The 142,231-nt window shown below is 46.1% G+C and overlaps 4 protein-coding genes and 1 long non-coding RNA gene across 14 annotated transcripts in view; 2 read left to right on the plus strand and 3 right to left on the minus strand.

The window, feature by feature from the left end:
- Positions 1-8,410: 8,410 nt before the first annotated feature.
- On the minus strand, positions 8,411-30,728 carry LOC140522149 (uncharacterized). 2 transcript variants are annotated; one of them, XM_072637254.1, is made up of 8 exons: positions 29,853-30,728; positions 28,096-28,215; positions 27,739-27,883; positions 25,963-26,655; positions 19,878-20,011; positions 19,467-19,593; positions 18,645-18,790; positions 8,411-11,154 (listed from the first exon to the last, which is right to left on the minus strand). In XM_072637254.1, coding segments are annotated over exons 5-8 (276 nt in total). In that variant the 5' UTR covers positions 19,880-20,011; positions 25,963-26,655; positions 27,739-27,883; positions 28,096-28,215; positions 29,853-30,728; the 3' UTR covers positions 8,411-11,153. The 2 variants fall into 2 exon arrangements, with proteins under 2 accessions (XP_072493355.1, XP_072493354.1); XM_072637253.1 differs by lacking the exons at positions 8,411-11,154; positions 18,645-18,790; positions 19,467-19,593; positions 19,878-20,011 and adding an exon at positions 22,058-22,950.
- An 830-nt stretch (positions 30,729-31,558) lies between these two features.
- LOC140522167 (uncharacterized) lies at positions 31,559-49,244 on the minus strand. The gene is made up of 2 exons (XR_011973239.1): positions 43,180-49,244; positions 31,559-31,736 (listed from the first exon to the last, which is right to left on the minus strand). It is a non-coding gene; the product is annotated as an uncharacterized lncRNA (long non-coding RNA).
- Positions 49,245-58,565: 9,321 nt separating this feature from the next.
- Positions 58,566-75,948, minus strand: LOC140522111 (inner centromere protein-like). 2 transcript variants are annotated; one of them, XM_072637175.1, is made up of 15 exons: positions 75,762-75,948; positions 73,715-73,834; positions 73,391-73,502; positions 72,098-72,300; positions 71,825-71,876; positions 70,546-70,666; positions 70,326-70,460; positions 66,690-66,799; positions 66,491-66,587; positions 66,279-66,395; positions 65,443-65,588; positions 62,257-62,320; positions 61,933-62,067; positions 60,194-60,344; positions 58,566-59,048 (listed from the first exon to the last, which is right to left on the minus strand). In XM_072637175.1, exons 1-15 carry the CDS (start codon positions 75,910-75,912, stop codon positions 58,849-58,851), a joined length of 1,914 nt encoding a protein of 637 aa, XP_072493276.1. In that variant the 5' UTR covers positions 75,913-75,948; the 3' UTR covers positions 58,566-58,848. The 2 variants fall into 2 exon arrangements, with proteins under 2 accessions (XP_072493276.1, XP_072493277.1); XM_072637176.1 differs by lacking the exon at positions 73,715-73,834.
- A 27,877-nt stretch (positions 75,949-103,825) lies between these two features.
- On the plus strand, positions 103,826-116,795 carry LOC140522157 (inner centromere protein-like). Of its 4 annotated transcripts, none has more exons than XM_072637271.1 (6): positions 103,826-104,198; positions 105,445-105,496; positions 106,619-106,745; positions 109,431-109,565; positions 111,185-111,335; positions 116,092-116,795. In XM_072637271.1, exons 2-6 carry the CDS (start codon positions 105,453-105,455, stop codon positions 116,109-116,111), a joined length of 477 nt encoding a protein of 158 aa, XP_072493372.1. In that variant the 5' UTR covers positions 103,826-104,198; positions 105,445-105,452; the 3' UTR covers positions 116,112-116,795. The 4 variants fall into 4 exon arrangements, with proteins under 4 accessions (XP_072493372.1, XP_072493373.1, XP_072493370.1 ...); XM_072637272.1 differs by having other exon boundaries at positions 103,827-104,198; positions 116,095-116,795; XM_072637269.1 differs by lacking the exon at positions 116,092-116,795 and adding an exon at positions 112,468-112,974 and having other exon boundaries at positions 103,870-104,198.
- A 15,738-nt stretch (positions 116,796-132,533) lies between these two features.
- Positions 132,534-142,231, plus strand: part of LOC140522106 (inner centromere protein-like) — a 17,424-nt gene continuing 7,726 nt past the window's right edge. For 2 of the 5 annotated variants that reach the window (XM_072637161.1, XM_072637163.1), the window contains exons 1-10: positions 132,543-132,708; positions 134,636-134,755; positions 134,968-135,079; positions 136,170-136,372; positions 136,594-136,645; positions 137,825-137,945; positions 138,031-138,165; positions 141,669-141,802; positions 141,905-142,001; positions 142,097-142,213. In XM_072637161.1, the coding sequence (XP_072493262.1) occupies positions 132,558-132,708; positions 134,636-134,755; positions 134,968-135,079; positions 136,170-136,372; positions 136,594-136,645; positions 137,825-137,945; positions 138,031-138,165; positions 141,669-141,802; positions 141,905-142,001; positions 142,097-142,213 (1,242 nt within the window). In that variant the 5' untranslated portion in view covers positions 132,543-132,557. Of the gene's footprint in view, positions 132,709-134,635; positions 134,756-134,967; positions 135,080-136,169; positions 136,373-136,593; positions 136,646-137,824; positions 137,946-138,030; positions 138,166-141,668; positions 141,803-141,904; positions 142,002-142,096; positions 142,214-142,231 lie in introns of all 5 variants that reach the window. The other 3 variants (XM_072637165.1, XM_072637162.1, XM_072637164.1) reach the window with 3 other exon arrangements.

Raw genomic sequence — 142,231 nt, forward strand, 5'->3', positions numbered from 1 at the left:
CATCCAACAAACAGCTCAAAGCTTAGGGCATGGGTGCATAAGTCATATAGAGAGCCACCAGGACGACTGAGTTCATATGTCATTTTCATTAAAAAAAACGGATTGGTCATCTTCTCTTGGCCATTAAAATTCCTACATGTGGCAGACAATTATTCTCTAAATGAATAATGCTTTGGGACATCCCCATTCATATTAGGAAAGGAACGGATGAAAACCTCAGCCCAAACCAACTTACATATCTAGGTGGGATTTATTAAAAAACATTATTGACATTCACCTGATTGTTCAGGTTGGGTGGAGTCAGAGAACGAGGCAATTATCTGTTTTCACTGGGCTGATTTATGAGGAGTGGGGCTTCAAATATTATTTTGCATTTTCCCCTTTCATTATTTGACTTGTCTACCAGTCTTCCTCACTTTGGGGAGGCTCCAGGGCAGTAATTTGTGGGGAAGTGGGGTGTTATCTTATCTCAGCATTCCCAGATCTGTCAAGTGAGATGTTTAAACATTGTAATCAATTGGGGGTGGGTGGGGCAGTTCTCGACTTTTCTGAGCCAGTGTCCAGATTCGAAATCTTGCTATGAAATGATATTATTCATTCAGGACTTTTTGTCCAGTATTTCAGATATTCAGAGGTCTTGTAGCTGTAAGACAGACCAGCAGGCCTTTACTAATGTGTGTCAATATAAATTGCCCAGCAGCAATGTCAATTCATTTGCATTCACTCTCTCAGGCACAAAAATCCTAAATAGTAAATATATCCTTATGGACAGGGTCAAAGGTGCCACAATTAGACCTGAAAGAGAAGAACTAACATTCATATAGCCCCTACTACGTGCAGTACAATGAGCTAAGCACGTTATAAATTTCTCATTTAATCCTCTTAACAAACCTAGGAGGTAGATTCTATTTTCTGTACACTACATTTAAGGAAACTGAGGGAGGGACACCCAGATAGTAAGTGTCTGAGGCTAGAGTCAAGAAGGTCTGAATTCATGTCTAGCCTCAGATTCTGACTAGCAATGTGACCTTGGACCAGTCACTTCACCTCTATTTGCCTCAGTTCCTCACGTGCAAAATGCCAAATTCTCAGGGTAATTGTGAGTATCAAACAAGATGAGATGATATTTGTGAAGTGCTTAGCACAGAATCTGGCACATAGTAGGAGGTTAGTAAGTGCATGTACTCTCACACACACACACACACACACACACACACACACACACACACACAGAGAACCGTGCATCATTGCTCCACTAGCCTCTCCCTTCTCTACTTATATGTTTTTATGTGAGAATTATGCGAAAGATAAGGACAGCATCATTACTAAGTAGAGAACCATTTGGGACCTATCCAAAAACAAATGCTCCCTATATGGTATTTCTTTTTCTGTATTTCAGATAATGCCTCATAGGGCTTATCATCCACATCCATTCATGTTCTGCAGAAGTAAACTGTGCATTCGAGGACTAAAAATAGCATGTATGAAAAAGTGTGTGGTATTTCTGCATGACTTTTAAAGGCTTTTCCCCATTATTTTTAAGGAAGTCTTTTGTGTTCAACTCCAGATGCAAAAATACAATGCTCAAAACAGTCTATCCTTCTCCTATACGTAGAATCAACCTTTCGGTATTCGATGGGAATATTCTATTTCAAAATGAAATTTATATTCATGGGATTGCTTGGAGATCTCAGTGAGGTATTTTGGGAGACTGTGGTCAGGAATGAGAGTATTGACTCAAGGTTCAGAGGTGGAACAAAGAGTCTGAGTAGGGAAATTATTTACTCATTGGTCACAGAGTTAATAATGACCGTGTAAAGGTTAAAACCTGCTCTCTGGATGTATTTACTCACTGATTCAACAAACATTTATAAAATACCTCTGATGTGCTAAGCACTGGGACCAGAGAGCCAGAATGCAAACAGTCCTTGTCCTCAGATACCTTACAGTTAGCCCCCTTGATCTGCCCATGGTACTGATTATTGATATTTCTCTACTGGAGCAAAGAGTTTGCCCACCTCTTCAAGTCAGTTTCGTAAGTCCCCATAGACTGTATTCCTTGTGCTAGTCATTGGGGATACAAAAACAAGATACAGCATTCCCCACCCTTGAGAAACTGTTGTTCTCTTGGTGTGAAACCAATGAAATTTAAAAATGATGTAGAAATGAAATATAGAGTAAGTACCAGGGACAGTGCACTTGGACCAGAGTAGGCAGGATAGAATTCTCATAGGAGGTGACACTGCCCACTTTCCTCCTTGACTTGACACAATGTTGTGTTCTGTGTTCTGGAGGCAAGTTTTAAATGAAAGAAAAAGGAAGGAAGAAAGGAAAGCAGGAAGGCAGAAATGCATGCTCAAGTCAAGAGCATGGGTTCAAATCTTAGCCCTGGCTTACATATCTATTTGACCTTACCAGTCATTGAGGCTCCCTGTGCTTCCAATTGCTTATGTCAGATGTTGAAGATTGGATTAGATACTTTCTAAGGTATCTTCCAATTCTTCAATCTACTATCCTAAGAGAATTGTGGAACCTTGAATACTTTGTTATTCCTATGTACTCAACAAAGAATGCTACCTGAGTCAGGATCTTTTGAAATCCTTCCTGGAATCCCATTAGAGAAAAGAAACATCCAGGAAGTCAGTGATGTATGCAGTTGGGGACAAATTAGTGGTTTTCTGATACAAAAAAAGTGAAGAACATTTTTCTGTAAGTGGGATTAAGTTTCAATACGCGTTGGATGGTGATTCAGATGACTCTAAGGACATTTTGTAATTGTACACCGTTAAATGGCAGAACTCTCCAGTTAGTAGAGGAGAAACTGGGACTTCTTTTGGTGTTGTGCAGCCTCTTCTACCTTGAAGTAGCATACAGGCAAATGCCTCAAACCCCCATTGCCAGGACGTATCTGGCCTCAAACGTCCAAGGCAGAGACGTTTGCGGAACTGATAACATAAGAAGTCACTTGGATGACTTCAGCCTGGGTTTCATGTGTGGAGGAGACACACTCAAATGAGCAAGTTCCATCAAATAAAAATGGAGAGGTTCCAATCTAGCCTGAAAGCTTTGAGGAAACTGAGAGTCTCAAGGATTACTTCTCTGACAGATGTCAGGAGTTGACTTGGAGACAGGTGGAAGGGGCCTGTGTGTGCAAGGCTTTATCGTAACATCACATGACTCACTCCTAGGGGAGGCCTGGGAAGCCTTGCACGGCACAAATGTCCTTGTGGTCTCTGGAAGTTCCAAAGCACTCCCAGCCTCCTGAAGCCCAGTACCTCAGAACCTCATTTTCTTATGGTGAGATGTTTCTTTCTTGTTTTGCTGGTAGCTAACTTGGTGATTTACTATTGTGAAGGTGAGTCACCTTGCCCTTCCTGATCCCTCCTGGGGAGGGTTGCATTCCCCACTCATCTGCCCCTGACAGCAGGGAACCTATCAGGTCATTCATTTTAGGTCTCAGAGTATTCATGCCCTAGATCACTCTATTTCAAGGAACTCCAAGTATAAGGTATAGAGAATCCATGAGGGGTCATATAGTCCATTCCCCTGCCTCTCCAGGCTGACTTAAAAAAAAATGAGCTTCCATATTCTCTCCAGTTTCTTCAGCTTTTACTCTCTGTGCTGGAGTGTCTTCAGTCAGGAATTATATCAAGGATGGGGAATGGATCAAAAGTCAACAAGGAGAGATTAAATAAAAAGCCAAAGCAGTATCTCTGTCATATTTTCCCTTTGTGTATTTCAGCCATTTCCATGGATATGATGAGAAAGGTCACCTTGGACCGCGTTAGTTTTCTGAGAGATCTCATGCTGACTGTAAGAGACAAAAATGAATGTGTCAAACAACTAAGTGAGAAACAATTAAATTCGTCAATGAGTTTGTAGTAATATCTTCTGCTGATCCTGTTATAACTTGGTCCTCTTTAAGTGCTATTTTTGAGCCCAGCACCAGATGTAAGGAATAACAGAGTAGATGTCCTAGATTCTTAGACCAGTCCTTTCATTCCTTAGCTAGACTAGAGAACCAAACCAAGTTCACTTTCTTGGATTCACAATCTGAGCCAGATTTCTTCTGTGGGTTAGAAAGCTAAGCCTGGCCACTTTGTCTCAGCCAAAGTTGAGAGTAGTTTTCTTTCCTGAGGTAAGATCCCTGAGCATGGTTCCTTTCTTTAGATGAGATCTTGAGCTGTATTTCCTTCCCTGGACCAGGAGTGAGCCTGGATCCCCTTCTCTCCCACTCTGATAATCAGCCTAATATGAATGATTCCAGACTTGGAAAAAATTTTCCTGGGTTTTAAAGATTTGTGTCCTTTAGTCCCTGAGTATGTTTTGGCAGGTAAACTGCCAGGTAGTTTATAGTGTCTACCCTAGCTTGAAAGGGGATTTCTCTTTCTGTGTCTTCCTGTTGGGCTTTGTTACTACTTTATAGAAATGCAGAAGATTTGTGTGGGTTTATTTTGTAACCTGCTAGTTTGCCAAAGTTGCTTATTGTTTCAAGTAGTTTTTGACTTGAATCTCTGGGATGTTCTAAGTATATTTTGATATCCTCTGCAAAGAATGATAACTTAGTTTCTTCTTTCCCTATTCCAATTCTTTCAAATGCTTTTTCTTCTCTTATTGCTATAGCTAATATTTCTAGTACCTTATTGAATAATAATGGTGATAATTGACAACCTTGTTTCACCCCTGATCTTATTGGAAATGCATCTAGCTTATCTCCATTGCACAAAATGCCTGTTGAAGGCTTTAAATAGAAACTGCTTATTGTTTTGTGGAACATTCCCTTTATTCCTATGCTCTCCCATGTGTTTAGTAGGAATGGGTGTTGTATTTTGTCAGAAGCTTTTTCTGCATCTATTGAGATAATCCTGTGGTTTCTATTAGTTTTCTTGTTGATATGATTGATAAGGCTAATAGTTTTCCTAATACTGAAACAGCCCTGCATTCCTGGTGTGAATCCTGCTTGATCACAATGTGCCATTGTCGTGATAAGTTGCTGTATTCTTTTTGCTAAAATCTTATTTAAAATTTTTGCATCTATATTCATTAGAGAAATTGGTCTGTAATTTTTTCTCTGCTTTGTCTCTTCCTGCTTTTGGTATCAGAAACATATTTGTATTGAAAAAAGAATTTGGGAGGACTCCTTCCTCCTCCATTTTCCCAAATAATCCATATAGTGTTGGAATTAACTGTTCTTTAAATGTTTGATAGACTTCACTGGTTAATCAATCCAGCCCTGGAGATTTTTTCCTAGGGAGATGATTGATGGCTAGTTCAATTTCCTTCTCTGAAATGAGGTTAAGTACATGAACACAACTGCAAGACACTTTTCCCACAAATAAAGTCAGATCTAAGTAAGAGGCAAAGGATCACTTTCTCGTGGGTAGGACAAACCAATATAATAAAAATGACATTTTTCCCTCGATAGGTTTACTTATTTAGTGCCACATCAATTAAAGTGTGGGATAATTATTTTCCAGAGCTGGAAAAATACTATCAAAATTCATCTGGAAGAAAAAACGGTCCAGGATATCCATGACAAGAAATGCTAGGGAATGTGGCCCAGCACTACCAGATCTCCAGTTGTATTTGAAAGCAGTAATTATGAAAACCACTTGGTACTTAGTAAGAAAGAGAAGGGTAGAGAAGTGGAATGAGCTAAGTACTCAAAACAGAGTAGACAATGAATATAGCAATTTGCTGTTTGATGAACCCAAGGACCCAGCTTCTGGGATAAGAAGTCACTGTTTGACAAAAATTGCTAGGAAAACTGGGTAACGGTATGGCACAAACCAGACATAGACCCATGCCTGACATCGTAGAGAAGAATAAAACCCAAATGGGTACACAATCTAGATATTAAGGTTGATTCTGTGGACAGATGGGGTGAGCAAGAAATAGGGTATTTATCAGATTTAAGGAGAAGGGATGAATTTTTAACTAAAGAAGGGATAGAAAGTTTATGAAGTGCAAAATGGGTAATTTTGATTACCTTAAACTGAAAAATTTTTGCACAATCAAACCCAAAGCAACCAAAATTCGGAGAGATGTAGAAAATTGGCAAAGAATTTTTACAGCTGATGTCAGGGATAAATGCCTCATTTCAAGAATATATGGAAAACTGAGTCAAATTTACAAAAATACAAGTCATTCCCCAATTGACAAATGGTCAAAGGATATGAACAAGCAATTTTCAGAGGAAGAAATTAAGGATATCTATAATCATATGAAAAAATGCTGTAAATCCCTTTCGAATAGAGAGAGATGCAAATGAAAACAACTCGGAGGTGCCGCACCACACCTATAAGATTGGGAAACATGACAGAACAGGAAGATGATAAATGTTGGAGAGGATGTGGGAGAGTTGGAACACCAATACATTGGTGGTGGAGCTGTGAGTTGATCCAACCATTCTGGAGAGCAATTTGGAACTATGTCCAAATGGCTACAAAATATGCGTACCTTTTAACCCAGCAAGAACACTTCTAGGACTATATCCCCAAAAGATCATAAAAATGGGAAAGGGTCCCACATGTACAAAAATATTTACAGCAGCACTCTTTGTGATGGCCAGAAACTGGAAATCCAAGAGGTACCCATCAATTGGGGAATGGCTGAAAAAATTGTGATACATGAAGATAATGGAATACTAATGTGCTATAAGAAATGATGAACAGGAAGACTTCAGAGAGACCTGCAAAGACTTATGTGATCTGATGCTGAGTGAAAGGAGCAGAGCCATGAGAATTTTGTGCAAAGCAATGACCACAGTTTGCTACAGTTTTTCCGGTAGATTTGGAATTTCATAACAATACAAGGACTTTAAAAAAATTACCAATTATCTTCTAAGGCAAAATGCCTTCCACATCTAGAGAAAGAACTATGAAATTCAATTGCAGAATACTGCAATCATTATTTTGTGTGTGTATTACATTTTGGTTTGTTATTTGGTTTCTCCCATTCATTATAACTCTTCTACACAGCATGACTAAAGTAAAAATGTATTTAATAGGAATGTATGTATAGATCCTGTATACAATTATATGCTGTCTCACGGAGAGAGGTAAGGGGGAGGTAGGTGAAAATGATCTAAATTTATGGTAGTGATTGCAGAACACCACAAATATAAAAGAAAAAAAGAAGAAAAAAAGTGTCATTTGTTCTTGGATTTTGCCAAATTCTCCTTCCTTCCTCCTCTTTCTGAACATGCTCATACCAAAAGTGAATACCGAATCAACATTGAATCCCCAATGTCTGGCCTCTGGGATCCCTGTTTTCTGTGGAATGACTGCAGTAACAGGGACATAAGAATTCGTGCTAACTAAATTCCCAAAGAATGGGCTGAGCCACAGTCACATATTTCTGTCTTTTTTCAGGAAAAAGGGCAGACTATTAAAAAAGGTGTTGCCTCCTAGAAGCTTTTGTGGAACCAAATGGACGTCTTGTCAACGAAGGGCCCACTCACTGTAGAATGTAAACCTCAACATTGCCTGTCATCCTGAGCATCCACTGCAAAGCCTCCCCTCAATAAAGCAAATGCATTTCATTCCTGAATCTGTCCTCATACTTATTTAGCTATGTCTGAGATTAGGTGGTGGGAATAATGGAATCAAAAAGGACCAAGTGGGTGAAAGGGTATAATTGTTTAAATGACATTTACAGCATGTTCTCTAAGGCCTGGAGGCTCCAAACAATGAGCTTTCCTGATGGGCTATGTGGTGGGTAGAAGTCACTTAAGCTGTCCGTAGCTCAGGTTTCTCATTGTCAAATCAGGGGAATATTCTGGCAGTCATATCTATGTTTCCTGGGCTTCTTCCTCACAAGGTCCAATTCAATGAACAGCCAAACTCCTAGGTTTAAGAATAAGACTGAAATCCATAGAAGATCCCTTTTTCCATTGAGCATTGGTCGAACTACAGGTATGAACATGGCACGTTCCTGGGCGTTGAGGGAGATAGAAAATCTAGAAAAGAACTGGCTCCAGGATTCATATAAATGACAATTAAATGCATAAGACAATAGCATTAGGTGACTATCACACAGATGCACACACGGCAGGTGTGTTAGTGGTGCTAAGCCTAATAGAAGTGTAGACCATCTTGTTCAAAATGTCAAATTAAGTACAGGGGGTCATGAAGGATCTGTGGCATGTGAGGCTATGTGTAAGCATGGGATAATCAATCAATAAACATTTATTAAGCACCTTCTGCTTATCAGGCACTGTGCTAAGCTGTGAGGATATAAAAAGGGCAAAAGACTTAAGAAGTCAATAGAAAGGAAAAGACTGAAGAATCATAAGGAAAAAAGACATGACTATTGGATCGTGGACACAGGGGAGAATGGGAGCAAATCAGAAGAATAGTCTTAGAAACAACTCAAAATACATTTTGTTCCAAGATGATGGCAAGGCAAACACAGTAAGGCAACATTTATTAAGTGCTGACTGTATACCAGGCACTGTAAGTCCTGGGGTACAAAGGAAAGAGAGTGTCCTTCTATGCAGAATGAATAACAACATTTATTCAGCTCTTACAAGGTGCAAACTACTGTGCCAAGTAGTCCCTGCTCTCAATGAACTCCTATTCTAAATGGAGAGAGCAATGTATAGGTTTCAACTGTCAGTCGGATGAAACATTTCCAGCATTCTTAGGATGGAGGAGGAAAACATAAGGTAACGAGCATCCTTTAATATATTTTCTACTGACAATTCTTATGTTTCCAATTTGGAATCATTTGGGATATAGAAGCAAGAACTTTGGTGGCAAGCATGTTATTTTCTGGGTATTTCATAAATTGAATGTCTGACGACGTTGGGGCTCTAGCACCTGCAGGAATAGTTATCTTTTCCTTTTCTTTTACAGATGAGGAAACTCAGGCATAGTGATGGGGAAACGATTTGGCTGAGCCACATTTGTAGTAAAGTGGCCAAAGGAGCCGGATTCGACGCCTCGGTTGTCTAGCTCCAAACGCATCCCTCTAGCCAGACCTTAGAGCCCCACCCGTTCCTTCCCCTTAACTGCCATGGAATTCTGCAACCCCAATAAGTCTGCGTAACTCCAAAAGGGACAATTGGTTTGGAAGGTTGCTTGTTGGCTCTAGTGGTCAAGAAATGGCCCAGAACTGGGGCGTAGGAGTCCAAACAGTGACCAGGTCTCGCTGGTGTGGCTGCAGACGCCTAGGTAAGCAGGAGTGGAGGGGAGGGGAAGTATCAGTCTGGGTTGGCATTCATCTCTCGGGGGAGGCAAAGCTGGGGCTATGGATTCTTAGCTGTTTTTTCTTCTGTTCAAAAGCCTCCCATAGAAGGCACTTGGACAACCCCTTTGTCCCAGGGACCTCTAAGTTTGATAAGAGATCCCACAGGCTAAGAGGACTCTCTGTCCCCCAAATCTCCCTGACTGACCTGGCTTCTTGCACTGTCGTGCGGGTTACACTACTGCGTGTGTCTGTTTCAGAGCTCACCTGGTGGACCATGAGCTAAGGTCTGGTCAAGGCAATGGTTAGGTTGGCTCTTTCATTTTTGTCCCTTGAGGGCCTTGAATATCTAACATTCTCTCAGCTTCAGATGCCCTTGGGCAGCCAGCCTGCATAAGCCTGACCTCTTTCCTTGGCACCTGTCACAGTGTTTCTGGCCCTCCATAGGGAGACTCCAGGTCCGATATTGGTACTTTCTCCCCTGGGGAAACTGGTACCATATTCCCTTAGCTGGTGCCTCGGGGGGTAGAACTTTGCACCTGGTCACTTACTGGCTCTGTGACCCTGGGCTAGTCACTGAACTTCTGTGTGCCTCAGTTTCCTCAACTGTCAAATGGGAACAGTCATAGCACCTGATTCCCAGGGTGATGAGGAACAAGTGACATAGTATAGGTAAGGCACTTTGCGAATTGAAAGCACTTCTAAAAATGATTATTCCCATCAATAATAATGGATCTGAGATCCCAAAACCCCTTTCCCAGTCAGGGCTTTTGTTCCCAGTAGAACTTGGGGTAGGTGTACGGGCCTGGCTCTTCCTGTCTATACTTCCCAATTTCTGCCTGGCTGCCCTGTTCCCTTCTGGAATTAAGAGCTCGCTTTTCTGAGGAGACCTGAAGACCTGCAGTAGGGCTTGTGTTGACGTGAGTAATAAGGGACGAGTCTTGGCTGCCTTGCCTGCCTTCATCCTACTGTGTCCCTTTCCTCTGGTTTTCTCCTTGGGCTAAGGGTTCTGTCTGTGAGGAATGATCTGCTGGGGATTTGCATCCCCTCTAGCTCCCAGGGCGCTGAATTGAATGGAACTCAGCAACAGAAAAAGGGGGCGTGTTGACATTGGTGAGCAGTGGTGTGCTGGGCACGAATTTGCTTTGCAGAATAGTAAGCCATCAGAGGGAGGATGTTGGGTTCCAGGGGATTCTATTTCCTCAGGGCAGCAGTATGAAACGAGCATGCGAGCTCCTTCTGATGCCCCATGGCCTCCCTGGGCAGGGTTGCCTGAGTCCCCAACCAATTCCTTACTGCATTTGGGGTGTAAATCATCTGAGGAAGAATAATGCGAACTTGTTGCTGGGCCAGCACTCCACCTTAGTTACAGGGTTGCCCCTGCCTCTGGATCTTGGCTCATTTTAAGGGTCAGCAGCCAGTGATGTCTGACCCATGTCACTTCTCTCTTCCTTTCCTCACCCTGGGATCCCAGATATAGACTCAGTGGTCCCCGTGGTCCGCCAGCCAGTCGCCAAGACTCCTGTTAATCACCTTCTTCCTGCCCAGTATGCTGCTACCTCCCAGTTTGCTGCCAAGACACAAAAATCTAATGGCACTTGTTGGGGCTTCTAACAGCTTGACAATATTCAGAGGACAAATAGGAAGGAAGGGAATTATTTCTCTGTGCCTGGTCCTGGGCTTAGCGTGGCAGATACAAGCAAGCCAAGCTGGTGCCAGCCTTCATTGAGCATTTAGGTTCTTATGTTGTAGATAACACAGGGAAGTGGTAACCAGTCTGGGGCATTGACTGAAACACAGTACCCAGAATGAGTACACTTGACTTTGAACTGTTGATTTGATTCCTTGCAACCATTTAGCCTTTCTGAGATCACTGCTGCCTTTCCAATGCCGTCGAAACACCTACGACCTCGAGAAAGATGGAGTACGGAGACTGGAATGGGAACCAGTGTGATGCATCAGCATCTGAAAATATGAAGGTATCCAGATTACTGCTGCAGTGAAGACATTCTTGGCATCTGAAGATGCTCCCAATGGCTAGTGCATTCAGGGTGGAAGGATGGGAGTGATCTTAAAGCCTGGGCCTGGTCCCCTTCCCCTGAGCAACCCTGGAGCCTGCTTCAGATGATTTTTCTCAGCAGGTGACCTGGGAATTCTCATTTTGACCTTCCCTTCTGCTCTGAAATTGCAGATGGCACCATGGGGACCACCATAGGCTCTGGGAGAGTCCTGGAGGCCCACAGAAATGAGACGGTGTGGCTGCAGCAGATGCAGGAGGAGGAGGGTTTGAGCACTTTTTCCAGGTTAGCCTGGGGCCAAGGGACCCATATGGGTGCAGCAGCCCAGGGCAAGGGGTATTGGGCAAAATTGAGTGACCTGAGGGATTGGGGACAGAAACCATTTAAAATGGGGGTAATGTGTGGGAAATCTGGCCCCTGTTGTAAGGCAGAGTCAGAGGAACTGAGAAAGCACAAACAAACAAGGACAAGCATGTATCCCATTACACTCCTACTCAAAGCTCTGCCATTTTGGGCTGTTTTCCTTCCTTCCTTCCCCTCCTCTTTCTTTTCTTCTTTTCCTTTCTTTCTCCTTCCATCCTTCTCTCCCTTCTTGCCTCCCTCTATGCCAGGCATTGTACGGAGCCCAGAGAATGAGACGTTCTCTTCTCTGTTGACTGGATCTTGTGTTCTAAAGGGATCTGACCAGTCTTCTGGATCTGCCCTTCCTATGCTCCATCAGCATCTGGCTTCCCCAAGGCTAAGTGGGCAAGGCAGGACAATGGAGACAGGCCTGAGTTTGGTGTCAGCATCTATCTCCAGCCCTCATAGTCTGTGCTAGCTCCTTAGGCCTCTGTAAATAGTGGGAGCTGGGCCAGAAGGCTTCCAAGGTCCCATCCATTCAAATGGTGGTCCAGTGATGATGGTAGAACTCTCAACACTGTGCTTGGTGCTGTGGGAAACATGGAGGGAAGTAGGAGATGTTGAGGGGAGAGGAGACCCAGGCAAGCAGCAAGGGTAGGGCAGGGGAGAGTTTGGTGCCGACGTGCAGGCCCTGCAGAGAGTCTAGGACCCAGATTGGAAACCAGAAGGGACCTTGGAGGTCCTGGAGTCCAAGACTCTCATTTTTACAGATGAAGGAACTCAGGTACGCAGGCAAAATGACTTGCCCATAGTCCCCTAGCTAGTCAGTGTCTGAGGCTGGATTTGAACTCAGGCCTTCCTGACTCCAAGCCAGTGCTCTATCCACTGTGAGTTCCTTAAGGGCAGGGAACATATTTTGGACTTTCTTTGACTTCCAGGCATATGCTTTAGACTGAGACACAGAGCCTCTTACATAGGTGATGCCTAGGGCCGTGGTCTCAAGACCCTACTTTCTACTTCCTGCAGGGGTTCTGGCCGTGGTTGCCCTAAGAGCAGTCAGTACAGCTGCCAGCTACTTCAGAACAAAGACAACTTGGAGAAGCTGGTCCAGGTGGTGGCTGAGAATGGCTCCGTCCCTTGTGAGACCCAAAGCAAAGCAGCAGTGGTTCCCTCGGTGCCTGCATCACCCACGTTGTTCCCCAAAATGTCCGGGAACCTGCCATCCTCAGGTAAGCTCGTACCCATCATGAAGATCTTAGCGAGCAGCAGAGTGCCGAGAAGTGCCTGGTGGCGAGCAAGGCTAGGACAGCCAGCCAGAAGCTCTCCTTTGTCCACGCTTTGGAGTATGAGGAGACATCTGTGCCAAAGGAGCAGGTGGAAAGCCTAGCCGATCCAGCATCTGGGACCTCCTCAATGGGACTCCCTGAGGCACCCAAGGTGAAAGATATGAGACCTGCTCAGTCTGTGGCCAAACTCTGGATAGCCCAGCCAGCTTCTCCAGAAGATGTAGCACCTGTGCTGACCAAGTCAGATTATGCCTCCTCTTCTTTAGGAACACAGCCTCAGCCAGAGACTGAGCTCCTCTTGGACTTGCCAGAAAGCTCCCGGACCTGAAGGGGCTCCCGCTGTGACCCCTGTTCTGTCTGTAGGAGCCTGGTGCACAAGTCCTCACAGGCCCAACCAGAGTCTAGAAGCCAAGCAGATAGTGACAGTGGTAAGGTCTTGTCGGGGTGATGGGCTATAGGAAGGAAGGGGAAGCTCTGGGGCTGGTGGTTTTCTGCCTGCTGCTTCCTTGTCCAACCTGCTCTGACTTTGTGTTTACTGGAGGAGCACCTCCCTCTATTCCTCCATTTCCTCGTTTCTTGAGTAAGGGCTGTCAGAACAGATGATCTCCTGGGGGCCATCCCTTTAGAGGCTGTCCCAGGCAGGGGCAGACCTATTAGGTCAGCAGACAATCACCAGTAACGTCTCAGACTCCACAGAAAACGCTTGACTTTTCTCTAAGGCAATTGAGATGTCAGGAGGGCACGGAATTGTGCTTCAGAGAGAAAGTTGTGGAGGAGGAGGCTGGTGATGCCAGATTAAACCTGGATAAGTCAGGCAAACTCCACAGGGGTTGGCATCCTGGTCCAGACTGGCTGCCAGGCTCTGGTGGATGGGAGCAGCACCAGCAAAGCATGCAATACGTGGGTATGGGCTCTAGCGTCTTGCTGTAGCATTGGGGGCAGATGAAGGAAAGGTTCATGTGATAGGACTGAGAATAAAGAGGTCACATGGAACGTTCCTGGGGGGTGTTGGGCCATTGTTTTTTCAGAGAATTCAGCAGCCCAGTGGTCAGTCCAGGTTGGCCACTTAATTGAATCTGAGGTTTGGCTTGAACTTCAGATGGTGATTGGCTCCTCAGTGGACTACCCCCTCCTGTTCACCTGGGCAGGGGGGAGAATTGGGGGGTCACTTGGCAGCCTGGTGCCCTGGGAGTCAGTGTGACCTTGTTCAGGTCTCTTCTTTTGTCCATTTCCACTACTGTAACTTGGTTCCCTCTGTGCCCTAAATCTCTGACGAGGATCTAACAAGATAGCAGAGGTGAAAGGATCTGAGTAAGGGTGGTTCTCCATTGTGTTCTTCTCTCCACAGAGAGCAAGATGGACCAAGATGAGGAGCCCAGCAAGTTTCCTCAAAGCTTCCTCAAAATTTTTCTTTGTTAACCTAACCTCATAACCTAACCTTTTCTTTACCTAACCTTATAACGCTGGAGCTTGACATCAGCCTCAAACTAGCTATGTAGCAAACTAGCACTTATGTACAGGTGAGGGACTGCTGGCTTAGCCATGTGGGCCGTGTGTGCGCCATTTTCCCTGGAGTTCGCCCACAGCTTCTGGGGGTCTCCATCTCTGCTGCCCCCAGGCCTGGCTTTGACTGCATAGGATGGACAAGAGGCACTTCCCTTCTCCCTTCTCAAGGCGTCTTCAGGCCATTCGACAGACCCCTCAAGCGCAGGGACACTGGCAGGGGTGGAGAATGCCAGAAGGCAGAGCTGGTGCGAGTGTGGCAACACGGTTTAGTCTTTTGGAATATGTCCTGGAGGTCCAGGTTGAGGATGGTGCCAAAGAGGTGGTCAATGTCAGGAGGAAGGTAGTACTGATGAATGACGGCCTGCCTGAGCTGGAACCCTGGGGCAGGAGAGTCAGGGGTCACAGCAGAGCAGGGCACTCACAAGGAGATGCCATCCAAGTCCTAATGGCTCCCCCCATCAAGGCTGCTCCAATACTTCCCTTCTCATCATCCCATGTAACGCCAGTCCTCGCAGCTGAGAACCTTCCTCCCCTGACCTCAGGCCCCAGGCTCTCAGTAAGCCAAAGTCCTCTCCCAGCACCTCAATCCAATCCCTTCCTCTCTTGTCCCTGAAGGAGCCTCCTGAGAGCCCGTCCTGCAGCACGTCTCTTCCCTTGCCCTCCCTCCCTCCACTGAACTCCTTTCAAAAGTCAGATGCTCATCACTCCCTTCAAGTGCAACTGTCCCCAGCAATCTCCTCAGTACCAAATGGAACAGTCTTGTCTCTGCAGCCGATGGACTCCAGGCCACCTGCCCCTTGCCTGTTTCTCCTCTTTCCTAACTGACTGCTCCTCAGCCGTCTGTATCTAGGCTCCCTCCTGGGCCCCCTTCTTTCTCTCTATACTGTCTCCTCTGGTGAAGTGGATCACTCCCAGAGCTATGCATGCATGTAGCCCTCTCCTCTCTGCTGAGTGCCAGCCCGGAATCATCAAGGTGCTGCCCCTCACCCCTGCCCTGTCCCAGGAAAACCCAAAGAGACCAGGGGCAGTAGCATTTGAAGGAACCAATGGAGGAGAGGGTAAGGGGTAGGGCTGTAGCCAAGACCAAGGACCATCCCAGGTCCCACCCAGTGCCTCACCCTCTACTGCTTCTCCTCCACTTCCCTCTGAAATCTCTCCTTGTGTAGCTGCAGGGCTCGCTCCTTGCAAACCAAGTGTCCGTCCTTATCAGTCACCAGCACGGCGGGGCGCCACCTCCTGTCACTTTGCCCAGGGCTTAACTACTCTTCACCTACTGATGACAATGAGACAGGAGAAACTGAATCAGGATGAAAGTCAGGGAAGCGTAAGGTCCCAGATGCCAGGGCCTGGTTTGTTTCTGTCTTTGTACCCCCAGACCTGAGATACAGTGTCTTGTACATATAGTATCTACTTAATAAATGCTCAATGAATTGAATTCTATTTTCTGTTCCACTTTATCCAAGGACATTCCCAAACACTGATGCAGGAGCCGGCAATCAGTACTGCCTCCCACCAGAACACCCCCACCATAGCACTCTGAGTCAAGTGCTTTGAAAGAAATGGAATGATGAATGTGAGAGATGCGTAACTATACATGTAAGTATCCGGATGTGATTTCATATCTGGACCAGTAATTTCACCAAAGCAGGGAACCTGATGCAGAAACTGCCCCATCCTGGAGACAGAGCCATACGTCACAAACGAAGTGTGTTAAATGAGTGTATGTAAAGCCCATCTACATAACCTGTCTTTGCCGCATCCACCCTCTTTCCCTTACAACTCTCCACCTTGAATTCTCGACCTGTTATGGTCCAAAATGTAAAAGGGATTAGCAGCTGCCATCAAATCCCAGAATGCAGTGAGCCAAAGGATCAGTCAAGAGATTGGCTCCAAGAATGAATACAGTAATCCTGCAGCAGGAACAAATGCGCTTTTAACAGAATAGAGCACTTTCAAATGCCCTGATGAAAAGCTCAGAGTTGAGGAGAAACTTTGAAATTCAAACACGGGAGTCAAGGGAAACCAAGAAAGGTAAGGAACAAGTGGTTGTCTACTGATGTGTTTGACAGGCCTGGGGATGCCTCTACCATGAGAGCCACTATTACAGGGAAGGCCAAGACTAGCGCCCAGGCAGAAAACTTGAAAGGAGTGGAGATGGCAGACAATTGGGGAAATTCTCACTGAAGCACGCTAGTAAGTCAGAAAAAGTGAAAAGTACACAGAAGAATCAGTACCAGACCATAATTACCCTACGGAAGTTTCACTGTAAAGGGAACCCAAGAGCCCAGTCAACACTTGATGTGCTCAGGAAATGGAAAGGCACCAGCTCAAAATACAGAGTGATCCGTAAAGTGCCACGAAGGACCAGGACAGAGATTAATTAGGAGCAGGGCTGCCTCAGACAACTGCGGGAAAACAAGCTGATATCGGATGTGGCTGGAGTGTCGAAGTAAGCCCACTGTCCTGAAAGCATCAAAGGATGCAAGTAGGATGTCAAAGAGATGAAAACATGGAAAAGGTCTGCCGATTTCTCTGGGGAGCTGGGTTGCTCTTCATTCTTTAAGTTCCCAGTCCCTGCTATGCTACCTGAGGATATAGAAGGGCTCTCAGCAACACTGAGAGGCCGCAGCTCCCTGGGCAGAGCTGGAACCCCACCAGCGTGGAGGAAGTATCTCTACCAAAGAAGGAACACACCAACTGGGGAGGGGCCGATCAAACTGATCTATGGGTATAACAAGAATATTATTATGCAGCAAGAAATGAAGCTCTGGTACTGAGAAAAGACCAAGGAGAAGAGCAGGCACAAGGACAGAAGAGTGTGAGCCAAGAATCGTACGGAAGGGGAGATGAACTGAACAGCCGCCCCAGCCCCTCTTCTTCCTGGACCTCAGCCCATTTGCTGTAGGGAGGTGGAGGGCGCAATGCTGCCCACATGAGGTCAGGGCAGCCCAGCTCTCCTTTACACAAGAAGGAATACTATGGGAGAGCAAACAATGTCTGTCAAAGACATTAATAAATCCTATTTTTAAAATACAGAAATAAAAATAAACCGTTGCTCACGCTCAAATCTGCTTCCAACAAATTCAACTTGTGTCTCAAGTTGTCTAAGCCTCAGGTTTCTCTTCTGCAAAATGGGGATGATCCCTGCAAATACACAACTCTCAGAATTGTTGTCAGATTTGGCAGAAGCGAGGGAGTTTGTCCCGCACAGCTGGACAGTCAACCCAAGGGAGGAAAAAGACCTTGCCTTCTGCTCTGGGCTGAGTGCGAGGGATCAAAGTGCTTGCTCATGTTCTAAGAACTCATGAGAAATGGCCCATCCAAGGGAAGGAGAACAGCGAGTCCCAGAACGGCAAAAGACAAAGAGAGAAAAGCAGGATGTGCATGGGGAATCATGCTCCATGACCCCAAGCTCCCCAATCTGAAAACTCATCCTCTCCATAGCCCTGTCTGCCAGAGATGACACCACGATCTCAGACTCCCCCTAAGGAGGCGGGAAACTACAAGGAGGGCCCAGCATGACCCTGTGAGCCTAACGACAGAGCCCATTTACCACCCACACGTTTTGGGAAAAGAAACTGAGTTTTGGAGAGGGCAAGGGACATTCTCAATGCCACGTGGAAAGCAAATAATGGAGTCAGCATGTGGCCTGGGGTAACCCCACGCACCTCCCTGCCCAAGAGGCCTTCTCACAGATGTGGGGTATCTGCAGGGAGCTCACTCACTCACAGCCTCTCTCTCACACACACATATACAATCTCTCACACACTCATTCTCACACTCAGCCTCACACAGTCACACACACACAATCTCTCACAGACACGCACGTCACACACACACACTCAGACAGTCTCACTACCACTCACACACACAGTCACACAATCTCTCACAGACACACACAATCTCACACACATTTCAATCTCACACACTCAGTCTCAAACAGCGTCTCAGACACATAGTCACACACAGACAATCTTAGACACAGAAACAGTCTCACACATGAACACACACAAAGGCACACAGTCACACACAGGCACACAGTCACAAACATGCACACTGGCACACATGCATGCATCTATACACGCACAGACACACACTCATGCACATACACAGTAACACACTGTCACACAAACGCACAGTCACACACATGCAAACACACACACCTGCATGCACCCACACATGCACACACACTGTCACATGCCCTGTCACACGCACACACTCATGCACACAAACACACACACACACAGACATGAACACAGAGGCAGGGAAGGAACAGCTGTTCAAGAGGCAGACAGGCCCTCACCACTTAGCTTGGAGCCTCTCCTCCTCCCTCTTCCTCTGCACCTTCCTCTCCAGCGCCAGCTGCCTCTCCCACTGCCCCTGCTGCACTGTGTTCCTTAGGGCTTCTGCCACCTTCCTCTGCCACTTCTGGTCCCACTCCTCCTCCTGCTGCAGGTGGAAAGGAGAGGGATCCCATCAGGGAGGTGGGGAGGGATAAGCCAGATGGGCCCTTGAGCTCAGACAACTCACTGAGCAGGAGGAGGACTGGTATGGGCACGGACCAGGCTGCTCTAGCTCGCCCTCAGTATCCCCCCTGCTCTCAACAGTCTAAGATCTCCTCAGCTCTAAAATCAGTGGTTGTACAAGAATCATCCATAGTGTCTCCAGAATGGGCCCATGCTTCTGACTGACTGCAGAGTGAATATTCTGCACTTGGCATCATCCTCCTCCTTGCCCCAGTAAGACACAAGGCAGTGAGGGGCATCAGGTATCCCAGAATGGACGGTGAAGAACTGTCCCCAGTCTGTCTCTCTCAGGTTCCTCTCTGACACCAGGAAGAATGATGCAGATCACAACATTTCAAAAGTGCTTGGCTTGGGATGTCTCATCTGGTCCTTACCAACACTTCTAGGAGGCAAATATAACTTTGCAGAAGAGGAAACTGAGGCAGGCAGCAGTTAAAGCAGCTGCCCAAGGTGGCACAGCTGGATCTGAACTAAGGTCCTCTTGCCTCAAGGCTCAGCACACAGGGGCACACAGTTGGCTGCCCACAAGTAAGTGGGGCCTAAGGACCAGAGGCTGGCCAGCTCCACTCCTCCCTCCATGGTGGCCCATCTGCACTCACCTGCTGGAGTCTCTTCTGCCTCCAGGCTTCTTCCTCCTGCTTCAGCCTCATCTCAGCCTCCTCTAGCTTCTTGGCAGCTTTCTTCTTGGCTTTCTCAGCCAGCAGCTTCTGCTTCTCCTGTGAGACCCTGACCAAGCAGGTCAGGGGTCAAGACCCTGCCCTGTCCCACACAGCATCTCGCCAGGGGCCCAGGGTTTGGGGCTGTCTCTGACCTCCAGCTTCTGTTCAGTGCATTTCTTCTTCTCTACCTGCAGCTGTTCTGCCTGCTTGTGGGCCTGCAGGGCCTTCCACAGGCACTGTTCCCATTTCAGTGGGGCACAAGGAGGAATGGACACATTCTTGGGCTTGGCAAGCCCCCTCAGTCCTCCCCAGCACCCCACCCGTCCAAGCCTCCGGAAGGTGGTCACTCACATCTTTATTTCCTCCAGGTGCTGGCGCTGGTCCTCCTCCACCTTCTGCTTTCTTAGGAGCTCAGCCTCCTTCTTCTTTTTCAGGTTTTCCAGCCGCTGTAGTTCCTTCTCCTGAGGACAGGAAGGGGACTGCAGCTGTGAGGCAGATGGGGAGACCACCAGGCACCAAGACAGGTCAGAATCCCCAGACTCCCTTCTCCCCACCCCCTTTCCCTGGGAGGCCCACCTTCCCCCCATTCCACCTGCAGAGAGTATGTCACGGGCAGGACCTGAACCAGGTTCTGAAGGCACCTGTCTCTTCTTTCCACATGCTCTAGCAACCATTCTTGACATCAATGGGTCAAAGGAAGGGAAGCTGAGGGCATGGGGGGTGGCTGGTGTCCTGCCAGTGCAGCCTCCCATGGCTTGCTCAGCCACTAACTGGCCAGGTGGCTGTACACCATTGCTTCCCCTCTCTTAGATCCAAAAGTCATCATCTGTTAAATTGGCTCATTGCCCTTCCCTTCCATGGAGGCAGTATAGAAACCAAGGCTCGGAGGCTGTCCTGACTCCTCTTGATAGTCAATGTCAGGGGGCCACTGATCCAGATGGGCAAGGGGCTCATCCAAGGCTGCACATACAAGACACGGCGAGCTGGGCTTCACACCCATCAAAAGCTGTGAGGTGCAGCCAAATGATCAATGCCATTGGACCCTAGGATAACTGAGCCCACTAGCTCGAGGAGAGTGCAGCCCCCACAAGAACGCCTCACACACCCCTTGGCCACCTGTCTGGAAAGAAGTCGTGGACCTAGTGTGCTGGGAGAGACCCCCGAGGGCCTTCTTGGCCTGTCAGCTCTGGGTACCCCTCCAGGGGAAAGACTGAGTAAGGCTTGAGAAACCTATCACATGGGGGCTGAAGAAAAAGGAGAACAGAGGACAGAGACTAGCTCTGCTCTGCCCGGCCTCAGACTGCACACCCAGAAGGAGTCAAAATCTGGAAGAAACCAACGGGAGAACAGAATGGAGCCTTCTAACTCGACCCAATGCACAGGACTTTGAGGTCCACTGCACTCAAGCATCATGCTGACAATCATGCCTTGTGAACTAGGGAGCTCCCTGCTGCTCTGAGGTATTCCAGTAAAGGCTAGACAGATGACCCCGTCAGGATGCTGTGGAGGGTACACCTCCCTCTCACAGAGCTAGAGTTGACATAACCTCCCAAGCTCACCACACAGACGCTACTCAAGGGATCTATCCCCACTCAGCTCCAGCTCCCTCCTCGCACTGCCCTTTCTGCCATCATCCAGAGGTAAAATCTCCCGATTCAGGCAAGTGCTTCAGCTTGGACTAAGAAGTGGGAGAGTGGGAAGCATAACAATGGGGAAGATAGTGGGAGACAACATTTTAGGGATGACTGGTACAACTGGGTTTGCCTGTTCAATAATTCAGGTGTCAACCAATGTTCATCAAATCGAATATACCAAAACCCTTCCAACTGATGAAACAAAAGTCCTTTCTGAAAGAAATTAAACCAGAAATGCTTTAAGCAGCACCTTCTTGCAGCACATTTAACTGACAAACTAGGGGGCTTTGGGGGGGAGCCACGTCTCAGGAGAATTCCCAGTTTGTAAATTCCCTCCACCACTCACTATCTACATCTCTGGACAAGCTAAAGAAAGGGCCCAGAGCACTGAAGTTCCCGTGACCTGCCCTTTAGTCCACAATCTCTTGAAGGTCAAAGCACTCGGATCCCTCCCTAAACAGAGACTTTGGGGTGAACAGCCTTCCCTGGGACACCAAGGCCTTCTGACTCTCAAGTTCAGTGGGTCATCATGGGACAAAGCTCTCCTCAGAGGAGAGCCAAGACACCACAACCCTGGCTAGAAATGCTACCCCGTGCCCCAAGGCTCCAACGCAAGGAACTCCCCATTCCCAGAGGGAGAAAAATATGGTTTCATTGACTCCTAATCATCTGCTGGGCTCTTTCTGGTCTCTAGAACATAAAAGGAAAAGGCTGCTCCCCCTGGAGGAAGCATGCAAATATTTCAAGATAGAATCAGCTGCTTGGCCTGGACCTTGGGCATGGCCCTGAAGTTTCTTACGAAGTATCCAAGAAGGTCAGCAGGAATCTCACCCCAGGAACCCAGATTTAGGTAAGTGAGAGACCTCCCCCAAACCTCGCACAGACACCCTACAGAAAACAACCCCCTGCCTTAGCATGTGGGGATCCCGGAGGCAGTACCCCTGGCTGGGCACAGGAAAGTAGGCGAGACTGTGCCGACAGCAGCCAAAAGTTATGGAGACAGCTGTCCTGCTCCCCCAGGGTCCTTTTCTGATTCCCAGAGGCTGGTGATGGTGATAGACCTGTCTCTGCCCAAGACTCAGGTTCCCTTCACTTTCATCACTCCAGGTCTGTCTCATGGCTCTTCCCCCTCTTCAATTCCAAAAGGCAAATCACTTCCACAACTTTAAAATCAACTGGCTAGAAGGTTTTGTGGAATATTCCTCAGGGCAGGAACCAGCCTCAACAGTAGTGTGCTCCTTACATCAAACTCAAAGGAAAGTTCCAACCTTCTTAAGCAAGGATCTCAGAGACTTTGGGAATTAGGAATGAGACTTTGAAAACGTAGTTCTTCTCACTAACAGTAGCTGAAAAGGTCAACCCTACCATTCTAATGTGGGGAGCAGTACCATGGAGCCAGGATACGGGGAAAATCGGGGGCAAGACAGGCCAAGCGGCCACTTGTTTCTTTGTGGGCAAGACCTCAGGTTTGAGGCCTCAGGATCAAGGAGGGTCAGGCACTGGGTCGTGGCTGCTAACACAGCAAAAGGCATGCCCGTGTTGGGTCATCTGTGCCAGGCCAGCAACCCGGGACAAGCCCTGCAGGGACTCGCTGGGTGACCCTGAACCAGCAACTCGACCTCCTGGGATTCCCTTCCCCAGGGAGTTACTCTGCTGACACACTCACAAATTTGGTGTTCAAAACAAGTGATTCTAGTACTTCAGGAAGTAGTGTTGCAGTAGGGAGGGTGGGGATGGGTGGCTATGCTACTAAGGTGATCGGTGGGTGGATTACTCAGGAGAAAACTGCCCTGTGAAAAGAGGAAAGGAGAAAAACCTGGCATTAACTCCTCTGGCTGCCTCAGACACCCCAGCCAGGCACACAGCCAGAGGACTTGACCAACCTACCCTTGAAGGCCAGTCCTCCAGGCTGCTCCAGGGCAGGGGGCTGCCTGCCCTCCCAACCTCTGACCCAGCCATTTCCTCTAAAGTCTCGGACAAGCTAACCATAGTAGGCTGAGTTTCCCCTGATGGTCTTGCACAATATTTGGGCCAACACAATATTTAAGCAAGCTAAACTCCTACAGCTATACTGTACACAACCCATATGGAACATTAAATTGAGCCTCAGCTCTTAGTCAGAACCTAGAGTGCCAGGGTCAAAGGTGCCTCTTGGGTACACTCAGACCAAACCTTTGACTCACCTACAGGCACTGCTTGGACTATTTGGACCCCAGTTCTCTGAGAAGGTCACCAACCCAAAACTGCACTCCCAGCGGTCCCGTGAAAGGCCCAGGAACAGGACAAGCAAAGAAGGCTGTCTCGTGCCTATCCTGGGCCCTGGTGCTGCTCTTGGCATCGAGATAGTGCGAAGTGTTGCACTTGAAGAATGATTTAATGACACTGGGGCGGCTGGCTGAGGTCAGCGTCATGAGCGTCTGGGTCTTCTGCAGTGTGTGTAGGAATGTTCATAGGGGCTGCACCGCCTGCCCAGGGAGACAAGCATGAAGGCGTGGGCATGGTGCCAGCATAGCAGCAGCCAGGATGAGAGCTATGCACACCTGCCTTACCTTTCTGCCAGGGCAGACGTTGATGGATGCAAGGAGGAGTGAGAGCCTCGTCATCCATGTGGTCACAGTTCTCACCCAGCTCACTGACAGCCTGCTTGTAGTTCCTCTTCTTTCCGTGGGGTCAGAAGCAGCGCCCATGGGGGCCCTGACAGGGATGACAGCAGCCCCCTGCCACAGCCCAGGCAGCCAGGCCCTGACAGGTGGGGTCTCAGCCTTCCCCCTCCCTCCATGTCCTGACCCTGGCACACTTCAAAAATCACAGACGTAGTGGCTCACTCCTAGAGGGCTCTAGGTAGACCTGGGGAGGGACAAAGGTCAAGTCCCCCCACCTGCCCTCAGGCAACTCACAATCTAACAGGAAGACCAGATGACAACAGCCAGGGTGAGAATAACACACCCACTACTGTGTAATCATAAGTGTTTGATTAAACCAAATAGAACTTCTCTAAGCACCTCCTGTATTAAAAAGCCTTGTTCTAGGTTCTGAGGCTCCAGCAGTAAAGAGGGAACAAGTTCTGCCTTCAAAGTCTCACATCCTGTTAGGAATGTCTACAGTTAGGTGTGTGTGTGTGTGTGTGTGTGTGTGTGTGTGTGTGTGTATGTAGGTCACCTATACATGGTGCATGAGTTTATTAGGGGAGGGAGGGAGAGAGGACACTTCCGTCTCCATTGGAGGCCACAACTCCTCCTGGAGCCACACACCAAGGCCACAGGGAGGGTTTACTCAAGGTCCACCAGCACTTTGCCAGCAACAGAACATCAAGAAAGCTTGAGAGGCCTTCCAATTCACCCATTTGACAGAGAAGGAAACTGAGGCACAGAAGAGTCATCTGCCCAAAGTCACACCAATAAGTCTGAGGTCTTATCATCCAGAGAACTTAGAGAATGACTTCTTCCTTTCCTTTCACCTGCCCCACTAACCAGACTCTTCTTAAACGGTGATTCTGAGAATGAAGTTATTTCGGACATGACAGCTGTGTGTCAGGATGGGTTAGGCAGAGACCAGATCAAGGCTCTCTGGAGTGCCTCTGGGACCCCAAGCTCATCTGGAAAGTGGTTTTCCCCAACAGCCTAGCTTGCCTTTGTATATGTAGTTGGGGGTTTTGAGAAGGGCTGAGTCTAACCACCTGGAGGGCAGACCTTCAGCCCAGTGCCAGGATGTTTTCCTGACTGAGGCACACAGTGGCGCTTTAGCATCACTGAATCCTTGTGTCCCTTGGCCAGCTCTGGGGGCCATCATGAGTGGTCTCTCCCTGCCGCTTGTGCTCAGGGATACTCTCGGGTCACCCTACCTGATGCTCTGAGGAAGCTTCCTGGCCTCCTTGCTCTCTACAGAGAGAAGAAGACAATGGAGACCCACCCTTACTCAGAGCTTTTCACCCCCACTATCTTGTGAGATCCTCATCAGAGACTTAGGGCACACAGGGAACCAAGTCACAGTAGTAGAACTGACCCAAAAAGGGGACCTGCCCAAGGTTGCACTGACTCCGAGGGCACCAGGCTGCCAAGTGGTTCCCCCTCAATTCTCCACCCTGCCTAGGTGAGCAGGTGGGGGTAGTCCACTGAGGAGCCAAGTCACCATCTGAAGTACAAGCCAAACCACAGATTCAATTAAGTGGCCAGCCTGGGTTGACCACTGGGCTGCTGAATTCCCTAAAACAAAAATACCCCAACAACCGCCAGCAACCGTCCCACGTGACCTCCTCCTCCTCAGTCCTGTCCCATGAACCTTTCCTTCATCTGCCCCCAATGCTACAGCAAGACGCTAGAGCCCACACCCACACTTGGCATGCGACTCTAGGACTGAACTGTCAGCCAGGATCTGGCAGCCAGTCTGGACCAGTCTGCCAACCCTTGTGGAGTAGGACTGCCCTATCCAGGTTCAGGCTGGCATTGCCATCCCACTCTTCCACAATTTCTTCTCTGAAGCACAGTTTCCCCACCTCCTGACATCCCAATTGCCTTAGAGAAAAGTCAAGCTTTTTCTGTGGAGTCTGAGACGTTACTGGTGATTGTCTGCTGACCTAATAGGTCTGCCCCTGCCTGGGACAGCCTCTAAAGGGATGGCCCCCAGGAGATCATCTGTTCTGACAGCCCTTACTCTAGAAATGAGGAAATGGAGGAATAGAGGGAGGTGCTCCTCCAGTAAACACAAAGTCAGAGCAGGTTGGACAAGGAGGCAGCAGGCAGACAACCACCAGCCCCAGAGCTTCCCCTTCCTTCCTACAGCAGATCACCCCGACAAGGCCTTACCACTGTCACTATCTGCTTGGCTTCTAGACTCTGGTTGGGCCTGTGAGGACTTGTGCACGTGGATCCTACACACAGAGCACAGGTCACAGCGGGAGCCCCTTCGAGTCCAGGGGCTTTCTGGCAAGTCCAAGAGGAGCTCAGTCTCTGGCTGAGGCAGTGTTCTTAGAGAAGAGGAGGCATCACCTGACTCGGTCAGCACAGGCGCTACATCTTCTGGAGAAGCTGGCTGGGCCATCCAGAGTTTGGCCACAGACTGAGCAGGTCTCATATCTTTCACCTTGGGTGCCTCAGGGAGTCCCATTGAGGAGGTCCCAGATGCTGGATCGGCTAGGCTTTCCACCTGCTCCTTTGGCACAGATGTCTCCTCATACTCCAAAGCGTGGACAAAGGAGAGCTTCTGGCTGGCTGTCCTAGCCTTGCTCGCCACCAGGCACTTCTCAGCACTCTGCTGCTCTCTGAACGAAGCTCTCCATGATGGGTACGAGCTTACCTGAGGATGGCAGATTCCCGGACATTTTGGGGAACAACGTGGGTGATGCAGGCACCGAGGGAACCACTGCTGCTTGGCTTTGGGTCCCACAAGGGACGGAGCGGTTCTCAGCCACCACCGGGACCAGCTTCTCCAAGTTGTCTTTGTTCTGAAGTAGCTGGCAGCTGTACTGACTGCTCTTGGGGCTACCATGGCCAGAACCCCTGCAGGAAACAGAAAGTAGGGTCTTGAGACCACGGCCCTAGGCATCACCTATCTAAGAGGCTCTGTCTCTCAGTCTACAAGCATGTGCCTGGCAATCGAACAAAGTCCAAAATATGTTCCCTGCCCTTAAGGAACTCACAGTGGATAGAGTACTGGCTTGGAGTCAGGAAGGCCCGAATTCAAATCCAGCCCCAGACACTGACTAGCTAGGTGACCATGTGCAAGGCATTTTACCTTTTACCTCAGTTCCTTCATGTGTAAAAATGAGAGTCTTGAACTCCAGGACCTCCAAGGTCCCTTCTGGCTCCAAATCTGGGTCCTGGATGCTCTGGAGGGCCTGCACGTCAGCACCAAACTCTCCCCTGCCCTGCTCTTGCTGCTTGCCTGGGTCTCCTCTCCCCTCAACATCTCCTTCTTCCCTCCATGTTTCCCACAGCACCAAGCACAGTGTTGAGAGTTCTACCATCATCACTGGACCACCATTTGAATGGATGGGACCTTGGAAGCCTTCTGGCCCAGCTCCCACTATTTACAGAGGCCTAGGGAGGTAGCACAGACTAAGGGGGCTGGAGATGAATGCTGACTCCCAACCCAGGCCTTTCTCCATTGTCCTGCCTTGCCCACCTAGCCCTGGGGAAGCCAGATACTGATGGAGCATAGGAAGGGCAGGTCCAGAAGACTGGTCAGATCCCTTTAGAACACAAGATCCAGTCCACAGAGAAGAGAGTGTCTCATTCTCTGGGCTCCATACAATGCCTGGCATAGAGGGAGGCAAGAAGGGAGAGAAGGATGGAAGGAGAAAGAAAGCAAAAGAAGAAAAGAAAGAGGAGGGGAAGGAAGGAATGAAAACAGCCCAAAATGGCAGAGCTTTGAGCAGGAGGGTAATGGGACACGCGCTCGTCCTTGTTTGTGCTTTCTCAGTTCCTTTGGCTCTGCCTTGCATCAGGGGCCAGATTTCCCACACATTTCCCCCATTTTCCATAATGGTTTCTGTCACCAATCCCTCAGGTCACTCAGTTTTTGCCCAATACCCCATGCCCTGGGCTGCTGCACCTACGTGTGTCCCTTGGCCCCAGGCTTACCTGGAAAACGTTGTCACAGCCTCCTTCTTAATCTTCTGCAGCCACACCATGTCCTCCTTCTCCACATTTTGCCTGAACTCCCTCACTGTGGTGTTGTCTGCCTCCCTGATGCTCACAGAGCCTTTGCTGGTCCCCATGGTGCCATCTGCAATTTCAGAGCAGAAGGGAAGGTCGAAATGAGAATTCCCAGGTCACCTGCTGAGGAAAACCGTCTGAAGCAGGCTCCAGCGTTGCTCAGGTGAAAGGGACCAGGCCCAGTCTTTAAGGTCAGTCCCATCCCTCCACCCTGAGCCCACTACCCAGTAGTAGCGTCCTCAGATGCGAAGAATGTCTTCACTACAGCAGCACTCTGGTTACCTTCTTATCTGCGCATGTGGATGCATTTCACTTTTTCCATTTCAAGTCACAATTCTGCACGTTGGCCTAGGTCATATGGTTTCCTTCAACTCTTCCAACAGACCAGAGATCTCAGAACGGCTAAATGGTTCCAAGGAATCAAATGAACAGTTAAAAGTCAAGTGTACTCGTTCTGGGTGGTATGTTTCAATCAGTGCCCCAGACTGGTTACCACTTCCCTGTGTTATCTACCACATAAGAACATTAGTGACTCATGAAGGCTGACACCAGCTTGGATTACTTGTATCTGCCATGCTAAGCCCAGGGCCAGGCACAAAGGAAGCATTCCTCTCCCTTCGAGAGAAGTGACATGGGTCAGACATCACTGGCTGCTGCCCCTTAAAATAAGCCAGGACCCAGAGGCAGGGGCAACCCTGTAATTAAGGTGGAGTGCCGGCCCAGCAACAAGCTGGCATTCTTCTCCCTCAGATGCTTTACACCCCAAATGCAGTAAGCAGTTGGTTGGGGACTCAGGCAACCCTGCCCACGGAGGCCATGGGGCATCAGAAGGAGCTCACATGCTCATTTCATACTGCTGCCCTGAGGAAAGAGAATCCCCAGGAACCCAAAATCCTCCCTCTGATGGCTTACTATTCTGCAAAGCAACCTCGGGCCCAGTACCCCACTGCTCACCAGTGTCAACATGACCCCTCTTCACGTTGATTAGTTCCCTTCAATTCAACACCCTGGGAACTAGAGGGGATGCAAATCCCCAGCAGATCCATTCCCCACAGGAAGAACCTATAGCCCAAGGATGAATCCAGAAAAAAGGGCCAAAGTAGGATGAAGGCAGAAAAGGCAACCAAGACCTGTCCCTGATGACTCATATCAATCCAAGCCCCAACTGCAGGTCTTCAGGTCTCCTCAGCTAAGTGAGCCCTGAATTCCAGAAGGGAACAGGGCAGCCAGGTAGAAATTGGGAAGTACAGACAGGGAGAGCCAGGCCCGTACACCCACTCCAAGCTCCACTGGGAACAAAATCCCTGGCTGGGAAAGGAGTTTTGAGATCTTAAGTCCATTATAATTGATGGGAATAATCGTTTTTTAAAAGTGCTTTCAATTCTGCCAAGTGCCTTACCTATACTATCTCCCTTGATCCTCACCACCCTGGGAAACAGGTGCTATGACTCTTCCCATTTGACAGTTGCGGAAACTGAGGTGGACAGAAGTTCAGTGACTAGCCCAAGGTGACACAGCCAGTAAGTGACCAGGTCCAGAGGAGAATCACCAATATTGGACCCGCAGTCTCCCACTATGGAGGGCCACAAACACTGTGACAGGTGACGAGGAAAGAGGTCAGGCCTTTGCAGTGCTGGCTGCCCCAGTGTATCTGAAGCTGAGCCAATGTCAGGTGTTCAAGGCCCTCAAGGCACAAAGATGAAAGAGACAACCTAACCATTGTCTTGACTAGACCTTAGCTTATGGTCCACCAGGGGAGCTCTGAGACAGACACACACAGCAGTGTAACCCACATGACAGTGCATGGAGCCGGGCCAGTCAGGAAGATGTGGGGGACAGAGAGTCGTCTCAGACTTTGGGATCTCTTATCAAACTGAGAGGCCCCTGGGACAAAGAGGTTGTCCAAGTGCCTTCTATGGGAAGCTTTTGAACAGAAGAAGAAAAATGGAGCCAAGAATCCACAGCCCCAGCCTTGCCTCCCCCCACGAAATGAACCTCAAGCCAGACTGATGCTCCCCCTCTCCCCCACTCCTGCTTACCTAGGGGTCTGCAGCCACACCAGCGAGACCTGGTCACACCTTGGTCTCCTACTCCCCAGTTTGGGGCCATTTCTTGATCTCCAGAGTCAACAAGCAACCCTCCAAACCAACTGTCCCTTTTGCAGTTATGCAGACTGTTGGGGTTACAGAATTCCATGGCAGTTAGGGACAGAAGGACCAGTGGGGGAGGGACGGGGTGGGGCACTAAGGTCTGGCTAGAGGGATGTCTTTGGAGCTAGAAACCTGAGGGGCTGAATCCAGATGCTTTGGCCACTTTACTACAAATGTGGCTCAGGCAAATCGTGTCCCCATCCCTGTACCTCAGTTTTCTCATCTGTAAAACAAAGGGCAAGGGTAACTACTCCTGCTAGTGCCCCAACCTCCTAAGACACTGAATTTATGAAATACCCCGAAAATAATGTTCTTGCCACCAAAGTTCTTGGTTCAAAATCACAAAAACTTCCAAATTGGAAACATAAGAATGGTCTGAAGGAATTACATTAAAGGATGCTGGTTACCTTATGTTTTCCTCCTGCACCATAAGAATGATGGGAACATGTCATCTGACTGACATTTGAAACCTACACATTGCCCTCTCCATTTAGAATAGGAGTTCCTTGAGAGCAGGGACTACTTGGCACCGTACTTTGTACCTAGTAAGAGCTTAATAAATGTTGTTATCCATTCAGTCATTCATTCATTCTCCTTACAAGGACACTCTCTTTTCTTTCCTTTGTACCCCAGTCGTAGAGTGCCTGATATAGAGCCAGATCTTAAAAAATACTTATTGCCTTATTATCTTTGCCTTGCCATGATCTTGGAACAAAACGTATCTTGAGTTGTTCCTAAGACTGTTCTTCTGATTTGTTCCCAAGACTGTTCTTCCGATTTGTTCCCATTCTCCCCTGTGTTCACGATCCAATCGTCATGTCTTTTTTCCTTATGATTCTTCAGTCTTTTCCTTTCTATTGACTTCTTAAGTCTTTTGCCTTTTTTGTATCCTCAGAGCTTAGCACAGTGCCTGATAAGGAGAAGGTGCTTAATAAATGTTTTTTGATTGATTATCCCATGCTTAGAAATAGCCTCACTTGCCACAGATGCTTCATGACCCCCTGTTCTCAATTTGACATTTTGAAGAAGGTGGTCTACACTTCTATTACATGTAGTACCTCTAGCACACTTGACATGTGAGCATTTGTGTGATAACCACCCATGCTATTCTCGTATGCATTTAAAAAATTGTAATTTATATTAATACTGGAGCCAGTTCTTTTCTAGATTTTCTATCTCCCTCAAAGCACAAGACTGTGCCCTGCACATACCTGTAGTTCATTCAATGCTCATTGAGAAAAATTGGATCTTTCATGGATTTCAGTGTTACCCTCAAACCTAGGAGTATGGCTGGTCATTCAATTGGACCCTTCAAAGAAGCAACCCAGGAAATATAGATATGCCTGACAGAATATTCTCCTGGTTTGACAATGAGAAACCTGAGGTACAGACAGCTTAAGTGACTTCTACCCACCACATAGCCCATCATGAAAGCTCATTGTTTGGAGCCTCCAGGCCTCAGAGAACAATCAATTGGTGTGCTATAAACATCATTCAAACAATTGTACCCTTTCACCAACTTGGTGTTTTGTTTTTTGATTCGATTAAGTTCTACCACCTAATCTCAGACACAGCTAACTAAGTATGAGGATAGATTCAGGAAGGAACTGCCTTCGCTTTATTGAGGGGAGGCTTTGCGGTGGATCCTCAGGATCACAGGCAACGTTGAGGTTTACATTCTACAATGAGTGGGCCCTTCGTTGACAAGATGTCCATTTGGTTCCACAAAAGCTTCTAGGAGGCAACACCTTTTTTAATAGTCTGCCATTTTTCCTAAAAAAGACAGAAATATGTGACTGTAGTTCAGCTACATATGCTATAATGCTATAAATGCTATGAATGTCATTCCAACAATTGTACTCTTTCACCCGCTTGGTCCTTTTTGATTCCATGAAGTCCCACCACCCAATCTCAGACACAGCTAAGTAAGTATGAGGACAGATTCAGGAACAAACACCTTTTCTAAAAATAATCTTCCATTTTTCCTCAAAAAAAGACAGAAATATGTGACTGTGGCTCAGCCCTTTCTTTGAGAATTGAGTAAGCACAAATTCTTACATCCCTGTTACTCCAGTCATTCCACAGAAAACAGGGATCCCAGCAGCCAGAGGTTAGGGATTCAACGTTGATTCGGTGTTCAGTGTTGGCATGAGCACGTTCAGGGAGAGGAGGAAGAAAGGAGAATTTGGAAAATCCAGGAATAAGTGACACATTTTTTTAATATTAATTTTCTTCATTTTGGGTGTTCTACAATCCCGACCGTATAATTTACATTTCTTTCGCCTCCCTCCCTCCTCCGTCCCTCCTCCTGCCCTCAGACGGCAAACAGTTTTATATAGGATGCATGCATACAATCCTATTAAACGTATTTTCATTATAGTCACGCTGCGTAGAAGAATTATAATGAATGGGAGCAACCATAGGACAAACCAAAACATAATACACAGGAAAAAAATTATCTGCTATATTTTGCTTTTGAATTCCCTAGTTCTTTCTGTGATATGAAAGGCATTTTGCCTTAGAAGATCATTGGGAATATTTTTTAAGTCTTTGCATTACTACAAAATTCCAAGTCTACCAGAAAAATCTCTCTCCCACTGTGGTCATTGCTGTGCACAAAATTCTCCTGGTTCTGCTCCTTTCGCTCAGCCTCAGATCATAAAAGTCCTTCCAGGCCTCTCTGAAGTCTTCCTGTTCATCATTTCTTCTGGTGCAATAGTACTCCATGACATTTCTATACCACAACTTATTCAGCCATTCGCAAATTGAGGGGCATCACCTTGATTTCCACTTTTTGGCAACTTCAAGGAGCGCTGCTAGAAATATTTTGGTACATGTCGGACCCTTTCCTTTTTTATGATGTTTTTGGATACAGTCCTAGTAGCGATATTGCTGGGTCAAAGGGTATGCACATTCTTGTAGCCCTTTGGGCATACTTCCAAACCTCTCTCCAGAATGGTTGGATCAGCTCACAGCTCCACCAACAATGAATTAGTGTTCCAACTCTCCCACATACTCTGCAACATTTATCATTTCCCTGTTCTGTCATGTTTGCCAATCCTACAGGTGTGATGCTGTACCTCAGAGTTGCTTTGATTTGCATCTCTCTAATCAAAAGTGATTTAGAGCATTTTTTTCATATGGCTATAGAAAGCTTTAATTTCTTCCTCTGAAAACTATCTGTTCACATCCTTTGACCATTTATCAATTGGGGAATGACTTGTAATTTTGTCAATTTGACTCACTTCTGTATATATTCTTGAAATGACGCATTTATCCCCGACATTCTGTCAAAATCCTTTCCCAGTTTTCTACATCTCTCCGATTTTTGGTGCATTGGGTTTGGTTGTGCCAAACCTTGTCAGTGGAAGGTAATCAAAATTACCCATCTTGCACTTCATACTACTATCTATCTCTTCTTTAGTCAGAGAAATACACTATTCCTTCCTCCATGAATTTCTCCATAGGATCAATCTTTACGCCTAGATTGTGCACAAATTTGGATTTTACTCTTCTATATGATGACAGGCATGGGTCTATGCCTAGTTTCTGCCATAGTCTTTTCCAGTTGTCCCAACCATTTTTGCCAAACAGTGACTTCTTATCCCAGAAGCTGGGTCCTTGGGTTTATCAAACAGTACATTGCTATATTCGTTGTCCACTCTGTCTTGAGTACCTAGCTCATTCCACTACTCTACCCTTCTCTTTCTTACTACGTATCGAGTGATTTTCATATTTGCTGCTTTGAAAGACAACTGGAGATCTGGTAGCGCTAGGCCACATTCCCTGGGATTTCTTGTCATGGATGTTCTGGACCTTTTGTTCTTCCAGATGAATTTTGATACTATTTTTCCAGCTCTAGAAAATAATTATCACACACTTTGATTGATATGGCACTAAATAAGTAAACTAATTGAGGGAAAATTGTCATTTTTATTATATTGCTTTGGCCTACCCACAAGCAACTGATGTTTTGCCTCTTCCTTAGATCTGACTTCATTTGTGTGAAAAGTGTCTTGCAGAGGTGTGCATATACTCAACTCCATCTCAGAAAAAGACATTGAATAAGTCTCAATGATTTCCCTAGAAAAAGATATTGCCAGGGCTGGACGGATGTACCAGTGAATTCCATCAAACGTTTAAAGAACAGTTAATTCCAACACTATGTAGACTCTTTGTCAAAACAGAGGAAGGAGTCTTCCCAAACACTCTTAATGATACTAATATGGCTTTCATACCTAACCCAGGAAGAGGCAAAACAGACAAGGAAAAATATAGACCAATTTCTCTCATGAATATAGATGCGAAAATTTTAAATAAGATTTTAGCAAAAAGAATAGAGCAGGTTATCATGAGAATAATACATTATGATCAGGTGGGATTCATACCAGGAGTGAAGGACTGGTTGAGTATTAGAAAAACTATTAGCATTATCCATCATATCAACAAGAAAACCAACAGATACCACAGGATTATCTCAGTAGATGCTGAAAAAAGTTTTTGACAAAATACAACACCCATTCCTATTAAAAATATTGGAGAGCATAAGAATAAAGGGAACTTTCCATAAAACAATAAGTAGTATCTCCCCAAAGTCTTCAGTAAGCATTGTGTGCAATGGAGATAAGCTAGATGTATTTCCCATAAGATCAGAGGTGAAACAAGGTTGTCAGTTATCACCATTATTATTCAGTATGACACTACAAATATTACCTGTAGCAATAACAGAAGAAAAAGAGAAGCCAAATGGGCAAACGAGACACTAAGTTATCCCTCTTTGCAGATGATACCAAGATATAGGCCGAAAATCCCAGAGATTCAAGCAAAAAACTTCTGGACATAATAAACAAGTTTGGCAAAGTTGCAGGTTACAAAATAAACCCACACAAATCTTCTGCATTTCTATAGAGTAATAAGAAAGCCCAACAACAGGACATAGAAAGAGAAATCCCCTCTCAAGCTGGAGTAGATACGACCAACTCTCTGGCAGTTTACCAACGAAAACAAACTCAGGGACTAAAGGACACAAATCTTGAGAAGTCAGGATAATTTTTTTCAGCTATAGAATCACATTAGGCTGATTATCAGGCTGGGAAAGAAGGGGATCCAGGCTCAGTCCTGGTGCAGGGAAGGAAATACAGCTCAAGATCTCATCTAAGGAAAGGAGCCATGCTCAGGGATCTTACCTCAGGAAAGGGAGCTACTCTAAACATTGGCTGAGACAAAGTGGCCAGGCTCAGCTCTCTAACCCACAGTAGAGAGTCTGGCTCAGCTTATGAATCCAAGAAAATCAACTGGGTTTGGTTCTCTAGGCTAGCTAAGAAATAAAAGGACTGGTCTAAGAATCTAGGACATCTACTCTGTTATTCCTTACATCTGGTACTGGGCTCAAAAATAGCAGCTAAACATGAACAAGTTCTAAGAGGATTGGCAAAAGATATGACTACAAACTCACTGAAGAATTTCCATTTTTCCTCACTTAGTTGTTTGACACATTCATTCTTATCTATTATGGTCAGCATGAGATCTCTCAGAAAACTAACGCGGTCCAAGGTGAACTTTCTCGTCATATTCATGGAAGTGGATGAAATACACAAAGAGAAATTATGACAGTTAGAGACACTGCTTTGGGCTGTTATATAATCTTTCTTTGCTGCCTTTTGATCCTTTCCCCATCCTTGATATAATTCCTGACTGAAGACACTCCAGCACAGACAGCAAAGGCTGAAGAAACTGGAGAGAATATGGCAACTCATTTTTTTGTTAATTCAGCCTGGAGAGGCAGGGAAATGGACTACAGGACCTCTCATGGATTCTCCATACCTTATACTTTGAGTTCCTTGAAGTAGAGTGATCCAGAGCATGAATACCCTGAGACCTAAAATGAATGACCCAATAGGTTCCCTGCTGTCAGGGCCAGATGAGTGGGGAATGCAACCCTCGCAGGGAGGGATCAGGCAGGGCAAGGTGACTCACCTTCACAGTAGTAAATCACCAAGCTAGCAAGCAGCAAAACGACAAGGAAAGGTCTCATCATAAGAAAATAAGGTTCTAAGGTACTGGGCTTCAGGAGGCTGGGAGTGCTTTGGAACTTCCAGAGAGCACAGGGATATGTGTGCCTTGCAAGGCTGCCCAGACCTCCCCTAGGAGTGAGTCATGTGATGTTATGATAAAGCCTGGAGCACACACACACCCCTTCCACCTCTCTCCAACAAGACTCCTGACTTCTCTTAGTGAAGTAATTCCTGAGACTCTCAGTTTCCTCAAAGTGTTCAGGCTAGATGGCAACCTCCCCATCTTTACTTCACGGGACTTGCTCATGAGACTGTGTCTCCTCCAGACATGAAACCCAGGTTGAAGTCAGCTTACATCCAAATGACTTCTTATGGTATCAGTTCTGCAAACGTCTCTTTCTTGGACGTTGGAGGCCAGGTAGTTCCTGGCAATGGGGGTTTGAGGCAATTACCCGTATGCTACTTCAAGGTAGAAGAGGCTGCACAACACCAAACGAAGTCCCAGCTTCTCCTCTGCTAACTGGAGAGTTCTGCCATTTAACCATGTATATTTACAAAATGTCCTTAGAGTCATCTGAATCACCATCCAACGGGTAGTGAAGCTTAATCCCAGTTCCGGAAAAATGCTCGTCACTTTTCTATCAGAGCACCACTAATTTGTCCCCAACTGCATACATCACTGACTTTCTGGATGTTTCTTTTCTCTAATGGGATTCCCAGAAGGATTTCACAAGATCCTGACTCAGGTAGCATCCTCTGTTGCGTATATAGGAACAACAAATGGTTCTAGCTTCCATAATTCTCTGAGGAAAGTAGATTCAAGAACTGGAAGAGAACCTAGAGAATGTCCAATCCAATCCTCAACATCTAACATAAGTAATTGGAAGTACACAGAGCCTCAAAGATTGGTAAGGTCAAATCGATCTGCAAGTCAGGGGGGAAAATTGAACCCATGCTCTGGACCTGAGAGCCAGTAAACTTTCCATTACATCTTACTGCCTCGATTATCTTACCTGCTTTATAGATTTGGAACCCAAAAGGATAAGGGAGCCAAGGAATGAAAGAGTGAAGTGCAAGGACAGACTGGATTCCCCTGTCCCTGATTTCATAGTGTTAACTTTCATGGTTCTCTGTGGTTTATCAAATTTCACTACAAAGAATTCAAGGTTGGAGATAACACGAGAAAAGGATCTATAAGCCAGGTCATGATTCACATTCTGCCATTTGTACCTGGAAGTGAAACAAAGAAACACATTCTTTGTTCCCTGATGTTGAGGGACACGTTCTGCACTCAGAGGCAGGAAAAGTGGTTTTGAATCTACTCTAAAACACTCTTCACTGCAGACTTATCACACTGGCAAGAAGCCTCTCTGAACCTCAGTCAGTCAATCTGTAAGAAAGAAACACGAATATTGGTACTTCCTCCTTTAGAGGGCTCCTGTGAGTGTGAAAAGTGTGTTGGAAATCTGCAAGCACTATCAAATAGGATGGATTTGATGTTGAATTACAGTGATTCTGCTGTACCTTCTCTAGCCTGAAACCAATTTATTCAGTAGCTTGCACGACTTGGGAAAAGTCAATGGCTCCTTGAGCCATAGAGACTTAGCATCATTCTGACACTTTCATGCCACTCTTCTGGATTCCAAGGCCTGCGCATGGGTTTTCAGACTCCCTGATGCTGCTCCCCTGCCCCAGCCTCTGTCCTTGGAGCTTGTTAGCATCTGAGTCTTGCCTGCCCTCCCTTGCACGTGGTGACTGGTACAATATCTGTGACCAATTTTCCTCTTAAAATCCTAAGGTTCACAGTTCTACTCCATTCAAACCAAAGGAGGTGAAATCTTGGACCCTCAGAGTCATGCCTTTCCATTTAGAAGGGAACTTAGGGATTATGAAGTCCCATTACCTGGTTTCAGCAAAGAAGATCTGGGTTGCAGTGCTGGGTGGTGGCCCTGGAGTAAGGAGGAGCACTGCTCTGGTGGTGTTTGTGGCAATAATGGAGAGGAAGTCCTCGTCACAGTTCCAGGGCAGAAAAGAATGTTTGGGATGGTTCACAGATCAAAGCACAGACCAGGAGAGGAATGAACATCTTTTCTTGGATCATCAAAGCTTGGAAGAACTGAAAATTTACAGGTGCCCAGAAATATCTCTGAAAACAGCTGCACAACACCCCTGAAGTGTGGGCCAGGACACCCTTCACACTGGAAGCAGAGACCTAATTTAACAAAGAGCCTCAAAGTCAAGGAAGTGGCTGGGAAAATAAGCAAATAATGGGGAAAAATCGGAATATGAAATCTCACTTAGGTAACAAGAAACATCAAAATATACAACCTGAAGAAGGAAACAAAATCAAACCTCCTAGACCTAAAGTCTCCAAGGAAAGTATGAATTGGCCACAGCACGTGGAACAACTCACAAAGAATATTTCAAGTCAAATAAGAGAAGTAGATGGAAAAGGGAAAAGAAATGAGAGTGATGCAAGAAAATAATGAAAAACAAATCAACAGCTTGCTAAAGGAGACCCCAAAAATAATGAAGAATATAACACTTTAACAAATAGACTAAACAAAATATCAAAAGAAGTCGAAAATACCAACGAGGAAAAGGCATTAAGAAACAGAAATTGCCAAATAGAAAAGGAAGTCCAAAAGCTCATTGAGGAAAATAATTCCTTCAAAATTAAAACGGAGTAGATCGAAGCTAATGACTTTGTGGGAGATCAAGAAATTATGAACAAATAGAAAAGAATGTGAAAATAGAAGAGAATGTGAAACACGTCACTGGAAAAATAACTAGCCTGGAAATTAGATTTAGGACAGATCATTTTAAAATTGTTGCAGTACCTGAAAGACGTGATCAAAAAGGAACCTAGACATCATGTTGTAAGAAATTATTAAGGATAATTACCCTGACACTCTAGAATCAGAGGAGAGCATAGATATTGAAAGAGTCTTCTAATCACATCCTGAGATCCCCAAAGGAAAAGTCCTAGGAATATTGCAACCAAATTCCAGAGTTCCCATATCGAGGAGAAAATATTGCAAGCAGCCAGAAAGAAACACTTCAAAAATTGTGGAAACACATGTAGGATAAGACAAGATTTAGTAGCTTCTACTAAAAGAGATTGGAGGACTTGGAATACGATATTGCAGAGGTCAAAGGAACCAGGATAAAAATCAAGAATTACCTACCTCGCAAAACTGAATATAACACTTCAGCGGGGAAATGAGCTTTCAATGAAATAGAGGACTTTATTTATTTATTTTTAGTTCTCAACATTCACTTCCATCAATTTTAAATTTTCTCCCCCTCTCTGCTCTCTTCCCTCCCAAAGATGGCATGCAATCCAATTTAAGCGAAATAGAGCACTTTCAAACATTCTTGATAAAAAGACCAGAGGTGAGGAGAAACTTTCACTTTCAAATACAAGAATCAAGAGAAGCATGAAAAGGTAAGCAGGAAAGAGAAATCATAAGGGGCTTATTAAAAGTTCAACTGTTTACAGTCCCACATGGAAAGACGCTATTGGTAACTCAGGAGACCTTTCTTAATATTAGGGTAGCTGGATGAAATATACATCCATCCGTAAATCCATCCATCCATACACATACACACACTCACACACTCGCACACACACTCACACACAAACCCGACAATGAATGAGTTGCATATGAAGGTATCGTATCTGCAAAATAAAACTAAGGGGTAAGAGAAGAATGTACTGGGAGAGGGAGAAAGGTAGAGGTAAAATGGGGTAAACTATCTCACAAAAAGAGGAAAGAAACAACTCTTACAATGGAGGGCAAGAAGGGGGAGGTGAAAAGGAATGAGTGTCCCTTACTCTCATCAGATTTAGCTTAGGGAGGTAATATTTGGGTATTGGCACACTCAGTTGGGTATGAAAATCTATCTTACTTTACAGGACAGTAGGGTGGACGTGGATAACAGGAGAGGATGATAGAAGTGAGGAAATGGGAGGAAATGTTAATCAGAAGGGAACACTGTAGAGGAAGGACAGGGTCAAAGGAAGGAAGAGAATAAATGTGAGTGGAATAGGATGGAGGGAAATACAGTTAGCCTTTCCCAACATGATGGTTATGGAAATATTTTGCATGAGTACACATGGATCACCTATATCAAACTGCTTGCCTCCTCAGTGAGGGTGAGTATGGAGGAAGGGAGAGAGAGAGAATGTGGAAGCCAAAATTTGAAAAATAAATGTTAATAATAATTAATAAGGAACATGGAGGAAAGAAATTAAAATGCCCTGGTGTTATTATGAAAGTAATCTTGAAGAGAACAACCTACTGAAAGAGCCTTGGGCACACTTGGGGGTCTCCAGACTACACTTTGAGAATTGCAGCATGATATCAATCTGACCATATCATTTTCTAACCTGAAGGCAGAAGTGTCAGACATGTAGTACATCAACGCAGAAAAAATTGCACAAATTCTTATTCTCAACCTTATAGGGCATGTACATCCCTGTTCCATATTTTCTCCTTCACCCTGCTTTCAATGGTCTATAACCAGCTTATCTGAGTAGTTTACCTCTTCTCCCAGCTTCTCCTGCTCTGCATAGTCTATATTCTCCTGTTCTGAATGCTGAGGTATGAAGCTTTCCTGGCCACCTTTTCTGTGGCCAGTCTAAAGTATATTGAAGCCTGATTTCATTGCTTTCCTTCGAGTTGCTGTCTGAAAAGTTTTTCATTCATTTTCCCTAAACTCCAATCCCCTTCCTGCTGAGCACTTAGTGTTTCATATCCCAGTGAGATAGATCATCTTTATTGTCCAGCTGTTTTGCCTTTGTATTCCTAGTGACTGTAATTTAGCAAAACTTCTTTGTCTATTTCTTTGTTTAATTCTCGCTTCCTTCCCTCCCTCCCTCCTTCCCCCTTGCCCCCCTGCCCCCCTGCCTTTCTGCCTTCCTGCTTTTATCTTCCTGCCTTTCTTCCTTTTCCTTTCTTTTTAAACTTGCCACCAGAACACAACATTGTGTTAAGTCAAGGAGGAAAGTGGGCAGTGTCACCTCCTACGAGAATTCTATCTTGCCTACTCTCGTACAAGTGCACTGTCCCTGATGCTTACTCTTTATTTAATTTCCAAATCATTTTTTAATTTAATTGTTTTCACACCAAGAGAGCAACAGTTTCTTAAGGGTGGAGACGGCTTTATCTTCAGTGAGTAAATAAATGAAGAAATCAGTGAGTAAATAAATCAAGAGCACAGGCTTTAGCCTTTACACAGTCATTATTAAGTCTGTGACAAATGGGTAAATGATTTCCCTTCTCAGACTCTTTTTTCCACCTCTGAACCTTGAGTCAATACTCTCATTCCTGACCACAGTCTCCCAAAATACCTCACTGCGATCTCCAAGCAATCCCATAAATATAAACTTCATTTTAAAATAGAAGAGTCCCATTGAATACCCAAAGGTTGGTTCTATGTATAGGAGAAGATTAGACTGTTTTGAGGACTGTATTTTTGCATCTGGAGTTGAACTCAAAAGACTTCCTTAACGATAATGGGAAAAAAACCTTTAAAACTCATGCAGAAATATCACACACTTTTGCACACACACTATTTTTAGTCCTCAAATGAACATCTTACTTCTGCACAACATGAATGGATTTGGATGATAAGCCCTTAGGAGGCATTATCTGAAATACAGAAAAAGAACGACCATATAGGGAGGGTCTGCTTTTGGATAAGTCCCAAATTGACCTCTACTTAGCCATGATGCTGTGCTCCTCTTTGGCATGATTCCCCAATAAAAACACGTAGGTAGGGAAGGGAGAGGCTACTGGAGCAACGATGCATTCTTCTCTCTCTCTCTCTCTCTCTCTCTCTCTCTCTCTCACTCTGTATGTGTGGGTGTGAGAGTACGTGCACTTACCAACGGCCTACTACGTGCCAGATTCTCTGGTAAGCACTTCACAAATACCATCTCATCTTGTTTGATATTCACAATAACCCTAAGAATTAGGCATTATTATGATGCCCATTTTACAGCTGAGGAACTGCAGCAAATAGAGGTGAAGTGACTGGTCCAAGGTCACGTTGCTAGTCAGGATCTGAGGCCAGCTTGGAATTCAGGCCTTCTGGACTCTAGCCTCAGACACTTGCTATCAGTGCGACTGAGCCTCAGTTTCCTTAAATGTAGAGCAGAGATAATAGCATCTACCTCCTACGGTTGTTCTGAGGATTAAATGAGATATTTATCACGTGCTTAGATCATTGTAAGGCACATAGTAGGGGTTATACAAATGTTAGTTCTTCCCTTTCAGGTCTAATTTTGGTACCTCTGACCCTGTCCATAAGGATATATTTACTATTTAAGACTTTTGTGCGTGAGAGAGTGAACGGGAATGAATTCACATTGCTGCTGGGCAATTGATATTGACACATATTAGTAATTGCCTGCTGCTCCATCTTAGAGCTACAAGAACTTGAATGTAGGAAACAGTGGACAAAAAGTCCTGAATGAATATTAATCATTTTATAGCAAGCTTTCGAATCTGGATCCTGGCTCGGGAAAGTTGAGAACTGCTCCCCTCTCCCCCCCGCAATTGATTACAGTTTTTAAACATATCGCATAACAGATCTGGGAACGCTGAGATCAGATGACACCTCACTTCCCCACCAATCACTGCCGTGGAGCCTCTGCAAAGTGAGGAGGACTGGTATACAAGTCAAATAATGAAAGGGGAAAATGCCAAATAACGTTTGAAGACTTCACCTCCCCACTCCTCATGAATCAGCCCAGTGAAGACAGACAATTGCCTCATTCTCTGGCTCCAGCCAACCTGAACCCTCAGGTGAATGTCAATAATGTTCTTTAACAAATCCCACGTAGATGTGTAAGTTGGTTTGGGCTGAAGTTTTCATCTGTTCCTTTCCTAATATGAATGGGGATGTCCCAAAGCATTATTCATTTAGAGAATAATTGTGTACTACACGTAGGAATTAAAATGTGCAAGAGAAGATGAACAATCATTCTTTTAAAGAAAATGACACATGAACTCAGCCATCCTGATGGCTTTCTCTCTCACTTATGCACCAATGCCCTAAGCTTTGAGCTGTTTGTTGGATGATAAACGGATAGCCTCATGTTTCCTATTTTAGTTCTCCTATTTCTTGGGGGAAGTAGATGTAAATCATGACCCTCTTCCTAAGGAGAGCTCAGCTGGTGCAAGATTACTCACTTTCACAGCAGGAGATGGCTGGGGTGATCCTCAGCAGAGCATCAAGGAAAGGTCTCCTGGTGGAGATGTTGGCCCGTGAGTTTAAAGAGGCTCAGAGTGCTTTGGGATTAGCAGAGTTCACAGGGATCTTTGTGTCCTTCAAGGCTGCCCACTCCCTCCCCAAAAGTCAGTCAAGTGATATCATGGCAAATCTTGGCACACCTTCCATTTCTACCCCTGTCCCCATACCCTCTCCTGGCGTCTCTCAATGAAACCCCTCCCCAGGGCCTCCAACCTGGCATGAAACCTCTCCCATGTTCCCTAGCATCTCCTCACTGGCAGGGAAGGGCGTATCCTCAGGGCATGGAGCCCTGGCAGCTGGAGCCCCAGCTCTGTGAGATCCAGTCCTTCCTCTTTCTTGCCAGTTGGTGGTTGTGGTGGGAAACTGGGTGCCTTGGACGCCTTTTCAGAGTTTGGGTGCTTGGAGACAGAACTAAACCTGATGGGAAGTCCTAGGGTTAGAAGAAGAGCTGACTGCAGCTTCTAAGCACTTTACAAGGGACATTCACAAAGCCACTCTGGGAGACATCAACACCTGCTCCAGTTCCTCTGACTTTGACAGCATGTGATATTTCGCTGACCATTTTGGGTACATTTCTCACTGATTCTTCCATCCACAGGGATCATGGAAATATCCTAACATGGGTGGCTTTCTTTAAGGGGCACAGGAAGGTGGAGACCAAAATCCATATTGCCAGTGACTAGGAGATTCCATTGAGAGACCAGATGGCATGATGGATAGAAGGCAAGCCTTGGATTCAGGGGAGATCTGGGTTTGAATGTCAATTCTAACAGCAGCTATCTGTCCATGGAGTGTCATTTGATCTCACTGAGCCTCACTTTCAAAATAATGATACTTTTCGCGGTCACCTCATGGGATTTGTGTGTGATTCCAAGGAGATAAGGGCTCTCTAAATCATAAGGTAATGTCTGAACACGAGCTAGTATTGTTATTATTATTATTGACTTCTTGTGCCATGGGTAGCATCTTCACCCCTGTTTTGTCAAAATGGAGCCTGTAGGAACACAACTAAGGGACTCAATCCCATTGCACCACCCTTCAGGTAAAGAATCCCCAACTCCTAAATTTACAGTGTGACCTCACATGCTTTCCAATGGTTTGAGAATTGTCAACACGAGAAAGCAATTAACAAGCCCTTATTAAACCTATATTACATGCCAGGCACTGTGCTGGCTGTTCAAAGACACAAAGGCAATAGTATCCATCTTCGAGGAACTTCCATTCTGTCTGACAACAAAAACGCATTCACACACAGGCATATTCAAAATCGATCCAAGAATCTAGCACCTCCCAGGCGGTGGTGTGGAGGTGGGGAGGCGAGGGCAGGTGGGAAAACTGAGTCCTAGGGAAACAAGGAAGTCTGAGAATACAGTTTCTGATCTATATTTTACCCTTGGTGACTGGGAGGGAAAGGGGAAAAGGAGCCCTTGGAGACTGGCACAGATGAAGCATTAGATTCAGGGTCCAAGAAGTTGCTCTCACAGCCAATGAACTCAACAAGCATTGACTTATTGTCTGTTACTTGCCAGATCCTACACAAGGTGCTGGGAATATGAAGACAAAAACAAATAAGCCCCTGCCCTCAAGGAACTTACATTCTACTGGGCAGAAACAACATATACAAAGAAATTGTTCAGTCATATCGCACTCTTCATGACCCTGTTTGGGGTTTTCCTGGCAAAGATATTAGTGTGGTTTGCCGTTTTCTTTTCCAGCTCATTTTACAGAGGAGGAAACTGAGGCAATCAGGGTATAAATGCTAAATATAATCTTCATTTTAATGCAAAATTTTTACTTTCATGAAAAGAGAGAAAGAGAGAAACACACAGAGAAACATAGAGCGAGGGGAGAGAGACAGAGACAGAGAGACGGAGACAGAGCACACTAACAGTGTGGGAATAACATCCTCTCTGGGGTGGTATCTAAGTTCTGCTTTGAAGGAATATGAGGATTCTCTGAACCACAGGTGAAGAGAGCATTCTCAGCACACAACACTACCTGTCTACAAAGGCCTGGAGGCAGGATATGGAATGTCTTGTAGAAGGAACAGCTGGAAGGGAGCATCTGTGAGGGGCAGCAAAGTGAGATGAGTCAGGAAAGGTCAGAAAGGTTGGAAAGATCATGATGGTGAAGGACGCTGTATGCCAGAAAGAGAAATGTGTATTCTGTCTTCGATAAAATAAAGTCACAAAGTTTTGGAGTTGAACACTGACACAGTCAGATGTGTGATTTACCAATATCAATCAGACAGCAATCCTCCTTACACCATGAGCTCCTTGAGAGCAGGGGTTGCTTCTTGGTTTGGTTTTGTTTCCCCTTCCAGCCTCTGTGTTCATCTCAACAACTGGTATGTAAGAGGTACTTCCTAATGCTTGTGGAAGAACGGCTTTAGGAAATCTTAGTTGGTAACTTGATAAAGAAAAGGAAAGACTGGAGGTAAGGAGATGGATTAGGAGGCAGCTGGATGATAATACATTTACTGAAACTCTCTGAGCCTCGGTTTGGTAAAATAGGCAGAATTGGGAATGGCACATTCCGAGATTTCCACTCATGTAACTCACCTGGTAGAGGAGGCTGGGGAGAGTCACAATGAAGGGTCATCAATGTGGCTTGGAGAGACTTGGGATCATGTGTAGTCATTCTATTCCTGGTTTCATTCTGCAAAGGACATGGTAGATGATGGCATCTTAAGGAACTTGGGGTTCCTTCAGAAGGTGCTACCAAACCAGAGCCTTGACCATTCTCCTTGGCAGTTCTTCCTTGGTCCATCTCTGTCTCTTTCTCCCCCTGTCTCTCTCTGTCTCAGTGTTTCTCTTCTCTCTCTTTTGTTAGTAGCTACTAAGAGATAATGTCATCAGGGGGAGGCCTTGGACCTTCTCTCTCTTTAACGTTGACATGTGGGTCCATGAATACGGCCTTCATTCTCTGTCTGTCTTGGTGTTTGTTTATTTTGTCATTGAGGTGAAAGAGATGACTTTGAGACTGCAATCTTGTGGATTTTCAAAGGCCAAAGAAGTGAGCCTCTGGAAATCTGTGAGTAGGCAAGTCCAGCTTCAAAGTCCTAAAGAGGAATGAATGGGACCCATCTCAGAAGTACCTGACACACTCACTCATGTGACATCCACCTCATTCACCCACCTTCAATCATTTGACAAATGAGGCAGCCTACAAAGGTTCTGTCCCTTGCCCATGCCCAGAAATTTGCAAGGCCAATATTTGAACTCAGCTCTACTCACTCCCAAGGAAGTATTCTTTTTCACTATGATATCCGGCCTCTCTGCACCTACCTGTACTTCTGCAGTTCAGGTCTGTGTTCTGCCTTCCATCCTTCCTTTAGTGCTCAGAATTCTTTACCCAGAATCTCAGCAGTCTCCAGATGGTGAGGACAAGGTTCTGAGTGTCCAGACCTCAGGCCATTGCTCTCTCTTCCACCAAAGACAAGGGACACTGGATAAATCCTCAGGACCTAGCCCTCTCCCCTTGATTCCGTAGTTGGAGCCCAAAGGCAGGGAATCTCCATATTTTTTCCTATTGGGGTCTTTCCCTAGAATGAGATACCACGTGATAGTGTCTAGATACTGGCTCTATTTGATCTCTATTCTGAAATTTCCCAAGAGAAACTCCTGAGTGAGGGAAATGAGCCAAAGAGACGCTGTTTTAGAGAACTCGTCCTCAAGATAGTTGCGGATCCATGGAAGCGCAGAGGAGAAATTTAGATAAAGATTTTAAGAAAAAATGGAGGAGAAAGAGAGTTGGTGGTAGGGAGAGGTAATATCACCCCACACAGGTTGTCAGGCTAAGGCTGAATATGACCAGGTTGCAGGCAACAGTCTAGCATGGTAGAAATTCAGAGCAGGTAAAGGGGAATGGTGTGAAACATGGCTAGAAAACTAGACCAGCATGGATATGGAGGGTCTCACATTCAATGGAGACAAGAAGCAGCCACCGAAGATTTTTTGGCGCGAAGAGTGTTTTGGTCAGACCTGTGCCTTGGCAAGATCTTTTTATTTATTCAAAGATACAGAGAGGTTTGTTTGCCTCTGAGCCAAGCCTTCACATTTATGAGATTCCCAGGCTTCTTTGCTGAGGGGCGATCAGCTTCTTGGCACATCTTATGCACCCAGAGTGTGTGGGTGCCTCCCACTGATGCAGACGAGGTGCTGGGGGTGTAGGAAAGGGGAAGAAAACAGCAACTGAAGGGACTGACTTAGCAGCTAAAGGGGGAAATCTGCAGGAAGCTGTTTGTAGGGAAGGACTCACCAGCAACGAGTTAAACAGGCTGTGACCTTGTGATATCTCTCCATGAACTTGGATATGACCCAGATTTGTGCAGTTCTACTTTAGGACTGCTGTCCCTAGGTAAACAAGCTTTGCTGAGCACACACAGACTTAACAGCTCACATGTTATGCATTTCAAGAAATTCTTTGTGGACAAATCCGGAAGTGTCCTAATTAAAAAAGACTGTAATCCATTTGCTGCAAATTTCCAAGCTTCCAAAACAATACCAGGTGACTCCATCCTCTTTCCCCAGGGGTGTTGGGATATTTCCTTTGGCCTAATGCCTAGCAGAGATGGAGAGCTTAATCAATTTTCTGTCTCTCTATCCATCTATCCATCCATCCATCTTTATCAACTATCCATGCATCTATATATCTCTATCATCTACTCATCCACTGACCTATTCCTCCATCTATATCATCTCTTGCCTATCTAGCCAACTATCTACTATTCAAATATCCATCCATCCATCCATCCATCCATCCATCCATCAATCTCTATCTATCTATAATCATCTGGATTCTCCTCCTCCACGTTTTTCTTTTTTTAAATGAGAGAACTTTTTCCATATTGCATTTTAAACATGTATTGATATAGATTGTTTTGACATCCTTGACATTTCCCAAGGTATCCCTTCCCCTTTCTTTTCCTTTTTCAGAGAGCCATCCCTTATGAAAAGAAAGAATAAAAACAAGAGTTCATACAACAAGTCTGATATAAGCAATGTTCACCCCCATAGTCTCCCTCCTTTGTAAAGGACTGAAGCAGGTGCCTTCCCCTATCACTTCATTGGGGCCAAAGTTGCTCAGAATGGGAATCTGAAGGCAGGGACCTGGCACAACATGGAGTCAGTGGGACTGCACTGCTCACTGAGGTTTAAATCCGAGCAAGAGTAGACTGATGGAGCAGGTCCAGCAAAACCACTCAGACACAAGGAGAGCCGGTGGGCTGGAGTTCTGAGCCATGGCTCTTCCCTCTTCCTCCAATCGCTTGCTGACCCAATCTCAGGGTTGTACAAATCTGCAGTTCCTTCCCTTATTTGTTTCTGAAAACTCAAACTCATACTGTGTTTTATGAATAATGTTGATCAAGAGAGCAAATGTCCCAGGTATGGGGTGGAGACTGGAGAGCAGAGTACATGCCAGAAAGATATTGAGGCCAACAGCAGCTGCCAAGCATCAGGAGTTCAGGAAACTCCAGGTAGTGGGAGGAAGGAATGGTGTAAATATATGTGCTCAGTTCCCTCCAGTGGGCACTTATGATACTGAAAGCTGGAAGGAACATTATTCCATCATGTCAGAGCAGTTAGGCACCCCAGGACAGAGAATCCTGCAACTAGAAGGGTCATGTGGACTCTTTTACAGATGAGGAAACTGAGTCATACGGAAATAGAGCCAGGAAATGATATAGCCTACACTTCGACCCTGGCTGTCCTTGCTCTAAATCTAGTGACACTGTGTTCTAGGACGAGAGCCATGACTTCTATCCTTACAGGTACTAGGAACTAGGAAGGATTAGTGCCTTATTTGGGTATGACAGACTTAGTGCCATCAGACCCCTAGAGGTAATCTCAGCAATGCACCCATTTATTGATCATGAGGAATGGGAGAGATGTCCTCTATGAATGGAGAAAAGCCAATGTTGAGAAATTTTTTAAAATAAGGGAAGCAGATGTATATCTTGAAACTCTAGGTGAGTGAAGGTAATTTTGGTTTCCTGGGACAATTCTAGAAGAGATAATCATAGAGAGACTTTGGGGACATTGAATCAAGAATGTTCAAGAACCAGCCTGGTGCTCTCTGGAACCTCCTGCACAGGATACATCTGATTAAATTTTTGTGGATCAAAAGTCACTTTTCTCATCTTCAGAACAGGAATAAAAATAACCCACAGGTTTTGAATTGGTATGAGGAAAATGTGAGATAGTATTTGTAAAGTGTTTTGCACAAATATTAAAGTAGAATATAAAGGTTAGCTTTTCATTAAACAGCAGGTTTTCTGAAAAGCATCCGGGATTCTTAGTGGTTTTCCAGTGACTGTTCAATGATGATCCATTAATCATCATTACAATTACAGCCAAGATTGAGATGACACTGAAAGTTTTGTGTGACATTTTCCCTAGGTGATCCTCCTGAGATGCAGTCTTTGGGGTAGGAGCTTTTATTATCCCTGTTTCACCAATGAGGAAGGTGAGGTTCTGACATATCAATGATTGTTTGAGACAGCGTTTGAAGTCAGGTCTTCATGACCCCTGATTCTGGGCTCTCGAGGATTGCTCAAAAGCAGTCACCAGGTCACACACCAGAAACTCTCTAACCCCAGAATTGTATGGGTAAGAAAGCTGATGCGCCAGGAAAATGAGTGACTTGCTGAAGGTCATGCAGCTGGTGAAATCCAGGTCACTTTACCCCAAACTTATTTCTCCTTTCACTCCATCCTGTACCTTTCTCTACCACACTGTTGACATCAGGGTTCAGCACAAGGCTTGGTGTGTAGTAGGTGCTTATTCAAAGCCAGTCAACTGACTGACTGACACCCCTGGCGTTCATGATATATCTAGACAGGCAAAAATGTTAGAAGGAAAAAAAAAGATTAAAAACACTGTCGGGACATGGAAGCACGATGGCAGAGTAGAAAGACAAACATACTCTAGCTCTTCCCCCACAGCCCATAAAAGCACTTGTCAGGAATGACTCGACAAATTCTAGAGCACCAGAAGCCACAGAACGATAGAGTAGAGGAGACTTTCAGCCCAGGGTGACCTGCAAGGCCTATGGGAAAAGGTCTGTCTCGCCAGACTCAGGGGACAGTGCAGCCCAGTCCTGGTCACTAGTTGCCAGGAGGAGCAGAGCTGGCGGAGGCCTCGGGGGAGCAATCCCCAGGGACAGCCCAAATCCCTCAACCCACAGGCGCCAAAGGCCAGTGAGAGGGCTTTTTCAGCTGTCTGAGAAGGGAGCACAGTCCCCTCACAGCTCTTGTGCCAGGCTGAGGCAAGAGAGCCCGCAGCCTGCAGCTCTCACGGCAGGCAGCAGCTGGCATCTGTTGCAGGAGGACCCATTGTAAAGCCTCTGGGGGCACTGACCAGTTGATTTGAACTTCAGGCCTTAGTGGGACCCTACCCTCACCTCAAGCTCCTCGGGGAATTGAGCATCTCATCTGAAACTCGGCCCCCAGGGCTGGCATGGTGTAACTGGAAGCGAGGTATATGTGGAGAGGAAATTCTACCACTCACAGATTCTGGGCACAAAACTTTTCTGGTTGCTCCCAGACCAGTGTGCAGGCTTGCTTGGGCCACCTTGGAGGAACTAAGATCTTACAGGGTCCCACAGTACACCCTACTCTTGAGAAAAAACCCAAAAGTCAAGTATCTGGCTCTGAACTTGTCTCTGAAAGGGAAGAAAAATGAATCTATAGAAGGTGACATCCTTGGTGAACAGATATCTTCTCTCATCTGTTTGGATGAGGAATAACAATGCCTACCATCAGGGAAAGACATAAAAGTCAAGGCTTCTGCATCCCAAACATCCAGAATAAATTTTTAATGGTCTCAGGCCATAGAAGAGCTCAGAAAGGATTTTCAAAATCAAGTAAGAGAGGTGGAGAAAAAATTGGAAAGAGAAATGATAGAGATGCAAGAAAATCATGAGAAGCCAGTCAACAGCTTGCCAAAAGAGACACAAAAGTGCTGAGAAAAATATCATCTTTTAAAACAGGGTGCTAACTCAATTGGCAAAGGAGGTTCAGAAACCCAATGAGGAGAAGAATGCTTGAACAACACAGAATTAGAAAAATGGAAAAGAAGGTTCAAAAGCTCACTGAAAAAATAATTCTTGAAAATTAGAATGGAACAGATGGAAGCTATTGACTTTATGAGAGACCAAGAAATCGCAAATCAAAACCAAAAGAATGAAAACGTGGAAGACAATGTGAAATATTTCACTGGAAAAACAAGTGACCTGGAACATAAATCCAGGAGAGTCAATTTAAAAATCGTTGGACGACCTGAAAGCCATGGTCAAAGAATGAGCCTAGACATCCTTTTTCATGACATTATCCAAGATAACTGACCTGATACTCTAGAAGCAGAGGGCAAAATACATACGGAAAGAATCTACTGATCACCTCCTGAAAGAGATCGATAAAGAGCAACTCCTAGGAACATTGTAACCTAAATTCAGAGTTTGCAGGTGAAGGAGAAAATATTGCAGGCAAGGAGAAAGAAACAATTCAAGTACTGTGGAAATATGATCAGCATAACAGAAGAGTTAGCATTTTCTACATTAAGGGAGTGAAGAGCGTGGAAAGGATATTCCAGACGTCAAAGGAACTAGGATTACATCCAAGAATCATCTACCCAGAAAAACTGAGTATAATACCGTAAGAGGAAAATGGCCTTCCAGTGAAGTAGAGGACTTTCAGATATTCTTGCTGTAAAGAAAATTTGACTTTCAAATACAAGAATCAGGAGAAGTATGAAAAGATAAACAGGAAAGAGAAATCATAAGGGGCTTCCTAAAGCTGATCTTTTTACATTCCTACATGGAAAGACAATATTTGTGACCCTTGAAGCTTTTCTCAGCATCTGGGTACTTGGATGGATTACACACACACAATCACACACAGACACACACACACACAGACAGAGAACACAGCTTGAGTTAAAGAGGAAGAGGTCATATCTGAAAAAAGTAAAATTAAGGGGTGAGAGAGAAATATACTGGAAGAAGAAAGGGAGAAATGGAATGGGGAAAATTATCTCTCATAAAAGAGGCAAGAAAAGCCTTTTCAAAGGAGGGGAAAAGTGAGCATATGAGAGGGAAAAAGTGAAGCTTGCTCTCATCACATTTGGCTCAAGGAAGGAATAAAATGCATGTTCAATTTGGTATGAAAAGATATTTTACATCATAGCAAAGTAGGGGAGAAGGGGATAAGCAGGGTGGGGGAATGATGGAAGGGAGGGCAAATGGAAGGAGGGAGTAATTAGAAGTAAACACTTGGGGAGGAACAAGGTCAAAAGAGAGAATAGAAGAAATGGGAGGCAGGATAGGATGGAAGGAAATAGAGTTAGTGTTCCACAACATAACTATTATGGAAGAGGGGCAGCTAGTGAATAGAGAACCAGTGCAGGAGTCAGGAGGAAGTGAGTTCAAATTTCACCTCAGACACGTGACACTCACTAGCTGTGTTACCTTGGGTAAATCACTTAATCCCAAAGACCTCATGCTGGGTCATCTCCAGGCATCCCGATGAATATCTGGTCCCTGGATTCAGGGGACTCTGGAGGAAAAGTGAGGCTGGTGACCTGCACAGCCCTCCCTCACTCAAAACAAAGTCAAGTGCAAGTCATGTCATCATTTCTCTGATGGCATGCTGTTCTTTGGCAATGAAGGATGAACACACACACACACACACACACACACACACACACACACACACACACACTGGAATTATGTAGGTCATTTGCCAAACTGCACATATATAGCATATTTTCAATTGCTTGCCTTCTCAGTGCTGATGGGTAGGGAGGGAGGAAGGAAGAAAAGTTGGAACTGAAAGTTGGAGGACAAAATGTTGAGTATTATTCTTGCACACAACTGGAAAATAAGAACTACAGGTGGGGTATAGAAATTTATCTTGCGCTACAGGACAAAAGAGAAGATAGGTTCAAGGGAAGTGGAGGAATGTTAGAAGGGAGGGCAGATTGGTGGTAGGGGTAATCAGAATGCTTGGTGTTTTGGGGGGGAGGGGAGAGAGGGGGAGAAAATATGGTAGTCAAGATTTTGTGGAGATGAATGCTGAAAATTTAGTAGAAACTCTGTCAAATCAGGGTGTCCTCTAGACCAAAGAAACACAGATTGTCAAAGGAAAAGAGAAATAATAACTGACTCTGAAAATTAATGTTGGCATCTAGATGAGCACTAGACTAGGAATAACTTACAAAACACAGCTTTTCACTAATAGGAAGAGGCTTAAATCAAGGTATACATTCATGTGTGTGCATGCACATGTGAGCATGTGTGTGAATATGTGTGCATGTGTGTGTATGTGTGTGTGTGTGTGTGTGTGAGAACCCCATGAATCTTAGGAGATTGAGTTGCTTCCCTCACTTTGGCTTAGCTGGATTTCTATTTCAATTCTCTTGAATTCCCTTCCATCTATAATCAAAGAGAACATGAGTCTTGGTTTCTGGTTCTTGAAGGAAGGACGTCTCTGCTTCTCAGGCCAGGTGGAAAAAACTCTGGCCTCAGAATCAGCGAGGCCAGAAATCAAGGTCTTAGCTGGGGAAATTTGGCCCAAATCTCTGTGGGTCTCAGTTTCTTCACAGTCCTTCCCAGCTCTGACATTCGATGTTCTGAACCACTTTGGTGTGTCGTATCCTGCCCAAGGTCACCCAGGTTACAGTAAGTGGTGAGCCCAACAAGGTGTGTGGATATTAGTGATTACCTTGACATGGTTGTGGAGGGTTGACATTGGTCATGGTCCCCACCAGACGGGGAGCTCCTTGAGGGCAGGGAATGTCTTTTGCCTCTCCTCCTATCCCCAGCACAGTGTCTGGCACTAAGTAGCTGCTTAATCAAGCTTGTTGACTAGTCCACTAACTTGACATTCTTTAAACCATTTCTGCTAAGGTCCTGCTCTAACATCCTATCTTCCCTATTACAAGGTTACTCCATCCCAGGTTTGACCTTTTGGTTTTTAAAATTCTTCCCAATAGCTGGACCAGTATTCAAGACGTACCCCAAGGTCAGGAGACTAAAGAAAGAGGAAAAAGATTGCTATATCCCAAGATACTTAGAGCATCTCTTTTCATGGTAGCTTGAAGATGGAATCTAAGGGGCTACTCTCCTACTGGGGAGCGGCTGGACAAATTGTGCTGTATGAGTGTGATGGAATATTGTGTCCCAAGAAATGACTAAATGGCCAGTTTCAGAGCATCCTGGAAAGACCTCAATAAACACACAGAGAGCAAAGTGAGCAGAACCAGAACAGTTTGTATAGGGAACACATTGTAGGGAAAACCAACGTCCAGATGTCCAAGCAAGCAGGGGAAAATTGTGAGTCCAGAAAACTCAAAAGGAAACCGCCATCTCACTTTGATGGGAGGCTGATGACCTCCCAGTGCCAAGAAGGATGTATATTTTTGGGCAGGATCAAGACTGAGGATTTGTTTTGCTGCACTGTGCATGTTTATGAGGAGAGAATTTTTCTTTTCCTTTGTTTGGGACTGGGGGGATGAATGGAAGGGAAGATTATAAATATAGAAGAAAAATCAATTTTAAGAATTATTTCTTTAAAAAGATCCTTCCCAGCCCTTATATTCCACATTCCACATTCTATCACCACTCTGGCTTTTACATTACATAATCTGTATAGCTTGACAAAACAAATATTTGCATCATGTACTTCTGGACTACACTTTCACCCCTGTAAGACCCAACTGTTAGATGTAGACTGAGTCCAGGCTTCATTTCTGCACTTGTCTAGTCCTCACTTAGTTGACCACTTCAGGGGTCCAGCGTCTCGAACAATGAAGCAGGTCTTCTCACCAGCCAACACCCAGTGTTAGGCCTTTGGGTGAGCAATAGCTCTCGATTTCCCTTCTCCAGTACCTGCCTAGGAAAGCCCAAATGGATTCCCAGAGAGTTGGGCATGACTGAACAAGAGGAGTGGGGAACCGTGCGCAAGGATGGGATGGGAACAGAGGAGGTCTCCATAATCCAAAAAAGTGTTCCACTTTTTTAGCTGGGGAGTCAGGGAAGCGTTACCAGATATAGTGAGGCATGACTTGGGCCTTGAAGAAAGAATTCAGTGGTCCAAAGAGTCCAGCTTCTGGGATAAGAACTCATGATTTGCTAAAACCTGCTGGGAAAAAGGGAGAAAAATATGGCAGAAACTAGGCATACACCAATACCTTACACTGCATACAAAGAGAAGTTCAAAATGGGTACATGATTTAGACATAAAGGTTGATGCCATAAGCAAATGAAGAGAGCGTGGAATAGTTCACCTGTCAGATCTACAAAGAAGGGAAGACTTTGTGACCAATCAAGAGAAAGAGAGAATGATAAAATGCAAAATGAATCATTGTGGGTATATGAAATTAAAAGGTTTTTGCTCAGACAAAACCAATGCAACCAAGGGTAGAAGAAGGAAAGCAGAAAGACTGGACACAATTTTCAAAGCCAGTGTTTCTGTTAAAGGCCTCATTTCTCAAATATGCAGAGAAGTGAGTCCAATTTCTAAGAATAGAAGTTATTCCCCAATTAATAAATGGTCAAAGCAATTCAACAGGTAATTTTCAGATTGAATCATTAAAAGCTAACTATAGTCATATGTCAAAGTGCTCTAAATCACTATTGATTAGACAAATACAAATGCAAACAAGTCTGAAGTACCATCTCACACCCATCAGATTGTCATGTGTAACATGACAGAAAAGGAAAATGATGTTAGAGGTGTGGGAAAATTAGAAGAGTAATGCGTTATTGGTGGAATTTTGAACCAATCCCACCATGGTGGAGAACAATTTAGAACTGTGTTCAAAGGCTACGAAACTGTGTATACCTCTTGATCCAGCAATACCACTACTAGGTTTGTATCATAGAAATCATAAAAAATAGTAAAGGACCCACATGGACAAGAATATGTAGAGCAGCACTTTTTGTGGTGGCCAAGAACTGGAGACTGAGGGGATGCCCATCTCTTGGGCAATGGCTGAATAAGTTGTGCTATAAAAATATATCTTCTAAGAAATGATGAGCAGGCAGACTTCAGAAAAAGCTGAACTTACAGAAACTGAGGCTGAGTGAAGTCCGCAGAACCAGAACTCTGTACACAGAGCAGCTGCAGCGTACAATGAACAACTATGATAGACATAGCTCTTCTCAGCAAGGCAAGGATCTAAGACAGTTGCAAGAGACTCAAGATGGAAAATGGTGCCCATGTGCAGAGCAAGAACTAGCGGGTCAGAATGGAGATCAAAGCATGCTATTTTTTGGGAGTATGACTTTGCCCTTTTCTTATGTTTCTTCTTTCATAACATGACTAATGCAGACATGTTTTCATCGTGGAGTCTGCATAACTTATAGGAAAGTGCTTGGCCTCTTGTGGAGGGGGGAGGGGAGAATAAAGTGACTGATAAACAAATGTGGAATTCAAAACCTTATTATCAACAAAGGAATATTTACATGCAGTTGAAAAAGGTAAACTACTATTTCCAGAAAAAGAAAATTGTAAGTCATTAATAACTACTTTTAAAAGAATTTATATGGGATCACAGTTGCAGAGCTAGAAGAGGCTTCAAAGGTCGTCTGATGGAGCCCCCTCCTTTTACATATGGGGAAACAGAGGCCAAGAAGTGAAATGAATTGTTCAACGACCAAGCAGCAATATGTCTGACACTTTACCACCATGAGCTCATTGGATTCTCACAACCACTTTATGACACATTCTGATGCCCATTTTAGAGATGCAAGAGTTGAGGCTCAGCTTAAGTGACTTGACAGGGTCACACAGCCAGTTTCATCCCCATGGAGACATTGAAATTCAGCTTCGGGTTCCCCACCAGCTCTGGTCCAGGTTACCTCTGAAACACTGATGTGGTGGGAGCAGGTATGCTCTGGGGAGGAATGGAGGGTGATTAACTGGGGAAACACCCAAGACCTTTTAAACACTACTTGGAAATAAATAGTTTCATTCAGATTGATTCTGATTTTGAAAAAAAAAAAATAACCCCCTCAGGAGAAATCAAAGGGGAGACAAAAATTGCAGGTGTATGTCTGGCCTCTTCCCTTCCCTGCCACATCCACGGGAGTTTGGGGCCCACATGAGAGGCGATGTAAGCATGGTATTGTGCTGAAAACCCAGCAGTGAGGTCAGAGGCTGGGTCCAAGCACCAGCACCGAGTCTGCTCCTTGAAGCAGGGAGGGGAGTCTGGGCCTCATTTTTCTCATTCTTAAGTAGTTGTGGTTCTTGTCAAGGATGCAGGTGAAGCCTGCTGTAAGCCACAAAGCACTTCATCATCAGCCTAAAGTACGTTCAGTCTTGTCCAATTCTGTAATCCCATTGGCGGTTCTCCTTGCACGTATATGGGAGCAGATTTGCCACAGCCTCCTCTAGCTTATTTTCCAGGTGAGGAAACAGAGGCAAGCTGGGCGAAGCGACTTGCGCAGGGTCACTCTACTAGTGAATGTCTGCAGCAAGATGAAGAGAGCCTGGGCTCGAAGTCAGGAAGACCCCAGTTTCCAATCATGTACCAGGTGCATGGAGTGCAGGGCGAGTCAAGGAGCTGCTGCCTGCCTTGATTTCCCCAGCTGAAAAGTGAGGATCACAGCACCGAGTTACCAGGGTTGTGAGGGATAGAATGAAATGACCTTTGCAAGGTGCTCTATCAGCCTTAGAGAGACATGTCATTGTTATAACTATTAGTGGTATGGGCCTTAATCATCCTCCCTGAGCAGGCGTGCATTTCAGAGTTAAGATGCTGCAACCCCCAGATGGGCTCCCATTTGGGCCACACTCTTAAAGAGAAAAGAATTTCTGAACATTTCCCACTGCACCCTGACTGCACACCTGCCCCGATTCTAGGTCTCTTCAACACATCCAGCCCCAACCGGCAGGGTGGCACCAGAGAACACAGTACAGGAATGTCCGGGCTGGGGAGACCAGACAGCATGGGACATGAAATGTCCAGGCTGAGGAGCAGGGCAGCAGAGGAGGTCAAATATCAGCACTGGAGGAACCAGAGAACCCAGGATGTAAAAGGTTCCAGCCAGGAAGGAGACAATGACTGGGACAGGAGGGCCAGGAAAAGGCAGAGCTGGACAGATCCTTGGAAGCCAGGCTGTCAGGGCACAAAGGCATCTCAGAACCTTCTCTTGCTCCTTGACTGCTGCTGAGGGTCAGCTGTTTCACCCCAGTGCCAAGCCCAGGTCCCTGCTGAACTCGGCCACCTGAAACCGACCATTGCCACTCCTCCCAGCCCAGGTCATGCTGCAGAGTTTCTTGATCAAGTACCAAGACCTTCCTAAAAGGAACAACGCCACATCATATGCCAGAAAATTTTTATTTATTAACCTAACCTTATCATCTAACCTTTTCTTAACCTAACCTTGTAACACTGGAGTCTGACATCAGCTTCGAACTACCTACCTAGCAAGCTAGCACTTATGTACAGGTGAGGGACTGCTGTCTTGACCATGTGGGCGCTGTGAGCACCATTGTCCCTCGAGCTCACCCACAGCTTTTGAGAGTCTCAGTGAGGTCCGGCTGTGACTGCACAGGATGGCCAAGAGGGGCCTCCCTGCTCCCATCTCAAGGCGTCTGCAGGTCATACGACAGTTCCCTCAAACTCCGGGACTCTGGCAAGTGGTGGGGAATCCCAGAGGGCAGAGCTGGTGCGAGTGTGATAACGTGGTTTACTCTTTTGGAATATGTCCTCGAGGTCCGGACTGAGGATGGTGCCAAAGATCTGGTCAATGTCAGGAGGGACGTAGTACTGATAGATGGTGGCCTGCCTGAGCTGGAACCCTGGGGCAGGAGAGTCAGGGGTCACATCAGAGCAGGGGTCTCACAAACAGATGCCACCCAAGTCCTAATGACTCTCCTCATCAAGGTTGTTCCAGATATTCCCTTCTCCTCACCCCTTGTAACGCCAGCCCTTGCAGCTGAGAACCTGCCTCCCCTGACCTCAGGCCCCAGGCTCTCAGGAAATTCCCTTTCTCTCCAGACACCTCAATCCCATCCCTTCCTCTCTTCTTCCTGAAGGAACCTCCTAAGAGCCCACCCTGCAGCATGTCTCCTCCTGGCCTTCCCTCCCTCCACTGAATTCCTTTCACATGTCAGATGTTCAGCACCCCCTTCACATACAACTGTCCCCAATAACCTCTTCAGTGCCAAAGGGAGCAATCTTATCTCTGCAGCTGATGGATCCCGGGCCACCTGCCCCTTGCCTGCTTCTCCTCTTTCCTAATTGACTTCTCATCAGCCCTCTGGATCAAGGATCCTTCTTGGGCCCCATTCTGCTTTCTCTCTCTACTGTTTCCTCTCGTGAAGTGGATCACTTCCAGAGCTATGCATCCATATAGCTTTCTGCTCTCTCCTGAGTGTCAGCCCCAGATCATCCACTGCCAGCTGGCTCTTTCAAAAAGGATGTCTCAAAGGCACCTCCAGTTCTCTATATCTGACATGCAGAATTCTCTCCCCTAACGGACACCTCCACCTTGTTGTGGAGAGCACTGCCCACCTGGCTCACAATCTCAGCATTACCCCAGACTCCTCACTCTTTTTCCACGCACATGGCCCATCGAGGGCCAACCAGACCTTACACTATCTGAACTGGATCTGACCCAGTTATTGATGCTGCCTCGCCCACCACAGCAGTTCACACAGCCCTCCGCGACTTCACCTGCACACTGCCCTCCCTGTGGATCTCCCCCACCCATCCTCCACAAGGCTACACGGGAATTTTTCCAAAGCCCAGCAGGACGGACCACATCCCTTCCCTGCTTAGCCTCTAGATCAAATGGAAGTTTCCACTGACATTGAAAGGCCAAGCTTTACAACTTGCTATCAGCCTACATTTCTAGCCTTTTAAACATTGCTCCCCTTAGTACACCTCACTCCAATCTCATGAGGGGTGTCATTTGTCATTCAGGGAGACGGTCTTCACTTACCAGTGGCCCAAGCAGGAATGGGCCTGCCGGGCTGGAACTCATCATCTGTGGAGTCATCACTACACAGGTCCATTCCATCACTGTCTGGGATGATCTTGAGGCTCCCCTTGGGGCTCTGGGGGGTCATTTCAGAAGAGTTGCCAACTGGAGACTGAAGAAGAAAGGAGACCTCTTTATCTCTTCCTGGCCCCTTGGGGTCCCAGAGCTGAAAGAAGCTGGGAGATGATTCAGTGCAAACCCACCCACACCCCATCTGACTGATGAAGAGACTGAGGTCCTGAGTGGCCACAGGCCAGGAAGAACACTCTCATTATGTCTCCACCTCTATGTGGATCCGTTTCTCGATGTGTCAAATGTGGATAAGTCACACGCAGCTTCCAGCTGGGAGTCTCAGAGGAAAGGATGTGAACACAGAAAGAAATCCCTGTTTATGTGGAGGAAATCTTGTGTCTGGCAGGGTCCAAAGACTTCTTTTCTGGGAAGGTGTGCACTGACCCCACAGGGTTTGTGGGGCATCTTCAACTCCTTATAGACCAAGGACCTGATCACTGAGAGCAATGGGGAAGGGCGGTGGAGATGGCCACATCTTGATGTGTGTAGCTAAACCCTAGATAACACTCCTGAGGGCCAGGACCTCTTGGACTTGACCCTCTGCTGACCGAAAAAAGCCAAACATCAGGAAACTGCTGGCAGACAGAGCTGAGGCAAGCCTGCAGAGCTTGGTTAAGCTTTGGGCTGACAGGCGGCCAAGGGGTCCCCACACTGGGCTCCCCTTGGAGAGTTCTCCCTAGGCTTTCTTTCCCTTCTCCTCTGTAGAGGTCACAGAATGTGGAGGAGGTTCAGAGTTTGAACCAAGTGGGACCTTGTGGGGTCATTGAGGTCATCCCACTGCCCCACGTTGCAAAAGAGAACTCTGGGTGCTAGTAATTGAAGAGTTCACACAGGAAATGGGGCATGCTATAGGCTGAACCCCAACGTGGTGTCCTGTTTGGTCCTTAGCCCCCACTGCTCTCAGATACAGCCTTGGGCTACGTTGCACAATGCTGGCGGTGCCAGCCCACTGAGCCCTAGTTCAGTGTTGAGAAGATGGAATTAAATAGGCATTCATGTCAATGTCAAAATATGGTTTCAGACAATCCAAATTTGCAAGGGCGAAGTGTGGAGAGTCATAAGGTCATGTGAAAAGGCCCCAGGACGTTCAAGGGACAGGAAGTTCAGGGTAGGTCAGCAGTGACACAGCATCCCAGAAAGACAGGGAGAGGCAGGTGGGCAGGGCTTCCAAAAACAAAGAGGTGGCCCTGGTGCCTCTAGCCTCTGCTCCCTCTGAGGCCCAGGCTACACCCCATCGTACAATATTGAAAACCAGACAGTCTGCAGAAAAGGGCAATCCAATGCCAAAGGACGTGGGACTGCTGAGCCAGGACAAGAGGAGACTTAATTTGTGTCCTCACGTCCACGTGTGGTGGGCACCTGGCTGAGACAACAGAGGATAGAACCAGGGCCAAAGTGGGGAGGTCCCCTGGGCACATCCTGACATTCAGAACTCTCCCAAAATGCAATGGGCTGGCTGATCAATTGATGGGCTCCCTGGTCTTGAGAGATCTTGAAGCGGAGGCCAAGGGACCTCTTATCCTGAGCACTGGAAGAAGACCGAGCGTGGACCTGGCTAGTGGCCTAACAGCCCCCTAGGAGCCTGCCTTTCTACGTTTCTGGGCAGTGAGATGCAGAAGGGGCCTCACCTGCACGTGCGTGGTCTCCTCCAACCATCTGTCAGGGGCTCCAGCAGCGGCTGCCACCACCTTGGCCTCCTTGGCCTTCTTCTCCTGCTCCTTCTGCAGCTTCTTTGGCTCCTGCTCTTGGCGCTGATCTTGCTCCTGGGGCCACAACAACATTGCGTCAGCCCAGACAACTGCCCAAGGTGCTGCCCCTCATCCCTGCCCTGTTCCAGGAAAACCCAAAGAGCCCAGGGGCAGCAGCCTCTGAAGGGACCATTGGAGGAGGAGGTAAGGGCTGGGGCTGTAGCTAAGACCAAGGCCCACCCCAGGTCCTGCCCAGTGCCTCACCCTCTTCTGCTCCTCTTCCAGTTCCTTCAGTAATCTCTCCTTGTGGAGCTGCAGAGCTCGCTCCCTGAAAACCAAGAGTCCTTCCTCAGCAGTCACCAGCAGGAAGGGGGCCAGAGGGTTGGTCCTGACTCAAATCCCTCCCTGCGGCCCCTCCTGCCACTTTGCCCAGGTCTTAACTACTCTTCACCTACTCATGACAATGGGACAGGGGAAAGAGTATCAGGAGGAAAGTCAGGAAAGCCTAAGGTCCCAGATGGCAGGGCCTGCTTTGTTTCTGTCTTTGTACCCCCAGAGAACTGAGACAGTCTCTTGTACATAGTAGGCACTCAAGAAATGCTCAAGGAATTGAACTCTCTTTTCTGTTCCACTTTAATCCAAGAACATTCCCAAACACTGATGCAGGAGCTGGGAATCAGTACTGCCTCCCACTAAAACAGACACCCACCATAGGCCTCTGAGTCAAGAGCTTAGAAAACTAATGGAATGATGAATATAGGAGACGCAAAACTATACATGTAAATATCAGGATGTGATTTCATATCTGGACCAGTAATGTCATCACAGCAGGGAACCTGATGCAGAAACTGCCGCATCCGTGGAGACAGAGCCATACGTTTCAAATGAAAAGTCCACCTGTCATGGTCCAAAACGTTAAAAGGATTTGTAGCTGCCATCAGATCCCAGAATGCTACAGGGCCTCCTTAGTGAGTCAAAGGATCGGTCAAGAGATTCGCTCAAAAACTGAGTATAATTATGCTGCAGAGGAACAAAAGGGGTCTTGAGCAGAATAGAGCACTTTCCAACACCCTGATGAAAAGCTCAGAGCTGAGGAAAAACTTTGAAATTCCAACACGGGAGTCAAGAGAAAGCGGGAAAGGCAAGAAACAAGTGGTTGCCTACTGAGGTGTGTGACGGGCCTGGGGATGCCTCTGCCAGCAGCGCCACTGTTACAGGGAAGGCCAAGACTAGCGCCCAGTCACAAAAGATGGAACGAGAAGAGATGGCACACAGTTGGGGCAATTCTCACTTAAGTAGACTAGTAACTCAGAAAAAGTGCAAAGGACACAGAAGATTCAGTGCCAGACCATCATTGTCCTACAGAAGTCTCACTGTAAAGGTCAACACTTGATGCCCGCAGGAAGTGGAAAGGCAGCAGACAAAAATACAGAGTGATCCGTAAAATTCCACGAAGGACCAGGACAGAGGTGAAATACGAGCAGGGCTGCCTCAGACCACCCCGGAAAACAAGCTGATATTGCATGGGGCTGGAGTGTCCAAGTAAGTGCACTGTCCTGAAAGCGTCAAAGGCTGCAACTAGGACAGCAAAGAGATGAAAACATAGAAAAGGTCTGCCGATTTCTCTGGTAAGCTGGGTTGCTTGTCATTCTTTAAATTCCCAGGCCCTGGTATGCTACCTGAGCATATAGAAGGGCTCTCAGCCACACTGAGAAGCCACAGCTACCTGGGCAGAGCTGGAACCCCACCAGCGTGGAGGAAGCATCTCCACCAAAGAAGGAACACACCAACTGGGGAGGGGCTGATCAAACTGGTCTATGGGTGTAACAGAATATTAGTATGCAGCAAGAAATGAAGCTCTGGTACCGAGAAAAGTCCAAGGAGAAGAGCAGGCATGAGGACAGAAGAGTGTGAGCCAAGAATCATATGGAAGGGGAGATGGACTGAACAGCCGCCCCAGCCCCTCTTGTTCCTGCACCTCAGCCCATTTGCGGTAGGGAGGTGGAGGGCACAGTGCTGCCCACCTGAGGTCAGGGCAGCCCACCTCCCTTGTCACAGGACGGAATACTATGGGAGAGCAGACAACGCCTGTCAAAGACATTAATAAAACCTATTTTCAAAATACAGAATTAAAAACAAACCGTTGCTCGTGCTCAAATCTGCTTCCAACAAATTCAACTTGTGTCTCAAATCGTCAAAGTCTCAGTTTCCTCATCTGCAAAATGGGGATGATCCCTGCAAATACACACCTCTCAAAATTGTTGTGATATTGGACAGAAGTGAAGGAGATTGTCCCACACAGCGGGACAGTCACCCCAAGGAAGGAAAAAGACCTTGACTTAGCATCTGCTCTGGGTTGAGTGCGAGGGATAAAGAGCTTGCTCATGTTCTAAGAAGTAAGGAGACATGGTCCATCGAAAGGAAGGAAAACAGCTAGTCCCAGAAGGGCAAAGGACAAAGAAGAAAAGCAGGATGTGTCTGGGGAATCGTGCTCCATGATCCCAAGCTCCCCAATGTGAAAATCCATCCTCTCCATGGCCCTGCCTGCCAGTGATGCCAACATGATCTCAGGCTCCCAAGGTGGTCAGGAACTACGAGGAGAGTTCAGCACGACCCTATGAGTCTCCCGACAGGGCCCATCTAGCACCCACACCTTTTAGGAAAAGAAACTGAGTCTTGGAGAGGGCAAGGGACATTCTCAATGACCCGTTGAAAGTAAATAATGGAGCCAGCATGTGGCCTGGAGTAACCCCACGCACCTCCCTGCCCAAGAGGCCTTCTCACAGATGTCGGGTATCTGCAGGGAGCTCACTCACATTCACATCCTCTCTCTCTCTCTGTCTCTCTCTCTCTCTTTCTCTCTCTCTCTCTCTCTCTCTCTCTCTCTCTCTCTCTCTCTCACACACACACACACGCACACGAATACAATCTCTCACACTCAGCCGCACATAGTCGCACACACACAATCTCTCACAGACTCACACAATTTCACACACATTCCAATCACACACAGTCTCCTCATTCACACGCACACACAATCTCACACCCAGAAACAGCCACACACACAAGAACACACAGTTACACAAATATGAAGACACAACCAAACACATTCACACAGGCACACAGTGACATGCACACACACAAAATCTCAGATGACCAGTCATAAACACGCAAACATTCATGCACAGACAGGCACAGATTCATGCACACATACAGTCACACATAGAGTCGCACAGAAGCACACACAGTCAAACACATGTACACACACATGCACCCACATAATCACACACAGGAACCCACACTCATGCACACAGTCACACACACGCACACACGGCCACACTTCTGCACCCACACGCACACACAGAAACATCCACAGACGCGCACACACACACAGACATGAACAGAGAGGCAGGGGAGGCACAGCTGCTCAGGGGGCAGACAGGCCCTCACCACTCAGCCTGCAGCCTCTCCTCCTCCCTCTTCCTCTGCATCTCCCTCTCCAGCGCCAGCTGCCTCTCCCGCTGCCTCCGCTGCACCGCGTTTCTTAGGGCTTCTGCCACCTTCCTCTGCCGCTTCTGCTCCCGCTCCTCCTCCTGCTGCAGGTGGAAAGGAGAGGGATCCCGTCAGGGAGGTGGGGAGGGACGGGCCACATGGGCCTCCGAGCACAGACAACTCACTGAGCAGGAGGAGGACTGGTGTGGGCACGGATCAGGCTGCTCTAGCTCGCCCTCAGTATCCCCGCTGCTCTCAACAGTCTTTAAGACCCCCTCAGCTCTAAAATCAATGGTTGTACAAGAACCATCCATGCTGGCTCCAGATTGGGCCCATGCTTCTGACTGACTACAGAATGAATATTCTGCACCTGGCACAGTCCTCCTCCTCGCCCCAATAACACACCAGGCAGTGAGGGGCATCAGGTATCCCAGAATGGACGGTGAACAACTGTCCCCAGTCTTTCTCTCTTAGGTTCCTCTCTCTTGTGGGGCTGGGCCCTGACAACAAGAATGATGAAGATCACATTTCAGTTGTGTTTGGCTTGGCTTATCTCCTCAGGTCCTTACCAACACTTCTACTAGGCAAATATAAATTTGCAGAAGAGGAAACTGAGGCAGGCAACAGTTAAAGGAGCTAACCAAGGTGGCACAGCTGGATCTGAACTAAGGTCCTCTTGCCTCGAGGCTCAGCACACAGGGGCACACAGTTGGCTGCCCACAAGTAAGTGGGGCCGAAGGACCAGAGGCTGGCCAGCTCCACTCCTCCCTCCATGGTGGCCCATCTGCACTCACCTGCTGGAGTCTCGTCTGCCTCCAGGCTTCTTCCTCCTGCTTCAGCATCATCTCAGCCTCCTCCAGCTTCCTGGCAGTTTTCTTGCTGGCCTTCTTAGCCAGCGGCTTCTGCTTTGCCTGAGAGACCCCGAGCCAGGAGGTCAGGGGTCAAGACCCTGCCCTGTCCCACCCAGCATCTTGCCAGGGGCCCAGACTCTGGGGCTGCCTCTGACCTCCAACTTCTGCTCAGTGCGTTTCTTCTTCTCTACCTCCAGCTGTTCTGCCTGCTTGCGGGCCTTCAGGGCCTTCCACAGGTGCTCTTCCCGTTTCCTGGGGGAACAAGGAGCAATGGACCCATTCTTGGGCTTGGCGAGCCCCCTCAGTCCTCCCCACCATACCGCCCGCCCATGCCTCCAGAAGGTGCTCACTCACATCTTCATCTCCTCCAGGCGCTGGTGCTGGTCCTCCTCCACCTTCTGCTTTCTTAGGAGCTCAGCCTCCTCCTTCTTTTTCAGGTTTTCCAGCTGCTGCAGTTCCTTCTCCTGAGGACAAGAAGGGCATCGCAGCTGTGAGGCAGATGGGGAGACCGCCAGGGGCCAGAAGAGGTCAGAATGCCCAGACTCTCTTCTCCCCACCCCCTTTCCCTGGAAGGCCCACCTTCCCCCCATTCGATATGCAGAGAGCATGAGAAGGGCTGTGTCACAGACAGGACCTGAACCAGGCTCTGAAGGCAGCTGGCTCTTCTCTGCCCATGCTCTAACAACCGTTCTTGACATCAGTGAGTCAAAGGAAGGGAAGCTGAGGGCATGGGGGGTGGCTGGTGTCCTGCCAGGGTAGACTCCCAGGGCTTGGTCAGCCACTAACTGGCCAGGTGGCTGTACACCACTGCTTCCCCTCTCTGAGATCCAAAATTCATCATCTGTCAAATGGGCTCATTGTCCTTCCCTTCCATGGAGGCAGTATAGAAACCAAGGCTCGGAGGCTTTCCTGGCTCCTTTTGATAGTCAACATCAGGGCCTCACTGATCCAAAGAGGCAAGGGGCTGATCCAAGGCCTCACGTACAAGACACGGTGAGCTGGGCTTCACACCCATCAAAAGCTGTGAGGTGCAGCCAAATGATCGATACCATCGGACCCCAGGATACCTGAGCCCACCAGCTCGAGGAGAGTGCAGCCCCCACAAGAACACCTCGCACACCCCTTGGCCACCTGTCCGGAAAGAAGCCTTGGACCCAGTGTGCTGGGAGAGAACCTCGAGGGTCTTCTTGGCCTGCCAGATCTAGATACCCGTCCAGGGGAAAGACTGAGTCAGGCTTCAGAAATCCATCACATGGGGACTGAAGAAAAAGGAGAACGGAGGAGGACAGTGACTAGCTCTACTCTGCCCAGCCTCAGAATGCACACCCAGAAGGGGTCAAAATCTGCAGGAAACCAACGGGACAGCAGAATGGAGCCTTCTAACTCGACCCAATGTACAGGGATTTGAGGTCCACTGCACTCAAGCATCATGCTGGCAGCCATAGACACAGGCCATGCCTTGTGAACTAGTGAGCTCCCTGCTGCTCTGAGGTGTTCCAGTAAAGGCTAGACAGATGACCCCATCAGGATGCTGTGGACGGTACACCTCCCTCTCACAGAACGAGGGTTGACATAACTTCCGAAGCTCACCACACAGACGCTACCCAAGGGATCAATCCCCACTGAGTTCCAGCTCCCTCCTCGCACTGCCCTTTCTGCTGTCAACCAGAGGCAAAATCTCCCGATTCGTGCAGCTGGCTCAGCGTGGACTAAGAAGTGGGAGAGTGGGAAGCATGACAATGGAGAGAATAGTGGGAGACAGCATTTTCAGGATGACTGATACAACTGCGTTTGCTTGGTTCAAAAATTCAGGTGTCAGCCAATGTTCATCAAATCGAATAGACAAAAGTCCTTCAAATGGATGAAACCAAAGTCCTTTCTGAAAAGATTCGGCCCAGAAATGCTTTAAGCAGCAGCTCCTGAAGAACGTTTAACTGACAAACTTGGGGGCTTTGGGGAGCAGCCAAGTCTCGTGAGAATTCCCAGCTTGGTACCTCCCTCCACCACTCTCTATCGACATTTCTTCACCAGCTAAAGCAAGGGCCCAGAGCACTGCAGATCCCGTGACCTGCCTGGGAGTCCACAATCTCTTGAAGGTAACAACACTCTGATCCCTCCCTAAACAGAGACTTTGGGATGAACTGCCTTCCCTGGAATGCCATGACTCCCAAGTTCAGTAGGTCATTGTGGGACAAAGCTCTCCTCAGAGGAGAGCCAGGACACCACAACTCTGGCCAGAAATGCTACCCCGTTCCCCAAGGCTTCAAGGTAAGGAACTCCTCATTCCCAGAAGGAGGAAAATATAGTCTCCTTGAGTACTAATCACCTGCTGGGCTCTTTCTGGTCTCTAGAACATAAATGGAAAAGGCTGCTCCCCTTGGAGGAAGCATGCGAATATTCCAAGACAGAATCAGCTGCTTGGCCTGGACCTTGGGCATGGCCCTGAACTCTTAAGAAGTAGCCAAGAAGGCCAGGAAGAATCTCACCCCAGGAACCCAGATTTAGGTAAGTGGGAGAACTCTCCCAAATAACCCCCAGACCCCTTACAGAAAACTGCTGGCCTTAGGATGTGGGGATCCTAGGGGCAGTACCCCTAGCTGGGCACAGTGAAGTAGGCGAGACTGTGCAGTCCTCAGCACAAAGTTACAGACGCAGCTGCCCTGCTCCCCCAGGCTCCTTTCCTGATTCCCACAGGCTGATGATGGTGATGGGCCTTTCTCTGCCAAAGACTCAGGTTCCCTTCTCCTTCATCACTCAAGGTCTGTCTCATGGCTCTACCCCCACTTCAATTCCAAAAGGCAAGTCATTTCCACAACTTTAAAATCAACTGACCAGAAAGTTTGTGGAATGCCCCTGGGAGCAGGAACCAGCCCCAACAGTGGTGTGCTCCTTAGACCAAACTCAAAGGACAGGTACAAGCTCCTTAAGAAGGATCTCTCAGAGACTCTGGGAATTAGGAATGAGACTTTGAAAACATAGTTTTAATCACTAACAGGAGCTGAAAAGGTCAATACTAGCATTCTAAAGTGGGGAGCACCATCGCCTACCATCGAGCCAGGGTACGCGGGAAAATCAGGGGCAAGGTAGACCAGGGGGCCATTTGTTTCTTTGCTGGCAAGAGCCCAGGACTGAGGCCTCAGGATCCAGGAGGGTCATACGTTGGGTCGTGGCTGCCGACAGTGCAAAGGGAATGCCCGTGTTGGGCCATCTGTGCTGGGCCAGCAACCCGGGACAAGCCCTGCAAGGACTTGCTGGGTGACCCTGAACCAGCGACTCGACCTCCTGGGGCTCCCTTCCCCTGGGAGTTACTCTGCTCACACACTCACAAAGTTCACGTGTAAAACAAGGGATTCTAGCACTTCAGGAAGTAGTGGTCCAGTAGGGAGGGTGGGGATGGGTGGCTGTACTACTAAGATGATAGGTGGGTGGATTACTCAGGACAAAAGTGCCCTGTGAAAGGAGAAAAGGAGGAAAACCTGGCATTAAGTCTTCTCGCTGCCTCACACACCCCTGCGAGGCACACAGCCAGAGGCCTTGGGCAGCCCTGCCCTTGAAGCCAGTCCTCCAGGCTGCTCCAGGGCAGGGGGGCTGCCTGCCTGCCCAACCTCTGACCCAGCCATTTCCTCTAAAACCTCGGGCAAGCTAAGCAGAGTAATCTGAGTTTCCCTTGATGCTCATGCACACTATGGGGCTGACACACCACTGAAGAAAACTCATCTCCTAAGACGATTCTGTATACAACCCACATGGAACGTTCAATTGAGCCTCAGCTCTTAGTCAGGACCTAGAGTGCCAGGATTAAACCTGCATCCTCTCTACACGCAAACCAAACCTCTGGCTCACGTACAGGCACTGCTTGGACTATTTGGACCCCAGTTCTCTGAGAAGGTCACCAACCCAAAACTGCACTCCCAGCTGTCCCGTGGAAGTCCCAGGCACAGGCCAAGCAGAGAAGTTCCTCTGGTGGCTACCCCTGGCCCCGGTGCTGACCTCGGCATCCAGATGGTGGACAGTGTTGCTTTTCATGAACGACTTCATGACACTGGGGCGGCTGGCGGAGGTCAGCGTCACGAGCATCTGCTTCTTTCGCACTGTCTGTAGGAACATTCGTACGGGCTGCACCACCTGCCCAGGGACACAAGGAGGAAGGCGTGGGCATGGCGCCAGCCTAGCAGCAGCCAGGATGGGGAGTGTGCCTCACCTGCCTTACCTTGCGGCCGGGGCAGACAGGTAAGGCTGTCTTGGTGCAAGGAGGAGTGAGAGCCTCATCGTCCATGTGGTGCCATTTCTCAGCCGCCTTATTGACAGCTTGCTTGTAGCTCCACCTCCGCCTGTGGGGGCAGAATCAGCACCCATGGGTGCCCTGGGACAGATGACAGCAGCCCCCTGCCACAGCAGAAGCAGCCAGACTCTGACAGGTGGAGTCTCAGCCTTCCTCCTCCCTCCACATCCTAGACCTGGCACACTTTAACAATCACAGGCCTAGGCACTCACTCCTGGAGGGCTCTATCTTGGCCTGGGGAGGGACAAAGGTCAAGTCCCCACTGCCCTCAGAGAACGCACAATCTTACAGGAACACCAGATGCCAACAGCCAGGATGAGAATAACACACACACACTGCTACGGAATCATATGTGCCTGATTAAATCAAATACAACTTTCCTAAGCACCTCCTCCATCAAAAAGCCTTGTTCTAGGTTCTGAGGCTCCAGCAGTAAAGATTGAACAAGTTCTGCTATCAGAGGCTCACATCCTACTGGGAATGTCCACAGGGAGGGGTGTTTGTGTGTGTGTGTGTGTGTGTGTGTGTGTGTAGGTCACCTATACATGGTAGACGAGATTATATGGGGAGGGAGGGAGAGAGGACACCTCCCTCTCCACTGGAGGCCAAAATTCTTCCTGGAGCCACCCACCAAGGCCACAAGGAGCGTTTACTCAGGATCCACCACCACTTTGTCACCAACTGAGCATCAAGAAAGCTTGAGAGGCCTTCCAATTCACCCATTTGACAGAGAAGGAAACTGAGGCCCAGAAACGTCATCTGCCCAAAGTCACACCAATATGTTTGAGGTCTTATCATCCAGAGAACTTAGGGAATGGCCTCCTCCTTTCCTTTCACCTGCCCCACTAACCAGACTCTTCTTAAAGGCTGATTCTGAGAAGGAAGTTATTTTGGACGCCTTAGCTGGGTGTCAGCATGAGTTGTGCAAGGACCATATTAAGGATGTCTGGAATGCCTTGGGGACCCCAAGCTCATCTGGATGGCGGCTTTTCCCCAAAAGCCTAGCTTGCCTTGGAGGTTCTGAAAGAGGCTGAGTCAAAGCGTCCAGAGGGCAGACCCCCCAGCAATGCCGGGATGTTTTGCTCACTGAGGCACACAGTGGCACTTTAGCAGCACTGAATTCGTGGATCCCTTGGCCAGCTCTGGGACCATCCTGTGTGGTCTCTCCCTGCCACTTGTGCTCACAGATACCTGCGGCTCCTCCTACCTGATGCTCTGAGGAAGCTTCCTGGGCGCCTCACCTTGGTCCATCGTGCTCTCTACGGAGAGAAGAAGACAATGGAGACCCACCCTTCCTCCGAACCTTTCACCCCCGATATCTTGTTAGATCCTTGTTGCAGATTTAGGGCACAGAGGGAACCAAGCCACAGCAGTAGAACTGGCCCAAAGAGAGGACCTGTGCTAGCCTTGCTCACCACCAGGCACTTCTCGGCACTCTGCTGATCGCTGACGCCAATCTCCACGACGGGTACGAGCTTACCTGAGCATGGCAGGTTCCCTGACATTCTGGGGAACTCCGTAGGGGAGGCAGGCAGCGAGGGGACCGCTGCTGCTTGGCTTTGGGTCCCACAAGAGACAGAGCCGTTCTCAGCCACCCCCGGGACCAGCTTCTCCAAGCTCTCTTTGACCGCAAGTAGCTGCTGGTGGTGCTGACTGCTCTTGGGCCTCCTGGGGCCAGACCCCCTGCAGGAAGCAGAAAATAGGGTCTTGACACCACGGCCCTAGGCATCGCCAATCTGGGAGGCTCTGTCTCTCAGTCTACAAACCTATGCCTGGCAAACAAAGAAAATCCCGAATATGTTCCCTGCCCTTAAGGAACTCACAGTGGATAGAGCACTGGCCTGGAATCAGGAAGGCCTGAGTTCAAATTCAGCCTCAGACACTGACTAGCTAGGGGACCATGGGCAAGTCATTTTGCCTGTGTACCTCAGTTTCTTCGTCTGTGAAAATGAGAGTCTTGGACTCCAGGACCTCCAAGGTCCCTTCTGGTTTCCAATCTGGGTCCTAGACTCTCTGCAGGGCCTGCACGTCGACACCAAACTCTCCCCTGCCCTGCCCTTGCTGCTTGCCTGGGTCTCCTCTCCCCTCAACATCTCCTACTTCCCTCCATGTTTCCCACAGCACCAAACACAGTGTTGAGAGTACTACCATCATCACTGGACCATCATTTGAATGGATGGGACCTTGGAAGCCTTCTGGCCCAGCTCCCACTATTTACAGAGGCCTAGGGAGCTAGCACAGACTAGGAGGGCTGGAGATAGATGCTGACACCAAACTCAGGCCTGTCTCCACTGTTCTGCCTTGCCCACTTAGCCTGGGGGAAGCCAGATACTGATGGAGCATAGGAAGGGCAAGTCCAGAAGACTGGTCACATCCCTTTAGAACATAAGATCCAGTCCACAGAGAAGAGAGTTTCTCACTCTCTGGGCTCCATACAATGCCTGGCATAGAGGGAGGCAAGAAGGGAGAGAAGGATGGAAGGAGTAAGAAAGGAAAAGAAGAAAAGAAAGAGGAGGTGAGGGAAGGAAGGAAAACAGGCCAAAATGGCAGAGGTTGGAGCAAGAGTGTAATGGGACACATGCTTGTCCTTGTTTGTTTGTGCTTTCTCAGTTCGTGTGACTCTGCCTTGCAACAGGGTCCAGATTCCCCATACGGTTCCTAAATTATTTTAAATAATGGTTTCTGTCCCCAATCCCTCAGGTCACTCAATTTTGCCCAATGCCCCTTGCCCTGGGCTGCTGCACCCATGCGGGTCCCTTGGCCCCAGGCTAACCTGGAAAAAGTGCTCAAACCCTCCTCCTCCTGCATCTGCTGCAGCCACACCGTCTCATTTCTGTGGGCCTCCAGGACTCTCCCAGAGCCTATGGTGGTCCCCATGGTGCCATCTGCAATTTCAGAGCAGAAGGGAAGGTCAAAATGAGAATTCCCAGGTCACCTGCTGAGAAAAATCATCTGAAGCAGGCTCCAGGGTTGCTCAGGGGAAGGGGACCAGGTCCAGGCTTTAAGATCACTCCCATCTCTCCACCCTGAATGCACTAGCCATTGGGAGCATCTTCAGATGCCAAGAATGTCTTCACTGCGGCAGCAATCTGGATACCTTCGTATTTTCTGATGCTGATGCATCTCACTGGCTCCCTTTCCAGTCTCTGCACTCCATCTCTCTGGAGGTCGTAGGTGTTTCGACGACATTGGAAAGGCAGCAGTGATCTCAGAAAGGCTAAATGGTTGCAAGGAATCAAATCAACAGTTCAAAGTCAAGTGTACTCATTCTGGGTACTATGTTTCAGTCCATGCCCCACACTGGTTACCACTTCCTTGTGTTATCTACCATGTAAGAACCTAAATGCCCCATGAAGGCTGGCACCAGCTTGGCTTGCTTGTATCTGCCACGCTAAGCCCAGGGCCAGGCACAGAGAAAGCATTCCCTTCCTTCCTAATTGTCATCTGAATATTCTCAAGCTGTTAGAAGTTCCAACAAGTGCCATTTGATCTTTGTGTCTTGGCAGCAAGCTGGGAGGTCAGCACCTAGCAGCACGCTGGGCAGGAAGAAAGTGATTAATAGGAGCCTTGGCGCCTGGCTGGCGGGCCACAGGGACCAGTGAGTGTACATCTGTGGTCCCAGGGTGAGGCAAGGAAGAGAGAACTGACTTGAAGAGAGAGGCCCAGAAGTCAAACCTCTCTCAGACATGGGTCAGACATCACAGGCTTGTGCCCCTTAAACTGAGCCAGGATCGGGAGGCAGGGGCAAACAGGGAACGAAGGTGGAGTGCCGGCCCAGCAACTACCTGGCATTCTTCTCCCTCAGATGCTTTACACCCCAAATGCAGTAAGGAATTGGTTGGGTACTTAGGCAACCCAGCCCAGGGAGGCCATGCGGCATCAGAAGGAGCTCGCATGCTCATTTCATACTGCTGTCCTGAGGACGCAGAAGCCCCAGGAACCCAACATCTTCCCTCTGATGGCTAACCATTCCGCAAAGCAACCTCGGGCCAGCACCCCACTGCTCACCAATGTCAACATGACCCCTCTTCATGTTGATCAGTTCCCTTCAATTCAACACCCTGGGAGCTAGAGGGGATGCAAATCCCCAGCAGATCCATTCCCCACAGGAAGAATCCATATCCCAAGGAGGAAACCAGAGGAAAGGGATAAAGTAGGATGAAGGCAGGCAAGGCAACCAAAACCTGTCCCTCATGACTCACATCAACACAAGCCCCAACTGCAGGTCTTCAGGTCTCCTCAGCAAAGTGAGCCCTGAATTCCAGAAGGGAACAGGGCAGCCAGGCAGAAATTGGGGAGTACAGATAGGAAGAGCCAGGCCCATACACCCACTCCAAGCTCCACTGGGAACAAAATCCCTGCCTGGCAAAGAGGCTTTGGGATCTCAGGTCCATTACTATTGATGGGAATAATCATTTTCAAAAGTGCTTTCAATTCTGCAAAGTGCCTTACCTATACTATTTCCCTTAATCCTCACCACCTTGGGAATCAGGTGCTATGACTGTTCCCATTTGACAGTTGCGGAAAATGAGGCACACAGAAGTTCAGTGATTAGCCCGGGCTCACACAGCCAGTAAGTGCCCAGATCCAGAGTTCCAGCCACTAAGCCACCAGCTGAGGAAATATGCTACCAGGCTCCCCAGAGGAGAAAGCACCAACATGGGACCTAGAGTCTTCCCCTACGGAAGGCCACAAACACCGTGACGGGTGATGAGGAAAGAGGTCAAGCCTTTGCGGTGCTGGCTGCCCCAGTGCGTTCGAAGCTGAGGCAGCGTCAGGTATTCAAAGCCCTCAAGGTACAAAGATGAAAGAGCCAACCTGACCATTGCCTTCACCAGAACATAGCTCATGGTCCACCAGGGGAGCTCTGAGACAGACACACACAGCAGTGTAACCCGCACGACAGTGCAAGGAGCCAGGCCAGTCAGGGAGATTTGGGGGACAGAGAGTCGTCTTAGACTTTGGGATCTCTTATCCAACTGAGAGGTCCCTGGGACAAAGGGGTTGTCCAAGTGCCTTCTATGGGAGGCTTTTGATCAGAAGAAAAGAAAAGCAGCCAAGAATCCACAGTCCCAGCCTTGCCTCCCCTACGAGATGAACCCCAAGTCAGACTGATGTTTCCCCTCACCCCCACTCCTGCTTACCTAGGGGTCTGCCGCCACACCAGCAAGTCACCCTTTGGACACCTGCGCCCCAGGTTTGGCCCATTTCTTCACGACCGGAGTCACCAAGCAAACTTCCACAGCAACTGTCCCTTGTGAAGTAACGCAGCCTGTTGGAGTTGCAGAATTCCATGGCAGTTAGGGAGAGAAGGACCAGTGGGGGAGGGGATGGGTGGGGCACTGAGGTCTAGAGGGATGTCTTTCGAGCTAGACAACTGAGGCATTCAATCCGGCTCCTTTGGCCATTTTACGAGAAATGTGCCTCAGGGAAATCGTTTCCCCATCCCTGTGCCTCATTTTCCTCATCTGTAAAGCAAAGGGAAAGGATAACTCCTCCTGCAGGTGCTAGAGCCCCAACCTCCTCAGGCATTCAATTTATAAAATACCCCGAAAACAACTTTCTTGCCACCAAAGTTCTTGCTTCAATACGCCAAATGCTTCCAAATTGGAAACATAAGAATTGCCCGAAGGAATTACATTAAGGGATGCTGGTTACCTTGTGTTTTCCTTCTGCACCCTAAGAATGCTGGCAATGTTTCATCTGACTGACAGTTGAAACCTATACATTACTCTCTCCATTCAGAATAGGAGTTCCTTGAGATCAGGGACTACTTGGCACAGAACTTTGTACCTAGTAAGAGCTTAATACATGTTATTCATTCATTCATTCATTCATTCATTCATTCATTCATTCATTCATTCTCCTTACAAGGACTCTTTTCTTTCCTTTGTACCTCAGTACTTAGAGTGCCTGATATACAGTCAGCACTTAATAAATACTTGTTGCCTTATTATCTTTGCCTTGCCATAATCTTGGAACAAAATATATCTTGAGTTGTTCGTAAAACTACTCTTGTGAGTTGTTTCCATTCTACCCCTGTATCCACCGTCTAATACTCGTGTCTTTTTTCCTTATGATTCTTCAGTCTTTTCCTTCCTCTTGCCTCCTTAAGTCTTTTGCACTTTTTGTGACCTCACAGCTTAGCACAGTGCCTGATAAACAGAAGGTGCTTAATAAATGATAATTTTTTGATTATCCCACGCTTACACATAGCTTCACATGCCACAAATCCTTCATGGCCCCCTGTACTCAATTTGGCATTTTTAATGCTTCTATTAGACTTATTAGCTGTAAAATACCTGTCGTGTGAGCATTTGTATGATAGTCACCTATTCTATTGTCTTAAGCATTTAATAAATTGATATTTCTATGAATGCTGGAGCCAGTTCTTTGCTAGATTTTCTATTTTCCTCAAAGCACAAGACCGTGCCCTGCACAGCCCTGTAGTTGGACCAATACTCATTGAAAAAAATGGATCTTTTATGGATTTCCGTCTCATCCCCAAGCCTAGGAATTTGTCTGGTCATTCAGTTGGACCCTTGGAGGAAGAAGCCCAGGAAATATAGATATGACTGCCAGAATATTCCCGTGGTTTGCCAATGAGAAACCTGAGGTACAGACAGCTAAAGTGACTTCTACCCACCACGTAGCCCATTATGAATGCTCATTGTTTGCAGCCTCCAGCCCTTAGAGAACAATCAAGTGGCATGCTATAAACGTCATTCCAACAATTGTACCCTTTCACTCACTTGGTCCTTTTTGATTCTATTAAGTACCACCACCTAATCTCAGACAGAGCTAAGTAAGTATGAGGACACATTCAGGAAAGAACTGCATTTGCTTTATCGAGGGGAAGCTTTGCAGTGGATGCTCAGGATCACAGGCAACGTTGAGGCTTAGGTTCCACAGTGAGTGGGCCCTTGGTTGACAAGATGTGCATTTGGTTCCAACAAGCTTCTAGGAGGCAACATTTTTTTTAGTGGTCTTCCATTTTTCCTAAAAAGAGACAGAAACATGTGACTGTGGTTCAGCCCTTTCTTTGAGAATTGAGTTAGCACAAATGCTTACATCCTTGTTACTCCAGCCTTTCCACAGAAAACAGGGATCTGAGCAGCCAGAGATTACGGATCCAACGTTAATTCAATATTCAGTGTTCAGGGAGCTCGTTCAGGGAGAGGAGGAAGGACGGAGAATTTGGCAAAATCCAAGAACAAATGACACATCTTTTTTTTTCTTTTTATACTAATTTTATTAACTTTCTATTCACTAAGATAGAACTTAGATTTCTTTCTCCTACCTCACCTCTACGTCCCTCTTCCCTCCCTTGGACGGCAAACAATTTTATATAGGATGTATACATAAAATCCTATTAAACACATTTTCATTAAAGTCGTGCTGTGTAGAAGAATTATAACGAATGGGAGAAACCACAGAACAAACCAAAACGTAATACACAGAAAAAAATGATCTGCTATATTCTGCTATTGAATTCCCTAGTTCTTTCTCTGATATGGAAGGCATTTTTCCTTAGAAGATGATTGGGAATTTTTTTTAAGTCCTCGCATTGCTACGAAGTTGCAAGCGTACCAGAAAAATCTCTCTCCCACTGTGGTCATTGGTGTGCATAATGTTCTCCTGGTTCTGCTCCTTTCACTCAGCATCAGATCACATAAGTCTTTCCAGGTCTCTCTGAAGTCTTCCTGTTCATCATTTCTTATAGCACAATAGTGTTTCATTACATTGGTGTTCCAACTCTCCCACATCCTCACCAACATTTATCGTCCCCTTGTTCTATCATGTTTGCCAATCTGAGAGATGTGATGTGATATCTCAGAGTTATTTTCGTTTGCATCTCTCTAGTCGAAAGTGATTTAGAGCATTTTTTTTAAAATTTAATTATTTAATTTTTTCATGTTCTATAATCACTACAAAAAACTTAGATGTTTAAACCGCCACCAATCCCTCACCACCCCCCTCCCTCCCCAAGACGTCATACAATTCTATATAGGATCTACATATACTTTCCTATTGAATCCGTTTTCACTATAGTCATGCTGTGTAGACGAACTACAATAAATGGAAGAAATCATATAGCAAATCAAAATATAATGCACACACAGACACATATACAAACATGATCTGCTACATTCTGTAAATGCATTTCATAGTTCTTTCTCTGAGTGTGGAATGCATTTTGTCTTAGAAAACCACGGGGAATTATTTTTTTTTTAAGTTCTTGCGTTATTATGAAGTTCCAAGTCTACCAGAAAAGCTCTCACACACTGTGGATGTTGCTGTGCACAAAGTTCTCCTGGTTCTCCTCCTTTCTCCCATCATCAGATCCTATAAGTCCTACCAGCCCTCTCTGAAGTCTTCTTGTTCATCATTTCTTATGGCACAATCGTACTACATGACATTTATATACCACAACTTATTCAGCCATTCCCAAATTGAGGAGCATCACCTTGATTTCCAGTTCTTGGCAACTTCAAGGAGCATTGCTAGAAATATTTTGGTACATGTGGGACCCTTTCCCATTTTTATGATGTTTTGGGGATACAGTCCTAGTAGCGATATTGCTGAGTCAAAGGGTGTGCACATTTTTGTAGCCCTTTGGGCATAGTTCCAAATTGCTCTGCAGAATGGTTGGATGAGCTCACAGCTCCACCACCAAAGTATTGGTGTTCCAACTCTCCTACATCCTCTCCAACATTTACTGCCTCCTTGTTCTGTCATTTTTGCCAATCTGATAGATGTGATGTCGTACCTCAGAGCTGTTTTGATTTGCATCTCTCTAATGAAAAGTGATTTAGAACATTTTTTCATATGGCTATAGACACCTTTAATTGCTTCCTCTGAAAACTATCTGTTCATATCCTTTCACCATTTATCAACTGGGGAATGACTTGTATTTTTGTAACAATTTGACTCAGATCTCTATATATTCTCGAAATGAGACATTTATCCTGGACATTCTGTCAAAATTCTGTAAAAATTCTTTCCCGATTTTCGACATCTGTCCGATTTTTGGTTGCATTGGGATTGGTTGTGCAAAACCTTGTCAGTTGAAGGTAATCAAAATTACCCATCTTGCACTTCATACTACTATCTATCTCTTCTTTAGTCAGGGAAATACTCTATTCCTTGCTCCATCAATTTGTCCATAAGATCAATCTTTATACCTGGATTGTGTACCCATTTGGATTTTACTCTTCTATATGATGTCACGCATGGGTCTATGCCTAGTTTCGGCCATACTGTTATCCAGTTGTCCCAGCAGTTTTTGACAAACAGTGGCTTCTTATCCCAGAAGCTGGGTCCTTGGGTTTATCAAACAGTACATTGCTATATTCACTGTCTACTCTGCCTTGAGTACCTAGCTCATTCCGCTTCTCTACCCTTCTCTTTCTTACTAAGTACCGAGTGGTTTTCATAATTGCTACTTTCAAATACACTTGGAGATCTGGAAGCGCTAGGCCACATACCCTAGGATTTCTTGTCATGGATATTCTGGAACTTTTGTTTTCCAGATGAATTTTGATACTATTTTTCCAGCTTTAGAAAATAATTATCTCATACTTTAATTGGTATGGCACTAAATAAGTAAACCAATCTAGGCAAAATTGTCCCTTTTATTACATTGCTTTGGCCTACCCACAAGCAAGTGATGTTTTGCCTCTTACTCAGATCTGACTTTATTTGTGTGAAAAGTGTCTTGCAGATGTGTTCGTATACTTAACTCCAACTCAGAAAAAGAAATTGAAAAGCCATCAATGATCTCCCTAGGAAAAAGTCTCCAGGGCTGAACGGATTTATCAGTGAATTCTATCAAACATCTAAAGAACAGTTAATTCCAATACAACATAGACTATTTGTGAAAATAGAGGAAGGAGTCCTCCAATATCCTTTTAATGATACAAATATGGTTTTGATACCTAAACCAGGAAGAGACAAATCAGAGAAAGAAAAATACACACCAATTTCTCTCATGAATATAGATGCGAAAATGTTAAATAAGATTTAACAAAAGCAATACAGCAACTTATCTCGAGAATAATACATTATGATCAGGTAGGATTCATACCAGCAGTGCAGGGCTGGTTCAATATTAGAAAAACTATCAGCATTATCCATCATATCAACAAGAAAAATAACAGAAACCACAGGATTATCTCAATAGATGCAGAACAAAGTTTTTGACAAAATACAACACCTACTCCTATTAAAAATATTGGAGAGCATATGAAAAAAGGGAACTTTCCATAAAACAATAAGTAGTATCTGCCTAAAATCTTCGGTAAGCATTGAGTGCAATGGAGATAAGCTAGATGCATTTCCAAAAAGATAATGGGTGAAACAAGGTTGTCAGTTATCACCATTATTATTCAGTATGACACTAGAAATATGATCTATCGCAATAAGAGAAGGAAAAGAGAAGAAAGGAGAAACTACGTTATCACTCTTTGCAGATCATATGATGATAAACGTAGAAAATCCCAGAGATTCGAGCAAAAAACTTCTTGACAGAACAAGCAAGTTTGGCAAAGTTGCTAGTTACAAAATAAACCCACATAAATCTTCTGCATTTCTATAGAGTAGTACCAAACCCCAATAGCACGAGATAGAAAGAGAAATTCTCTTTAAAGATAGGGTAGACACTTCCAACTATCTGGCAGTTTACCTGCCAAGACAACGTCAAGGACTAAAGGACAGAAATCTTGAGAAGTCAGGATAATTTTTTCCAACTCTGGAATCATATTAGGCTGATTGTCAGACTGGGAATGAAGGCGATCCAGGCTCAGTCCTGGTCCAAGGAAGGAAATACAGCTCACGATCTCATCTAAGGAAAGGAGCCATGCTCAGGGAATCTTGCCTCAGGAAAGGGAACTACTCTAAACATTGGCTGAGACAAAGTGGCCAGGCTCAACTTTCTAACCCACAGAAAAAAATCTGGCTCAGATAATGAATCCAAGAAAATAAACTGCTTTTGGTTCTGTAGTCTAGCTAAGGAATAAAAGGACTGGTCTAAGAATCTAGGATGTCTACTCCCTTATTCCTTACATCTGGTACTGCGCTCAAAAATAGCAGCTAAATATGAACAAGTTATAAGAGGATTATCAAGAGATACTACTATAAAGTCATTGAAGAATTTCAGTTGTTCCTCAATTAGTACTTTCACACATTCATTTTTCTCTATTATGGTCAGCATGAGATCTCTCAGAAAACGAATTAAGTCCAAGGTGAACTTTCTCACCATATCCATGGAAAAGGCTGAAATACACAAAGAGAAAATATGACAGTTAGAGATACCGCTTTAGGCTGTTATATAATCTTCACGTCTTGGTTTTAATCCATTCTCCATCCTTGATATAATTCCTGACTGAAGACACTACAGCACAGACAGCAAAGGCTGAAGAAACTGGAGAGAATACGACAGCTCATTTTTTTTGTTAGTTCGGCCTGGAGAGGCAGGGGAATGGGCTATAGGACCTCTCATGGATTCTCTATACCTTATAGTTGGAGTTCCTTGAAGTAGGGTGATCCAGAGCATGAATACCCTGAGACCTAAAATGAATGGCCCGATAGGTTCCCTGGTGCCAGGGGCAAATGAGTGGGGAATGCAACCCTCTCAGGGAGGGATCAGGCAGGGCAAGGTGACTCACCTTCGCAGTAGTAAATTACCAAGCTAGCTAGCAGCAAAACAAAAAGGAAAGGTCTCACCATAAGAAAATGAGGTTCTAAGGTACTGGGCTTCAGGAAGCTAGGAGTGCTTTGGAACTTCCGGAGAGTACAGGGATATGTGTGCCCTGCAAGGCTGCCCAGGCCTCCCCTAGGAGTGAGTCATGTGATGTTACGATAAAGCCTTGCACACACACACCCCTTCCACCTCTCTCCAACCTGATCCCTGACATCTCTTAGTGAACTAATCTCTGACACTCTCAGTTTCCTCAAAGCTTTCAGGCTAGATTGGAACCTCTCCATCTTTACTTCATGGGACATGCTCATTGAAGTGTGTCTCCTCCAGACATGAAACCCAGGCTGAAGTCAGCTTACATCCAAGTGACTTCATATGGTGTTAGTTCTGCAAACGTCTCTGCCTTGGACGTTTAAGGCCAGGTAGTTCATGGCAATGGGGGTTTGAGGCAATTACCCGTATGCTACTTCGAGGTAGAAGAGGCTGCACAACACCAAACGAAGTCCCATTTTCTCCTCTACTAACTGGAGAGTTCTGCCATTTAACCATGTATATTTACAAAATGTCCTTAGAGTCACCTGAATCACCATCCAACGGGTAGTGAAACTTAATCTCAGTTACGGAAAAATGCTCTTCACTTTTGTGTCAGAACAACAGTGATTTGTCCCCAACTGCATACATCATTTTCTTTCTGGATGTTTCTATTCTCTAATGGGATTCCCAGAAGGATTTCACAAGATCCTGACTCAGGTAGGATTCTCTGTTGGGTATATAGGAACAACAAACGGTTCTAGGTTCCACAATTCTCTAAGGATCTTAGATTTAAAAATTGGAAGAGACCCTAGAGAGTATCTAATGCAATCCTCAACATCTAACATAACTAATTGGAAGTATGGGGAACCTCAGTGTCTGGTAAGGTCAAACTGTTCTCTAAGCCAGGGGTGAAATTTAAACCCATGCTCTGGACCTGAGAGCCAGGAATCTTTCCATCACTTCTTACTGCCTCTGTTATCTTACCTGTTTTATAGATTTCGAACCCAAAAGGAAAAAGGAGCCAAGGAGCAAAAGAGTGAATTGCAAGGACAGAGACTGGATTCCCCTGTCCCTGAGTTCATAGCGTGAACTTTCATGGTTCTTTGTGGTTTGTCAAATTTCACTGCAAAGGATTAGATTGGAGAAAACATGATGAAAGAATCTACAAGCCAAGTCATGATTCACATTCTGCCATTTGTACACATTCTTTGTTCCCTGATGTTGAGGGACACGTTCTGCACTCAGAGGCAGGAAAAGTGGTTTTCAATCTACTGTAAAACACTCTTCACTGCAGACTTATCACATTGGCAAGAAGCCTCTCTGAATCTCAGTCAGCCAATCGGTAAGAAAGAAACACTAACATTGGTACTTCCTCCTTTAGAGGGCTCTTGTGAGCGTGGAAAGTGTTCTGGAAATCTGCAAGCACTGTAAAATAGGATGGATTTGATGTTGAGTTACAGAGATTCTGCTGTACCTTCTCTAGCCTGAAACCGATTTATTCAGTAGCTTGCACGACTTGGGAAAAGTCAGTGGCTCCTTGAACCATAGAGACTTAGGATTATTCTGACAACTTCATGCCACTCTTTTGGATTCCAAGGTCTGAGCATGGGTTTTCAGACTCCCTGATGCTGCTCCCCTGCCCCAGCCTGTGTCCTTGGAGCTTGTTAGCATCTGAGTCTTGCCTGCCCTCCCTTGCACACGGTGACTAGTACGATATCTGTGACCAATTTTCCTCTCAAAATCCTAAGGTTCACAGTTTTACTCCACTCAAACCAAAGGAGGTGAAATCATAGACTCTCAGAGTGATACCTTTCCATTTAGAAGGGAACTTAGGGGTTATGAAGTCCAATTCCCTTGTTTCAGCAAAGAAGATCTGGGTTGCAGTCCTGGGTAGTGGCCCTGGAGTAAGGAGGAACGCTGCTCTGGTGGTGCTTGTGGCAAGAATGGAGAGGAAATCCTCCTCACAGTTCCAGGACAGAAAACAAAGTTTGGGATTGCTCACAGATCAAAGCACACACCAGGAGAGGAATGAATATCTTTTCTTGGATCGTCAAACCTTGGAAGAACTGAAGATTTACAGGTCCCTAGAAATATCTCTGAAAACAGGTGCACAATAGCCCTGAAGTGTGGGGCCGGACACCTTCACACTGGAAGCAGAGACCTAATTTAACAAAGAGCCTCAAGATCAAGGAAGTGGCTGGGAAAATAAGCAAATAAAGGTGAAACGTGGGAATATGTAATCTGACTTGGGTGACAAGAAACATCAAAATACGGAACGTGAAGAAGGAAACAAAGTCAAACCTCCTAGACCCAAAGTCTCCAAGAAAAGTGTGAATTGGCCACAGGACATGGAACAGCTCACAAAGAATATTTCAAGTCAAGTAAGAGAAGGAGATGGAAAAGGGAAACGAAATGAGAGTGATGCAAGAAAATCTTGAAAAACAAACCAACAGCTTGCTAAAGGAGACCTAACAAATAATGAAGAATATCACACCTTCAGAAATAGACTAAAAGAAATATCAAAAGAAGTTGAAGATACCAATGAGGAAAATGCATTAAGAAGCAGAAATTGCCAAATAGGAAAGGAAGTCCAAAAGCTCACTGAAGAAAATAATTGATTCAAAACTACATTGGAATAGATCGAAGCTAATGACTTTATGGGAGATCAAGAAATTATGAACAAATACAAAAGCATGGGAAAATAGAAGACAATGTGAAATACTTCACTGGAAAAATAACTAACCTCGAAATTATATTCAGGTGAGATCATTTTAAAATTATTGGACTACCTGAAAGACATGATCAAAAAAGAACAGAGATAGCATATGTTAAGAAATTATAAAGGAAAGCTACCCTGATATTCTAGAATCAGAGAAGAACGTAGATATTGAAAGAATCTTCTAACCCCATCCTGAGATCCCCAAAGGAAAAGTCCTACTAATATTGCAACCAAATTCCAGAGTTCCCATATCGAGGAGAAAATATTGCAAGCAGCCAGAAAGAAACACTTCAAAAATTGCGGAAACACAATTAGGACAACAGAAGATTCAGCAGCTTCTATGTAAACAGATTGGAGGACTTGGAATATGATATTCCAGAGGTCAAAGGAACCAGGATTAAAATCAAGAATTACCTACCTAACAAAACTGAATATAACACTTCAGGGGGAAAAATGGGCATTCAATGAAATAGAGGACTTTTTCATTTTTTTTAATTTTAGTTTTCAACATTCACTTCCATAAATTTTAAATTTTCTCCTCTCTGCCCTCGTCCCTCCCAAACATGGCATGCAATCCGATTTAGGCGAAATAGAGCACTTTCAAACATTCTTGATAAAAAAGACCGGAGGTGAGGAGAAACTTTCACTTTCAAATACAAGAATCAAGAGAAGCATGAGAAGGTAAGCAGGAAAGAGAAATTATAAGATGCTTATTTAAAGTTGAACTGTTTACATTCTCACATGGAAAGACGATATCCGTAACGCATGAGACTTTTCTTAGTATTAGGGTAGTTGGATGAAATATACACCCATCCGTCCATCCATCCATCCATCCACACACAGACACGCACACACACACAAACACACACACACACACACACACAGACACACCCGACAAAGAGTGAGTTGAATATGAAGGTATGATTTCTACAAAAAAAATTAAGGGGTGAGAGAGGAATGCACTGAGAGAAGGAGAAAGGGAGAGGTGGAATGGCGTAAACTATCTCACGAACAGAGGCAAGAAACAACTCTTACAATGGAGGGCAAGAGGGGGGAGGTGAGAAGGAATGAGTGTCCCTTACTCTCATCAGATTTAGCTTAGAGAGGTAATACTTGGGTATGGGCACACTCAGTTGGGTATGAAAATCTGTCTTACTTTACAGGCCAGTGGGGTGGATGTGGATAACAGGAGAGGATGATAGAAGTGAGGAAATGGGAGGAAGGATTAATCAGAAGGGAACACTGTAGAGGAGGGACAGGGTCAAAGGAAAGAATAGAATAAATGTGAGCGGGGTAGGATGGCGGGAAATAGAGTTACCAACATGATGGTTATGGAAATATTTTGCATGACTACACATGGATCACCTATATCAAACTGCTTGCCCCTCAATGAGGTCAGTGAGTATGGAGGAAGGGAGTGAGAGAGAATGCGGAAGTCAAAAATTGAAAAATAAATGTTAATAATAATGAATGAGGAAAATGGAGGAAAGAAATTAAAGTGCTCTGGTGTTATTATGAAAGTAATCTTGAAGAAAACAACCCACTGAAAGGGCTTTGGGCACACTTGGGGGTCTCCAGACTACACTTTGAGAATTGCAGCATGATACAAACCGGACCATATCATTATCTAACCTGAAGGCAGAAGTGTCAGACATGTAGTACATCAATGCAGCAAAAATTGCATAAATTCTTATTCTCAATCTTATGGGGAATGTACATCCCTGTTCTGTATTTTCTCCTTCACCCTGCTTTGAATGGTCTATAGCCCGCTTGTCTGACTAGTTTACCTCTTCTCCCAACTTCTCCTGCTGTGCGTAATCTACATTCTCCTGTTCTGAATGCTGAGTTATGAAGCTTTTCTTGAATAAACACCTTTTTGTGGCCACTCTGAAGCATATTGAAGCCTGATTTCATTGCCTTCCTTCTAGTTGCTGTCTCAGAGGCTTTTCATTCATTTTCCCTAAACTCCAATCCTCTTCCTGCTGAGGACTTAGTGTTTCATTTCCCAGTGAGATTGATCATCTTTATTTTCTACCTCATTTGGCTTTTTGTTCCTACTAACTGTAATTTAGCAAAACTACTTTGTGTATTTCTTTGTTTGCTCCTTGCTTCCTTCCATCCTACCGTCCTCCCCTCCCTTCCTCCTTCCTTCCTGCCTTTCTGTCCTCCTGCCTTTCTGCCTTCCTGCTTTCCTGTCTTCCTGCCTTGCTTCCTTTTCCTTTTTTAAACTTACCTCCAGAACACAACATTGTGTTAAGTCAAGGAGGAAAGTGGGCAGTGACACCTCCTATGAGAATTCTATCCTGCCTACTCTGGTCCAAGTGCACTGTCCCTAATACTTACTCTTTATTTAATTTCTACATCATTTTTTAATTTCATTGTTTTCACACCAAGAGAACAACAGTTTCTTAAGGGTGGGGACTGCTTATTCTTCTTTTTGTATCCCCAATAACTTGTACATGGAATACACTCTATAGGGACTTATGGAACTGACTTGAAGAGGGTAGGCAAGCTCTTGGCTCCAGAGGAGAAGTAGCAGTGATCAGGACCATGGACAGATCAAGGGGCTAACAGTAAGGTACTTGAGGACAAGGACTGTTTGCATTTTGGCTCTGTGGTCCCAGTGCCTAGCACATCAGAAGTATTTTAGAAATGTTTGTTGAATCAGTGAGTAAATACATCCAGAGAGCAGGCTTTAGTCTTTACATGGTCAATATTAACTCTGTGACCAATGGGTGAATGATTTCCCTTCTCAGACTCTTTTTTCCACCTCTGAACCTTGAGTAGGTATTCTCATCCCTGACCACTGTCTCCCGAAATACCTCACTGAGATTTCCAGGCAATCCCATGAATACAAACTTCATTTTAAAATAGCATAGTCCCATCAAATATCAAAAGGCTGATTCTACATATAGGAGATGGTCAGACTGTTTGGAGGATTGTATTTTTGCATCTGGAGTTGAACTCAAAAGACTTCCTTTAAAATAATGGGAAAAAACCTTTAAAACTCATGCAGAAATATCACACACTTTTTCATACACACTATTTTTAGTTCTCGAATGAACAGTTTACTTCTACACAACATGAATGGATTTGGAGTATAAGCCCTTATGAGGCATTATCTGAACTACAGAAAAAAAGTACCATATAGGGAGGGTCTGCTTTTGGACAAGTCCCAAATGGTTCTCTAGTTAGCAATGACGCTGTCTTCGTATTTGGCACAATTCCCACATAAAAACACATAAGGAGAGAAGGGAGAGGCTACTGGAGCAATGATGCATGCTTCTCTGTGTGTGTGTGTGTGTGTGTGTGTGAGTGTGTGTGTGTGTGTATGCGTGTGTGTGAGAGTACGTGCACTTCCTAACCTCCTACTACGTGCCAGATTCTGTGCTAAGCACTTCACAAATATCATCTCATCTTGTCTGATACTCACAATAACCCTGAGAATTCGGCATTTTGCAGTTGAGGAAATGAGGCAAATAGAAGTGAAGTGACTGGTCCAAGGTCACATTGCTAGTCAGGATCTGAGGCCAGCTTTGAATTCAGGCCTTCTTGACTCTAGCCTCAGACACTTACTTTCTGTGCGACCCTGCCTCAGTTTGCTTAAATGTAGAGTAGAGATAATGGCATCTACCCCCTAGGGTTGTTATGAGGATTAAATGAGATATTTATAATGTGCTTAGCTCATTGTATGGCACATAGTAGGGGCTACACGAATGTTAGTTCTTCCCTTTCAGGTCTAATTTTGGCACCTCCATAAGGATATATTTACTATTTAGGATTTTGGTGCCTGAGAGAGTGAATGCAAATGATTTGACATTGCTGCTGGTCAATTTATTTTGACACACATTCGCGATCGCCTGCTGGTCCATCTTACAGCTACAAGACACCTGAATATAGGAAATACTGGACAAAAAGTCCTGAATGAATATTAATCATTTTATAGCAAGCTTTCGAATCTCGATACTGGCTCAGGAAAGTCGAGAATTCCCTCCCCCCCCCCACCCCCAATTCATTACAATATTTAAACATCTCACATGACAGATCTGGGAATACTGAGATCAGACAACACCTCACTTCCCCACCAATTACTGCCCTGGAGCCTCTGCAAAGTGAGGAGGACTGGTAGACAAGTCAAATAAGGAAAGAGGAAAATCCCAAATAACGTTTGAAGACTTCACCTCCCCACTCCTCATGAATCAGCCCAGTGAAAATAGACAATTGCCTCATTCTCTGGCTCCAGCCAACCTGAACCCTCAGATGAATGTCAATAATGTTCTTTAAGAAATCCCACCTAGATGTGTAAGTTGGTTTGGGCTGAGGTTTTCATCTGTTCCTTTCCTAATATGAATGGGGATGTCCCAAAGTGTAAGGGGCCCAGGGGGGGTGCAAGTCCCATGACCAAGGCTATAGCAGAGGCAAAGCCTGTTCCCGTGGTACTTGTGCTTACTCAAATACTGGCAGAAGCTCGGCATGACCCTGGAACCTGATGTTCCTGCAGATACTGGTGTTCTGTACAGTAAAGTTACAATTGGGCCTGGGAACCCAGGAACTAGCTTCAGGAAGAAGATAAGCTTCGATACTTACTTCAGGTGTAAGGACGTGGGATAGACATGAGATGGTGAAGTAATGGGATGAGCTCAGTCTGCATATAATTATGGTTACAGCCTTTATAAACCCTGACTCTCAGTTGAATGAATGGAGTTGGTTCTCATCTTGTCTCCCACCTCCTTCAATGCTCACGGTTTGCTCCACCCAGACTGACAGGTACTGCTGGTTAGAGACCTGTTGGCCAGGGGAACCCCAGGGAGCTCAGGCCCTGACCCCGAACACCAAAGCATTATGCATTTAGGGAATTCTAACAGCAGCCATCTCTCCATGGAGTGTCATTTGACTTCACTGAGCCTCACTTTCCAGATAATGATACATTTCACCGTCACCTCATGGAATTTGTGTGTGATTCCAAGGAGATAAGGGCTCTCTAAATCTTAAGGTAATGTATGAACACGAGCTAGTATTGTTATCGTTATTATTAACATCTTGTGCCATGGGTAGCATCTTCACCCGATTTTTTCAAAATGGAGCCTGTAGGAACACAGCTAAGGGACTCAATCCCATTATACCACCCTTCAGGTAAAGAATCCCCAACTCCTAAATTCACAGTGTGAACTCGCATGCTTCCCAGTGGTTTGAGAATCGACAACAAGAAAGATCAACATTTGTGGGAGAAAACAATTAACAAGCCCTTATTAAACCTATATTACGTGCCAGGCACTGTGCTGGCTGTACAAAGACACGAAGGCAACAGTATCCATCTTCAAGGAACTTCCATTCTGTCAGACAACACAAACAGATTCACACATAGGCATATTCAAAATCGATCCAAGAATCAAGCACCTCCCGGCTAGTGGTGTGGAGGTGGGGAGGTGGGGGCAGGTGGGAAAGCTGAGTCCTAGGGAAACAAGGAATTCTGAGAATACAGTCTCTAGTTTCTGATCTATATTCTGCCTTTGGTGACTGGGAGGGAAAGGGGGGAAGGAGTCCTTGGAGACTGGCACAGATGAAGCATTAGATTCAGGGTCCGAGAAGTTGCTCTCACAGCCTTGTGACCCAAGCCAATGAACTCAACAAGCACTGACTTATTGTCTGTTACTTGCCAGATCCTACACAAGGTGCTGGGAATATGAAGACAAAAACAAATCAGCCCCTGCCCTCAAGGAACTTACATTCTACTTGGCAGTAACAACAGATACAAAGAAATTGTTCAGTAATATCTCACTCTTCATGACACTCTTTGGGGTTTCCTTGCATCCTTTCGTGATGGTGAAGGACTTTGGATGCCAGAAAGAGAAATGTGTATTGAGTCCTCGATGAAATAAAGTCACAAGGTTTTGAAGTTGAACACTGACACGGTCAGATGTGTGATTTACCAATATCAATCAGACAACAATCCTCCTTACACCATGAGCTCCTTGAGAGCAGGGGTTGCTTCTTGGTTTGGTTTTGTTTCCCCTTCCAACCTCTGTGCTCATCTCAACAACTGGTATGTAACAGGTACTTGCTAATGCTTGTGGAATGACGGCTTTAGGAAATCCTAGTTGGTAACTTGATAAAGAAAAGGAAAGACAGGATGTAAGGAGATGCATTCGGAGGCAGCTGGATGATAATACGTTTACTGCAACTCTCTGAGCCTCAGTTTGGTAAAATAGGCAGAATTGGGAATGGCACATTCCGAGACTTCCACTCATGTAACTCACCTGGTAGAGGAGGCTGGGGAGAGTCATAATGAAGTGTCATCAATGTGGCTTGGAGAGACTTAGGATCATGTGGAGTCATTCTATTCCTGGTTTCATTCTACAAAGTACATGGTAGATGAGGGCGTCCTAAAGAACTTGGGGTTCCTTCAGAAGGTGCTGCCAAACCAGAGCTTTTGCCATTCTCCTTGGCAGTTCTTCCTTGGTCCATCTCTGTCTCTTTCTCCTCCTTTCTCTCTCTGTCTCAGTATTTCTCTTCTCTCTCTTTTGTTAGTAGCTAGTAAGAGATAATGTCATCAGCGGCAGGCCTTGGACCTTCTCCCTCTTTAAGGTTGACATGTGGGTCTATGAATACGTCCTTCATTCTCCGTCTGTCTTGGTGTTTTTTTGTTTTGCCTTTGAGTAGAAAGAGATTACTTTGAGGCACCAATCTTGTGGGTTTTGGAAGGCCAAAGAAATGAGCCTCTGGAAATCTGTGAGGAGGGAAGTCCAGCTTCAAGGTCCTAAAGAGGAGAGAATGGTACCCATCTCAGAAGTAGCTGAGACACTCACTCATGTGCCATCCACCTCATTCACCCACCTTCAATCATTTGACAAATGAGGTAGCCTACAAAGGTTCTATCCCTTGCCCACATCCAGAGATTAGCATGGCCAATATTTGAACTCAGCTCTACTCACTCCCAAGCAAGTATTCTTTTCCACTATGACATCCAGCCTCTCTGACCCTACTTGTACCTCTGCAGTTCAGGTCTGTGTGTTGCCTTCCATCCTTCCCTTAGTGCTCAGAATTCTTTACCAGAATCTCAGAAATCTCCAGAGTATGAGGACAAGGTTCTGAGTATCCACACTTCAAGCCATTGCTCCTTCTTCCACCAAAGACATGGGACATTGGAAAAATCCTCAGGGCCCAGCCCTCTCCCCTTGATTCCCTAGCTGGAGCCCAAAGGCAGGGAATCTGCATATTTTGTCCTATTTGAGTTCCATAGAATGAGATGCCACGTGATGGTGTAGTTCTTGCATGGCCTTTATACCCTTGCCTGACCTTTGAACAGAGCCAGAACTTTGGACATTTTAGAGGCTCCGGACTGACCCTCTTCTCCTCAGGGTCTTTAGGCTGGGTTTTAAGTTCTCTGTGTCCATGGCACCTACTCACTGGGGTGTACGTCCTCAGGGCATGAATACCTGGTTCAAGTCAGCTGGGTCCTCAGTTCTTCCTCCCATAAGATGGTGCTGTGAGTCTGGGATACTTTAGAACCTCATCCCCTCTCCCAAGCAGGTGTAAGGAGGGACTCACAGAAGAGGGAGGAGAGTTTTCTTGATCATTTGTGGACTATTTATTATAAATGAGAGATACAGTGCAGAGTAGATAGAGGGTCAGCCATACCGAAAAAGACCTGGATTGAAGCTCCCCTTCTGCCCCAAATTGACTGTATGATCCTAGAGAAGCAGTTTACACTCTTAGGGCAAAAGGTAGCTCAATAAGTTGAGACAAGGTCACAACCTGCATTGGTAAAGGGACTTCCTCACTTGGGGTTTGTTGTACTAATAAAATCCCAGATCTAGTCCCTTTTCCTATTCACGGGCCATGATGAATCTTTTATGTATTTTCTGCATTGTCTAAAGGGTGTATCATTACTCTGAAAATTGCTTCAAGAGCCATGGGGACCCAATTTTGACATTTGTGAAGACCTAGACACTGGCTATAATTGATCTCTACTCTGACACAAGAAGAATTCCTGAGTGAGGTAAATGAGCCAAAGAGATGCTGCTTTAGAGAACTGATCCTCAAGGCTGCTCTCGATCCATGGAAGCCCAGAGGAGAAATTTAGATAAAGATTTCCAGAAAAAATGGAGGAGAAAGAGAGTTGGTGGTAGGGAAAGCTAGTGTCACTACATACGGGTTGTCAGGCTGAATGTGATCAGGTTGCAGGCAATAGTCTAGTCTGGTAGAAATGTAGAGCATGTAAAGGGGAATGATGTGAAATACGGCTAGAAAAGTATACTAGTGTGGAGGGTCTTACGTTCAGGTGTAAGAGAGACAAAAAGCAGCCACTGAAAATTTTTTGGCCAGGAGAATGTTGTGGTGAGACCTGTGCCTTGGAAAGATCTTTTTATTAAGTCAAAGAGACAAAGAGGTTTGTTTGCCTCTGAGCCAAACCTTAACATTTAAGAGATTCCCAGGTTTCTTTGCTGAGGTGGGATAAGCTACTTGGTACATGGTTTGCACCCAGGCGTCATTGGTTCGTGTGTGGGTGCCTCCCACTGATGCAGACGAGGTGCTGGGGGTGTAGGAAAAAGGAAGAAAATAGCAAGTGATGGGATTGACTTTGTTGCATTAGGGGGAAATCTGCAGGAAGCTGTTTGTAGGGAAGGACTCACCAACAAGGAGATAAACAGGCTGTGACCTTGTGATTTCTCTCCAGGAACTTGGATACGGCCCAGACTTGTGCAGTTAAATTTATGACTGCTGTCACTAGATAAGCAGGCTCCATTGAGCACACACAGAGACTTAACAGTTGAAATGTTATGCACTTATAGAAATTCTTTGTGTGCAAATCCAGGAGTGTCCTAATTACAAATGATTCTAATCCATTTACTGAAGATTTCCAAGCCTCCAACACAAACGAGCTGACTCCATCTTCTTTCCCCAGAGGTGTTGGGGCATTTCCTTACAAACAGACTGTAACTCCGCATTAGGTCAAGCTGTCCCTACATTCCAAGAGGGTGCCCAGGGAAAGGTCCAACTAGGCAGTGGTTATTCTGAGATGATCATTTCTTTTTTAATGCCTCCATTCGCGTGATAACGGACATCCCTTCATCTGGCTGGTGCACATGGCTGGCCCCTGGCAAGGGGGAGGAGTAAGTGATGTAAGTCTTATCGTCACTGCTCCCCATAATTCAGCCTTTATCAAACACTGAATTAAATTAAATATTTAATTGATTTTTAAATTTTGAAAATTTTATTTTCATTTTATTTTCAATGGAGTTGTTATTTAATTTAATTTTAATTTTTAAAGCAAACCTTTATTAAGGGAGAGGTTCTGTACTAGATACAGGAGATTCAAAGGGGAAAAAAAAGAACTCGTCATTTAGAACCAGCCTTTGGAGTCTATTGGTGGTTTCACTTCCCTCTTAGGGACTCTCACATTGGAAATGGCACACACAGATATGACTCACGGCCAAGGGTAGTTGGAGGGCTTCTCCCTAGTGTCTCCTGCATTATAGAATCAAGTGGAGTCCAGATTCATCTCAGAAGCATCTAGATCCCAAAGAGATTTTTTGTTTATGAATCTCTTTTTATTAACTTTTATGGCCTAAGAAGAATGTACAAGATTGCAATATGTAAAAGAATTATCTCTCTGTCACTCTGGTACAATTTCATCTATAAGAGGCCCTGTTTGAAACATAATATTCGCTTATATTTATTTATTTTTATCTAAGATATGAACGTATGTTTAAATATAATAATGAAACGTTTGTAATATCCCCATTGGGGTTGAGAAATTTTGGCAGTTTCTCTCTACCATATGAACTCAGAAAGGAGCTACCTCTCCCTAACCAAACCCACCAGAAATCTCCACTCATTTCCACTTGTGTTCCCTGACTTGAATGAATTTCTTTTTTTGTCATTTAACTTTTAGTTTATTTGAAGTTATCCTAATATTTCCTTGTTTTTTAAAATATATTTATTTATTTTAAATTTTCAACATTTATTTCCACAGAATTTTGAGATGCAAATTTTCTCCCCATCTCTCCCATCCTCCCAACCCAAAACACCAAGAATTCTAATTACCCCTAACATGAATCTGCTCTCCCTTCTAACATCCCTCCCTTCCCTTAGCCCCATCTTCTCTTTTGTCCTGTAGGGCAAGATAAATTTCTATGCCCCATTAACTGTATTTCTTATTTCCCAGTTGTATGCAAGAATAAAACTCAACAGTTTTTCCTATAACTTTGAGTTCCAAGTTCACTTCCTTCCTCCCTCCCCACCCATCCCCATTGGAAAAGCAGGCAATTCAATATAGGCTATATATGTGTAGTTTTGCAAATGACTTCCATAATAGGCATGTTGTGTAGGACTAACTTTGTTTCCCTCCATCCTAACCTGCGCCCCATTTCTTCTATTCTCTCTTTTGACCTTGTCCCTCTCCAAGAGTGTTGACTTCTAATTTCTCCCTCCTTCTAGTGCACTGCCTTCCATCATCCACCCTACCCTGCTTATCCCTTTCTCCCCCACTTTCCTGTAACATAGATTTTCACACCAAAATGAGTGTGCAATTTATTCCTTCCTTGAGTCCAATGTGATGAGAGTAAGCTTCACGTTTTCCCTCTCACCTCCCCACTTTTTCCCTCCATTAAAAAGTCTTTTTCTTGCCTCTTTTATGAGAGATAATTTGCTGCATTCCATTTCTCCCTTTCTCCTCCCAATATATTCCTCTCTCACCCCTTAATTTCATTTTTTAAGAAATGATCCCATCCTATTCAACTCACCCTCTGCGCTCTCTCTGTCTCTGTCTCTCTGTCTCTGTCTCTCTCTCTCTGTCTCTCTCTGTGTGTGTCTCTCTCCATGTGTATTTGTGTTTCTCTCTGTGTGTGTGTGTGTGTGTGTGTGTGTGTGTGTGTAATCCCTCCAACTCCCTAGATACTGAGAAAAGTTTCAGGAGTTACAAATATTATCTTTCCATGTAGGAATGTAAACTTTAGTAAGTCCCTTGTGAATTCTCTTTGCTGTTTACCTTTTTATGCTTCTCTTCATTCTTGTGTTTGAAAGTCAAATTTTCTTTTCAGCTCTGGTCTGTTCATCAAGAATGCTTCAAAGTCCTCTATTTCATTGAAAGACCATTTTTTCCCCTGAAGTATTATACTCAGTTTTGCTGGGTAGGTGGTTCTTGGTTTTAATCCTAGTTCCTTTGACTTCTGGAATATCTTATTCCATGCCCTTCAATCCCTTAATGTAGAAGATGCTAGAGCTTGTGTTATCTTGATTGTATTTCCACAGCATTAGAATTCTTTCTTTCTGGCTGCTTGCAATATTTTCTCCTTGACCTTGGAAGGCTGGAATGTGGCTACAATGTTCCTAGGAGTTTCCCTTTTCGGATCTCTTTCAGGAGGTGACAGGTGGATTCTTTCAATATTTATTTTGCCCTCTAGTTCTAGAATATCTGGACAGTTTTCCTTGATAATTTCACAAAAATGATGTCTAGGCTTTTTTTTTGATCATGGCTTTCAGGTAGTCCTGTATTTTTTAAATTGTCTCTCCTGGATCTGTGTTCCAGGTCAGTTGTTCTTCCACTGAGATATTTCACATTATCTTCCATTTTTTCATTCTTGTGGTTTTGTTTTCTGATTTCTTGGTTTCTCATAAAGTCATTAGCTTTCATCTGTTCCTTTCTAATTTTTTAAAGAACTGTTTTCTTCAGTGAGCTTTTGGGCCTCCTTTTCCATTTCGCTAATTCTCCTTTTTAAACCATTCTTCTCCTCATTGGCTTTTTAAACCTCTTTTGCCAATTGAGTTAGCCTATTTTTTTTAATTTATTTTTTTATTTTTTAATGTTTAACAATCACTGCCATACAATTGTGATTTTATCCCTCCCACCTACCCCCCACTCCCCCCTTCCCTCCCCACAACTGCATACAATTCTGTATAGATTCTACATATATTTTCCTTTTGAGTATATTTTCACTATAGTCATGCTATGTAGTGAGACTAAGATAAATGAAAGAAATCGTATAACAAATCAGAACATGATACACAAACACATACACATACACAAACATGATATGTTACATTATGTGAGTGACTTCCATATTTCTCTCTCTGAGTGTGGAAGGCATTTTGCCTTGAGAACCACCATTGGGATTTTTTTTTTTTTTGGAAGAAGTTCTTGTGTTATTACAAAAATCTAAGTCTACCGGAAAAACTCTCACACACTGTGGTCGTTGCTGTGCATAAAGTTGTCCTGGTTCTGCTCCTTTCACTCAGCATCAGGTCATATAAGTCCTTCCAGGCCTCTCTGACGTCTTCTTGTTCATCATTTCTTATGGCACAATAGTACTCCATTACATTCATATACCATAATTTATTCAGCCATTCCCCAGTTGATGGACATCTAACCAATAGTGATTTAGAGCATTTTTTCATATGATTATAGATAGCTTTAATTTCTTCCTCTGAAAATTGCCTGTTCATATTCTTTGACCATTTATCAATTGGGCAATGACTCGTATGATTATACATTTGGGTCAGTTCTCTATATATTCTAGAAATGAGGCCTTTATCCCCAAGCTTAGCTGTAAAAATTCTTTCCCAATTTACTACATCCCTCCGGATTTTGGTTGCATTGGGTTTGGGATTCCTTGAATACTTGTTTTGCCCTCTGGTTCTAAAATATCAGGGCAGTTTTCCTTGATAATTTCATGAAAGATGATATCTAGGCTCTTTTTCTGATCATGGCTTTCAGGGAGTCCCATAATTTTTAAATTGTCTCTCCTGGATCTATTTTCCAGGTCAGTTGTTTTTCCAATGAAATATTTCACATTTTCTTCCTTTTTTTCATTCTTGTGGTTTTGCTTTGTGAGTTCTTGGTTTCCCATAAAGTCATTAGCCTCCATCTGTTCCATTCTAATTTTGAAAGAACTATTTTCCTCAGTGAGCTTTTGAACCTTCTTTTCCATTTGGCTAATTCTCCTTTTTAAAGCATTCTTCTCCTCATTGGCTTTTTGAACCTCTTTTGCCAATTGAGTTAGCCTATTTTTCAAGGTGTTATTTTCTTCCTTTAGCAAGCTGTTGACATAATTTTTATTCTTTTCTTGCATCTCTCTCATTTCTCTTCCGAGTTTTTCCTCCACCTCTCTAACTTGATTTTCAAAATCCTTTTTGAGCTCTTCCATGGCCTGCACCCATGGAATACTTATTCTGGATGTTTGGGATACAGAAGCCTTGACTTCTCTGTCTTTCCCTGATGGTAAGCATTGTTCTTCCTCATCTGAAAGGAAGGGAGGAGATATCTGTTCACCAAGAAAGTAACCTTCTATGTGCTTATTTTTCCCCCCCTTTTCTGGGCATTTTCCCAGCCAGTGACTTGACTTCTGAGTGTCCTCTCCACACCCACCTTGTCTCCAGATCTGCCGAGCTAGAGCTTGGGAGCTGAGATTCAAATGCTGCTTCCCAGCCTCAGGGCTTTGGGTGTGGGCAGAACTGCTATTCAGTGTGAGATCAAGTTTAGGTGCTGGGGTGGGGGCAGGGACGCCACTCTGGGCTTAGTTCCCTCAGGGGGTTTATGTGGAAACCTTCAACAATCGAACCGCCCCCCTGCCTGCCTTGGGAGCCCTTGTACGCTACTGCCTCCACTGCTGCCTCCGGAGAGTGCCCAAGCCATGCAGACACCCCACTCCCCTCTTGGTGAGCCAAAAAGACCCTCTCACTGACCTCTGGCACCTGTGGGTGGAGGAACCTGCGCGGCCGCTGGAGATTCTGTCCCTGAAGCCAGCTTGGATCTACTCCTCGTGGTGCAGCTGTGGCCAAGGCAGGGGTGGGCTCTGCTCCAGGTCGGGGTGTGGCGGACCTTTGGTGTCAGTTTTTCGAGTCTCTCTGGAACAGAAATCTCCTCTGCTCTGTTGTTCTGTGGCTTCTGCTGCTCCCGAATTTGTTGGGAGTTCTTTTTTACAGGTATTTTAGGGGCTGTGGGTTAGAAGCTAGCATATGTATATGTTTCTACTCAGCTATCTTAACTCCTCCCCCCTGATCCTGTGAATCTTGCTGCCAGGTATCAGCCCACAAAATTTAGAGCTGAAGGGAAACTCAAAATAAAGCACTGCAAAGCCAAAAGCCTGTGTAATCCCAGCCGAAGTCTCTGATTGTGAAGGGTAGCTAAGGCAGTGCTGTGCATATAGCTCCAGGTGTGGAATCAGAAGGATCTGAGTTCAAACCCAACCTCAGATATTTGCTAGTTGTGACCCTGAGCAAGTCACTTCTTGCTGGCTCAGTTTCTTACTCTGTAAAATGAGCTGGAGAAGTGTGAGAGACAGGAAAAGGTCAGTTTCCACAGAAGTTATTATTAGTTGATGAGGTCAGTGAGAATAAGTCAGATATTAAGAAGGCCAGTAGACTGCAAATGGACTCAACCAATCAGGACACAGACAGTGGCTTTCAGAAAATTACGAAGTTTTTAACAAAGGAACCAAATCTTACGGTTAGCTGAAACCAGCCAGGGAAAACACCCTAGAGGTCCCTGGAGAAAGCTTTTCTTCACTGCACTTGCTTAATAAACCCCATGTATATAAGCAGACACATCCCACGTAAAGTTATCCCTCCATTTTCTGATCATGAGTCCTATGTTAAAATATGTTTGACAGGGGGAAGTCACACTAAGAGGGGTTACATAATGGATATATAGAGAAGATGATGACTTAATGGAGAACAGGCCAATCTGTCTCCTGATAGGAGTTTCTGTCCTGAATTAACAGTATAAAGCCAACGTTGCTTCTCTATCTGTGGCTTCCTAATCTTGAAAAGAGGGTGAGGATCCACTTTGGCCAAAGTGTTCAGTTCCTCTGAATACTCTTGCAATAAATTTTCATTGCTACCTTATTAGGGTCAAACGTGACTCCAACAAGAAGTAAATTGCAAAATGCACCAGTATCTGCCAAGGAAACCCCAAATGAATTCCCGGAGAGTTGGACATGACTGAACAAGAGAAGTGGGAGACGTTGTGCATGGACAGGATGGGAACAAAGGAGGGCCTCTTACTCCACAAAAGTGTTCCACTTTTTCAGGTAAGGAATCAGGGAAGCCTTCACGATGTAGTGAGATATGACCTGGGCCTTGAAGAAAAAATTCAATGGCCCAAAGACTCCAGCTTCTGGAAAAAGAACTCACTATTTCCTCAAAACTGCTGGGAAAATGGTAAAAATTATGGCAAAAACTAGGCATAGACCAATATCTTACACTGCATACAAAGAGAAGTTCAAAATGGGTACATGATTTAGACATAAAGGCTGACACCAGAAGCAAATTAAAAGAGCATGGAATAGTTCACCTGTCAGATCTGTGGAGAAGGGAAGCCTTTGGGCCCAAAAAAGAGACAGAGAGAATTATGAAATGCAAAATGGATAATTTTGATTACATGAAATTAATAGGTTTTAGCAGAAACAAAACCAATGCAACCAAGAGGAGAAGGAAAGCAGAAAGACTGGGCACCATTTTGACAGCCAGTGTTTCTGTTAAAGGCTCCATTTCTCAAATATACAGAGAAGTGAGTCCAGTTTCCAAGAATGCAAGTCATTCCCCAATTAATAAATGGTCAAAGCCTATCAACAGGCAATTGTCAGATTAAATAATTAAAAGCTATCTATAGTCATATGTCAAAATGCTCTAAATCACTATTGATGAGAGAAATGGAAATTAAAACAAATCTGAGGCACCATCACATTGTCATGGCTAACATAACAGAAAAGGAAAATGATAAATGTTAGAGATGTGGGAAAATTAGAATACTAATGCATTATTGGTGGAGTTGTGAAGTAATTCCTCCATTGTGGAGAACAATTTGGAGCTATGCTCAAAGGCTACCAAACTGTGCGTACCTTTTGATCCAACAATACCATTACTACGTCTGTATCACAGAGATCGTAAAAAAAGCGTACAGGATCCACATGTATAAAAATATTTCCAGCAGCTTTTTTTGTGGTGTCCAAGAATTGGAGACTGAGGGGATGCCCATCTCTTGAGGAATGGCTGATCAAGGTCTGGTATATGAATGTAATGGAATACTATTATGCTCTAAGAAATGATGAGCAGGCAGACTTCAGAAAAACCTGGACTTACAGGAACTGAGGCTGAGTGAAATCAGGAGAACCAGAACTCTGTACAGAGAGCAGCCACAGTGTACAACGAACAGCTATGATAGACATAGCTCTTCTCAGCAACGCAAGGATCTGAGACAATTGCAAGAGACTCAAGATGGAAAATGGTGTCCACGCGCAGAGCAAGAACTAGCGGGTCAGAATGGAGATCAAAGCATGCTATTTGTGGGTGTGTGACTTTGCCCTTTGCTTATGTTTCTTCTTCCACAACATGACTAATGCAGACATGTTTACATCGTTGTATCTGTATAACTTATGCGAGACTGCTTGGCCTCTTGTCTAGCGGGGAGGGGAGGGCAAGGGGATGGATAAAAAAATTTGGAATTCAAAACCTTATTACCAAAAACGGAATATTTACATGCAGTTGAAAAAGGTAAACTACTATTTCCAGAAAAAGAAAATTGCAAGTCATTAATAACTACTTTTAAAAAATTTAATGGGATCACATTTGCAGAGCTAGAAGAGGCTTCAAAGGTCATCTGATGGAGCCCCCTCCTTTTACATATGGGGAAACAGAGGCCAAGAAGTGAAATGAATTGTTCAAGGACACAAGCAGCAATATGTCTGGCACTTCATCAACATGAGCTCATTGGATTCTCACAACCACTTTATGACACATTCTGATGCCCATTTTAGAGATGGAAGAGTTGAGGCTCAGCTTAAGTGACTTACCAGAGTCACACACCCAGCGTCGTCCCCATGGGGGCATTGAAATTCAGCCTTGCATTCCCCATCGGCTGTGGCCCAGGCTACCTCACAAACACCAATGTGGAGGGAGCAGGTATGCTCTGGGGAGGGATGGAGGGTGATGAACAGGCCTTTTGAACACTTCTTGGAAAGAGCTAGTTTCGTTGAAATTGATTCTGCATTTAAAAACAAATGACCCCCAAAGGAGAAAGGAGAGGAGAGACAAAAGTTGCAGGGGTACGTCTGGCCTCTTCCTTTCCCTGCCACATCCACGGGCATTTTGTGCCCACATGAGAAGCAATGTAAGAATGGTATTGTGCTGAAAACCCAGCAGTGAGGTCAGAGGATGAGTCCAAGCTCCAGCACCATGTCTGGACCTTGAAGCGGTGAGGGGAGTCTGGGCTTCATTTTTCTCACCCTAAAGTGGTTATGATTGTTGTCAAGGATACAGGTGAAGCCTGCTGTAAGCCACAAAGCACTCCATCATCACCCTAAAGTATGTTCAGTCTTGTCCAATTCTGTAACCCTATTTGCGGTTTTCTTGGCAGATATATTGAAGCAGCTTTGCCACGGCCTCCTCGAGCTCATGTCACATATGAGGAAACAGAGACAAACGGGGCGAAGCGACTTGCCCAGGGTCACTCAACTAGTGAATGTCTGCAGCAAGGTGACGAGAACCTGGGCTCGAAATCAAGAAGACCCCAGTTCCAGTCCTGCCTTAGACATGTACCAGGTGCATAGAGTGCAGGGCGAGTCAATGAGCTGCTGCCTATCTTGGTTTCCCCAGTTGAAAAATGAGGATAACAGCATTTAGTTACCAGGCTTTCATGATGGGCTGTGTGGTGGGTAGAAGTCACTTTTGCCGTCTGTACCTCAGGTTTCTCATTGTCAAACCAGGGGAATATTCTGGCAGTCATATCTGTATTTCCTGGGATTCTTCCTCAAAGCGTCCAATTGAATGACCAGAGAAACTCCTAGGTTTGGGGATGAGACTGAAATCCATAAAAGATCCATTTTTTTTCAATGAGTATTGGTCCAACTACAGGTATGGGCAGGGCACGGTCTTGTGCTTTGAGGAAGATAGAAAATCTAGCAAAGAACTGGCTCCAGTAGTCATAGAAATATCCATTTATTAAATGCATAAGACAATAGCATAGGTGACTATCATACAAATGCTCACATGACAGGTGTGTTAGAGCTGGTAAGTCTAATAAAAGTGTAGACCGCCTTCTTCAAAATGCCAAATTGAGTACAGAGGATCATGAAGGATTTGTGGCATGTGAGGCTATGTGTAAGCATGGGATAATCAATCAGTAAACAATTATTAAGCACCTTCTGCTTACCAGGCACTGGGCTAAGCTCTGAGGATACAAAAAGGGCAAAGGATTTAAGACGTCAATAGAAAGGAAAACACTGAAGAATCATAAGGAAAAAAGACATGACTATTGGATCGTGGACACAGGGGAGAATGGGAACAGATCAGAAGAATAGTCTTAGGAACAACTCAAGATACATTTTGTTCCAAGATCGTAGCAAGGCAAACACAGTAAGGCAACATTTATTAAGTGCTGACTGTATACCAGGCACTGTAAGTCCTGGGGTACAAAGGAAAGAGAGTGTCCTTCTCTGCGGAATGAATGAATAACATTTATTAAGCTCTTACTAGGTGCAAACTACTGTGCCAAGTAGTCCCTGCTCTCAAGGAACTTCTATTCTAAATGGAGAGAGCAATGTATAGGTTTCAACTGTCAGTCAGATGAAACATTCCCAGCATTCTTAGGGTGCAGGAGGAAAACATAAGGTAACCAGCATCCCTTAATGTAATTCCTTCAGATAATTCTTATGTTTCCAATTTGGAAGCATTTGGCATATTGAAGCAAGAACTTTGGTGACAAGAGAGTTATTTTCTGGGTATTTCATAGATTGAATGTCTGAAGAGGTTGGGGCTCTAGCACCTGCAGGAGCAGTTACTCTTGCCCTTTGTTTTACAGATGAGAAAATTGAGGCACAGGGATGGGTACATGATTTGCTTGAGCCACATTTGTAGTAAAGTGACAAAACTAGCCGGATGCAACACCTCAATTGTCTAGCTTCAAAGCCATTCCTGTAGCCTAACCTTAGTGACCTAGGCGTTCCCTCCCCCACTGGTCCTTCTCTCCCCAACAGCCATGGAATTCTGCAACCCCAACAGTTTGCCTTACTCCAAAAGGGACAGTCGGTTTGGAAGGTTGCTTGTTGGCTGTAGTGGTCAAGAAAAGGCACAAAACTGGAGCGCAGGAGTCCAAAGGGTGACCAGGTCTCGCTGGTGTGGCTGCAAGACCCCTAGGTAAGCAGGAGTGGGGGTCTCCCTGACCCAGTATCTGGGACCTCCTCCCTGGTACTCCCTGAGGAGCCCAAGGTGAAAGATACGAGGCCTGCTCAGTCTGTGGCCAAACTCTGGATAGCCCAGTCAACGTCTCCAGAAGTTGCAGCACCTGTCCTGACCGAGTCAGATGGTGCCTCCTCTTCTCTAGGAACACAGCCACAGCCAGAGACTGAGCTTCTCTTGGACTTACCAGAAAGCCCCCGGACCCAAAGGGGCTCCCGCTGTGACCTGGTGTGCAAGTCCTCACAGGCCCAACTAGAGTCTAGAAGCCAAGCAGATAGCGACAGTGGTAAAGCCTTGTCGGGGTGATGGGCTGTGAGAAGGAAGGGGAAACTCTGGGGCTGGTGGTTGTCTGCCTGCTGCCTCCTTGTCCAACCTGCTCTGACTTTGTGTTTGCTGGAGGAGCACCTGCCTCTATTCCTCCATTTCCTCATTCTAGAGTAAGGGCAGTCAGAACAGATGATCTCATAAGGGCCATCCCTTTCAGGGATATCCCATGCAGGCGCAGACCTATTAGGTTAGCAGACAATCACCAGTAATGTCTCAGACCCCGCAGAAAAAGCTTGGCTTTTCTCTAAGACAAATGGGATGTCAGGACGGCATGGAATTGTGCTTCAGAGAGGAAATTGTGGAGGAGAGGATGGCAATGCCAGCCTGAACCTGAATAGGGCAGTCACATTCCACAGGGGCTGGCAGACTGGTCCACACTAGCTGCCAGGCTCTGGGAACAGGAGCAGCTCTAGCATGGCATGCAAAGTATGAGTGTAGGCTCTAGCTTCTTGATGTAGCATTGGGTCAGATGAAGGAAAAGTTCATGGAACAGGACTGAGGAGAAGGAAGTCACGTAGGGGATTCCTGGGGGGTGCTGGGGAATTGTCGTTTCAGGGAATTCAAAAGCCCGGTGGTCATGCCAGGTTGGCCACTTAATTGATTCTGAGGTTTGGATTGAACTTCAGATGATGACTTGGCTTCTCAATGGACTACCCTGTCCTGCTCACCTGGGCAGGAGGGAGAAGTGAGGGGGGTCACTTGGCAGCCTAGTGCCCTGGAGTCAGCATGATCTCGGACAGGTCCCCTCCTTTGGCCAATTCTAATACTATGACTTGGATCCCTCTGTGCCCTAAATCTGTGACGAGGATCTAACAAGATAGTGGGGGTGAAAGGCTCTGAGTAAGGATGGGTCTCCATTATCTTCTTCTCTCCACAGAGAGCAAGATGGACCAAGGTGAGGAGCCCAGGAAGCCTCCTCAAAGCATGAGGTAGGATGACTCGCGGGTATCTGTGAGGGCAAGTGACAGGAAGAGGCCACTCAGGATGGCCCCCAGAGCTGGCCAAGGGTCCCAAGAATTCAGTGATGCTAAAGCCCTCCAGAGACTTAAACTCAGCCCCTCTCAGAACCTCCAGACTACACATACCAAGGCAGGCTAGGCTGTTGGGGACAAGTCACCTTCCAGATGAGCTTGGGGTCCCAGAGTCATGCCAGAGAGCCTTTATCTGGTCCCTTCCCAACCCATCCTGACACACAGCTGTCACGTCCAAAATAACTTCATTCTCAGAATTGGCCTTTAAGAAGAGTTTGGTTAGTGGGGCAAGTGAAAGGACAGGAGGAGGACGTTTCCTAAGTTCTCTGGATGATAAGAACTCAGATTACTGGTGGGACTTTGGGTAGATGACTATTCTGGGCCTCAGTTTCCTTCTTTGTGAAATGGGTGAATTGGAAGGCCTCTCAAGCTTTCTTGATGCTCAGTTGGTGACAAAGTGATGGTGGACCCTGAGTAAACGCTGCCTGTGGCCTTGGTGGGTGGCTCCAGGAGGAATTTTGGCCTCCAGTGAAGAGGGAGTTGTCCTCTCTCCCTCCCTCCCCAAATAAACTCGTGTACCATGTATAGGTGACCTACATGCACACACACACACACACACACACACACACACACACACACACACTCCTCCCTGTGGGTATTCCCAGCAGGCTGTGAGCCTCTGAGAGCAGGACTTGCTCAATCTTTACTACTGGAGCCTCAGAACCTAGAAGAAGGCTTTTTGATGGAGGAGGTGCTTAGAAAAGTTGTATTTGATTTAATCAGACACATATGATTCCACAGCAGTGTGTGTGTGATGCCTGTTGCCATCTGGTGTTTCTGTAAGATTGATAGTTCCCTGAGGGTAGGTGGGGACTTGATCTTTGTCCCTCCCCAGGCCTATCTAGAGCCCTCCAGGAGTGAGTGCCTAGGCCTGTGATTGTTGAAGTGTGCCAGGTCCAGGACATGGAGGTAGGGGGAAGTCTGAGACCCCACCTGTCAGGGCCTGGCTTCCTGGTCTGTGGCAGAGGGCTGCTGTCATCCCTCCCAGGGCCCCCATGGGCACTGCTTCTGCCCCTACAGGCAGAAGAGGAGCTACAAGCAGGCTGTCAGTGAGCCGGGTGAGAAATGGGACCACATGGACGATGAGGCTCTCAGTCCTTGCACCAAGACAGCCTTCCCCCTCTGCCCTGGCTGCAAGGTAAGGCAGGTGAGGCACACCCCCTGTCCTGGCTGCTGCTATGCTGGCACCATGCCCACGCCTTTCATCCTGCTCTCCCTGGGCAGGTGGTGGGGCCCCTACAAACGTTCCTATATATAGTGCAGAAGAACCAGATGCTCGTGACGCTGACCTCCACCAGCCACCCCAGTGTTATGAAGTCATTCATCAAGCACAACACTTCCCGTTATTTCGATGCCAAGAGCAGTGCTAGGGCCAGGAGTAGCCATGAGAGAACTTTCTCTGCTTGGCCTGTGCCTGAGACTTCCACGGGACAGCTGGGAATGCAGTTTTTGGTTGGTGACCTTCTCAGAGAACTGGGGTCCAAATAGATCAAGCATTGCCTGTAGGTGAGCCAGAGGTTTGGTTTGACTGTAGAGAAAATGCAGCTTTGACCCTGGCAATCTAGGTCCTGACCAAGCTGAGGCTCAGTTGAACATTCCATGTGGTTTGTATACAGAATCGTTTTAGGAGATTAGCTTACTTCAGCAGAGTAACTCCCTGGGGAAGGCAGCCCCACGAGGTCGAGTTGCTGGTGCAGGGTCACTGCAAGCCCTGCAGGGCTTGTCCCCCTTGCTGGTCTAGCGCAAATGAGTCATCCCGGGCATGCCCTTTGCACTGTTGGCAGCCACGACCCACTGCCTGACCCTCCTTGATCTTGAGGACTCAATCCTGCGTCCTTGCCAACAAAGAAACAAATGGCCCTCTGGTTTACCTTGCCCCTGATTTTCCCTTGTATCCTGGCTCGATGGTAGCCGACAGTGCTCCCTACTTTAGAATGGTAGTATTGACCTTTTCAGCTACTGTTAGTGAGAAAAACTGTTTTCAAAGTCTCATTCCTAATTCCCAGAGTCTATGAGATCCCTGTTAAGGAGGTTGTACCTTTCACTTGAGTTTGGTCTAAGGAACACACCACTGTGTGTGCTGGTCCCTGCCCTGAAGGGCATTCCACAAAACCTTCTGGCCAGTGAATTTTAAAGTTGTAGGAATGACTTACTTGTCTTTTGGAATTGAAGTGGGGAGAAAGCCATGAGACAGGCTTGGAGTGATGAAGGTGAAGGGAACCTGAGTCTTGGGCAGAGAAAGGCCCATCACCATCATCAGCCTCTGGGAATCTGGAAAGGAGCCTGGGGAAGCAGGGCAGCTGTCTCTATAATTTTGTGCTGAGGTCTGCAGAGACTCCCCTGTTTCCCTGTGCCCACCCAGGGATACTGCCTCCAGGATCCCCAAATCCTAAGGCCAGGAGTTTGTTGTCTATAGTGGGTCTGTGGGGGTTTGGGAGAGTTCTCCCACTTACCTAAATCTGGGTTCCTGAGGTGAGATTCTTCCTGGCCTTCTTGGCTACTTCGTAAGAAAGTTCAGGGCCATGCCCAGTGTCCAGGTTAAGCAGGTGATTCTATCTTGGAATATTCGTATGCTTCCTGCAAGGGGAGCAGCCTTTTCCATTTATGTTCTAGAGACGAAAAAGAGCCCACCAGGTGATTAGTAGTCAAGGAGATCATATTGTCCTCCTTCTGGGAATGGGGAGTTCCTTGCCTTGAAGCCTTGGGGAACGGGGTAGCATTTCTGTCCGGGGCTGTGGTGTCCTGGCTCTCCTCCGAGGAGAGCTTTGTCCCACATTGACCCACTGAACTTGGGAGGCATGGCGTTCCCGGGAAGGCAGTTCACGCCAAAGTCTCTGTTTAGGGAGGGATCAGAGTGTTGTTACCTTCAAGAGATTGTCGACTCTCAGGCAGGTCACGAAATCTTCAGTGCTCTGGGCCCTTTTTTAGCTGGTCCAGAAACGTTGACAGACAGTGGTGGAGGGAGGTCCCAAGCTGGGAATTCTCATGAGACTTGGCTCCCTCACAAAGCCCCCTAGTTTGCCATTAAATGTGCTTCAGGAGCCGCTGCTTAAAGTATTTCTGGGCCGAATCTTTTCAGAAAGGACTTTTGTTTCATCCATTTGAAGGATTTTTGTCTATTCGATTTGATGAACATTGGCTGACACCTGAATTTTTGAACCAAGCAAACGCAGTTGTATCACTCATCCTGAAAATGCTGTCTCCCACTATTCTCTCCACTGCTATGCTTCCCACTCTCCCAATTCTTAGTCCACGCTGAGCCAGCTGCATGAATCGGGAGATTTTGTCTCCGGTTGACGGCAGAAAGGGCAGTGCGAGGAGGGAGCTGGAACTCAGTGGGGATTGATCCCTTGGGTAGCGTCTGTGTGGTGAGCTTCGGAGGTTATGTCAACCCTAGTTCTGTGAGAGGGAGGTGTGCCCTCCACAGCATCCTGATGGGGTCATCTGTCTAGCCTTTACTCGAACTCCTCAGAGCAGCAGGGAGCTCACTAGTTCACAAGGCATGGCCTGTGTCTATGGTTGTCAGCATGATGCTTGCCTGCAGTGGACCTCAAAGCCTTGTGCATTGGGTTGAGTTAGAAGGCTCCATTCTCTGCTCCCGTTGGAGAGATTTCAGAGGGAACTGGAGGAGAAGTAGCAGAGGGTGAAGCACTAGGTGGGACCTGGGGTGGGCATTGGTCTTGGCTACAGCCCTAGCCCTTACCTCCTTCTCCAATGGTCCCTTCAGAGGCTGCTGCCCCTGGGCTCTTCGAGTTTTCCTGGGACAGGGAAATGGTGAGGGGCAGCGCCTTGGGCAGTTGTCTGGGCTGATGCAATGCTGTTGTGGCCCTAGGAGCAATATCAGCACGAAGAGCAGGAGCCAAAGAAGCTGCAGAAGGAGCAGGAGAAGAAGGCCAAGGAGGCCAAGGTGGTGGCAGCCGCTGCTGGGGCCTCTGACAGATGGTTGGATGAGACCACGCACGTGCAGGTGAGGCCCCTTCTGCATCTCACTGCCCAGAAACGTAGAAAGGCAAGCTCCTAGGGGGCTGTTAGGCCACTCGCCAGGCCCAAACTTGGTCTTCTTCCAGTGCTCAGGATAAGAGGTCCTTTGGCCTCTGCTTGAAGATCTCTCAAGAATAGTGAGCCCATCACTTGATCAGCCAGCCCATTGCATTTTTGGAGGGTTCTGAATGTCTGGATGTGCCCAGGGTGGCCTCCCCCAATTGCCCCTGATTCTGCCCTCTGTGGTCTCAGCCAGGAGCCCACCATGCATGGAAGTGAAGACACAAGTCAAGTGTTCTCTCCTCCAGGCTCAGCAGTCCCATGTCCTTTGGCATTGGATTGTCCCTATCTGGGGACTTTCTGGTTTATCAACATCGAACGATGGGGTGTAGCCTGATCCTGGTAAGGGGCAGAGGCTAGAAGCACCAGGGCTACCTCCTTGTTTTTGGAAGTCCTGCCCACCTGCCTCTCCCTGTCTTTCTGGGATGCCGTGTCACTGCTGATATACCCTGAACTTCCTGTCCCCTGAATGTCCTGGATCCTTTTCACATGAGCTGCTGTCTCTACACACTTCCCCCTTGCAAAATTGGATTGTCCGAAACCACATCTTAACATTGACATGAATTCTTATTTAATTCCGTCTTCTCAACACCGTTACCGGGGTTCAATGGGCTGGCATGGTCACCATTGTATGATGCAGCACAAGGCTGTATCTGAGACCACTTGGGGCTAATGACAAAACAGGATAACACGTTGGAGCTCAGCCTTCAGCATGCAGCATTTGTTGCGTGAGCTCTTAGCTTTTCTGGGCCCCAGAGTTATCTTCTCCAAAGTGAGGCAGTGGGATGGTCTTAATGATCTCCCAAAGTCCCACTCAGGTCAAACTCTGAACCTCCTCAACATTCTGTGACCTCCAAGGAGGAGCAGGGAAAGAAAGCCTTCGGAAAATTCCTCAAGGGGAGGTCTGTGTGGGCAGCCAATGACTGCTTGTCAGCCTCCAGCTTAACCAAGCTCTGCTGGCTTGTCTCAGCTCTGTCTGACAGCAGGGGACTGCACTGTAGTTTCCATTCCACTTATTGACGTTTGGCTTTTTTCAGTCAGCAGGTGGTCAAGTCCAAGAGCTCCTGGCCCTCAGGAGTGTTATCTAGGGTTTAGCTACACACATCAAGATGAGGCCATCTCCATCTGCCTTCCCCATTGCTCTCAGTGATCTGGTCCTTGGTCCATAAGGAGATGAAGATGCCCCACAAACCCTGTGGGGTTAGTTCACACATTCCCAGAAAACAAGTCTTTGGGCTCTGCCAGGCACAAGACCTACTCTTCACAAACAGGGATTTCTGTCTCTGTAAACATCATCTCCTCTGAGACTCCCAGCTAGATGCTGAGTGTGAATTTTCCACATTTTACAGTTCGAGAAACTGAGCCTCAGAGAGGTGGAGACATAACCTGAGTCTTATTCTCGGCCTGTGGCCAGTCGGGATCTCAGTCGCTTCATCAGTGAAGTGGGGAGGGGGAAGGTTTGGACTGGATCATCTCAAAGGTCCTTTCAGCTCTGGCAGCCCAAGTTGCCAGGAAGAGATAATAGAGGTCTCCTTTCTTCTTCAGTCTGCGGTTTGCAACTCTTATGAAATGACCCCCCAGGACCCCAAGGGGGGGCCCAAGACCAACCCAGACAATTGTGGGATGGATCTGAATAGTGATGACTCCACAGATGATGAGTTCCAACACGGGAAGCCCATTCCTGCTTGGGCCACTGGTAAGTGTAGACCTCCCCCCTTAATTTCAAATGACACCCCTCATTAGATTGGACAGAGGTGTACTAAGGGAAGCAGTGCTTAACAAGTCTAGAAAGGTAGGGTGGGAACAAGATGTAAAGCTTGGCCTTTAAATGTCAGTGGAAACTTCTATTTGATCTAGAGGCTAAACAGGGGAGGGATGTGGTCCGTCCTGCTGACCTTTAGAAAACTCCCTGTGTAGTCTTGTGGAGGATGGGTAGGGGAGACCCACAGGGAGGGCAGTATGCAGTTGAGGTCACAGGGACCTGTGTGAACTGCAGTGGTGAGAGAGGCAGGATCAATAACAGTGTCAGATACAGTGGAGATAGTGTAAGGTTTAGTTGGTTCTTGATGGACCATGTGGGAGGAGAATGAGTGAGGAGTCGGGGGTACTGCTGAGATTGTGAGCCAGGTGGGCAGTCCTCTCAACAGTAAGAGGGAGGTATCCGTGAGGGGAGAGAATTCTGGATGTCAGATATTCTGAATCTGAGAACCCTGTGGGACAGCCTGTTTGAAATAGCCGTTGAAATAGGCAGTTGATGATTTGGGACTGGCACTCAGGAGAGAGGGGAGGGCTACATGGATGCATAGCTCTGGGAGTGATCCACTTCACCAGAGGAGACAGTATAGGGAGAAAGGAGAAGGGGGCCCAGTAGGGAGCCTCGATCGAGAAGGATGAAGAGAAGTCCGTTAGGAAAGAGGAGAAGCAGGCAAGGGGCAGGTGGCCCGGGGTCCATCGGCTGCAGAGCCAAGACTGTTCCATTTGGCACTGAGAAGTTTATTGGGGACAGTTGCACTTGAAGGGAGTGATGAGCATCTGACTTTTGAAAGGAGTTCAGTGGAGGGAGGGAGGGCAAAGGAAGAGACATGCTGCAGGGTGGGCTCTCAGGAGGCTCCTTCAGGGACAAGAGAGGAAGGGATGGGATTGAGGTGCCTGGAGAGGACTTGAGCTTACTGAGAGCCTGGGGCCTGAGGTCAGGGGAGGAAGGTTCTGAGCTGTGAGGGATGGCAGTACAGGGGCTGATGAGAAGGGAATTGGAGCAGCCTTGATGGGGGGAGTCATTAGGACTTGGGTGGCATCTTCTGGTGTGACCCCTGACTCTCCTGCCCCAGGGTCCCAGCTCAGGCAGGCCATCATCCATCAGTACTACTTGCCTCCTGACACTGACCAGCTCTTTGGCACCATCCTTAGTCCGGACCTTGAGGACATATTCAAACAGAGTCAACCGCGTTACCACACTCATACCAGTTCTGCCTTCTGGGATTCCCCACCACTGCCAGAATCCTAGCGCTTTGGGGGCCTGTCATATGGCCTGAAGACACCTTGAGATGGGAGCAGGGAGGCCCCTCTTGGCCATCCTGTGCAGTCAAAACTGGGCCTGGGGGCTATAGAGACTGAGACCCCCAGAAGCTGTGGGTGGCCGCGAGGGAGAACGGTGCTCACAGCGCCCACGTGTCCAAGCCAGCAGTCCCTTACCTGTACATTAGTGCTAGGTTGCTAGGTACCTAGTTCCAGGCTGGTGTCAGGTTCCAGCGTTATAGCATCAGGTTAAGAAAAGGTAAGGTTATAAGGTTAGGTTAATAAAGAAAAAATTTCCAGGATGTGATGTGGAGCTGTTGCTTTGGGGAAGGTCTAGGTACTTGATCAAGAAACTCTGAAGCGTGACCTGGGCTGGGAGCAAGTGCCAAGGGTGGGTTTGCGGTGGCTGAGTTCAGTAGGGCTGGACACTGGGGTGAGACAGCTGATCCTCAGGAGCATTCAAGGAGCCACAGAAGGTTCTGAGAGGCCTTTCTGCCCTGACAGCCCGGGTTCCAAGGATCCATCCAGCTCTGCCTTTCCCTGGCCATCCTGGCCCAGACATTGTCCCTGCTAGCTGGGACCTTCTTCATCCTGTGCTCTCTGGTCCCCCCCAGTCCTGACATTCCCCCTTTTGCTGTCATCCCCTCCCCAGCCCACATGTTCCGTGTCCTGTGTTCTCTGGTCTCCCCAGCCCAGACACTCCTGTACTGTGTTCTGTGGTGCTACCCTCCCAGTTTGGGCTGGATGATTTTCAGAGTCCTAGAATCGGGGCAGGTGAGCAGTCAGGGTGCAGTGGGAAATGTTCAGAAATTCTTTTCTCTTTAAGAATGTGGCCCAAATGGGAGCCCATCTGTGGGTTGCAGCATCTTAACTCTGAAATGCACGCCTGCACAGGGAGGATGATTCAGGCCCATACCACTAATAGTTACAACAATGACATGTCTCTCTAAGGTTGATCAAGCGCCTTGCAAAGGTCATTTCATTCTGTCCCTCACAAGCCTGGTAACACAATGCAGCAGCTCCTTGACTCGCCCTGCACTCTATGCACCTGGTTCATGCCTAAGGCAGGACTGGAACCGGGATTTTCTTGGTTTCAAGCCCAGGTTCTCGTCACCTTGCTGCAGACATTCACTAGTAGAGTGACTCTGGGCAAGTCACTTTGCCCCACTTGCCTCTGCTTCCTCATCTGGAAAATGAACTGGAGAAGGTATTGACAAAGCTGCTCCAATATCTCTGCCAAGAAAACCGCAAATGGGGTTACAGAATTGGACGAGACTGAACATACTTTAGGGTGATGATGGAGTGCTTTGTGGCTTACAGCAGGCTTCACCTGCATCCTTGACAACAACCATAACCACTTTAGGATGAGAAAAATGAGGCCCAGACTCCCCTCACTGCTTCCATGACCAGACACAGTGCTGGAGCTTGGACTCATCCTCTGACCTCACTGCTGGGTTTTCAGCACAATACCATGCTTACATCGCCTCTCATGTGGGCACAAAATGCCCGTGGATGTGGCAGGGAAAGGAAGAGGCCAGACGTACCCCTGCAACTTTTGTCTCTCCTCTCCTTTCTCCTTTGGGGGTTATTTGTTTTTAAATGCAGAATCAATTTCAACAAAACTAGCTCTTTCCAAGAAGTGTTCAAAAGGCCTGTTCATCACCCTCCATCCCTCCCCAGAGCATACCTGCTCCCTCCACATTGGTGTTTGAGAGGTAGCCTGGGCCACAGCCGATGGGGCATGCAAGGCTGAATTTCAATGCCCCCATGGGGACGACGCTGGGTGCGTGACTCTGGTAAGTCACTTAAGCTGAGCCTCAACTCTTCCATCTCTAAAATGGGCATCAGAATGTGTCATAAAGTGGTTGTGAGAATCCAATGAGCTCATATTGATGAAGTGCCAGACATATTGCTGCTTGCGTCCTTGAACAATTCATTTCACTTCTTGGCCTCTGTTTCCCCATATGTAAAAGGAGGGGGCTCCATCAGATGACCTTTGAAGCCTCTTCTAGCTCTGCAAATGTGATCCCATTAAATTTTTTAAAAGTAGTTATTAATGACTTGCAATTTTCTTTTTCTGGAAATAGTAGTTTACCTTTTTCAACTGCATGTAAATATTCCGTTTTTGGTAATAAGGTTTTGAATTCCACATTTGTTTATCAATCACTTTATCCTCCCCTCCCCGCTCCACAAGAGGCCAAGCAGCCTCCCATAAGTTATACAGATACAATGATGTAAACATGTGTGCATTAGTCATGTTGTGGAAGAAGAAACATAAGCAAAGGCCAGTGATACACCCACAAATAGCATGCTTTGATCTCCATTCTGACCCGCTAGTTTTTTCCCTGCACGTGCACAGCATTTTCCATCCTGAGTCTCTTGCAATTGTCTCAGATTCTGGCGTTGTTGAGAAGAGCTATGGCTATCATAGTTGTTCATTGTACACTGCAGCTGCTCTGTGTGCAGAGTTCTGCTTCTCCTGACTTCACTCAGCCTCAGTTCCTGTAAGTCCAGGTTTTTCTGAAGTCTTCCTGCTCATCATTTCTTAGAACATATATTTTTATACCACAACTTATTCAACCATTGCCCAAGAGATGGGCATCCCCTCAGTCTCCAGTTCTTGGCCACCACAAAAGCAGCTGCTCTAAATATTCTTGTACATGTGGGTCCTTTACCCTTTTTTATGATCTCTATGATACAGACCTAGTAGTGGTATTGCTGGATTAAAAGGTACACACAGTTTGGTAGCCGTTGAGCATAGTTCTAAATTGTTCTCCACAATGGTGGAATTACTTCACAACTCCACCAATAATGCATTAATGTTGTAATTTTCCCACATCTTCAACATTTATCATTTTCCTTTTCTGGCATGTTACCCATGACAGTCTGATGGGTGTGAGATGGTACTTCAGATTTGTTTTAATTTGTAATTGTCTAATCAATAGTGATTTAGAGCACTTTGATATATGACTATAGATAGGTTTTAATTATTTAATTTGAAAATGGCCTGTTGATATGCTTTGACCATTTATTAACTGGGGAATAACTTGTATTCTTAGAAATTGGACTCACTTCTCTGTATATGTGAGAAAAGAAACCTTTTACAGAAACACTGGCTGTTCAAATTGTGTGCAGTCTTTCTGCTTTCCTTCTTCTCCCCTTGGTTGCACTGGTTTTGTTTGTGCAAAAAGCTTTTAATTTCATGTAACTAAAATGATCCATTTTGCATTTCATAATTCTCTCTGTCTCTTGTTTGGTCACAAAGTCTTCTCTTCTTCGTAGATCTGACAGGTGAACTATTCCATGCTCTCTTCATTTGCTTATGGCATCAGCATTTATGTCTAAATCATGTACCCATTTTGAACTTCTCTTGGTATGCAGTGTAAGATATTGGTGTGTGCCTAATTCCTGCCATAATTTTTTTCCCTTTTTCCCAGCAGTTTTTAGGAAATCATGAGTTCTTCTCCCAGAAGCTGGACTGCTTGGACCACTGAATTCTTTCTTCAAGGCCCAAGTCATATCTCACTACATCTGGGACGGCTTCCCTGATTCACCAGCTAAAAACGTGGAAGACTTTTGTGGAATATGGAGACCTCCTTTGTTCCCAACCCATCCTTGTACAAGGTCCCCCACTCCTCTTCTTCAGTCACGGCCAACTCTCTGGGAATCCATTTGGGGTTTCCTAGGCAGGTACTGGAGAAGGAAAATTGAGAGGCACTGCTCACCCAAGGGCCTGACACTGCCTGTTGCCTGGTGAGAAGACCTGCTTCATTGTTCGAGACGCTGGACACCTGAAGTGGTCAACTAAGTGAGGACTAGACGTGCAGAAATGGAGCCTGGGCTCAGTCTACATCTAACAGTTGGGTCTTACAGGTGTGAAAGTGTAGTCCACAAGTACATGATGCAAATATTTGTTTTGTCAAGCTATACAGATAATGAAATGTGAAAGCCACAGTGGTGATAGAATGTGGAATATAAGGGCTGGGAAGGATCTTTTTAAAGAAATAATTCTTAAAATTGATTTTTCATCTATATTTATAATCTGTCCCTCCATTCATTGCCCCAGTCCCAAACAAATGAAAAGAAAAATTCTCTCCTCATAACATGCACAATGCAGCAAAACAAATCCCCAGTCTTGTTCCCTCCCATAAATGTACATTCTTCTTGGCACTGGGAGTTCGTCAGCCTCTCGTCAAAGTGAGATGGGGGATTCCTTTTGAGTGTTCTGGACTCACAATTTTCCTCTGCTAGCTTGGACATCTGGACGTTGGTTTTCCCTACAATGTTTTCCCTGTTGAAACTGTTCTGGTTCTGTTCACTTTGCTCTCTGTATGTTTATTGAGGTCTTTCCAGGATGCTCTGAAACTGGCCATTTAGTCATTTCTCAGGACACAGTAGTCCATCACACTCGTACACCACAATTTGTCCAGACACTCCCCAGTAGGAGAGCAGCCCCTTAGATTCCATCTTCAAGCTACCATGAAAAGAGATGCTCTAAGTATTTTGGGATGTAGCAAACTTTTTCCTTTTCCTTTTATCTCCTGACCTTGGGGTATGTCTTTAATACTAGTCCAGCTATTGGGAAGAATTTTAGAAACCAAATGGTGAAACCTGGGCCTGAATAACCTTAGAATAGAGAAGATAGGGGGCGGAGCCAAGATGGCATAGTAGAAACACACAAATAAGCTAGCTACAAACCCACAGCCCATAAAATATCTGTAAAAAAGAACTGGCAATAAATTCTGGAGCAGCAGAAACCACAGAACAGTGGAGTGGACGGGATTTCTGTTCCAGAGAGCCTGAAAACCTCTCGCAAAAGGTTCTTCGCGCTGCCAACGCGGAACAGAGCCCAGCCCTGCATTGGCCGCCTGGCGCCGAGAGGAGCAGATCCGTGCAGGCTTCAGGCACAGAATCTCCAGCAGCCACGCAGGTCCCTCCACCCACATGGGACAAGGGTTGGTGAGAGGGTCTCTTTGGTGGGTCGAGAGGAGAGTGGGCTGCCCCCATAACTCAGGCCCCATCCGGAGGCAGCAGTGCAGGCGGGAGCACACTGGGGCTCCCCAAGCAGGCAGGAGCTTGGATCCATTGTTGAAGGTGTCTGCATAAACCCCTTGAGGGAACTGAGCCTGTGAGGCAGCCCTGACCCCACCTGAGCACCTGAACTTGATCTCACACTGAATAGCAGCCCCACCCCCACGGAAGCCTTGAGGCTGTGGAGCAGCATTTGACTCTCAGACCCCAAGCACTAGCTGGGCAGATGTGGAGGCGAAGTGGGTGTGAAGAGGATATTCAGAAGTCAAGTCACTGGCTGGGAAAATGCCCAGAAAAGGGAAAAAACCAAGACTATAGAAGGTTACTTTCTTGGTGAACAGGTTTCTCCTCCCTTCCTTTCTGATGAGGAAGAACAATGCTCACCATCAGGGAAAGACACAGAAGTCAAGGCTTCTGTATCCCAGCCCACTCAATGGGTTCAGACCATGGAAGAGCTCAAAAAGAGCTCAAAAAATTTTGAAAATCAGTTAGAGAGGTGGATGAAAAACTGAGAAGAGCAATGAAAGACATGCAAGCAAAGTATGAACAGCAGGTCAGCACCCTGCTAAAGGAGACCCAAAAAAAATGCTGAAGAAAATAACACCTTGAAAAATAGGCTAACTCAATTGGCAAAAGAGGTTCAAAAAGCCAATGGGGAGAAGAACGCTTTCAAAAGCAGAATTATCCAAACGGAAAAGGAGGATCAAAAGCTCACTGAAGAAAACAGTTCTTTCAAAATTAGAATGGAGCAGATGGAGGCTAATGACTTTATGAGAAACCAAGAAATCACAAAACAAAACCAAAAGAATGAAAAAATGGAAGATAATGTGAAATATCTCATTGGAAAAACAACTGACCTGGAAAATAGATCCAGGAGAGACAATTTAAAAATTATGGGCCTACCTGAAAGCCATCATCAAAAAAAGAGCCTAGAAATCATCTTTCATGAAATTATCAAGGAAAACTGCCCTGAGATTCTAGACCCAGAGGGCAAAATAAATATTGAAAGAATCCACCAATCACCACCTGATAAAGATCCAAAAAGAGAAACTCCTAGGAACATTGTGGCCAAATTCCAGACTTCCCAGGTCAAGGAGAAAATATTGCAAGCAGCTAGAAAGAAACAATTCAAGTATTGTGGAAATACAATCAGGATAACACAAGATCTAGCAGCTTCTACATTAAGGTGTCAAACGGCGTGGAATAGGATATTCCAGAAGTCAAAGGAACTAGCACTAAAACCAAGAATCACCTACCCAGCAAAACTGAGTATAATGCTTCAGGGGAAAAATTGGTCTTTCAATGAAATAGAGGACTTTGAAGCATTCTTGATGAAAAGACCAGAGCTAAAAAGAAAATTTGACTTTCAAACACAAGAATGAAGAGAAGCACGAAAAGGTAAACAGCAAAGAGAACTCATAAGGGACTTATAAAAGTTGAACTGTTTACATTCCTACATGGAAAGACAATATTTGTAACTCTTGAAACTATTCAGTATCTGGGTACTAGGTGGGATTATACACGCACACATGCACACGCACACACATTTAGAGACAGAATGAGCAGAGTGAATTGAAGAGGATGGGATCATATCATAAAAAAAATGGAATCAAGCAGTGAGAGAGAAACATATGGGAGGAGAAAGGGAGAAATGGAATGGGGCAAATTGTCTCTCATAAAAGAGGCAAGCAAAAGACTTTTTTAGTTTAGGGAAAAAGAGGGGAGGTGAGAGAAAAACATGAAGTTTACTCTCATCACATTCCACTAAAGGAAGGAATAAAATGCACACTCATTTTGGTATGAAAACCTATCTTACAATACAGGAAAGTGGGGGATAAGGGGATAAACAGGGTGGGGGGGACGATGGAAGGCAGGGCATGGGGAGGAAGGTACAATTTGAGGTCGACACTCATGGGGAGGGACAGGATCAAAAGAGAGAATAGAAGTAATTGGGAGCAGGATAGGATGGAGGGAAATATAGTTAGTCTTATACAATACAACTATTATGGAAGTCATTTGCAAAACTACACAGATATGGCCTATATTGAATTGCTTGTCTTCCAAAGGGAGGGCGTGGGGAGGGAGGAAGGAAAAGAAGAGATTGGTGATGGGGGCAATTGGAATGCTCGGTGTTTTGGGGTGGCGGGAGGGGACAAGGGGGGAGAAAGTTTGGAACCCAAAATTCTGTGAAAATGAATGTTAAAAGTTAAATAAATTAATTAATTAAAAAAGAAAAGAATAGAGAAGATAGGATGTCAGAGCAAGACCTTAGAGCAAAGGTTTCTAAGAATGTCTTCAGTAAGTTATTGGACTAGTGAACAAGCTTTGATTAAGCACATACTTAGTGCCAGCCACTGTGCTGGGGATAGGAAGAGAGGCAAAAGACATTCCTTGCCCTCAAGGAGCTCCCCATTTAGTGGCGACCATGACCAATGTCAACCCTCCACAACCATGTCAAAGTCATCACTAATATCCAGACACCCTGTTGGGCTCACCACTTACTGTAACCTGGGTGATCTTGCGCAGGATACGACACACCAAACTGGTTCAGAACACTGAATGTCAGAGCTGGGAAGGACTGTGAAGAAACTGAGACCTACAGAGATTTGGGTCAAAATTCCCCAGCTAAGACGGGCAAAGCCAACCTTGATTTCTGTCCTCGCTGATTCTGAGGCCAGAGTTCTTTGCACTTGGCCTGAGAAGCAGAGACGTCCTTCCTCCAAGAACTGGAAACCAAGACTCATGTTCTCTTTGATTATAGATGTAAGGGATTTCAAGAGAATTCAAATACAAATCGAGCTAAGTCAAAGTGAGGAAAAGCAATTCAAAAATCTTGAAACTAAGATTCATGGGGTTCTGACACACACACACGTGCATACATGCACACATGTTCACACACATGTTCACAAGTGCATGCACACACACAGAGGAGTGTTTACCTCCATTTCTGCCTCTTCCTATTAGTGAAAAACTGCGTTTTGCAATTTATTTCCAGCCTAGTGCTCATCTAGATACCAACATTAATTTTCAGAGTCACTCATTATTTGTCTTTTCCTTTGACAAACTGTTTTTTGGGTCTTGATGGGACAGTGTTTCTATTAAATTTTCAACATTCATCTCCACAAAATCTTGACTTTCATATTTTCTCTCCCTCCCTCTCCTCCCCCCCAAAATGCCAAGCATTCTGATTACCCCTACCACCAACCTGCCCTTCCTTCTAACATCCCTCCACTTCACTTAAACCTATTTTCTCTTTTGTCTTGTAGGGCAAGATAAATTTCTATACCCCATTACCTGTATTTCTTATTTCCTAGTTGTGTGCAAGAACAATACTCAACATTTTTTCCTCAGACTTTGAGTTCCAACTTCTCTTCCTCCCTCCCTCCCCACCCATCACCACTGAGAAGGCAAGCAATTGAATATACGCTATATAGGTGTAGTTTGGCAAATGACCTCCATAGTGTGAGTGTGCACTGCGTGTGTGTGTGTGTCTGTGTGTATGTGTGGGTATTCATACTTCATTGCGAAAGAACACCATGACATCAGATAATTGATGACGTGACTTGCATTTGACTTTGTTTTGAGTGAGTGAGGGTTGTGCAGGTCACCAGCCTCACTTCTTCTCCAGAGCCATCTGAATCCAGGGACCAGATACTCATCACGATGCCTAAAGATTACCCAGGATGAGGCAATTGGGGTTAAGGGACTTACCCAAGGTCACACAGCTAGTGAGTGTCACGTTTCTGGCATGAGATTTGAACTCACTTCCTCCTGACTCCTGCAGTGGTGTTCTATTCACTAGGTGCCCCTCTTCCATAATAGTCATGTTGTGTAACACTAACTCTATTTCCCTCCATCCTATCTTGCCTCCCATTTCTTCTATTCTCTCTTTTGACCGTGTTGCTCCTCAAGCGTGTACTTCTAATTACTCGCTCCTCCCATTTGCCCTCCCTCCCACCATCCCCCCACCCTGCTTATCCCATTCTCCCCTACTTTGCTGTATTGTAAAATAGGTTTTCATACCAAATTGAGCATGCATTTTATTCCTTCTTTGAGCCAAATATGATGAGAGCAAGCTTCACTTTTTCCCTCTCACCTCCTCACTTTTTCCTCCATTGAAAAAGCTTTTTTTACCTCTTTTATGAGAGGTATTTCGCCTCATTCCATTTCTCCCTTTCTCCTTCCAATATATTTCTCCCGCACCCTTCTTTTACCTTTTTTTAGATATGACCTCTTCCTCTTCAACTCGCCCTGTGTTCTCTTTCTGTGTGTGTGTGTGTGTGTGTGTGTGCGTACGTGTGGTTGTGTGTGAGTAATCCATCCAAGTTCCCAGATGCTGAGAAAAGTTTCAAGAGTTACAAATATTGTCTTTCCATGTAGGAATGTAAAATGTTCTACTTTAGAAAGCCCCTTATGATTTCTCTTTCCTGTTTACCTTTTCATGCTTCTCCTGATTCTTGTATTTGAATGTCAAATTCCCTTTTTTCAGCAAGAATAATTGAAAGTCTTCTATTTCACTGAAAGACTATTTCCCCCCTAAGGTATTGTACTCAATTTTTCTGGGTGGATGATTCTTGGATTTAATCCTAGTTCCTTAGACTTCTGGAATATCCTTTCCACGCCCTTCACTCCCTTATTATAGAAAATGCTAGATCTTGTGTTATGCTGATTATGTTTCCACAGTACTTGAATGGTTTCCTTCTACTTGCCTGCAATATTTTCTCCTTGACCTGGAAACTCTGAGTTTAGGCTACAATGTTCCTAGGAGTTTCTCTTTATGGATCTCTTTCATGACGTGATCCTTAGGTTCTTTCCATATGTATTTTGCCCTCTGGTTCTAGAGTATCAGGTCAGTTTTCCTGGATAATGTCATGAAAATTGAGGTCTAGGCTATTTTTGTGACCATGGCTTTCAGGTAGTCCAATAATTTTTAAATTGTCTCTCCTGGATCTATTTTCCAGGTCAGTTGTTTTTCCAATGAAATATTTCACATTATCTTTCATTTTTTCATTCTTGTGGTTTTGATTTGTGAGTTCTTGGTTTCCCATAAAGTCATTAGTCCCCATCTGTTCCATTCTAATTTTGAAAGAACTATTTTCTTCAGTGAGCTTTTGAACCTCCTTTTCCATTTGGCTAATTCTGCTTTTGAAAGTATTCTTCTCCTCATTGGCTTTTTGAACTTCTTTTGCCATTTGAGTTAGCCTATTTTTCAAGGTGTTATTTTCTTCAGCATATTTTTGGGTCTCCTTTAGCAAGCTGTTGACCTGCTTTTTATTCTTTTCTTGCATCTCTCTCATTTCTCTTCCCAGTTTTTCCTCCACCTCTCTAACTTGATTTTCAAAATCCTTTTTGAGCTCTTCCATGGCCTGAGCCCATGGAATAATTATTCTGGATGTTTGGGATACAGAAGCCTTGACTTCTCTGTCTTTCCCTGACGGTAAGTATTGTTCTTCCTCATCCAAAAGGAAGGGAGGAGATATCTGTTCACTAAGGAAGTAGCCTTCTATGGTCTTATTTTTTTCCCCTTTTCTGGGCATTTTCCAAGCCAGTGACTTGACTTCTGAGTGTCCTCTCCAGACCCACCTCGCCTCCAGATCCACCCAGCCAGAGCTTGGGGTCTGAGATTCAAATGCTGCTTCCCAGCCTCAGGGCTTTGGGTCGGGGGCAGGGCTGCCTCACGGGGCTCAGTTCCGTCAGGGAGCTCCTGTGCCCTGCTGTCTCCTCTGCTGACTCTGCTGCTGCCTCCCGAGGGGGCCTGAGTTATGGGGACACCCCACTCCCCTCTCAACAAGTCAAAGAGACCCTCTCACCAACGCTTGTCACCTGTGGGTGGAGGGACCTGCATGGCCGCCGGAGATTCTGTCCCCAAAGCCCACTTGGATCCGCTCCTCTCGGTGCCATGGGGCCAAGGCAGGGCTCTGCTCCGGGTGTGGTGCACAATGGACCTTTTGCATTGGTTTTTCAGGGCTCCCTGGAACAGAAATCTCCTCCACTCCATTGTTCTGTGGCTTCTGCTGCTCCCAAATTTGTTGGGAGTTCTTCTTTACAGGTATTTTATGGGCTGTGGGTTCAGAGCTAGCATATGTGTGTCTTTCTCCTCCGCCATCTTGGCTCCTCCCCCCTTTATAATTTATTAAAAGATGATGTCTAGGTTCTTTTTTGATCACATCTTTCAGGTAGTCCAATAATTTTAAAATGATCTGTCTTGAATCTAATTTCCAAATTAGTTATTTTTCCAGTGATGTATTTCATATTCTCTTTTATTTTCCCATTCTTTTGGATTTGTTCATAATTTCTTGATCTCCCATAAAGTCATTAGGTTTGATCTGCTCCGTTCTAATTTTGAAGGAATTATTTTCTTCAGTGAGCTTGTGGACTTCCTTTTCTATTTGGCAATTTCTGCTTCTTAATGCATTTTCGTCATTGGTATTTTCAACTTCTTTTGATATTTCGTTTAGTCTATTTGTTAAGGTGTTATATTCTTTATCCTTTTTTGGGTCTCCTTTAGCAAGCTGTTGATTTGTTTTTCATGATTTTCTTCCATCACTCTCATTTCTTTTCCCTTTTCCATCTGCTTCTCTTACTTGACTTGAAATATTCTTTGAGAGCTGTTCCATGTCCTGTGGCCAGTTGATACTTTTCTTGGAGACTTGGGGTCTAGGAGTTTCGATTTTGTTTCCTTCTTCAGGTTGTATATTTTAATGTGTCTTGTTACCTAAGTCAGATTTCATATTCCGATTTTCCCCCCTTATTTGCTTATTTATACAAGCCACTTCCCTCACTTTGAGGCTCTTTGTTAAATTAGGTCTCCGCTTCCAGTGTGAAGGGTGTCCTGGCCCACACTTCAGGGGTATTGTGCAGCTGTTTTCAGAGATATTTCCAGGCACTTGTAAATTTTCGGTTCTTCCAAGCTTTGACGATCCAAAAAAAGATGTTCATTCCTCTCCTGGTGTGTGCTTTGATGTGTGAACAATCCCAAACATTCTTTTCTTCCCTGGGAATGTGAGGAGGATTCCCTCTCCATTGTTGCCACAAGCACCACCAGAGCAGCGCTCCTCCTTACTCCAGGGCCACCACCCAGGACTGCAAACCAGATCTTCTTTGCTGAAACAAGGGACTATACTTCATAATCTCTGAGTTCCCTTCTGAATGGAAAGATATGACTCTGACGGTCTGTGATTTCACCTCATTTGGTCTGAATGGAGTAGAACTCCGACTCTTAGGATTTTGGGAGACAAAGTGGTCACAGATATTGTGCTAGTCACCGTGTGCAAGGGAGGGCAGGCAAGACTCAGATGCTAACAAGCTCCAAGGACAGAGGCTGAGGCACGGAGTCTGAAACCCCATGTTCAAACCTTGGAGTCCAGAAAAGTAGCATGAGGGTATAAGAAGATCATAAATCTCTATGGCTTGAGATGTCGGTTTCTTTTCCCAGGTATTGCAAGCTACTAAATAAATTCATTTCAGGCTAGAGAAGGTACAGCAGAATCACTGTAATTCAACATCAAATCCATCCTATTATATTCTGCTTGCAGATTTCCAGAACACTTTCCACACTCACAAGAGCCCTCTAAAGAGGAAGTACCAATGTTAGTGTTACTTTCTTACAGATTGACTGACTGAGGTTCAGAGAAGCTTCTTGCCAATGTGATAAGTCTGCAGTGAAGAGTGTTTTAGAGTAGATTCAAAATCACTTTTCCTGCCTCTGAGTGCAGAACGTGTCCCTCAACATCAGGGAACAAAGAATGTGTTTCTCTGTTTCACTTCCAGGTACAAATGGCAGAATGTGAATGATTACCTGGCTTATAGATTCTTTCGTCATGTTTTCTCCAAATTCTAATCCTTTGCAGTGAAGTTTGATAAACCACAGAGAACCATGAAAATTCAGGCTATGAACTCAGAGACAGGGAATTCCAGTCTCTGTCCTTGTACTTCACTCTTTTGCTCCTTGGCTCCTTTTTCCTTTCGGGTTTGAAATCTATAAAACAGGAAAGATAATAGAGGCAGTAAGAAGTGATGGAAAGATTACTGGCCCTCATGTCGAGAGCATGGGTTCAAATCTCAGTCCTGGCTTACAGATCTATTTGATCTTACCAATCATTGAGGCCCCCTGTACTTCCAATTACTTAAGTTACATGTTGAGGTTTGGATTAGATACTCTCTAGGGCCTTTTCCAATTCTTAAATCTAGTATCCCCAGAGAACTGTGGAACCTAGAACCGTTTCTTGTCCCTATATACCCATCAGAGAGTCCTACCTGACTCAGGATCTTGTGAAATGCTTCTGGCAATCCCATTAGAGAATAGAAACATCCAGAAAGAAAGTGATGTATGCAGTTGGGGACAAATCACTATTGTTCTGACACAAAAGCGAAGAGCATTTTTCTGTAACTGCGATTAAGCTTCCCTACCTGTTGGATGGTGATTCAGATGTCTCTAAGGACATTTTCTAAATATACATGGTTAAATGGCAGAACTCTCCAGTTAGTAGAGGAGAAACTGAGACTTCGTTTGAGGTTGTGCAGCCTCTTCTACCTTGAAGTAGCATATGGGTAACTGCCTCAAACCCCCATTGCCAGGACCTACCTGGTCTCAAACTTCCAAGGCAGAGACGTTTGCAGAACTGATACCATAAGAAGTTACTTGGATGTAAGCTGACTTCAGCATGGGTTTCATGTCTGGAGGAGACACACTTCAATGAGCATGTCCCATGAAGTAAAGATGGAGAAGTTCCAATCTAGCCTGAAAGCTTTGAGGAAACTGAGCGTCTCAGGGATTAGTTTACTAAGAGATGTCAGGGATCGGGTTGGAGACAGGTGGAAGGGGTGTGTGTGTGTGCAAGGCTTTATTGTAACATCACATGACTCACTCCTAGGGGAGGCCTGGGCAGCCTTGCAGGGCACACATATCCCTGTGCTCTCCGGAAGTTCCAAAGCACTCTTAGCTTCCTGAAGCCCAGTAGCTTAGAACCTCATTTTCTTACGGTGAGACCTTTCCTTGTTGTTTTTCTGCTAGCGAGCTTGGTAATTCACTACTGTGAATATGAGTCACGTTGCCCTACGTGATCCCTCCTGGGGAGGGTTGCATTCCCCACTCCTCTGCCCCTGGAAGCAGGGAACCTATTGGGTCATTCATTTTAGGTCTCAGGGTATTCATGCTCTGGATCACTCTACTTCAAGGAACTCAAAGTATAAGGTATGGAGAATCCATGAGAGGTCCCATAGCCCATTCCCCTGCCTCTCCAGGACGACCTAACAAAAAAAACGAGCTGCCATATTCTCTCCAGTTTCTTCAGCTTTTGCTCTCTGTGCTGGAGTGTCTTCAGTCAGGAATTATATCAAGGATGGAGAATGGATTAAAACTAACAAGGAAAGATTATATAACAGCCTAAAGCGGTATCTCTAACTGTCATATTTTCTCTTTGTGTATTTCAGCCATTTCCATGGATATGGTGAGAAAGTTCCCCTTGGACTTCATTAGTTTTCTGAGAGATCTCATGCTGACCATAAGAAACAAAAATGAATGTGTAAAACTACTAAGTGAGGAACAATTGACATTCTTCAATGACTTTGTTGTACTCTCTTTTGCTAATTCTGTTATAACTTGTTTATATTTAGCTGCTATTTTTGAGCGCAGTACCAGATGTAAGGAATAAGGGAGTAGACATCCTAGATTCTTAGACCAGTCCTTTTATTCCTTAGCTAGACTACAGAACCAAACGCAGGTTATTTTCTTGGATTCATTATCTGAGCCAGATTTTTTTCTGTGGGTTAGAAAGTTGAGCCTGGCCATTTTGTCTCAGCCAATGTTTAGAGTAGTTCCCTTTCCTGAGGTAAGATGCCTGAGCATGGCTCCTTTCCTTAGATGAGATCGTGAGCTGTATTTCCTTCCCTGGACCAGGACTGAGCCTGGATCCCCTTCATTCCCAGTCTGATAATCGGCCTAATATGATTCCAGAGTTGGAAAAAATTATCCTGACTTCTCAAGATTTCTGTCCTTTAGTCCTTGAGGTTGTCTTGGCAGGTAAACTGCCAGATAGTTGGGAGTGTCTACCCTATCTTGAAAGGGGATTTCTCTTTCTATCTCGTGCTGTTGGGGTTTGTTACTACTCTATAGAAAAGCAGAAAATTTGTGTGGGTTTATTTTGTAACTTGCAACTTTGCCAAACTTGTTTATTATGTCAAGAAGTTTTTTACTCGAATCTCTGGGATTTTCTACGTTTATCATCATATCACCTGCAAAGAGTGATAACATAGTGTCTCCTTTGCCTATTTTGCTTCTCTTTTTCTTCTGTTATTGCGATAGATCATATTTCTAGTGTCTTACTGAAAAATAGTGGTGATAAATGACAAACTTGATTCACCCCTTATCTTATTGGAAATGCATCTAGCTTATCTCCATTGCACCCAATGCTTATTGAAGATTTTAGGTATGTACTACTTATTGTCTTATGGAAAGTTCCCTTTATTCCTATGCTCTCCAATATTTTTAATAGGAATGGGTGTTGTATTTTGTCAAAAACTTTTTTCTGCATCTATTGAGATAATCCTGTGGTTTCTGTTATTTGTCTTGTGGAAATGATGGATTATGCTAATTGTTTTTCTAATATTGAACCAGCCTTGCACTGCTGGTATGAATCCTACCTGATCATAATGTATTATTCTTGTGATAACCTGCTGTATTCTTTTTGCTAAAATCTTATTTAAAATTTTCGCATCTATATTCATGAGAGAAATTGGTCTGTATTTTTCTTTCTCTGATTTGTCTCTTCCTGATTTAGATATCAAAACCATATTTGTATTATTAAAAGGATATTGGAGGACTCTTTCCTCTATTTTCACAAATAGTCTATGTCATATTGGAATTACCTGTTCTTTAGATGTTTGATAGAGCTAGGTACTCAAGACAGAGTAGACAATGAATATAGCAATGTACTGTTTGATAAACCCAAGGACCCAGCTTCTGGGCTAAGAAGCCACTGTTTGACAAAAATTGCTGGGACAACTGGATAACAGTATGGCAGAAAGTAGACATGGACCCATGCCTGACATCACATAGAAGAGGAAAATCCAAATGAGTACACAATCTCGGTGTAAACATTGATCCCATGGACAAATTGATGGAGCAAGGAATAGTGTATTTCTCTGACTAAAGAAGAGATAGGCAGTAGTATGAAGTGCAAGATGGGTAATTTTGATTACCTTCAACTGACAAGGTTTTGCACAACCAAACCCAATGCAACAAAAATCGGAGAGATGTAGAAAACTGGGAAAGAATTTTTACAGAGTTTTGACAGAATGTCCGGGATAAATGTCTCATTTCGAGAATATATAGAGATGTGAGTCAAATTTACAAATATACAAGTCATTTCCCAGTTGATAAATGGTCAAAGGATATGAACAGATAGTTTTCAGAGGAAGCAATTAAAGATATCTATAGTCATATGAAAAAATGCTCTAAATCACTTCTCATTAGAGAGATGCAAACCAGAACAACTCTGAGGTACAACATCACACCTATCAGATTGGCAAAAATGACAGAACAAGGAGGCAATAAATGTTGGAGAGGATGTAGGAGAGTTGGAACACCAATACTTTGGTGGTGGAGCTGTGAGCTCATCCAACCATTCTGGACAGCAATTTGGAACTATGCCCAAAGGGCTACAAAAATGTGCATACCCTTTGACCCAGCAATATCGCTACTAGGACTGTATCCTCAAAACATCATAAAAATGGGAAAGGGTCCCACATGTACCAAAATATTTCTAGCAACACTCCTTGAAGTTGCCAAAAACTGGAAATCAAGGTGATGCTCCTCAATTTGGGAATGGCTGAATAAGTTGTGGTAGATAGATGTCATGCAGTACTATTGTGCCATAAGAAATGATGAACAAGAAAACCTCAAAGAGGGCTTGTGGGACTTATATGATCTGATGATGGGAGAAAGGAGGAGAACCAGGAGAACTTTGTGCACAGCAACATCCACAGTGTGCGAGAGCTTTTCTGGTAGACTTGGAACTTCATAATAACGCAAGACCTTAAAAAAAAAATAAATCCCCGTGGTTTTCTCAGACAAAAGGCATTCCACCCTCAGAGAAAGAACTACAGAATCCATTTACAGAATGTAGCAGATCATGTTTGTATATGTGTCTGTGTGTGTATCATATTTTGATTTGTTATATGATTTCTTCCATTTATTTTAGTTCATCTACACAGCATGATTATAGTGAAAACGTATTTAATGGGAAAGTATATGTAGATCCTATACAGAATTGTATGACGTCTTGGGGAGGGAGGGGGGTGGTGAGGAATAGGTGGGGATTTAAAAATCTAATTTTTTTGTAGTGATTATAGAACATGAAAAAATTAATTAATTAATTGAATGTTTAAAAAAAGGAGAAAATGCTCTAAATCACTTTCGACTAGAGAGATGCAAACGAAAATAACTCTGAGATACCACATCTCATCTCTCAGATTGGCAAACATGACAGAACAAGGAGACGATAAATGTTGGAGAGGATGTGGGAGAGTTGGAACGCCAGTGTAATGAAATATTATTGTGCGATAAGAAATGATGAACAGGAAGACTTCAGAGAGACCTGGAAAGACTTATGTGATCTGATGCTGAGTGAAAGGAGCAGAACCAGGAGAACTTTATGCACACCAATGACCACAGTGGGAGAGAGATTTTTCTGGTACGCTTGCAACTTCGTAGCAATGCAAGGACTTAAAAAAAATTCCCCGATGATCTTCTAAGGCAAAATGTCTTCCATATCAGAGAAAGAACTGGGGAATTCAATAGTAGAATATAGCAGATCATTTTTTTTCTGTGTATTACGTTTTGGTTTGTTCTATGGTTTCTCCCATTCCTTATAATTCTTCTACACAGCACGACTGTAATGAAAATGTGTTTAAGAGGATTGTATGTATACATCCTATATAAAATTGTTTGCCGTGTGAGGGAGGGAGGATGGAGGTAGAGGGGAGGTAGGAGAAAGAAATCTAAGTTATATAGTAGTGAATAAAAAATAAAATTAGTATAAAAAGAAAAATAAAGATGTGTCATTTGTTCTTGGATTTTGCCAAATTCTCCTTCCTTCCTCCTCTCCCTGAACGTGCTCATACCAGCACTGAATATTGAATCAACATTGGATCCCTAATCTCTGGCTGCTGGGATCCCTGTTTTTTGTGGAATGACTGGAGTAACAAGGATGTAAGAATTTGTGCTAACTCAATTCTCAAAGAAAGGGCTGAACCACAGTCACATATTTCTGTCTCTTTTTAGGAAAAATGGAAGACTACTAAAAAAGGTGTTGCCTCCTAGAAGCTTTCTGGAACCAAATACACATCTTGTCAACCAAGGGCCCACTGTGCTGTTTCTGAGATTAGGGGGTGGGACGTAATGGAATCAAAAAGGCCCAAGTCGGTGAAAGGCTACAATTGTTGGAATAACGTTTATAGCATGCCACTTGATTGTTCTCTAAGGCCTGGAGGCTCGAAACAATGAGTTTTCATGATGGAGTGTGTGGTGGGTAGAAGTCACTTTAGCTGTCTGTGCCTCAGGTTTCTAATTGTAAAACCAGGGGAATATTCTGGCACTCACATCTATATTTCCTGGACTTCTTCCTCCAAGGGTCCAACTGAATGACCAGACAAATTCCTAGGTTTGTGGATGAGACGGAAATCCATAAAAGATCCATTTTCTTTCAATGACGATTGGTCCAACTACAGGTATGTGCAGGGCACGGTCTTGTGCTTTGAGGAAAATAGAAAATCTAGCAAAGAACTGGCTCCAGCATTCAAAGAAATAACAATTTATTAAATGCATAAGACAATAGCATAGCTGACTATCATCCAAATGCTCACACGACAGGTATTTTAGAGCTACTAAGTCTAATAGAAGCGTAGACCATCTTTCTAAAAATGCCAAATTGAGTACAGGGGGCCATGAAGGATTTGTGGCATGTGAAGCTATGTGTAAGCGTGGGATAATCAAAAAATTATCATTTATTAAGCACCTTCTGTTTATCAGGCACTGTACTAAGCTGTGAGGTCACAAAAAGGGCAAAAGACTTAAGGAGGCAAGAGGAAGGAAAAGACTGAAGAATCATAAGGAAAAAAGACACGACTATTGGACCGTGGATACAGGGGAGAATGGAAACAACTCACAAGAGTAGTTTTAGGAACAACTCAAGATATATTTTGTTCCAAGATTGTGGCAAGGCAAAGATAATAAGGCAACAAGTATTTATTAAGTGCTGACTGTATATCAGGCACTCTAAGTACTGAGGTACAAAGGAAAGAAAAGAGTCCTTGTAAGGAGAATGAATGAATGAATGAATGAATGAATGAATAACATTTATTAAGCTCTTACTAGGTACAAAGTTCTGTGCCAAGTAGTCCCTGATCTCAAGGAACTCTTATTCTGAATGGAGAGAGTAATGTATAGGTTTCAACTGTCAGTCAGATGAAACATTGCCAGCATTCTTAGGGTGCAGAAGGAAAACACAAGGTAACCAGCATCCCTTAATGTAATTCCTTCGGGCAATTCTTATGTTTCCAATTTGGAAGCATTTGGCATATTGAAGCAAGAACTTTGGTAGCAATAAAGTTGTTTTCGGGGTATTTTATAAATTGAATGTCTGAGGAGGTTGGGGCTCTAGCACCTGCAGGAGGAGTTATCCTTTCCCTTTGCTTTACAGATGAGGAAAATGAGGCACAGGGATGGGGAAACGATTTCCCTGAGGCACATTTGTCGTAAAATGGCCAAAGGAGCCGGATTGAATGCCTCAGTTGTCTAGCTCCAAAGACATCCCTCTAGACCTCAGTGCCCCACCCATCCCCTCCCCCACTGGTCCTTCTCTCCCTAACTGCCATGGAATTCTGCAACTCCAACAGGCTGCGTTACTTCACAAGGGACAGTTGCTGTGGAAGTTTGCTTGGTGACTCCGGTCGTGAAGAAATGGGCCAAACCTGGGGCGCAGGTGTCCAAAGGGTGACTCGCTGGTGTGGCTGCAGACCCCTAGGTAAGCAGGAGTGGGGGTGAGGGGAAACATCAGTCTGACTTGGGGTTCATCTCGTAGGGGAGGCAAGGCTGGGACTGTGGATTCTTGGCTGCTTTTCTTTTCTTCTGATCAAAAGCCTCCCATAGAAGGCACTTGGACAACCCCTTTGTCCCAGGGACCTCTCAGTTGGATAAGACATCCCAAAGTCTGAGACGACTCTCTGTCCCCCAAATCTCCCTGACTGGCCTGGCTCCTTGCACTGTCGTGCGGGTTACACTGCTGTGTGTGTCTGTCTCAGAGCTCCCCTGGTGGACCATGAGCTATGTTCTGGTGAAGGCAATGGTCAGGTTGGCTCTTTCATCTTTGTACCTTGAGGGCCTTGAATACCTGACGCTGGCTCAGTTTCAGATACGCTGGCACAGCCAGCCCTGCGCAGGCCTGACCTCTTTCCTCGTCACCTGTCACAGTGTTTGTGGCCCTCCATAGGGGAAGACTCTAGGTCCCATGTTGGTGCTTTCTCCTCTGGGGAGCCTGGTAGCATATTTCCTCAGCTGGTGGCTTAGTGGCTGGAACTCTGGACCTGGGCACTTACTGGCTGTGTGAGCCCGGGCTAATCACTGAACTTCTGTGTGCCTCATTTTCCGCAACTGTCAAATGGGAACAGTCATAGCACCTGATTCCCAAGGTGGTGAGGATTAAGGGAAATAGTATAGGTAAGGCACTTTGCAGAATTGAAAGCACTTTTGAAAATGATTATTCCCATCAATAGTAATGGACCTGAGATCCCAAAGCCTCTTTGCCAGCCAGGGATTTTGTTCCCAGTGGAGCTTGGAGTGGGTGTATGGGCCTGGCTCTTCCTATCTGTACTCCCCAATTTCTGCCTGGCTGCCCTGTTCCCTTCTGGAATTCAGGGCTCACTTTGCTGAGGAGACCTGAAGACCTGCAGTTGGGGCTTGTGTTGATGTGAGTCATGAGGGACAGGTTTTGGTTGCCTTGCCTGCCTTCATCCTACTTTATCCCTTTCCTCTGGTTTCCTCCTTGGGATATGGATTCTTCCTGTGGGGAATGGATCTGCTGGGGATTTGCATCCCCTCTAGCTCCCAGGGTGTTGAATTGAAGGGAACTGATCAACATGAAGAGGGGTCATGTTGACATTGGTGAGCAGTGGGGTGCTGGCCCGAGGTTGCTTAGCGGAATGGTTAGCCATCAGAGGGAAGATGTTGGGTTCCTGGGGCTTCTGCGTCCTCAGGACAGCAGTATGAAATGAGCATGCGAGCTCCTTCTGATGCCGCATGGCCTCCCTGGGCTGGGTTGCCTAAGTACCCAACCAATTCCTTACTGCATTTGGGGTGTAAAGCATCTGAGGGAGAAGAATGCCAGGTAGTTGCTGGGCCGGCACTCCACCTTCGTTCCCTGTTTGCCCCTGCCTCCCGATCCTGGCTCAGTTTAAGGGGCACAAGCCTGTGATGTCTGACCCATGTCTGAGAGAGGTTTGACTTCTGGGCCTCTCTCTTCAAGTCAGTTCTCTCTTCCTTGCCTCACCCTGGGACCACAGATGTACACTCACTGGTCCCTGTGGCCCGCCAGCCAGGCGCCAAGGCTCCTATTAATCACTTTCTTCCTGCCCAGCGTGCTGCTAGGTGCTGACCTCCCAGCTTGCTGCCAAGACACAAAGATCAAATGGCACTTGTTGGAACTTCTAACAGCTTGAGAATATTCAGATGACAATTAGGAAGGAAGGGAATGCTTTCTCTGTGCCTGGCCCTGGGCTTAGCGTGGCAGATACAAGCAAGCCAAGCTGGTGCCAGCCTTCATTGAGCATTTAGGTTCTTATGTTGTAGATAACACAGGGAAGTGGTAACCAGTCTGGGGCATTGACTGAAACACAGTACCCAGAATGAGTACACTTGACTTTGAACTCTTGATTTGATTCCTTGCAACCATTTAGCCTTTCTGAGATCACTGCTGCCTTTCCAATGTCGTCGAAACACCTACGACCTCCAGAGAGATGGAGTGCAGAGACTGGAAAGGGAGCCAGTGAGATGCATCAGCATCAGAAAATACGAAGGTATCCAGATTGCTGCTGCAGTGAAGACATTCTTGGCATCTGAAGATGCTCCCAATGGCTAGTGCATTCAGGGTGGAGGGATGGGAGTGATCTTAAAGCCTGGACCTGGTCCCCTTCCCCTGAGCAACCCTGGAGCCTGCTTCAGATGATTTTTCTCAGCAGGTGACCTGGGAATTCTCATTTTGACCTTCCCTTCTGCTCTGAAATTGCAGATGGCACCATGGGGACCACCATAGGCTCTGGGAGAGTCCTGGAGGCCCACAGAAATGAGACGGTGTGGCTGCAGCAGATGCAGGAGGAGGAGGGTTTGAGCACTTTTTCCAGGTTAGCCTGGGGCCAAGGGACCCGCATGGGTGCAGCAACCCAGGGCAAGGGGTATTGGGCAAAATTGAGTGACCTGAGGGATTGGGGACAGAAACCATTATTTAAAATAATTTAGGAACCGTATGGGGAATCTGGCCCCTGTTGCAAGGCAGAGTCACAGGAACTGAGAAAGCACAAACAAACAAGGACAAGCATGTGTCCCATTACACTCCTGCTCCAAGCTCTGCCATTTTGGCCTGTTTTCCTTCCTTCCCTCACCTCCTCTTTTTTTTCTTCTTTTCCTTTCTTTCTCCTTCCATCCTTCTCTCCCTTATTACCTCCCTCTATGCCAGGCATTGTATGGAGCCCAGAGAATGAGAAACTCTCTTCTCTGTGGACTGGATCTTATGTTCTAAAGGGATGTGACCAGTCTTCTGGACTTGCCCTTCCTATGTTCCATCAGTATCTGGCTTCCCCAAGGCTAAGTGGGCAAGGCAGAACAATGGAGACAGGCCTGAGTTTGGTGTCAGCATCTATCTCCAGCCCTCCTAGTCTGTGCTAGCTCCCTAGGCCTGTGTAAATAGTGGGAGCTGGGCCAGAAGGCTTCCAAGGTTCCATCCATTCAAATGGTGGTCCAGTGATGATGGTAGTACTCTCAACACTGTGTTTGGTGCTGTGGGAAACATGGAGGGAAGTAGGAGATGTTGAGGGGAGAGGAGACCCAGGCAAGCAGCAAGGGCAGGGCAGGGGAGAGTTTGGTGCCGACGTGCAGGCCCTGCAGAGAGTCTAGGACCCACATTGGAAACCAGAAGGGACTTTGGAGGTCCTGGAGTCCAAGACTCTCATTTTCACAGACGAAGAAACTGAGGTACACAGGCAAAATGACTTGCCCATGGTCCCCTAGCTAGTCAGTGTCTGAGGCTGAATTTGAACTCAGGCCTTCCTGATTCCAGGCCAGTGCTCTATCCACTGTGAGTTCCTTAAGGGCAGGGAACATATTCGGGATTTTCTTTGTTTGCCAGGCATAGGTTTGTAGACTGAGAGACAGAGCCTCCCAGATTGGCGATGCCTAGGGCCGTGGTGTCAAGACCCTATTTTCTGCTTCCTGCAGGGGGTCTGGCCCCAGGAGGCCCAAGAGCAGTCAGCACCGCCAGCAGCTACTTGCGGTCAAAGAGAGCTTGGAGAAGCTGGTCCCGGGGGTGGCTGAGAACGGCTCCGTCTCTTGTGGGACCCAAAGCCAATCAGCAGCGGTCCCCTCGCTGCCTGCCTCCCCTACGGAGTTCCCCAGAACGTCAGGGAACCTGCCATGCTCAGGTAAGCTCGTACCCGTCGTGGAGATTGGCGTCAGCGATCAGCAGAGTGCCGAGAAGTGCCTGGTGGTGAGCAAGGCTAGCACAGGTCCTCTCTTTGGGCCAGTTCTACTACTGTGGCTTGGTTCCCTCTGTGCCCTAAATCTGCAACAAGGATCTAACAAGATATTGGGGGTGAAAGGTTCAGAGGAAGGGTGGGTCTCCATTGTCTTCTTCTCTCCGTAGAGAGCACGATGGACCAAGGTGAGGCGCCCAGGAAGCTTCCTCAGAGCATCAGGTAGGAGGAGCCGCAGGTATCTGTGAGCACAAGTGGCAGGGAGAGACCACACAGGATGGTCCCAGAGCTGGCCAAGGGATCCACGAATTCAGTGCTGCTAAAGTGCCACTGTGTGCCTCAGTGAGCAAAACATCCCGGCACTGCGGGGAGGTCTGCCCTCTGGACACTTTGACTCAGCCTCTTTCAGAACCTCCAAGGCAAGCTAGGCTTTTGGGGAAAAGCCGCCATCCAGATGAGCTTGGGGTCCCCAAGGCATTCCAGAGATCCTTAATATGGTCCTTGCACAACTCATGCTGACACCCAGCTAAGGCGTCCAAAATAACTTCCTTCTCAGAATCAGCCTTTAAGAAGAGTCTGGTTAGTGGGGCAGGTGAAAGGAAAGGAGGAGGCCATTCCCTAAGTTCTCTGGATGATAAGACCTCAAACTTATTGGTGTGACTTTGGGCAGATGACGTTTCTGGGCCTCAGTTTCCTTCTCTGTCAAATGGGTGAATTGGAAGGCCTCTCAAGCTTTCTTGATGCTCAGTTGGTGACAAAGTGGTGGTGGATCCTGAGTAAACGCTCCTTGTGGCCTTGGTGGGTGGCTCCAGGAAGAATTTTGGCCTCCAGTGGAGAGGGAGGTGTCCTCTCTCCCTCCCTCCCCATATAATCTCGTCTACCATGTATAGGTGACCTACACACACACACACACACACACACACACACACACACAGAAACACACTCACACACACACCTCCCTGTGGAAATTCCCAGTAGGATGTGAGCCTCTGAGAGCAGAACTTGTTCAATCTTTACTGCTGGAGCCTCAGAACCTAGAACAAGGCTTTTTGATGGAGGAGGTGCTTAGAAAAGTTGTATTTGATTTAATCAGACACATATGATTCCGTAGCAGTGTGTGTGTGTGATTCTCATCCTGCCTGTTGGCATCTGGTGTTCCTGTAAGATTGTGCATTCTCTGAGGGCAGGTGGGGACTTGGCTTTTGTCCCTCCCCAGGCCAAGATAGAGCCCTCCAGGAGTGAGTGCCTAGGCCTGTGATTGTTAAAGTGTGCCAGGTCTAGGATGTGGAGGGAGGAGGAAGGCTGAGACTCCACCTGTCAGGGCCTGGCTGCTTGGGCTGTGGCAGGGGGCTGCTGTCATCTGTCCCAGGGCACCCATGGGTGCTGATTCTGCCCCCACAGGCGGAGGTGGAGCTACAAGCAAGCTGTCAGTAAGGCGGCTGAGAAATGGCACCACATGGACGATGAGGCTCTCACTCCTCCTTGCACCAAGACAGCCTTACCCGTCTGCCCCGGCCGCAAGGTAAGGCAGGTGAGGCACACTCCCCATCCTGGCTGCTGCTAGGCTGGCGCCATGCCCACGCCTTCCTCCTTATCTCCCTGGGCAGGTGGTGCAGCCCGTACGAATGTTCCTACAGACAGTGAGAAAGAAGCAGATGCTCGTGACGCTGACCTCCGCCAGCCGCCCCAGTGTCATGAAGTCGTTCATCAAGCGCAACACTGTCCACCATCTGGATGCCGAGGTCAGCACAGGGGCCAGGGGTAGCCACCAGAGGAACTTCTCTGCTTGGCCTGTGCCTGGGACTTCCACGGGACAGCTGGGAGTGCAGTTTTGCGTTGGTGACCTTCTCAGAGAACTTGGGTCCAAATAGTCCAAGCAGTGCCTGTACGTGAGCCAGAGGTTTGGTTTGAGTGTAGAGAGGATGCAGGTTTAACCCTGGCACTCTAGGTCCTGACTAAGAGCTGAGGCTCAATTGAACGTTCCATGTGGGTTGTATACAGAATCGTCTTAGGAGATGAGTTTTCTTCAGTGGTGTGTCAGCCCCATAGTGTGCATGAGCATCAAGGGAAACTCAGATTACTCTGCTTAGCTTGCCCGAGGTTTTAGAGGAAATGGCTGGGTCAGAGGTTGGGCAGGGAGGCAGCCCCCCTGCCCTGGAGCAGCCTGGAGGACTGGCTTCAAGGGCAGGGGTGTCCAAGGCCTCTGGCTGTGTGCCTGGCAGGGGTGTGTGAGGCAGCGAGAAGACTTAATGCCAGGTTTTCCTCCTTTTCTCCTTTCACAGGGCACTTTTGTCCTGAGTAATCCACCCACCTATCCTCTTAGGAGTATAGCCACCCATCCCCACCCTCCCTACTGGACCACTACTTCCTAAAGTGCTAGAATGCCTTGTTTTACACGTGAACTTTGTGAGTGTGTCAGCAGAGTAACTCCCTGGGGAAGGGAGCCCCAGGAGGTCGAGTCGCTGGTTCAGGGTCACCCAGCAAGTCCTTGCAGGGCTTGTCCCGGGTTGCTGGCCCAGCACAGATGGCCCAACACGGGCATTCCCTTTGCACTGTCGGCAGCCACGACCCAACGCCTGACCCTCCTGGATCCTGAGGCCTCAGTCCTGGGCTCTTGCCAGCAAAGAAACAAATGGCCCCCTGGTCTACCTTGCCCCCCGATTTTCCCGCGTACCCTGGCTCGATGGTAGGCGATGGTGCTCCCCACTTTAGAATGCTAGTATTGACCTTTTCAGCTCCTGTTAGTGAGAAAAACTATGTTTTCAAAGTCTCATTCCTAATTCCCAGAGTCTCTGAGAGATCCTTCTTAAGGAGCTTGTACCTGTCCTTTGAGTTTGGTCTAAGGAGCACACCACTGTTGGGGCTGGTTCCTGCTCCCAGGGGCATTCCACAAACTTTCTGGTCAGTTGATTTTAAAGTTGTGGAAATGACTTGCCTTTTGGAATTGAAGTGGGGGTAGAGCCATGAGACAGACCTTGAGTGATGAAGGAGAAGGGAACCTGAGTCTTGGGCAGAGAAAGGCCCATCACCATCATCAGCCTGTGGGAATCAGGAAAGGAGCCTGGGGAAGCAGGGTAGCTGCGTCTGTAACTTTGTGCTGAGGACTGCACAGTCTCGCCTAATTCACTGTGCCCAGCTAGGGGTACTGCCCCTAGGATCCCCACATCCTACGGCCAGCAGTTTTCTGTAAGGGGTCTTAGGGTTATTTGGGAGAGTTCTCCCACTTACCTAAATCTGGGTTCCTGGGGTGAGATTCTTCCTGGTCTTCTTGGCTACTTCTTAAGAGTTCAGGGCCATGCCCAAGGTCCAGGCCAAGCAGCTGATTCTGTCTTGGAATATTCGCATGCTTCCTCCAAGGGGAGCAGCCTTTTCCATTTATGTTCTAGAGACCAGAAAGAGCCCAGCGGGTGATTAGTAGTCAAGGAGATCATATTTTCCTCCTTCTGGGAATGAGGAGTTCCTTGCCTTGAAGCCTTGGGGAACGGGGTAGCATTTCTGGCCAGAGTTGTGGTGTCCTGGCTCTCCTCTGAGGAGAGCTTTGTCCCACAATGACCTACTGAACTTGGGAGTCATGGCATTCCAGGGAAGGCAGTTCATCCCAAAATCTCTGTTTAGGGAGGGATCAGAGTGTTGTTACCTTCAAGAGATTGTGGACTCCAAGGCAGGTCACGGGATCTGCAGTGCTCTGGGCCCTTGCTTTAGCTGGTGAAGAAATGTCGATAGAGAGTGGTGGAGGGAGGTACCAAGCTGGGAATTCTCACGAGACTTGGCTGCTCCCCAAAGCCCCCAAGTTTGTCAGTTAAACGTTCTTCAGGAGCTGCTGCTTAAAGCATTTCTGGGCCGAATCTTTTCAGAAAGAACTTTGGTTTCATCCATTTGAAGGACTTTTGTCTATTCGATTTGATGAACATTGGCTGACACCTGAATTTTTGAACCAAGCAAACGCAGTTGTATCAGTCATCCTGAAAATGCTGTCTCCCACTATTCTCTCCATTGTCATGCTTCCCACTCTCCCACTTCTTAGTCCACGCTGAGCCAGCTGCACGAATCGGGAGATTTTGCCTCTGGTTGACGGCAGAAAGGGCAGTGCGAGGAGGGAGCTGGAACTCAGTGGGGATTGATCCCTTGGGTAGCGTCTGTGTGGTGAGCTTCGGAAGTTATGTCAACCCTCGTTCTGTGAGAGGGAGGTGTACCGTCCACAGCATCCTGATGGGGTCATCTGTCTAGCCTTTACTGGAACACCTCAGAGCAGCAGGGAGCTCACTAGTTCACAAGGCATGGCCTGTGTCTATGGCTGCCAGCATGATGCTTGAGTGCAGTGGACCTCAAATCCCTATACATTGGGTCGAGTTAGAAGGCTCCATTCTGCTGTCCCGTTGGTTTCCTGCAGATTTTGACCCCTTCTGGGTGTGCATTCTGAGGCTGGGCAGAGTAGAGCTAGTCACTGTCCTCCTCCGTTCTCCTTTTTCTTCAGTCCCCATGTGATGGATTTCTGAAGCCTGACTCAGTCTTTCCCCTGGAGGGGTATCTAGATCTGGCAGGCCAAGAAGACCCTCGAGGTTCTCTCCCAGCACACTGGGTCCAAGGCTTCTTTCCGGACAGGTGGCCAAGGGGTGTGCGAGGTGTTCTTGTGGGGGCTGCACTCTCCTCGAGCTGGTGGGCTCAGGTATCCTGGGGTCCGATGGTATCGATCATTTGGCTGCACCTCACAGCTTTTGATGGGTGTGAAGCCCAGCTTACCGTGTCTTGTACGTGAGGCTTTGGATCAGCCCCTTGCCTCTTTGAATCAGTGAGGCCCTGATGTTGACTATCAAGAGGAGCCAGGATAGCCTCCGAGCCTTGGTTTCTATACTGCCTCCATGGAAGGGAAGGACAATGAGCCCATTTGACAGATGATGAATTTTGGATCTCAGAGAGGGGAAGCAGTGGTGTACAGCCACCTGGCCAGTTAGTGGTTGACCAAGCCCTGGGAGGCCACACTGGCAGGACACGAGCCACCCCCTATGCCCTCAGCTTCCCTTCCTTTGACTCACTGATGTCAAGAACAGTTGTTCGAGCATGTGGAGAGAAGAGACAGCTGCCTTCAGAGCCTGGTTCAGGTCCAGTCTGTGACACAGCCCTTCTCATGCTCTCTGCATATCGAATGGGGGGAAGGTGGGCCTTCCAGGGAAAGGGGGTGGGGAGAAGAGAGTCTGGGCATTCTGACCTCTTCTGGCCCCTGGCGGTCTCCCCATCTGCCTCACAGCTGCGATGCCCTTCCTGTCCTCAGGAGAAGGAACTGCAGCAGCTGGAAAACCTGAAAAAGAAGGAGGAGGCTGAGCTCCTAAGAAAGCAGAAGGTGGAGGAGGACCAGCACCAGCACCTGGAGGAGATGAAGATGTGAGTGAGCACCTTCTGGAGACATGGGCGGGCGGTATGGTGGGGAGGACTGAGGGGGCTCGCCAAGCCCAAGAATGGGTCCATTGCTCCTTGTTCCCCCAGGATACGGGAAGAGCACCTATGGAAGGCCCCGAAGGCCCGCAAGCAGGCAGAACAGCTGGAGGTAGAGAAGAAGAAACGCACTGAGCAGAAGTTGGAGGTCAGAGGCAGCCCCAGAGCCTGGGCCCCTGGCAAGATGCTGGGTGGGACAGGGCAGGGTCTTGACCCCTGACCTCCTGGCTCGGGGTCTCTCAGGCAAAGCAGAAGCCGCTGGCTAAGAAGGCCAGCAAGAAAACTGCCAGGAAGGTGGAGGAGGCTGAGATGATGCTGAAGCAGGAGGAAGAAGCCTGGAGGCAGAAGAGACTCCAGCAGGTGAGTGCAGATGGGCCA

The sequence above is a fragment of the Notamacropus eugenii genome, chromosome 2 (assembly GCF_028372415.1).
Source record: "Notamacropus eugenii isolate mMacEug1 chromosome 2, mMacEug1.pri_v2, whole genome shotgun sequence".
NCBI lineage: Eukaryota > Metazoa > Chordata > Mammalia > Diprotodontia > Macropodidae > Notamacropus > Notamacropus eugenii.

Coding starts and splice junctions, on each gene's coding strand:
- LOC140522149 (XM_072637253.1), bottom strand. CDS start 26,644: ATGGTAGCCCCAAGAGCAGTCAGTACAGCTGCCAGCTACTTCAGAACA. Junction 22,951..25,962: donor CCAAGCAGATAGTGACAGTG/GTAAGGCCTTGT, acceptor CTCTTTTCACAG/GGCAGTTTTCTCCTGAGTAA.
- LOC140522111 (XM_072637175.1), bottom strand. CDS start 75,912: ATGGAATTCTGCAACTCCAACAGGCTGCGTTACTTCACAAGGGACAGT. Junction 65,589..66,278: donor GGCAGACGAGACTCCAGCAG/GTGAGTGCAGAT, acceptor TTCCACCTGCAG/CAGGAGGAGGAGCGGGAGCA. Junction 59,049..60,193: donor CATTCCTGCTTGGGCCACTG/GTAAGTGAAGAC, acceptor CTCCTGCCCCAG/GGTTCCAGCTCAGGCAGGCC.
- LOC140522157 (XM_072637269.1), top strand. CDS start 105,453: ATGGACCAAGGTGAGGAGCCCAGGAAGCCTCCTCAAAGCATGAG. Junction 106,746..109,430: donor CTGGCTGCAAGGTAAGGCAG/GTGAGGCACACC, acceptor TTGTGGCCCTAG/GAGCAATATCAGCACGAAGA. Junction 111,336..112,467: donor CATTCCTGCTTGGGCCACTG/GTAAGTGTAGAC, acceptor CTCCTGCCCCAG/GGTCCCAGCTCAGGCAGGCC.